Source organism: Microtus oregoni, unplaced genomic scaffold (genome assembly GCF_018167655.1).
Source record: "Microtus oregoni isolate MIOR12 unplaced genomic scaffold, Mior012 000071F_ref0000514, whole genome shotgun sequence".
NCBI classification, from domain to species: Eukaryota; Metazoa; Chordata; class Mammalia; order Rodentia; family Cricetidae; genus Microtus; species Microtus oregoni.
In genome coordinates this window covers 1,896,713-2,040,891 of record NW_024543978.1, presented here as the reverse complement: position 1 = coordinate 2,040,891, position 144,179 = coordinate 1,896,713, and the positions used below count along the sequence as shown (strand labels likewise).

Genomic DNA, 144,179 nt, shown 5'->3' with positions numbered 1-144,179 from the left:
TTCAGGTGTGTTTTTAAGTCCCCAATGTATGCATTCTCCGTTTTCTTTAAGTGGGCACTTAGTGCTATGAACTTTCCTCTTAGCACTGCTTTCATTGTGTCCCATAGGTTTGAGTATGTTGTCCCTTTATTTTCATTAAATTCAAGGAAGACTTTAATTTCTTTCTTGATTTCTTCCTTGACCCAGGCGTGGTTCAGTAGTTGACTGTTCAGTTTCCATGAGTTTGTCGGTTTTTTGGGGGCAGCGTGGTTGTTGCCTTCTAACTTTAATCCGTGATGATCTGATAAGACACAGGTGGACACTGAGATTTTTTTGTATCTGTGGAGGTTTCCTTTGTTTCCGAGTATGTGGTCAATTTTTGAGAAGGTTCCATGAGCTGCAGAGAAGAAGGTATATTCTTTCCTATTTGGGTGGAATGTTCTATAGATGTCTGTTAAGTCCATTTGCTTCATTACCTCCAATAATTCTCTTAATTCTCTATTAGGTTTCTGTCTGATTGACCTGTCCCTTGGAGAGAGAGGTGTGTTGAAGTCTCCTACTACTAGTGTGTGTGGTTTGATGTCTGCCTTGAGTTCTAGTAATATTTCTTTTACATAAGTAGGTGCTTTTATATTGGGGGCGTATATATTCAGGATTGAGACGTCCTCCTGATGAATTGTTCCTGTTATGAGTATAAAGTGACCGTCTCGGTCTCTTCTGATTGATTTTAGTTTGAAGTCAGTTTTGTTAGAAATTAGTATGGCCACACCTGCTTTTTTCTTAGGACCATTTGCTTGAAACACCTTTTCCCAACCCTTTACTCTGAGTAGGTGCCTGTCTTTGTGGTTGAGATGTGTTTCTTGCAAACAGCAGAATGTTGGATCCTGTTTTCGTATCCAATCTTTTAGCCTGTGCCTTTTTATAGGTGAATTGAGCCCATTAATATTAAGTGATATTAATGACCAGTGGTTGTTTACTCCGGTTATTCTTATTGCTTTTGGTAGTAGAGATTGTGTGTCTCCTTTCTTTGAGATGTGCTCGTGAAGGGCCATTAGATGCCTGGGTTATTGTAGGCAGTGTTGGCAGTGGTGGATTCCTTGGGTTGCGATTTTCCTTCTATTACTTTCTGTAGGGCTGGATTTGTGGCTACGTATTGTTTAAATTTGTTCTTATCCTGGAATGTCTTGTTTTCTCCGTTGATAGTGAACGATAGCTTGGCTGGGTATAGTAGTTTGGGTTTGCATCCATGGTCTCTTAGCTTCTGCAGAACCTCTATCCAGGACCTTCTGGCTTTCATAGTTTCCATCGAGAAGTCAGGTGTAAGTCTGATCGGTTTACCTTTATAAGTTACTTGCCCTTTTTCTTTTGCAGCTCTTAATATTCTTTCTTTAACCTGTATATTTTGTGTTTTGATTATTATATGGCGAGGAGATGTTTTTCTTTGATCCAGTCTGTTTGGTGTTCTGTATGCTTCTTGAATATTTAAATGAATATCTTTCTTTAAGTTGGGAAAGTTTTCTTCCATAATTTTGTTGAAAATATTTTCTGAGCCTTTGAGCTGTGACTCTTCTCCTTCTTCTATTCCTATTATTCTTAGGTTTGGTTTTTTTATTGTGTCCCATAGTTCCTGAATGTTTTGTGTTGAGAATTTGTTGGCTTTGCTGTTTTCTTTGATCTGTTCGTTTATTTTCTCTATGGTGTCCTCAGCATCTGAGAGTCTTTCTTCTAGCTCTTGGATTCTATTGATTATGCTTGTTTCTGTAGACTCAGCTCGTTGGCCTAGATTTTCCATATCCAGCTGGTCCTCAGTTTGTATTTTCTTCTTTGCCTTCATTTCAGTTTTCAATTCTTGAACTGTTTCCATTACCTGTTTGATGGTTTTTTCTTGGTTTCCCAGGGTATCATGTACGTATTTACTCATTTCTTCAAACTTTTTGTTGTACTTCTCATCCATTTCTATAAGGGCATTTTTTACATGTTGTTTAAGGGACTCTATTATCTTCATAAAGTCGATTTTTTCCACTTCTTCTGTGTTAGGTTGTTCAAATACTTCTGTTGTAGGATCATTGGGTTCTGATGTTTTCATGTTGTTTTTCGGATTATTGGGTGAGTTCTTGCCTTGGCGCCTGCCCATCTCCTCCTATTGATCTTATCCAATGGATCCGTTAGAAACCGGATCAGGTTTCCCTGCTGGCCAAGGGCTCCGCTTACAAAATGCCCTCACTCTCTTTTGTGGTTCCTGCTGCAGGCCAAGAACCCTCTCACCCCTCCGAAGGATCTTCAGGACAGGACCAGGCTCCCCTTGTGCCAGTGACCTGGCCAACCAAAGGCCTACCTCTTTGATTCAATTGTAGTAGGGCGATCTGCTCTCCTTATTGCAGCCTGTCCCAGCTGCTTGGGTCTGGCCACCGCTCAGCCGCGTCTGGCGCCGCCGCCGTGCTGCCGCCGCCGCTGCGCCGCGTCTGGCGCCGCTGCGCCGCGTCTGGCGCCGCCGCCGCTGCGCCGCGTCTGGCGCCGCCGCCGCTGCGCCTCTGTGCGTCTGGCGCCGCCGCCGCTGCGCCTCTGTGCGTCTGGCGCCGCCGCCGCTGCGCCTCTGTGCGTCTGGCGCCGCCGCCGCTGCGCCTCTGTGCGTCTGGCGCCGCCGCCGCTGCGCCTCTGTGCGTCTGGCGCCGCCGCCGCTGCGCCTCTGTGCGTCTGGCGCCGCCGCCGCTGCGCCTCTGTGCGTCTGGCGCCGCCGCCGCTGCGCCTCTGTGCGTCTGGCGCCGCCGCCGCTGCGCCTCTGTGCGTCTGGCGCCGCCGCCGCTGCGCCTCTGTGCGTCTGGCGCCGCCGCCGCTGCGCCTCTGTGCGTCTGGCGCCGCCGCCGCTGCGCCTCTGTGCGTCTGGCGCCGCCGCCGCTGCGCCTCTGTGCGTCTGGCGCCGCCGCCGCTGCGCCTCTGTGCGTCTCCAGAGTTCTCTAATAAGAGACAAAATGAAGACTTTAACTAGAGCTGTTTGATCCCAGACTCAGGACTGAAACCTTTGATCTTTGCCATGTCTTTGTGCGCTTTGTATACCCAGTGAATTTCTCTGCCCTTGGAGTCCGCCGAGTTATCTGGAGGCTTAAGAATGTTGCCAGCCTGTGTTGATGCGATAGAAAACAAGATGCCATTCTCTGCTAAGTACATTTCACACCCAGCACTGCCTCGTCTATAAATACCAGGCTGTGAAAGCGTGTGGTGGGCAGCTCTCGTGTGTAAAGACACGCTTTATCAGAAACTGGGAACTCGCAACGTCTTGAGTCTCAAGAAGGAATGGCTGGAGGGAGCAGAGTCACCCAGGAACATTGCTTCCTTGGCCATAGTTAGGGGTGTCTGCTTCTTTTCTTTTCGCCTGTGAGGTTTCCACCAGGTGTTGGAGGCAGTGTATTCCCCCGGAAAACATCTCACTGTCCCCCACAGTTTTAGGATGATGTCTCTCTACTGTGCCCATTTCCCTCTGAGACATAGTGTTCTCCTATCCTGTGTCATCTTTCAAAGGCATTCCCAGTGTGTCTTTGTCTGGAGCAGGTTGTGGGGTGGGTGGGGTGGCTGGAAATGCACATCAGCTCCTGAGCTTTGCAAAGACGGAGAAGAATACAAAAGGGCGTTCCCCCTTCCCACCATACCAGTACCAGAAGTGTGTAGATGAGGGTAGTGAGGAAGGGAGACCTCAAAGCAGAGGGGCCCTGGAGAACATCACTGCTGAGTCACCTACATCTCTGCGTCAAACTGTCTGCTGTGGGGAGAAGCTGTGTGTCCATGTTCGTACTTCTGATACTGGCCTCGACTGTTTATCTGGAATTCACCATCAGGAAAACTGGGGAGAAAAGCTCTCCATAGGAAATCAGAATTGGTGTCAAAGAAGAGATGTAGGTCACAGGTCACCCAATATTTAACACAGGGGGATCCTTTAATCAAGGCCTATGTTGTCTACAGTGTATAGACGGAAGTTTCTGTTCCGCCCGGCCCCACAACTGTTTGGTCCCAAATAAACACACAGCAGTCAGTATTATACCATAAAATGTTTGATCTATTGTTCTGGCTTATTACTAACTAGCTCTTACAACTTAAATTAACCCACAATTCTTATCTATGTTCACCCACCTGGCTTGTTACCATTCCTCAGTGAGGCATTCTCATCTTGCTTCCTCTACATCTGGCTGATGACTATGTCTCTGCCTTTCCTCTTCCCAGAGTCCTCCTAGTCTGGTCATCCTGCCTATACTTCCTGCCTGGCTACTGGCCAATCATCATTTTATTAAATAATATACAAGAGCATTATCCCACAGCTTTTCCCCTTTTTTTCTTTTCAAAACAAGAACCCTGAATCTAATCTCCTTTGTTTAGCTTTTTTCTTAAGCATTTCCATAACAACTTGTAATGAACACTCTAAACAAAGTCAAACATCCATAATCCATTTGGGGGGGGGCAGAATGTAGGTGTAGCTTTCTAGGCTACTTCATTCTGGTTGGGGGCACAGGTAATCTTTGGGGAGAAAATTTAGAATTATAGTTAAATCCTGATTGGAGTATTCTGTGAGGCTGGACCACCTCATCCAGTCACCTCGAAGCTGTTCTGGATGCAGAATTCAGAGGAAACTGCAACAGAGGCGCTCTGAGATGCTGGATCATCTGGACCATCCGCTCCTATCAGAGATTTTTCAAGGGGTCTTCCTCAATCAAGCCTGATTTTTCTTAGCCCAGAATGAATCCATGGCCTCTCATTTCCTGTGGAAATAAAAGCAGAACCTCTTTCCCAAAGTAATATTTTTAACTTAAATTTTGACGTCAAGGCATTTGAAAATATATAGGTTGGTTTAATCCAGCAGCATTTATAACCAATGTCTTTTAGCAGCTGTTGCTCCTTCTCAGCAGTCAAACAATTCAAAGACAACACAATAAGATACACTATCCAGATTCTCTGTATTTTCCATCTTCATGTGGCTTTTTTTTATTACTCTAGTTTTTTAAGGGCTTTTCTATCCTTTTACTTTTCTCTCCCAAGCCTATATATATATATATATATATATATATATATATATATATATATATATTTAAACACACTGTAAACCATTTAGAGATTTTTTTTTCTCATCTGAATCTGTCTTTACTGTATCTTTTTCTGGCCACATGAGTCTTTAATCTGCTAAACTGCGTGGCTAGGATTAAGGCGGCAGCTTTGACGACTGACTCCACACCATGCCTTGGCTTCCTGAGAGTTTAGCTTTATAGTGGAGGTACTGGTGGGAGCCAAGTTCATTGCCACAACTCTGTGGAGTTTCTAGGTCCACGTCACCATCAAGAAGCATGCTGCCAGCTTCTCATAAACACCATTTCAGTGTTTGGTAGCAGGGCCTCTTAAAAGAGCCGCACAGTTTTTGCTGCTAATGCTGAGTCAGGAAGCCTTTCTTAAAGGAGCTGTACCTCTGCTTGCCTCTAGCAAACAGAGCCCACCCAAGAAAATGCTGCTACCAAGCTACCATGCTTGACTCTGTTCTTTTGTGTCTAAAATCCCTTTCCAAGCTCTCTCAGGTTTATGTGGACGCAGCTGCCAAACTTTGGGTGCCATTTGTAGAGGGAAATTTCTGTCCCACCTGGTCTCACAGCCATTCAGTCCCAAAGAAACACATAGAGGCTTATATTATTTATAAAATGTTTGGCCTATTTCTCAGAATTATTACTAATTAGCTCTTACAACTTAAATTAACCCATAATTCTTATCTATGTTTGACCACGTGGTTTATTGCCTTTTCTCAGTAAGACGTTCTCATCTTGCTTCCTCTTTATCTATCTGGCTTGCAACTGCATCTCTGTCATTCCTCTTCCCAGAATTCTTCTAGTCTGGTCATTCCACCTATACTTCCTACCTTGCTACTGACCAATCAGCATTTTATTAAACCATTATGAGTGACAAATCTTTACAGTGGACAAGAACATTATTTCACAGCAACAGTGCTGTCCCCATTAGTCCACAAAGGAAGACTGGGATTCACGGTGGTTCACACCTGTAATCCTGCTCTCACAGAGTAGAGTCACGGTGGTTCACACCTGTAATCCTATACTCAGAGTCATGGTGGTTCACACCTGTAATCCTGCACTCACAGAGTATAGTCACGGTGGTTCACACCTGTAATCCTGCACTCACAGAGTCGCGGTGGTACACACATGTAATCCTGCACTCACAGAGTCACGGTGGTTCACACCTGTAATCCTGCACTCACAGAGTCACAGTGAGTCACACCTATAATCCTGCACTCACAGAGTAGAGTCACAGTGGTTCACACCTGTAATTCTGCACTCACAGAGTCATGGTGGTGCACACCTGTAATCCTATACTCAAAGAGTCACAGTGGTGCACACCTGTAATCCTGCACTCAGAGTCACAGTGAGTCACACCTATAATTCTGCACTCAGTCATGGTGGTTCACACCTGTAATCTAACACTCAGAGTAGAGTCACAGTGGTTCACACCTGTAATCCTGCACTCACAGAGTAGAGTCACGATGGTTCACACCTGTAATCCTGCACTCACAGAGTCACAGTGAGTCACACCTGTAATTCTGCACTCAGTCATGGTGGTTCACACCTGTAATCTAACACTCAGAGTAAAGTCACAGTGGTTCACACCTGTAGTCCTGCACTCACAGAGTAGAGTCACGATGGTTCACACCTGTAATCCTGCACTCACAGAGTCACAGTGAGTCACACCTGTAATTCTGCACTCAGTCATGGTGGTTCACACCTGTAATCTAACACTCAGAGTAGAGTCACAGTGGTTCATACCTGTAATCCTGCACTCACAGAGTCACGGTGGTGCACACCTGTAATCCTATACTCAAAGAGTCACAGTGGTGCACACCTGTAATCCTGCACTCACAGAGTAGAATCACGATGGTTCACACCTGTAATCCTGCACTCAGAGTCACAGTGAATCACACCTGTAATCCTGCACTCACAGAGTAGAGTCATGGTGTGGTGCAAAGGGAGCTGGGGAGATGGCTTTGTTGGTAAAAATGCTTGCTTCTGGGCAAGTGTGAAGACCTGAGTTCAGGTCCTAGTAGTGACATACAAAGTCAAGCATGGTAGCATGTGCCCTGGTCCCAGAGCTGGAGAGCTACAGACAGCTTGGTAGGCTACTTTGATTTGCTGGCTGACCAGACTAGCTAAGTCATTGAATCTCAGCTCAGTAACAGACCGTCTCAAAAAATAAGGTAGTGGAAGATTAAAGAATACACCCAATGTCAGTCTCTAGCCTCCACAGGCATGCACATACATGTGTACCCACGCACACACAACACAAGCAAAATAGAAGAATGCATAACTACTACTAATTATCTAAGAAGTGGGATGGCCTCTACCTATGTGTCTTCAAATAGACAGACAGACAGATGCTACTTGTGGGAGGACACACCCAGCACTGGGGAGCCAGAGTAAAATATGCTAAATATGCTTGCTGAGTTCAGCTTTAATGTTTTGTTTTTTGCTTACCAAGTTGTTTTTAAAATTGTAACTTTAGAAGACACTCCTGAAAACTAAAGGCAAAGGACCAGCAAGTCCTGACCCGACCACACAGCAGGCAATATTTGAATGATTCAAGTCATGATGATTTATGTGTATGCCTGTGTATGCCCTAAGACTAAAGGAAAGCCTTGTGAACATAAACACATGAGCTTGATCCTCAGAACTCACACAGCCAGTATAGTAGAATGTGCTTGTAATCCCAGTGCTGGTGAGAAAGAAACAGTGGATCCCTGGAGCTAACTGTTCAGGCAAACCTAGCCAGCTCAGTCAACTCCAAGCCAGTGAGAAACCATGTCTCAAAATAACAAGATGGGTGGTGGCTGAGGAATGATGCGAGAAGCCATCCTGTGTTCCCACTGTCCTGCCTAGTCCCGCAGCCATTCAGTCCCAAAGAAGCACACAGAGGCCTACATTAGTTATAAACTGGTTGGCCTATTAGCTCAGGCTTATTATTAACTAACTTTTACATCTTAATTTAACCCATAATTCTTGTCTGTGTTAGCCACGTGGCTTGGCAGCTTTTATCAGTGAGGCATTCTCATCTTGCTTCCTCTGTGTCTGAGTGATGACTGCAGATTGAGCCTTTCCTCTTCCCAGAATTTTCCTATTCTGGTCACCACCCCTATACTTCCTGCCTGGCTACTGGCCAATCAGTATTAAACCAATACAAGTAACAAATCTTTATAGAGTACAAGGCCATTGTCCCACAGTACTACTAGCTAGGGAGGGCAGGGCACTTTGTCTCCCAATAGGGGAATGACAATAACCCAAAGATGACTGGGCCTCTGTGTACCAGCAGACCAGGCACACACATGACCACACTGACATCTCACTGTCATTAATAAAGCCTGCCCAGTCCCCCACTAGAAATTAAGAGAGCCTGGCCTTATTAATTTGGTACAATCTAAAGGGCATCTCTGGGAGCATCTCATTCCCTCTTCCCCACCAAGAAAATTTTGTGAGAACATATTTATGGCTTTCATTAATATTCATATGACTTTGAGGGTTTTTCCCGTGATTTATGAAACTCAGAGTAACTGTGAACAGCGTGCACAATAGCTGCTGTGTTCTACCCAGAATGCTGGTCCCTCCTGTTCCTGTCACATGCTGGGCTTTCTGCTACAAGAACCTAAGTGAAAATAAGTGAAGGCTCAATTTCATTGTGCATGGGGAATACTTCATGAAATACAAGAAACACTTCAAATCTCTTCAGTAATGTTCAAAACTCAAGGAAGAGTGGGGGCAGGGTGGGACCCACAGTCTATGCCATTTGGTTGCTAAGAGCAGTTCTAACAGTCAACTGAGTCCAGCCGCTTGCAAAGTTTCTCCTTTGGCGATTTCATACATGTCTGTGATGTGTTTTGGTCATTTTCACCCTCCCCATTACTCTCTCATCCCCCTCCCACCAAACATCTTCTCTACAAGTCCCCATCTTCCTTGCATGTCTTTTTGTTTAGTTGGCTGGTTAGTTGACTAATTAGTTGGCTGGTTAGTTGGATGGTTAGCCGGCTGATTAGTTGGTTAGTTCACTGGTTAGTTGGTTGGTTAGTTATCTGGTTAGTTGACTGGTTAGTTGGTTAACTGGCTGGTTGGTTGGTTAGTTGGTTGGTTAGCTGGTTGGTTGGTTAGTTGGTTGGTTAGCTGGATGGTTAGTTGCATGGTTAGTTGGTTAAATGGTTGGTTTTTTTGTGATCCTTTTTGTGACTCAGTAGTCTTGCATGAGTGTGAGTAGAGCAATGTGGTGGTTTTAATAAAAATGGCCCTCATAGGTTCAGAAGGAAAGGCCCTATTAAGAAGTGTGTGGCCTTGTTGGAGTGGGTGTGGCCTTGTTGGGAGAAGTGTGTCACTGTGGAGGTAAGCATTGAGGTCTCAGATGTTCAAGCTACACCCACTGTGGCGGTCTCTTCCTGCTGCTGGAGGATTCAGATATAGAACTCTGAGCTCCTTCTCCAGCACCATGTCTGCCTGCATTCTACTATGCTTCCCACCATGATGATAGTGGACTGAACCTCTGAATTGTAAGTCAGCCCCAATTAAATGTTTTCCTTTTAAGAGTTACCGTGGTCATGGTGTCTCGTCAGAGCAGTAGAAACCCTAAGAAAGGTAGTCCCTAGAGCATAGGCAATTAACATTGACTTCTGAAGAAAATGACCCCTCTCCCCCAGCAACCATCAAGTGCTAAGGGCCCCTCAGGGAGGGGTGTGGCCTCATGAGCTCCTCCCCATCCCTGATAAGATGTTGAAGGCTGGAAGTCTTGAAGGTAATGCCCCTGCTAACAGCATCTCACAGCTCTCTCCCCGTCCTCCAGCTCCTATGTTCCTTCTGTTCCCTCTCCCACAGGGTTCACTGAGCCCTGACGTAGGTGACGCAGATGGCCTGTTTAGGGCTGAGCACTCCACAACCAGCAAAGAGCTCTTCAGTGAGCTGCTGCAGAAGGCTCTGGGGGTCTCACATAAATAGGGCTGCGATTTCACAATCACTCCCCAAAACAATTAAAATGAAAACTCTGCCTCATTTTAATGAAGCAAAGACAAAATCGGGCTTTGACAGACAATTACCTGAATGTCCAGAACCCACATCTGCGGAACTGGCTAGAGAGAGTGGTGGCTATCGCTTGAGTAGTAACCCTGTGAGATGAAGAGCTAGTTCAGTCTTCTCGTCTAGGTGTAGGGTTCTGGGTCCCAGCAAGAAGGCTCCTCCTCCTTTCTGCTATAGAGGTTTGTGTACATGGGCAACGGTGTAACTTGAGTAGACCCCTTTCGTATCCAGTGCCTTGGGATGTGTCCCTAACACCATAAATAAACAAAGTTAATGTGACCGCTAAGCAGGACCTGGGAACTCTGCCCTAGGTCCTTGTCACACATGAAGTCTTTGCCCTCAGTGGCCACATATGCAGTGCAGGTTAGATGGTGACCTGAAAGCCTGGCATTCTGGAATATTCTAATGGTCTTTTGAGGACTTTTTAAAATATTTATTTTACAGTCAAACCATAATTTCCCCTCCCTCCTTGCCTCCCAGTCCTTCCCACCACCTCCCCTCTGCCTCCCCTCCACTCCAATCCACTCTTCCTCTATTTCTACTCAGAAAAGGGCAGGCCTCCCATGGATATCAACAACATGGCATGTCAAATTGCAGTAAGACTAAGTACCTCCCTTGTATTAAAGCTGGACAAGACAACCCAGTATGAGGAATAGGATACCCAAAGCCGCCAAAAGAGTCAGAGACAGCCCCAGCTCCCACTGTTAGGAGTTCCACAGGAAGGCCAAGCTACACAACTGTAACATACATGTAGAGGGCCTAGATCAGTCCCATGCAGGCTCCCTGACTGTCAGTTCAGTCTCTGTGAGCTCCCATGAGCCCAGGTTAGGTGACTCTGTGGGTTTTCTTGTGATGTCCTAGACCCCTCTGGCTCCTACAATCCTCCTCCCTCTCTTCAGCAGGATTCCCTAACTTGGCCTGTTTGGCTGTGGGTCTCTTTTGAGAACTTCTGAAGGGCTGAAGATTCCTGGACAGCTAGCTGCCCGTCAGGGTGGGTCACCGAGCTGGTGTTAGAGCAGATGACCAGGCTGCTGCATCCTGATGTGGACACATTAAGTAGGAAGGTGTGATCCAAACTGGACTGAGCCCTGAGATAGCACTAGATTTGAGGGAAGCTGCTGGGGCAGTGAATGAACAAGAGTGGGGCACCCACAGTGCATGTACTTCCGTCTTCAGCTATGGGTCCCAAGCAGTCTCCAGACCAGGCTCCCGTGAGCTGGGGCCCGTGTGCTGTGTCCTGTGTGCTGTGTCCCGTGTGCTAGGGCCCATGTGCTGTGTCCCGTGTGCTGTGTCCCGTGTGCTGTGTCCCGTGTGCTGTGTCCCGTGTGCTGTGTCCCGTGAGCTGGGGCCCGTGTGCTGTGTCCCGTGTGCTGTGTCCCGTGTGCTGTGTCCCGTGAGCTGGGGCCCGTGTGCTGTGTCCCGTGTGCTGGGGCCCGTGTGCTGTGTCCCGTGTGCTGGGGCCTGTGAGCTGTGTCCTGTGAGCTGTATCCCGTGTGCTAGGGCCCGTGTGCTGGGGCCCGTGTGTTGTGTCCCGTGTGCTGTGTCCCGTGAGCGGTGTCCCGTGAGCTGTATCCCGTGTGCTGGGGCCCGTGTGTTGTGTTTCCCCCTCCACTCCCGCATTCCCTGTCTTTGTTCTCCATGCAATAATGGTTCACAGAGGCCCCAGCCTCACTCTGACCTCACCAAGCCTCAGGCTGTATAGACTTTCTCTCCCTGTCTGAAACAGTCTGTCCACTCCCCATCCTCTGGACCACAGGATGGCCAGTTGTCCTGGGGGGAAAGCCTTTCTTAGGGCTTTGTCAGCCACAGCTTCCCTACAGAAGGGCGAATGACCTGACCGTCTCTATCTGTCTGCCCTACCCTTGGACTGTGACGTCAGGTTTCATTTGCTCATCTAGTAATTATGAGGCGCCTGCTGCATACACCTTCCTGGTCCAGATGTGCGACTTTGGGTGCAGGCTGCCCTATCAGATTCCCGAGGCCCAGCCAGCTGTGTGAAGCATCATTGATGCTGGATGCCAGTGAGGCAAGGCAGGAGAACTTGGGGGCAGGGCCGTCTGGGAAAGGCAGAAGACCAAGAAAACCTGACTCTCTGTCAGCTGTGGGATCAAGATCAGGCACCAAGAACATTTTTATGTTTTATGTGCACACGGCTGAGACCACAGAAAGCTGCGAATGTGTTTAGATGCAAACATCTTCTTACCTCTGGGCTTCAGTAAGAGACGGGTTTTAAAAGGAAATTGCCTTTCTTGGCCAGCTACCATCTTACTGGCTGCAGTCACGGCCAAGAATAAATCCACCCGTCTCCATCCTGGCACGTGGGCAGAGGGACGGGGGAGGCACGGCTGTCACGACTCGGAGCCCTTCACTCGGAGAAGAAGAAGCAGGAGCTACTTGCTGCAGGCCATGCAGACTCCCAGCAGGGAACAAAAATGAGAAATTGCAACCTGTCCTCCTGGGAAAATCTCTGGATTTAATATGGCACAAGGAGAAAGCACAGAAACACTTCACCAGAGATCCTTGGCCTGCTGGACAGGCTTGATCCTGAGGATTATCTGAGCAGCTTTCGAAATGCCAGGGCAGGGACCAGGGAGGCCTATGAGTGACAGCCATTAGCCACAGAATAGTCAACTCCTTCAGAGGCCAGAGAAGAGGCCAGTGTGTGGGTATGGACTTCCATGTTTTGATGTGTCTGCATGGATCTTCTTACTGTGTGTGTGTTTGAGCATGCGTGTTTGCATATGTATGGTTCTATGTATTGTGTGACGTGTATGCATATTATGTTTCTGCATCTATGTGCAGTGTGTCTGTATCCGTAACTAGCTGTGGATGAGAACAAATGAGCCCAGTTTGGGTGTGATGTTCTCTGAGCTACCCTTGTCCCTTGCTCCCCACATCCTCACCGACAGCCTTTGTCCAGATTTATAACTATGGGGTGTCACCTTGTGGAACATCTCCTGTCCCCTGACAGGTGACTGTGTCCTCCTGCTGTCACCATAGGGCCTGGCACACCATGTGCCAGGCACACCTCACCCTAGACTAAGGGCCTTTTCTGAATGGTCCTTCCTCTGTCCCTTCTTCCCTCCCTCTCCCCCGCCCTCTTATACACACATCTGGAATCCAGATGTGATTCTGCCCCCATTGCTTCATCACTTGAATACACTGGGAATAACCCCAGGTGTCAGCAACTGGAAGCCACATGGTGAATCTTTCCAGCTTCAAGTTCATTTGTGCAAGGCAAATACTCGATGTGGGAGGACCTGGAGCCTCCCCTCTGCTTCCATCCTTTCCTGTGGACAGAGCGGCCGGCTACAACCATCCCCAGGTGAACACAGACTCCGGCGCAGCATCGTACATTATTTTAATGCAGACATCATTTTAAACCAGTCTTTTGCCATCTGTTTTGTCCTCTAATAACAAACACAAAGGAGCCCATGGCTCCTCAGCAGGGAGCGGGTGGAAGGGCTGTCTGAGCTCCCACTCCCCATTCCACAGCTATGCAATGCTTTCCTCATTCTCCAGACACAAATCACAGGGAAGTGCTCTCCCCTGGCCTGCCGGCTTCCTTCACACAGTATTTCTTCTCCACAAGGTAAACTATGAAAGAATCAGAGCGTCCAAGTCTGTGCAAAGAGCCCCTGGCCACAGGGCTCAGTGGCTCATGGCTGCTGTGTTTCAGAAAGCGCTTTTGAGTGGCCCAGAAGATGACCAAAACACAATAAATTTCCTTAAAAACAAAAAACAAACAAAGAAGCAGAAAAACCTTAACTGTGTGGTGGATTCTTTTCAGCACAGCTGTAACTAAATGCTCCTGTAGCCAGAAGGATGGAGCAGTAGCCACAGGCTAAGCAGCAGCATCTGTCCTGGGCGACTAGAGACACAGGCCACTCACTGGCACCAGAGGGCTCCCCTTTATCCGTGCTTCTAGGCCAGCATCACCAAAGATGTGACTGTTAAGTTTAAAATCCCTGGCTAATGGGAGGGAATTTCACCGCCAGGGATGTAATAAGACAATCAAACCGAATTAATAAATCCAGGTTTAATCTGAGCAAAGCATTCTCAGGACTGTTCTGAACCCCACCCTCAGGGTGCCAAACAGTGGGTCCCTTCCCTGGAGGTGCCTCAGTCCAGACTCCACCCCTGAAAAAGCTTGCTTTTAGAACCTCAAAGCCTGCCCCCAGTGACACACTTCCTCTAACAAGACCACACCTTTTAATCCTTCTAATCCTTTCAAATAGTTCCTCTTTCCTAGTAACCAGGTGTTCAAATATATGGGCCTATGGGAGCCATTCTTGTTCAAAACACCACATTCTACTCCGTGGTCCCCATATGATTCTAGCCATATCAAACTACAACGTGCATTCAGCCCAACTTCAAAGGTCCCCATAGTCTCAACACTGTTTTAAAGTCCAAAGTTCAAAGTCTGTGAGACCCAAGGCTGTCTCTTATCTGTTCTTATACCCAGATCTATGGAGTCCCCCATACACCAACAAAGAGACCAAGTCCCATATGTAAAAGCAAAGAGCCTTTATTCTTACACAAGTTCACAAACTCGGACTCTCCGTGTGTTCAATATATTGACACCGTTGGAGAACCCCAAGCTCAATTGAGGTGGGGTTTTTATAATAGCAGAGGTTGGGGTGAGGCATTTCTAAGGTTCAGAACCCCTAATTGGCTGACATTTGTCTAGGGGAGTCCTGGTGAAAAGCGATGGGTGTGTGCTGGCAGGCGATCCTGTCTTAGGATAAACTGAGACTTAGGCCTTCCTGTTGGTCTATAGGGCCTGTCTTGGCAGGTGTGTACCAAGCTGTCCTGGGTCCTACAACTGTAACTCCAATAAAATCAAAATCAAAAAGCAGATCACACTTTCAATGGCACAGAATATACATTACCATTCCAAAAGGGAGGAAACGGAGCATTGTAAGGAAATACTGGACCAAAGCAAGAGCGAAAACCAGCTGGGCAGACTCCAAACTCTGCATCTCCAAGTCTAATGTCAAAGCAATCTTCACATGTCCAACTCCTATCAGTTTTGCTCTCTCTCTTGGGCTGGCTCCACATATGGTGTGCAGTTCTCTTTGGCAGGGATCACACCACCCTGGCATCTCCAACAATCCCGGCTTCACCTTCACAGCATCACACAATAGCCTCCCTGAGCTCCCATGCAGGGACACCCCTGATGCATGATTGGCCTCAGTGACTCTCCTGAGCTTTGGTGGGAGACCCCACAACCCCTCTCTTGTGTTCACAACTCTAGAGCCAGAACCACTTGGCCGAAGTTGTCAAGTTCAGCTGCCTTCTGGAGCTGGAACTTGCCCCCTGGTTCAATTACATTCCAATCAGCTTTCTGTTGTTGATGGCTCCTTTCACTGTCCTTTAAAGCCTTTTAACAAGTTGGAAGCTTAGCTGTGTGGGGATGTGCCCTGAGGTCACCACTCCCTTTTCTCCATTTAGCATTGACCAGTCTTTCCTTTAAACGTTTTATCTCCTTGAGCACTTGGAACTCTGTCTGCTACATTTCACTTCCTGGTGCTCTTTTTCTCTTCAATTGTGCATTTTGCATTTTTTTTCTTTACTCTATTGCTCCTTCTCATTGCAGATCTACCTAAGAGTGACCACTAATAGCCACATAACACAGGCAACACTAAGCAGTCATGAAATCTCTTCCAAGGCCATTAATCCAAACTCTCTGTAATGAGATCTCGCACCCTCTTGAGGAAGAGACCTGGTCAGTCATCCTCATCAACTTAGATCATGAAACCCAATATGGACAAGTTCAACAGAACCATCATATACGGACTTCCCACGTGTGCTTCAGCATTGCCAGGGCATAAGTTGCTGTGGGAACTCCTTCAGCTCATGGCCTTTGGGATACCAGCCCACTTTGTGCATGGTCTCATGCACTATAAATGCAGATGAAATACATGTGTGGTTCTCTTGGCTGCTGGATTTGATTCCAGTTCCCAGCACACACAGAGGACTGCAGATCCCTCTTCTTTTTGTAAGTTTATCCCCAGATAAATAAACCTTTGTTATACTCCATTTCGAGCTATTGTGGAACTTTTTTGTATGCCAACAAAATGGTGCCCAGTGTGGGGCAGCTACATCAACATAAAACCTGAGAAATTTTAGGAAGGAATTCTAGACACAAAAGAACGGAGTTCTTCTTAGCTTCTTAGCATAGCTTCTTAATAGCAGCATTTTTCTCGGGTGGACTCTGTTTGCAATGATATGGGATTCCCCTCTGTATGCTGTGAATATGTTTTATTACCATTGGTTAATAATAAAGCTATTTTGGCCAATGGCTTAGCATAATATAGCCAGGCTGGAAGATAGAGAGAGAATAGGCAGAGTCAGAGAGATGCCCTGTAGCTGCCAAAGGAGAAAGACGTTAGAACAGAACCTTACCTGGTAAGCCACAGCGTTGTGGCAATACACAGATTAATAGATATGGGTTAATTTAAGATCTAAAAGTTAGTTAATAAGAAACCTGAGCTACTAGGCTAAACAGTATTATAATTAATACAGTTTCTGTGTGATTATTCAGGTCTGGGCAGCCAGGAAACAAAAATATCAGTCTTATTCTACAATAAATTTCATTCAATTCAATTTCATACTACATCACAGCTTGGCACGGAACTTAAAATATTGAGGGCTGGGGATGTAGATCAGTTTGTGGAGTGTTTGCCTAACATACATGAAGCCATGGGTTCAGTTCTCAGCACTGTATAAACTAGACTTAACAACTCATGCCTTTCATTCCAGAACCTAAGAGGCAGAGGAGGATCAAGAATTCAAAATCATTCTCAGTTACATAGCAGATTTGAACTCACCTGAGCTACCTGAACTCCTGCCTCAAAATAATAATAATAATAATAATAATAATAATAATAATAATAAATCTTGAAATGTTGTACCTTGTACCTCCCTGTTACCTGATGTGCCCCTGCCCCTGGACATGAGGTTGGTTGTAGCCAGAGACTGCTCATTCATTTCCCAGCCGCCCAGACCCAAAGAATCACACAGCAACTATATTAATTACAACACTGTTTGCCAATAGCTTATGTATTTCTAACTCTTACATCTTAAATTAACCCATTTCTATTAATCTGTGAATCACTATGACGTTGTAGCCTACCAGTAAGGTTCTGGCTGGCAGCTGGCATCTTTCTCCTTCGGCAGCTACATGGCATCTCTCTGACTCCACCTACTTTCCGTCTCTGTCTCTGTTTGGATTTCCTGCCTGGATTTACTCTACTAAGCCATTGGCCAAAACAGCTTCTTTAATAACCAATCGTAATAAAACATATTCATAGAATACAGAGGGGAATCCCACATCAGTTGGTAGCACTCGGTAACCCCCTGCCCACTGATTGCCCTTCTGCTATCAGTGGTTGCTGTCTGAGCCCATTGTATCTCCAATTCTTGGCATCTTCAAAGGATTGAGGAACCATACATGAATACCAAAGTAGCAAGGACTTTTATTCAGAAAAGAAAGTGCAAGGTAGACATAGGCAGGGAGTGGCAGGTGTGAGCCAGGGTGCTCAGGAGTCCGTGTATTCTTGGAGACTCTTTGGGTCCTTGAGGAAGAAACATTGGTTGGTTGTAGGGTGGGGTATGAGTGGTTTCTGCTCTGATAAGCTTTTGACTGACATATGGAAACTTTAGCCTTTTATGCAAACATGGAATATTTTCATCATATGCATAGGCATTAGATGGTAAATAGGAATTTTTCTCTAAAAGATCACACTAGGACACGGGTTATCTTATTGTACATACACCTAAAACCTGTTCAGACTGGATCAGCTCTTTTCCTCTGGGCTACGGTTGACCACCATAGGGAAGTGACGTTCTTAGGGCAGAGTGACTGGCTGCTTTGTTGGGGAAGAGACAAGTGTGTTCTATATGAGAGAGATATCGCTAAGCCGTTGCAGCTGTATCCATGCTGCTCTAAGAGTGTGGCCAGGCATCGGGCCCTCAAGGCATCAGGATGAGTGTGTCAGCCCCACCCCTGCAGCAGGCTCATGACTCCATCCTTGTGTCTTTCAGATCAGATCTGACAAGGACAATGACATTCCCATCCGGTACAGCATCACGGGTGTGGGAGCCGACCAGCCCCCTATGGAGGTCTTCAGCATTGACTCCATGTCTGGCCGCATGTATGTCACCCGGCCCATGGACCGAGAGGAAAGAGCCTCTTACCATGTAAGTATCCATATATGGAACATAGCAATAGTGGGTAGTCGATAGATTGTCCACCCTTCCACAGCCTTCCACCCGGGTAGGGTGTCAGCAGCAAGGCTCACTTCTGTCTGGCCACAGGGTCCTAAGCACAGGAGGACCCTGGCACCTACCAGATCAGACAGATTTACTCAACAGAATCATCAAAACATGACGGTCAGGCCCGACCCCCGCACTTACAGGCCAGAGTGAGCTTTAACTCTACACGCTGTCTCTCTGAGAGCCTCTAAGACAACAGCCGCACAGAAAGGAGGAACAGTCAGAAAAGAGAGGCTGTGGGTTCTCAGCCTCCTCCTTGCCCCACCAGCACTGGACATGAGGGGACAGCCAGGTCCCTACCTCTCTCTGAAGTGATGGCCAAGAGACACTCTGCCTGGTTCCCCGGGCTTTGTGAGGGCCAGGTCCAGCACTAGACCTCTGGGAGCCTTGGGTGAGCCACTGAGGCCACCCTGGACTCAGGTCTCTCCCCAGCATGAAGAGATCTCAGCTGTGACATGGTTATAATGACATCCACCATATCAGGTGGATAGATCAGAGGTGTTGTCAGGGTGTTGTGTGTGCCTGTGGCTAAATGCCAATGTGTTGAATGCCCAACGCTCTGACCATCATCTGAGAACAAAGGCAGGGTTCTCGGTTTCTGCCCCCTGCCGTCATATTAATTGCCGAGGCTTCTTGCTTCAGCTCTGTGCTGATTGCAGGCTGACCCTGCTGTTCCTCGGTCTGATGGCCGTTTGTTCAGGACTGGTCATCCATCTCTCCTCTCCAGAAGGAGGCTCCATGTGCGTATCCACACTAACAGAGCCTGGCCCTGAAGCTGCTTACTGCCCATCTGCGTAGAGGCGGGGATTACAGGAGGTTGAGCCTGTCACTGGCAAAAGTTACCAACCCCCAAAGAGTCTCGAGGAGCAGGGTGGTGTGCCCAAAGGACTGGCAAAGCAACCTCAGGAGAGCCACAAAAGTCTCCTGCCCCGAGATGGCTACCCGAGCCTATAGCTGCAGTTTATAGTCCCCAGAGCAGGAGCTGCTGCCCATCCCATGGCTTCTGTGGAAGAGCTGAGACACAAGAGTGACCCCAGTCAGACTCAGAGCACCAGTCCTTCAGATGCCCCTCTTCAGAGACACCCCCTTATCTACCCTCTTCATGTCTCATCTGTCTGTTCATCTGCTCACGCTTACATACACCTTCCTATCCACTCACCATCCAGTCACCCACCCATCTGCCCATCCAGGTAAATATCTAACTGCTTATCATACCCTCTTCCCATCCAGCCATCTACTTATCATCCATCCACAGGCCTCTCCACCCATGCTCCTCCCATCAATCCTTCCACACACCTGCCCATATAGTTACCTACGCACCAACCCAGCATCTACCCATCCATCCACCCACCCACTTGTCCATCCTCACCACACATCCATCCTTCCATTCAACATATGTTGGTATTTTTAAAATTATTTAGTATATGTGACATTTTATACAGAGACATAACAGATCCCCATTAGACAAACAGGCAAGAACAACAAAATTTGCAATATGGGCTGAAATTTGTTCCCAATGTGCTTTCTGAAACTTTAGTTCCAGTTCCCATGACTGTTACTGCAATTGGATAAAGTAACTTTAATAATACAATTAAATTAATTCAAATCCTCTTAATGGACTTTATTTAAATCTTTTTTTATTCCTTTTACTTCCGTGAAGAAATACAAAATGAAGCCATTTTCTAACTTACATAATTCCTTTTTGTATATGTAATGTTCCTACGGAACAGACACAAACCTGTTGTCAATCTGTTAGACTTATGGCAAATTAAAAATAAAGGATGCAAGCACAAAAAAAAAAAAAACATATGTTGGTTCCCGTGTTAGGTGCTGGGAAAACAAGAATGACTGGAGTGAACATGGGCCAAGTTTTGGGGAATGTGCACCGTTCTAAGCTGAGGAACAACTGAATTTTTCATGGCCCAACACCCCTGAGGAAGATTGGGTCCCAGGTTTTCAGATTCAGACACAAGCTGTGGGAAGAAGCAGGGGTGATGCTGGTACCAACAGCATCTCCCTCTTTATGCCTGGAGATGCTATCTGAGCATCCTCACTTTCCTTCAGTGGTGATGCTGGTACCAACAGCATCTCCTTAGCTGTGCCTGGAGATGCTATCTGAGCATCCTCACTTTCCTTCATTGGTGATGCTGGTACCAACAGCATCTCCCTCTCTGTGCCTGGAGATGCTATCTGAGCATCCTCACTTTCCTTCAGTGGTGATGCTGGTACCAACAGCATCTCCCTATCTGCACCTGGAGATGCTATCTGAGCATCCTCACTTTGCTTCTTCTGTGGTGGAGGCCAAGGTCAGGGAACAAATCATCTTGTTGGTTTGGGTGGAGAAAGAGACTCCCTCAGGATCCAGAGTTGGAAAGTCATCATGTCCTTTTTGAGCAGGAAGATGACTTTGTTCCCAGGCTGAAGAACTGGGGAAGGAGAGTTGGAGCGGGTCTCTGCCCCAGACTTCATGTTTGAGGCTGAGGCTTGGCTCAGGTGCAGACTCAAGCAGGTGGTAGTAAGTGCCCAGCTTGGCTGCTGGTTTCTACACAAGAAGGGTCAGTGCCTCCCGCAGGGGCCTCAAGGGGCCTTGCCTCACTCTGTGAAGTCCAGGTAACACTAGGCAAAGCTATGGCAAGGACCACTCTGGCAGGCCTCCTCTCCCCGCCTGTCCTTCTGCCTGCCTCAGGCACACACGTCTTCTGTAATGCATCCTTTAAAGACGTCTGTGCCCAAGTGGGCGGGGGGGGGGGGGCTCAACAAGATGTGGGATTGAAGTTGGGAGAGAGACAGAGCAGACATAGCCCATCCTGCTCACCGTCACCTTCCCTGGGGGTCAGATCACCTGAAGTCAGCTCTGTATCGGAGCACGTGGCTTCCTCACGGGCCATGGAAGGAAGTCACTCACTGATTAAACTTACTTCTTCCAAGATTAGACAGATTCATTTTTAATTATCATGGTCTATAAGAGAAAGCCCCTGGCCTGAGGAGTCTCTGCTTTCTGCTTCCTCCTCTCCCTGAGGCCTTGACTTGAGGACCCTATCAAGTCGTCTGATTTCCCACTAGAATGTTCTATCTGCCCTGTGCTTCAGGGCATCTCCAAAATTGCTTTCTTGCTTCTGGGATGTAGCAGCTGTTGGCAGGGCTGTCCCAGGCAGGAAACGGCAATAGCTGGGCCTTCTTGGGCTCCCTTCCTCCGCATCTTCAATAATCTTCCTACTGGAAGATTTCAGGCCTGCTACCTTCAGCCGGTAGTGATCAGTGTGCCGCCCACTCTGCTGTCCCTGCCCCTGCTTGTCATGTGTACAGCACAGGCATGAAGCAGAGGGTGGGCCTCTGGTCCAAAATGTAACAAGGATTTCAAAATAATGAAACAAATCATACATGCTAAACGGCACACTGTGAGCACGGGGCATCCGTGACTGACAGGTCCTACGTGTCCACCTTTGACAAGGTGTGAGGATGATGTCACTTCTGCAGAGACCAGGCATGAAAGCCCACAGGTCTCACCTCTCAGTCTTGCCCAGGCTGGAGCTCCCAACACAGCTACTCCAGTTACCTGGGGGAGAACCCTCCTTTCCTCGCCATCTCCCTGACTCTAGTTCTCCCGAGCTCGGCCTCAGAGCCGTCCCACTGCGGAAGCCAGCCAGCTACTCTCCATACCTCTGGAAAGGGCCTTTCCTGAGTTGCTTATCAATTGTCAGGACAGAAATGTCTGGACAGGAGCCTTCTAGCTCCACCTTCGAGGCTGGTCCAGGTGTAGGAACTGGAGGCCAAGGTGGCTGCCCTGAGGGTGTCATTCCCTGGGATGAATGGTCCCCAAGCCCTCTCTGATGCTGCCATACCTCAGTCAGCCTTGTGCATGGACTCTAGACCCTGCCCCCAGGAACTTCAGGAGCATTTTTCTTGGCTGACATATTCCTAACACCAGGCTCTGTCCTTGAAACTGGACAATCTTGAAATGAGATCTGTAGAAAGGGGATACAGGCTGTAAGGGTCCCCAAGGATCCAGGACCTTCACCTAGACCTTCACCCTACAGAGGAAGCTGAGGTTCCTCTGGAGTCCCTGGACCTCTCCAAAGATGTGTGTAGAACCCCACATTCATCTCCCCACCGGCAGGAGGAAGCCCTGAGGACTGGGATAGTGCCAGGATGGACTTCTACCATCTGTCCTCAGATTGAATGCTGTCTCTACGAAACCTCAGACTGAATCCTGAGCTCCTGTCTTCTCCTGCCCAGCCATATTGCTTCCCTAGTACTGGGACTGAAGGTGTGAGCCACCACTTGGCTCTGTTTCTCTTTTTGATTAATTCAATCTCACTAGCCCAGGGTGACCTTGAACTCACAGAGATCCGTCTGCCTGCCTCTGTCTCCTGAGTGTTGGGATTAAAGGTGTGTGCCACCACTGTCTGACCTCTATGGTTGACTAGTGCAGCTAGCTCTGTGCTCGAATCTTCAGGCAAGCTTTATTTGTTAAAGCACAAACATACATCACCACAAATCATTCCCCTGAATGTGGCTGCCTGCTCTGACGTGTCTGTTGCTCCGTAGCTCCGAGCCCACGCGGTGGACATGAACGGCAACAAGGTGGAGAATCCTATTGATCTGTATATCTATGTCATCGACATGAACGACAACCGTCCCGACTTCATCAACCAGGTCTACAACGGCTCTGTGGATGAGGGCTCCAAGCCAGGTAAGGCTTGGCAGATGTGTTGGCTTTATTTCTTGGGAGACTGCACAAGTCTTTACAACCCCCATCCTTGTTGTAATAAGGGTGGCGGGGCTGCATCCCCAGCACCCCGGCAGCCTGGCTAGCTTATGCTCCGAAATAACAACACACAAACTGTATTCATTTAAACACTGCTTGGCCCTTTAGCTCTAGCCCTTACAGGCTAATTCTCACATCCCGATCAACCCATCTCTAATAATCTGTGAGCACCGGTCTTACCGGGAAAGGTTCAGCATGTCTAACCTGGCGGCTTGCTTCATTGTGTGTGTCTGCCTGGGAGAGTGGAGCATGGCATCTCTCTGAGGCGTCTGCTCCCGAGAGGAGAGCTGTGGAGTCTGAGCTCACTTCCTCTTCCTCCCAGCGTTCTGTTCTGTTTACTCCTCCCACCTATCTTCTAACCAATAAAATGGGCCAAGGCAGTTCCTTTATTAGCCAATGACCTTCCTCCATCACATCCTCGCACACCTCAGGGTATCAAGACACTGCAGAGAGTGGATGCTGTAGCAATAGGGAATAGCCTGGTGGGCCTCAAGCCTTGGTGCAGAAGGAGAAGGGAAGAGGGGACTATTGAGAAAGAAACGATGGACCATAGCCAAGGGGGCAAACTTTTTACCAGACTAGAATTGATACGAAAGTTTTAAGAAAGAATAGACATGGAGGATGGAAAGACAGCAGAAGAGTGGACAGACAAGGAGTGGGGACATTTTATAGCAATTAAGAGAAGTTACCTTGCCACTGTTCATCTGCGTGGGGTCACATCTGAATGGGGGGGGGGCGAGTGTGAACGTGGGTGTCCCCATGTGAGTACACACATGCAAGTGTGTATATGGAGGGCAGAGGCTAACCTTGGGTATTGTTCTTCACGTTACCACCCACCCTGCTTCTGAGACAGGGTCTCACTCATCCAGAAATCTCTGCACCGGCTAGACTGGCTGGCACAAGCCTCGGGGGTGCGTCTGTCTGCGCCTCTCCAGCGCTGGGGGTTTTTAGCATGTTTCTCTGTGCCTGGTTATTTCACATGGGTTCTAGAGCCGGACACAGGTCCTCATGCCTGCAAGGCAAACACGTTACCAGCTGAGCATCTAAGGCAGTAAATGGTGCAACACCACTTGTCCTCCAGAAACTGGCCATCTGGGCTGAGATCCGGCAGTCACTAGGAGTGAGACTCTAATTGTTTGTATCCTGGGTCAGGCTCCATGAAGTTAGGCTTAGATTGTTAGAGCGGGAGATTTTGCCGTGGCCTTTGGTCTTTTTGTCTCTGTGGGAACATGCAGAGTAGGCACTGACGTGCAGGAGAGGGGACCGTGTGTTAGAAAAGAACCTAGGAAAGGAAGGAGCTGTGCCAACCTGAGTCCGGAAACCAGGCCAGAGACCCAGGCCCATCAAACAAGCAGACCCTTCTCCCAGCCCAGAAGGTGAGCCCCTGTGTCAAGGCCCTCTGTCCCCCTGAGAACTGACCCGAGAGCCTGTCTTCCCACAGACCCGCAGGACACATGGCTTTACCTCACTATGAGTCCGGTCTCAATATCTCTGCATTCCTCAGGTATTGACAAGGGGCCACTCACCAGTTAGCAGTGAGGTCGCTTTAGGCCCAGGCATCTATATATGGGGGTCACAACACAGGCACGACCTTCCGAACCCTGCTGGAGGCCTACGTAGAGGTGCAGGTGCTAGCCAGCCCCACACCAAGAGACCCACTAGCTGGGTCTCTTCAGGAGATTTAAGCCTAGGGATTAACAAATTCCTATGTGATACCACCGAGCTGTCTCCTGTGTTGAGGAATGGGAGGACACTGTTGGACAAGTTTTCTCCTGGGAAGGGTAGAAGGGATGAGGCCATGGAAGCCTGGGCTGAAGATGCCGGGCATAGCCATTTAAAACCCGTGACACCAGGTAAGCTTGAAGTTCAAACACACAGCAAGCCACTCCACGTGGGCTATCTCAGACATGTACATTAGAACATTTCCCTCATTATTTTCCCTCATCCTAGTGTCCTGCACTTTCCCCGCCAGTCCTGGCCCTGGCGCTCTGCAGAGTGCCGGGCAAAACAGGCGCAGTTTCTTCTCGGAAATCAGTGTAAGCAGAGCCTGGGCAAGCTGTCCTCCACAAAGCCACCTGCTCCCCCGGCTCCATGGGCCCCATGAGGGGTCAGCATCATCTGGCTAGGGCAGAAGGGCGAACATTTATCACACTCTCCTCCATGGGTGGAGGTTGTCATTGCTCCGTCTCTGGGGACTGCTCTTTCAACGTGGCGATTGCATTTTCGAGTGATTGTCTTTCAGGACCGTGAGACGCTGGCAAGTCCAGTGTCACCGGAGGGAACAGGATGTAACATTATTTCTGCGGAACCTTAGGCAGCTCATCCCAAGGCAGTCCCTAGAGGGACAGGGGTAGGCGGTGGGCGGGCAAATTAGCTACAAGCAACCAAGAAAACAAATGAGGGCTGCCAAGGGCACCTCTTGGAGGGGCTGGAGGGAGGCACAGGCTCAGCTGGGGTGTGTTTTTGTTAGCTCAGAGGCAGGTGACCTCTTGTCCAAGACCTAGGACTTACCTAAAGAACCTGAGGGTATCCTCGTCTTTCTCTCAGAAATCAGGCTTCCCAAACCTTCTTTTAAAGCAAACTGAAAAGAAGAAGAAGAAGAAGAAGAAGAAGAAGAAGAAGAAGAAGAAGAAGAAGAAGAAGAAGAACCAGCATGTGTAGCTGGCATTGACTCTTAGGGCAACAAAACCAGTGTGTCACCACACTGCCTCTCAGAAAGCCCCATAGCCATGGGGGTCAGCAGATCGACAGTGGGTCCTTCCCAGAACTGGCCAGGCAAGGGAAGCCCTCACAGCTCTGAACCCTGCTCCCAGGACACTCACAGCAAGGTCTGTGTACGTCCTGAGTGACCTTCAGGGCTCCTGGGACTTTAGAATACGTCTCTGGTCCCTGGTGGAGTCATGTGTTCAATCCAACTGTGGGATGCGGCCTGATGATGTCACTTTAACCCAGCATCTCCCTCCTCTCTGGACTCCAACCAAGGGTGAGGGTGAGGATATGGCATCCCTCCCTGTAGCACAGTCCCTGGACCCTGGAAATTGTCTGCAATTTCTCCTCCTCCATCAGTAAATTACAATAATGGAAGGGCCTTTGTAGAGAAAGGGAAGCTGCTGCCGGAAATTAGTCATTATTCTCTGGAAAGATGGGCTAATGAGAGGTTTCGGATGTACGTCCTAATGGGAAACAAATGGGTGAGGATTAAATATTGACTAAGCTGTCGGAGAACACTAAAGGGCGGGGTTCGTGCGGGGCCACTTGTGAGCAGCCTGGGGTCCCACGTGCAGCCTGAGCACCTCACTTTCCTCCATACCCCAGTCTTCTCTCAATTGCAGGAGTTCACTAGAAATGCCTTCTCATCTAAATTGTGAGCTTGTGTCTGTGTCTGTGCATCGAATCCTATGCAGTTTTGCCACACGTGTGGCTCTGTGACCCCTGCCATCAAGACACAGGGGACCTAGGACGATGTAAGTGTGCACTGCCCTCCAGGGGCTCACAGAACCTCTGGGATAAGAAGTGGCTCACTGAGGACAGGCCTCGAGGCCTGATAGTCCAATCCCAGTTCCTGCCTGCTCCCTGTTTCAAGGACATGTGAGGGAGCCAGGACTCCCCGCAGCCCTGTCTGCCCCTCTCGGGTGATACCCCCAACTGTGAGCTAAATTAACTCTTCTTCCTCTAAGCTGCTTCCTGACAGGCTGCTCAGGAGGACTCCTCCCAGTGCCCCTTTGTAGACACATCCCTTGCCCCATCCCACACCCACCCCGGGTCCCTCACCCTGGCAAGCGCTGTCCTGTTCTCTCTGGGGCCAGTGCTTTCACCCAGCATGAAGCTCTGGAGGTTCGTCTGGGGCATCATATGGGTCCCAGGGCAGAGGTCCATGGTCTAAGCAATAGACATGCCACGGTTTGCCAGCTGGCCACCCTCTGAGAAGTGCCAGGGTGATGTAAGATGCTGAGAGGAAACACATATGTAGAATGTTGGAGAACACACAGCTTCACTTCTCTGGGTTGAGGATCCATAGATGCACTTCCAGCTCATACACCGTAGTAGCTCCGCGATAAAAATCCCTGAGAAAATCGCCTTATATGTAGAGAAGATTTGACTGAGCTCACCACTTCAGGGCGTTCAGCCCATGCTTGGCTGCCTCCAAGGCTGTGGTGAGGCTGAGACAGCATACTGTCATAGCATGACAGAGGGATGCAGTTCACCTCACTGCAGCTGGGGACAGCGGTCAGGCAGAAGAAGTAGCCAAGCACAAAACAGACCCCTCAAACACACCCCAGTGACATAGCTTCCCCCAGTCAGACCCACCTCTGGTTCCCACCACCAATGCTAATGACAAAGCCTTCCCACAGGGAGCTCACTAGGGAATGGATCCGCTAGCTGGGTCAAAACCCTCATGATCTGATAGCCTCTCGAGGATCAGATCTACCTGCTGGGAACCAAGCCTTTTGGAGTACTTCACAGCAAGCCATAGTGAGGTGTCACCACCTCCCCATTGCACCCTCACGCTGAGGACCTGCCCTTTAGCTCAGGGGGCTTTAGAGGACATTTGGATCCAGGTATAGCAGGTTGTGAGCAGTGCCCTTCCTCAAGGAGCCACCCCATGCCACGCCTCCCATGCTGAGTGACAGAGCACCTCTGTGTGTCCTCACCAGCCTCTGCACTAGGCGGTGGGGCGGGGGGGGGGGCACAGCAATATTCGCTGCAGTCTGAGAGCGTGCTTCCCTAATGACGAGCGACAAGCGGCATCTCGTCCCGTGTCTCTCACCATCTGTGCACCCTCTGCGGTGACCGCTCGTGTCTCTGTCCGCCTCCTAATTAGATTGTTCTCAGAGGTGCTTTGAGAATCCTGTGCTATGTGCGGCTTGCTCTGTGCTCTCCCCCTGCTCGGTGGCTTGTTTTCCCAGGCCTTTGGTGAACAAAGTCTCAACTCGTGATGAAGTCTTCTCAAGATCGGGGCTTTGGCATTGCAAGAATTCTTCCCATGCCCTGCCTTCTGAAACTCTTCCCATGCCGTTCTGTAGGAGTTTTGTGGGTTTATACTATACGCCAGGTCCACAATTCATAGTGAGTTGATTTCCGTACAGGATGAGAGATTTATGTCTAGGTTCTTTTTTGTTTCTGTTCATGGCTCTCTTGCTCATTGCCCTCAGCACTACCTGTCCAAAATCCAAAATCCACAGCTCATAGGCCAACCATCACATGGATGGAGAGTTGTCACCGGGTCCCTATGCTGCTCCATCCTTTCTTGTAACTGCCCATTGACTCACTACTGTGGTAACTGTAGTTGTGGTGTTGGGATGGATAGTATCTGAGTTTTCTCTCCTTCCCTCAACAGTATACTCCTGGGGGTGGGATAATGCACCCCAACCCACACGACACCTGCACGTCTGTGTGGACCCCAGGGGTCTGCTTATCCAGCTCTACCACCATGCAACTGCCACATGGCCCTGGTGGGGCCCAGAACGAGCTTTTCTTCTTCTATGCTGATAACATGAAAATATGAGCACCCACTCTGTGGACCAGGAGGTTAGGCAGGAGCATTCTCATGTGGGGCATCAACAGGTAGCAACTTAGGACACTGCTGTTTATTCTTACACAAAGCAAAGAAAACCAGCCCACAAATCCCAACCCCAGAGAACCTAGACAACAATGAGGGCCCTAAGAGAGACATACATGGATCTAATAGAAAAAGACAAGATCTCCTGAGTAAATTGGGAGCATGGGGACCATGGGAGAGGGCTGAAGAGGAGAGGAGAGGAAGGGAAGGGAGCAGAGAAAAATATAGAGCCCAATAAAAATCAATTAAAAAAACTACTAGTTGGTGGGCTGGAGAGATAACTCAGAGGTTAAGAGCACTGGCTGCTCTTCCAAAGGTCCTGAGTTCAATTCCCAGTAACCACATGGTGGCTCACAACCATCTGTAATGAGATCTGGTGCCCTCTTCTGATGTGCAGCCAGAACACTGCACACATATTAAATAACTAAGTCTTTAATAATAAATAAATAATACTAGTTCGTTTTCCTGGCCTCGCCACATTGCTTTCATTGGATTTAATTTCTCTTCAGAAATGTAGGGAGACATTTAAAAGCAGCTGACCTTGCTACTGTGTACCAGTCGTCCTTACAGCGCCCACGTCAGGAGCCCTTGCCCCTTGTCACCCAGTGGGCTGCTTAGCGGCCTTTTCTCCCCTCAGATGCATGTCCTTCTGAAGATGCAAACTCCCTACCATCTAGGAATGAATGACAGGAGCTTCCAGGCCTGGAAGGGAAGGCGTGTCCGTGGTAACAGCAGCATCCAGGCCTGGGAGGCGTGTCCGTGGTAAGAGCAGCATCCAGGCCTGGGAGGTGTGTCCGTGGTAACAGCAGCATCTAGGCCTGGGAGGTGTGTCCGTGGTAACAGCAGCATCTAGGCCTGGAAGGTGTGTTCGTGGTAACAGCAGCATCCAGGCCTGGGAGGTGTGTCCGTGGTAACAGCAGCATCTAGGCCTGGGAGGTGTGTCCGTGGTAACAGCAGCATCTAGGCCTGGGAGGTGTGTCCGTGGTAACAGCAGCATCTAGGCCTGGGAGGTGTGTTCGTGGTAACAGCAGCATCAGGCCTGGGAGGTGTGTTCGTGGTAACAGCAGCATCAGGCCTGGGAGGTGTGTTCGTGGTAACAGCAGCATCAGGCCTGGGAGGGGTTTGTGGTAAGAGCAGCATCCAGGCCTGGGAGGGGTTTGTGGGCTTCTTCCCTGCTGTGGCAAAAGCCTCTTCAGGAAGAAGAGGTCAACCCAGCCCTGACTCACAGCTTCAGGTGCAGTCCATCATTGCAAGGAAGGCACGTGGAGGGGGCTCTGTTGTGATAAGAGCCAGGACTCCTCAAATCTCTGGACAGGAGGCAGAGACCAGAAAGGAAGCAGGATCAGAAGGGGTCTCAGACTATATAAAATACCTCAAGGCCTCCCCTCTGTGACCCATGTCCCCCAAATAGGCTCTACCTCAAAAAGTTTCGTCTCTCAAAATAGCACCATCGAGTAAGGAATAAGTGTTCCAACACAGGAGGATCTCAGGCAGTTGCCACTCAGACCAGGACAGATCGCACACTAGGGTTCAGGTCTCACCCAGGCCTGTACAGGGACAGTTCACACTTAGACCAGGACAGATTACAGGTCTCACCCAGGCCTGTGGGAGGATAGTTCACACTTAGACCAGGACAGATCACACATTAGGGTTCAGGTCTCACCCAAGCCTATGAGGAGACAGTTCACACTCAGACCAAGACAGATGGCACACTAGGGTTCAGGTCTCACCCAGGCCTGTGAGGAGACAGTTCACATTCACACAATGACAGATCACACACTAGGGTTCAGGTCTCACCCAAGCCTATGAGGAGACAGTTCACACTCAGACCAGGACAGATCACACACCAGGGTTCAGGTCTCACCCAAGCCTGTAGGAGGACAGTTCACACTCACACAATGACAGATCACATACTCGGGTTCAGGTCTCACCCAGGCCTGTGAGGAGACAGTTCACATTCACACAATGACAGATCACACACTAGGGTTCAGGTCTCACCCAAGCCTATGAGGAGATAGTTCACACTTAGACCAGGACAGATTACACACCAGGGTTCAGGTCTCACCCAAGCCTGTAGGGGGACAGTTCACACTCACACAATGACAGATCACACACTAGGGTTCAGGTCTCACCCAGGCCTGTGGAGGGACAGTTCACACTCGGACCAGGACAGATCACACACTAGGGTTCAGGTCTCACCCAAGCCTGTATGGGGACAGTTCATACTCACACAATGACAGATCACATACCAGGGTTCAGGTCTCACCCAGGCCTGTAGACAGCACCCTGTTAACTAAGCTCCTTTCCCCAGAATCACCTTGGCCATGCACCCATCTCCTTTCTTTTTTAAAAAATTGTGTGTGTGTGTGTGTGTGCAGTACACGTGTGTTCATATGCATGTGTGTTTGTTCCTGTACATGTGTGCAGATGTGTACATGCTAAAGCGTGACAGTGGCTATCAGAGGACAACCTCAGGCCCCAGTCCTCATCTTCTCTTTCCAAAGCAGGGTCTTCCTCTGTGTTCGCCGGGGTAGCTATGCCATGATATGGGGATTTGTTCTCCTGTCCCCACGTCCATCTCCCCATGGGAGTACTGGGATGACAGATCTGGGCCTTACTGCCGCTGACTTTCATATAAACCCTGGGGATTCTAACTCAGGTCCTCTTGCTTGTGCAGGAAGCTCCTCCCCCATCTCATGGCAATCTCTTCAGCTGCCATCTCCTCTCTGGAGCATCCCCAGGTTGGCCACAGATTTGATCGCTACCATGCTTCTGGCCAGAAAGCCCACAGCCAACCTAAGCGTCATTTCTCAAACTGCCCAAGCAGAGATGCCTCTTGACCTCTGGGTCAGCTGTTTCAACTCACTGCACACCCTGGCCCCTTGTATCAGTGCGGAGACCCGCACTATAAATCCTGAAATTGATGTCACTTAAAAAAATATTAAACAGCAGAAGAATCTACAAGTTGGGAGTGCAGTGAGCGAAACCCTTGTCCGTACAAGGCGGGACTCAGGCTTGAATAGATTATTCTATTACCAAAGCCCCCGTATTTATTTATTTCATTTCTGTGCCGGTGGAAGTCCCCCTAGATTAATGCCACGGCCTGATGCACAGATGGCACCAGATACTTGAAAGTCATCTGAATATTAAGAATTTAAATCTTTAGCCTCAGTGATTTGAGCAGAAAGCCAATTATGGGGCTGAATTAGTTTTCAAATTAAACTGCAATTTAAGGCTTGTGAAATTAATCCTTTAAGGCGTGTGGCAGCGTAGTACATGGGTTCCAAGGAGGAGCGGAGCTGGGAGTCCTCAGGGCTCTCCCACTGCCTGCCAGTTAGAGGAGAGATGTTGTCACCCCCAGGTGAGAAGCAGACCACCCTAGCCCCGGGGGGAAATGGCTGGTTCGACTTGCCTGTGCTCACGGGAAAGATCCATGTCTTTCTCCAGGAGGGGGGAAGGCGAGGCCTCCAGAGAAAGCTCTGGAGAAGCGGCTCCCTTCTCATCCTCTGCCTCGCACCCAGGTTTTCACAGATGTGGCTCAGGTGGGTGCTCCCCACGCGGTACACGGGGGCACACAGCCCTGCCGTTCTGCTGTGGTCTGGCTTTGCAGTGGGGTGAACACTGAGAAGCGAGGGGCAGGGAGTTCACAGTTATCCGTGTGGCCTCAGGCTTCACCAGTGGGAGAAGGAAGGGTCAGCTGGGGACACTGGGCGCCATCTCACCTGCTCACAGCACAAGACGGAGGTATGGCCTCAAAGCCCTGCAGTATCCACTGGAATGGCGTTGAACTCAGAACCCAGCTCGTCTTCTGTAGAACAAGACATGAGGCACCGAAGACGGAGCACGGCCACAGGTCAAGGCAGGGCATGGCCAGGTTCAGATCTGGGGCTGAGGATGACCCGTCTGAGCTCCAAGCCCAGTCTGACCTCTGAAGTCACAAGTCACACAGTGGTCACAGCCGCCTGTGATTTGGCCCTGCAGTCGGTGTCAAGCCTGTCCCATCTTCCATGAACTCCCTATAAAGAATGGGTACAGGTTGGACCCACAGACTCCGGTCCCCACAGAACCTCAGAGCGTGGCCTATTACAAGGAAAAAGGGTCCGCTCTGCAAACGTTGCTAGTCATGGCAAATCCAAGATGGGAAGGGGAAAGAGACACAGGACGCACCGGTGAGGACAGAGGCAGAGTTTGGAGGAATGGAGCGATGAGCCGAGGACTCCTGGGCCTGGCGAACACCTCCAGCAACTGTAAAGCTTCTGAGGTCTCAGGAGAGTGACCTGCGCTCTGGGAGTAAACGCTTGTGTGACCCCCTCAGGGACACTTCGCTACCGTGATCCCAAGAGACAAACACTGGAAATCCAGTGCTTCCCCCTCCTCCTCTGAAACCTTCCAAGTAATGGACCTCCATCCACACATTGCTAGGCATTGTCTGAGAAGGTCCCAGGACATGGATGGCAAACTCAGAGTTCCCTGGCCTACCCACCAAATCTGGAGGGTAGGGAAAGTCCCCAGCAGGGTAGGTGTGCTGGGGTGGGTGTGGCTGGTCAGCCCCAGCAGGATAGGTGTGCTGTCCTGTGGATGTGGCTGGTCGGCCCCAGCAGGGACCATGCATGTGGTTGGTGGGCCCCAGCAGGGTAGGTGTATGTCCTGTGGGTGTGGCTGGTCGGCCCCAGCAGGGACCATGCATGTGGTTGGTCGGCCCCAGCAGGGACCATGCATGTGGTTGGTCAGCCCCAGCAGGGTAGGTGTGCTGTCCTGTGGATGTGGCTGGTCGGCCCCAGCAGGGACCGTGCATGTGGTTGGTGGGCCCCAGCAGGGTAGGTGTGTGTCCTGTGGGTGTGGCTGGTCAGCTGGACTCCTCAGCCCTCCAGGTCCTACCTACCCTGTGGCTTTCATGTCCCTAGACAAAACACTTTTTGGTTTTTGTTTTTTTGGGTATTTTTTCGAGACAGGGTTTCTCTGTAGCTTTTTGGAGCCTATTCTGGAACTCATTCTGTAGACCAGACTGGCCTTGAACTCGTAGAGATTGGCCTGTCTCTGCCTCCTGAGTACTAGAATTAAAGGTGTGCGCCGCCACCACTCAACGACAAATCATGTGACTTCTTGAAGACACTCTAAATAAAATAACTACAGGACAAGACAAGCCAGCGCCAGGAATCCGGAGCCCTATTGATGACACTGGCTGAGCAATAGTCCTGTCCCCAGGACAGAGAGGACAAAGCCGGACCCTTAGCAAGTATCGCAGAGACTACAGATGAATGTGGAACATTCTCTGCGTCCTCCCTCAGCACTCTCTTCAGACAACTCTCACACCCCAGCTGAGTAGGATCCAGGCACCGTACTCAGCAATCGGCCTGCAAATAAATGCAAGCAAAAGTCAAGAGTCTGGAGAAAAATGTGCCCTACCTATGGTTCCCCCCCCCCCCAGGCCACTGGCAGCAGCCATAACTCAGGACATGGCCTCCCAGCACACGCCAAGGCCGGGCATCTGTCTGTGGGATTCAAGGGTCCTGCATAGCAATAAATTCACCCACTTCCCTGCTGAGACCAATAAATCCAGCCGGCTGAATGCTCTGTAACTCAGCTGTGCAGAATTCAACACACTTCTCTGGGGATGCAAGAACACGCCATGCCACGAAGGGTCATCGTGACATTCCTACTCTAGCCCCAAGATCCAGGAGACTGTGGTATGGACTCAGTCACTCTGGAGACACGAGACAGCCACAGGCAAGCCATCATCGAGCTCCTTTCTGGGCTACATAGCCAGAGACGGCTGCCACCCCAACTCCACATCCCAAGCCCTCTGGTGGCAAAGATGTCTTATGGATGCCTGGAGAGATGCCATCTTTGAGATGCTGATGCAGCCAGCCACTGCTCCAGGCCTTCTAGACTTTTCTCAGTGCTGTGTGACCAATGATACTAGCTGCTTCTATGGTGGTATGTTTACAAATGAACACAATTGCGAAGCCCCGGGAAGGACTGTTGTTAGCATCACGCCTGGGTCTCTGGCATTAGCTATGCTCATAGCACGGCCTGTGATGAGAGGAAGTCTCCCTCCTGCTCCCACAGCCTTGGCCCAGCCTGTGTCCTGGCCCTCTCTGCTGAAGTCTCCTTCACCACCTTCTGGCTGACTGTGTGTGGCTTTTCTGCATGGCCCTTGGGCTCCATCCTGGCCTCCATGGACACAGCTTCCACAGTCCCCAGAGGGGACTGGAGAGTTGGCCCCCCTCTCTAGCTTTCCATTTCTTGGTGCTCTCCCTGTCCATCCGTCCATCTGACTTCCCATGCACCCTGCAGTGACCGCTTACAGTCCTTTGCACCCTCCTCCTTGGGGTTTGGGTGCATGGGTGTGACCCGAGCTCATGGCCACCCCTGGGTACAGAGGGAGATGCAGGACAGTTGTGCAGGGGCTCTACACACAGCTGTGGGAGGCAGAGAGGCAGGGGAGGGCCCGGGAATGAGGAGCAGCATTAAATAGCAGAGTAGACTGAGGCAGAGTTCTGAGCCTGTGCAGAACCCAGAAAAGAGTGGATGTGGGTCAGAAGGAGAGAGGAAACCTCCAGGAAGTCCCAGATCTCAGGGGGGAACAAAAGGGCCAGGATAGAGGCCCCGAAATCACAGGAAGACTGGTGGCGGTGGATTCACGTGATTGGGAGAACAAGGAGGGGCGGGTGCTGGAGGAGGGTAGGTGTGACCTTCTCTCTGTGGGAGGAAGCTCTTCTGTGTTGGCACACTGGGAGGAAGGAGTGAGAGAGCCAAGGAGGGGAGTTAGGGCAGCCACCTTGAAAGCATGTGGAGTAGGCTGAGACTTGCAGGAAGAGAATAAGGGCGGAGGCTGCCCAAGAGCCTGCCCCTCAGACTGTCAGACACCGTCAGGGTCCTGCTGAGAGGACAATACAGGGGCCGCTGGGGTCTAGGACGACCCTTGGCAACACAACAGAGACTACTTCCCCAGCCAGGGCTGCTTTCCAGGCTTCAGAAGGGGGGCCTTCCTCCTCCTCTTCCTCCTCCCTCTCCCTGCTCTTCCTCCTCACCCCTTCTCTTTCTCCTCCTCTTCCTTTCCCCTTCTCTTCCTCCTCCTCCCCCCTCTTCCTCCTCCTCATCCCCCTCTTCTCCCCTTCTCATCCTCCTCTTCTTTCTCCTTCTCCTCTTCCTCCTCCTCCTTCTCTTCCTCCTCCTCCTCCTCCCTCTGCATCTTTCAGAAAGAAAAACTAAAACTGCTGAGTCCTTGCTCTGCTCCAGGGCTGGGAACGTTCCTGGGTCGTTTCCATGGCAACCCATGGACCTGCTTCTTCCTTTTGGCTCAAAGTGTTCAAGCCTGGAGCATTCTCACCTCACCCTAAGGGCTAGCCGTGAACACAGCCAGGTCTCGCGATTTCCAGATGTGGTTTAGGCTCTAAAAACCTCTGTCTTCCTCAGTAACTTCAGTGCCCACACCCCTCTCTGCTGGCCTCTCCCCTCTCCCTACTTTCCCCATTCTCTTCCCCCACATCTCTCTCCCTCCCTCCCCCCTCTCTCTCCCTTCCCCTTCTTCTTCCCACCCCTCACACACACATTTTATCTTCTGATGCCCAAGTGACAGTCCCTCACTCTTAGAAGGGACTATAGAAAATCTCCAAATCTTACCTAGCACGCCACACTCCTTCCGCAGCTGTTACAGGTTGTGTGGTCACGGGTCCCGTTCTCTCTCCTCTATGTCTGTGGTCACAGGTCCAATTCTCTCTCCTCTATGTCTGTGGTCACAGGTCCAGTTCTCTCTCCTCTATGTCTGTGGTCACAGGCACTGTCTCTATGTCTGTGGTCGACTGGTCCCGTTCTCTCTCCTCTATGTCTGTGGTCGACTGGTCCCGTTCTCTCTCCTCTATGTCTGTGGTCACAGGCACTGTTCTCTATGTCTGTGGTCACGGGTCCCATTCTCTCCCTATGTCTGTGGTCACAGGCACTGTTCTCTATGTCTGTGGTCACGGGTCCCATTCTCTCTCTCTGTCTGTGGTCGACGGGTCCCGTTCTCTCTCCTCTATGTCTGTGGTCACAGGCACTGTTCTCTATGTCTGTGGTCACGAGTCCCATTCTCTATGTCTGTGGTCGACTGGTCCAGTTCTCTATGTCTGTGGTCACGAGTCCCATTCTCTCTCTATGTCTGTGGTCACGGGTCCAGTTCTCTCTTCTCTCTCCTCTATGTCTGTGGTCACGAGTCCCATTCTCTCTCTATGTCTGTGGTCACGGGTCCCGTTCTCTCTCCTCTATGTCTGTGGTCACAGGCACTGTTCTCTATGTCTGTGGTCACGGGTCCCATTCTCTCTCTATGTCTGTGGTCGACTGGTCCCGTTCTCTCTCCTCTATGTCTGTGGTCACGGGTTCTGTTCTCTCTCCTCTATGTCTGTGGTCACAGGTCCAGTTCTCTCTCCTCTATGTCTGTGGTCACGGGTTCTGTTCTCTCTCCTCTATGTCTGTGGTCACAGGTCCAGTTCTCTCTCCTCTATGTCTGTGGTCACGGGTTCTGTTCTCTCTCCTCTATGTCTGTGGTCACAGGTCCAGTTCTCTCTCCTCTATGTCTGTGGTCACGGGTCCAGTTCTCTCTCTTCTATGTCTGTGGTCACGGGTCCAGTTCTCTATGTCTGTGGTCACGGGTCCAGTTCTCTATGTCTGTGGTCACGGGTCCAGTTCTCTATGTCTATGGTCACAGGCACCGTTCTCTATGTCTGTGGTCACGGGTCCCGTTCTCTCTCCTCTATGTCTGTGGTCACGGGCACCATTCTCTCTCCTCTATGTCTGTGGTCACGGGTCCCGTTCTCTCTCCTCTATAAGTTGTTTCAAAGCCCAGAGTTGGCTTCAGCGGACCCAGTGTAGAAGCGTGTTTTCCATTTCACCAAGCGCCATGGAACTTGCGAGTGTCCTAAGAGCCCTGCCCCCCCCCCCCAGTATCTCCAGACTTCTCTATTCCTCGCAGGCACATGCCCTAGTTTATGGAACCAGTACTCTGTTATGAGCTTATTAAACAAACTGCTTCCCTGCCCTCCTGGACATGAGCTTCACAACTTGAGGATACGTTTTCCAGCTGTCTATTCTGAGGTCATTGCTGACCCAGCCCATCACACGGGCTACCCCGCTCTGTTCCACCCACAGGCAGAACTCTCCCCCGGGGCCTTTGTTTCTCGGGCCTGGGTCATCATCCTCTCCTGTCCCAGTTCCTTCTCCCTAGCGAGGCCTTACTTGCCTCCTCTGCAAGCCACATTTTTGCCACTTTGTTTTGTGTGACAGCCTTACGGTGCAGCCCAAGCTGACCTAGGACTCGGCCAGGCTCAATCTGGGGCAGTCCTCCAGCTTCAGCCTCCTGGAGGCTAAGCTCACAGGAGTATGCCACTGGTTATGGCCAAGTCCACCTTCTTGCTCCGTTAATCTGCGTGTCCCTTGACTATGGCCTCCCTTCTCCTCTAGGGAGCACGATCAGTTTTCAGCCCAGTCTCTGCCTGTCGTGTTGTGTTTCTCAGTAATCATGAAGAGGCAGGGATAACGTTTTTCTGGCTGACCTCTCCATAAAACTAAGCACATGCCATGATACCTGCCATGCCAAAAGTGTTCAGTTGATAGTGGAGATTGCCTCTTCTCGATCACACAGTGGAGTAGCATTCGGTCATAAAAAGGAGGGAGGTTCAAAACCTCTAGGCTCAGGGAAAGAAGCCAGACACAAAAGGCCACCGATGATGGAACATCATTTACATGAATTGTCTGGAATAGGCAAATCTGGGGAAACAGAAAGCAGGCAGGAGTCTGGGGAGGCTGGGAGAAAGGACAGAGTAACAGGTGGCCTTCTGCAATTGGGTGGTAGAGACAGTTATTTTCAGTTTCATGAGGCTGTCAAAACCTTGGGCTTGTTTTCTTCAAGGGCAAAGTTTATGTGTATGGTCTATATTTCAATAACAGCATCTTTATGGAGTCCCTCCATTTATACCTCAGCAGCAAGGCTTCACACAGGATCAGTTGGTAACAGTGAGCAGCCTTGCATTGGGAGTTACTCATCACCAACCTCAGGTCCCGTGGCTCAGGGCATTGGCAGTCATTTCCCCCAGAAATGAAAAAGCATTTCTTCTTCCAGGTCTACTCTGCCCTCTGCAGAACAAGGAAAAATTCAGAACAAAGTCAGGGGAATGGATAGCTTAGGAGGACTCTCTCAGGTGCTGTAGGCGGGTGAGGAGGTTTGCCGTTGAGGTACCCCAGACACATGGCAGCAGCTAGGCCACAGCGTGGTAAAAGATGCTGTATCGAGAGCCCTGGGATCGACTGGAGATGTCTGCCCTGGGTGTCCCCATCTGACCCCATGTCTGTTCCAGGTACATACGTGATGACCGTGACAGCCAACGATGCCGATGACAGCACTACGGCCAACGGCATGGTGCGGTACCGGATTGTCACCCAGACACCCCAGAGCCCCTCCCAGAACATGTTCACCATCAACAGTGAAACCGGGGACATTGTGACAGTGGCAGCAGGCCTGGACCGGGAGGTGAGATGGGCCATGGGCCTCATGGGAGCAGCAAGCGCGACGATCCAAATGTACAGTTAGGCAGTCAAGGATCCAGGTGGTGTTGAGCGTCGGCTCCTGCCTGTGCTGCAGGGAGACAGACCCAACGCAGCGCTCAACCCGCTGCTTTGGACAAGTGGCCAGCTGACACCCCGTGAAATCCCCCAGAGCAGGCCAAGTGGTGCAGCAACACCTCGGGGACTCAGAAAAGCCAGGATGAACCCCCTTGCTCTCGGGATCCTGCCAGCATTGTACTCCAGATCTAGGGTCCTTGGAAGCCTGCCTCCCTGAGCTGTCTAGACATGCTCGACCACAAGTGAGTAACTGTGTGTCTCCCAGGACATACCATGCACAAGAGGATGTTCCTGGGAGCCCCACTGAGCACAAACGCACCCACAACCGCGGGGCTCCTATGTGGAAGTGTGGCTGCAGCTTCCTAGCTGTACTCTGTCTTGGTGGCCGGGCTGTCCCTGTCTCAGGTTTCCGAAAGCTCCACAGCCTCAGCCTCAGCCTCTGGGCCTGCAGGGACTTCAGCACAAGCCTGGGCTGCTCAGCTGTAACTAGCGGCTCGTGGTGGCAGGCCATGGGAGCAGGCTGGCAAGGAAGTGGCGGATCTCCTCCCTAGGAGTTCTCACGTCTGAGAGCTAAGGGGCACCTGAGGCCTTCAATTCCCAACTTGACTCTAAAGCTCAGAGGTCTCTGGAAAACTCAAACTACTCTGGCCATCTAAGTTGTAAGAGGCAGTGCACAGGGTGGTACTTGGACAGTGACCCTTTGTGGCTATGTGCCTCGGAAAGAAGGGGTAATGGCTTTGGAGACAGGATGGGTTGGACTGTCTCCAGGCATTTGTGAACTGTGACGTGGATAGTGGTAACAGCACAGGACACAGCCAGAGCCAAGGCACTACCTGGCCTACCACAGAAGCAGCAGGCTATGTGACAGGCCATAGAGGGCCATTTCTCCGCCACACCCACCACCCCTGCTCCAGCTAGGCACGAACACGGCCAAATCTAAAAGACCACACCAAGGTTCCTCCTCGTTATCTCTCCTGGCTTAGGGGAGGGTACCACGGACAGGTCTCTCCTGCACCCACTTCCTGCTCAAGGCAGTGAGCTATCCTTATGACGTGGGAAACCCACAGGCATGGTTGCTGTGCATCTAATTAGGAGAGCTGTATGAAGTGAGCGCTTCTGCATGATTAAATGTCAGGAGAAACTCAGAAGGGCTCAAGTGGCTCTCGGGTCCCTGCCCCACCTGCTAATCCCGCTCATCTTCCCACATTCCCTAATTAGAATATTTATGGCCTAATAAGAAGATTGGGCGCCACTCCCGGCTGCTCTGAAGGTGAGAGCCAGGCTTTGGAAGCAGCAGGGGGTTCTGATTGCTTAGCTTCATGATTAGCATCTAGCCATACTGTGTCCACACGTGCCATGCTGTCCTCCGTGGGGCTGATTTCACTGTCACGGGCTCCATCCAGGTCAGGTCCCACCACACGGTGACCATCAGCTGGTCACTTTCCTCAGTCTCAAACTTCTCAACACGGTAGGCCAGGTTAATTATCCCGGGGTTGGAAAAGACCCCGAGGAAATCCAGACCAGCCCCCTCCTGTACTTGTTTAAACTCATGTCAGATGGAAAACGCTGTTCCCTCCAAAACAGGAGGAAAGAGTGAAGGGGGGTAGCACAGAGCAAACCCCACACAGGGGCTGTCAGCTGCCCGGTCTCTGCTTTCCACTGACCAAATGTCTCCTGACTCGAGAGTGGGGTGCACGCAGGCATGGGCCCCCGTTCTCTCGGGCAGCGTGGAGCACAGCTCCCAGGGTCCCAGCCAGGCTGTGCAATCGGATCCAAGCAGAAACGAGTTTTTTCTGCGGTGACATCGATTGATTGTTTTTTCTTATCACAAAGGCTACTTCTCTTTGATAGAAAGGAAGAAAATAGCAGGCCTGCATCCCACAGTGTGGTGCAGGAGGCATGGTATGAGGCAGGCTGTGGCCTTCCCCGAGCCTCGGGTGCTTGCCTGTCCCCTGTGTTCCTGCAAATGATCCTTGAAGCCACTGTAGCACTGAGTGGCATTGCCCATGACAGTGAAAGAACCCTTTCAGCTTTCCCCTACGCACCAGGGTCTATCCTCTGCCTTCACAGACTCCCCTGTACCCCTTCCCTTTTCTCTGTCCCCATCGGTGCACAGCAGACAGCACAGAGGTCAGATGGGTGTTCTAACTGACATCATGAAGCTCCTGAGTTATGGACAGGACAGGGTACTTAAGGATCCAGAGACAAGATGCCCCCAGGCCCAGTCAGCTCTGCTGCAGAGCCACCGTTCATAGCGCTTTGGCCACTCACTCTGCCCTCCTCTATTGCCACGTGCAAAAGTCAACACACTAAGGAAAGGCAGGTGTCCCTTCTGTGGCCTCTTGTGACTGTGAGCATCCCTTGAGGATACCCTGAAAACATCTTCAGCCTGATGATTGGTGACAGGTCCCCACCTGAGCCCAGGCCAGCTGCTGGTCAGAGTGTAAATACCACCTGAGCCCAGGACAGCTGCTGGTCAGAGTGTAAATACCACCTGAGCCCAGGACAGCTGCTGGTCAGAGTGTAAATACCACCTAAGCCCAGGACAGCTGCCGGTGAGGGTAAATACCACCTGAGCCCAGGACAGCTGCTGGTCAGAGTGTGAACACCTCCTAAGCCCAGAACAGATGCTGGTCAGAGTACAGACAATCGTGACAGGCTGGAGCCACCAGGGCATCACCTCCCTGTGGACAAGCCGACTGGCATGGCTACAGCCTGAGGTTCTCACATTGCCAAGCACCGTAAGCGCTAAAGAGCGGCAGGAGAGTCATAACCCACAGCTATCTGGCCTCAGAGCAGACAAAGCAATGCCTAGGAGAAGACAGGGGCCAGGAGTCAGAGGGGAAGGCCAGCCCAGGGTCTAAGGGAAAGATAATGCACTAGAGAGCAGGTCCCTAAATGACAGGGAAGGCTGAGCTATGGGGCATACTGAGCTGCAGGTCCCCAGGGTTACACCTACCCAGAGGATCAGAGAACCCTTGTACCCATGAGCCTGCAGGCTCCCCCAGGGCTACAGAATTCTCAGCAGCACCCAGCCCACACACAGACGGGGTGTCATCTTGGCTCTCAGCACCCTCACAGTGGAGAGGAGGGAAGGGTAGAAAGTCAACTGGGAGGGAGTCCCCAGCAGCTGGTAGCTAAATCACCAAACCGGGCTGGATCAGTGTCAAAGAGACAGGGGTAGCTCTGTGGGATGACCGCGCCATGGCCCCCTCCTCAGTCAGACACATGTTGAGGATCATGGCTCAGCCTGCATGGGGCTACTTCAACTCCATCCAAGGTCCTTCCTACCCTAGGACCCCAGTCAGTGAGTCAACTGTTGTCCAACTGCCCCTAGAGCCCACCAGGTTGGCACAGATGAGGACAGACAGACCTGACATCACCAAATAAAAGAGCCAACCCAAGATGCAGGCCAGTAGAAATTCTCTGGGCCAGGATGGAGAGACCCCAGCAGCTTGAGGCCCAGGATCCCTGGAGTCATAGGGTAACCAGAGCCCTGGTCACAGTCACTTAGCATCCATGCTAGGCTGGATGGTGGCCCCAAACATCCATCTTCACCCAGTATCTGGAGGCCAGAAGCTTCATTACCCTTTATGGAAAAGCATTTTTGCAGATGTGACATCGGGACCTAGAAAGGCCGTCTGGACTCGGGTACACAGAGATCTACAAACTGGGCTCCAGTACAAACCATGCGGAGGAAGATTTGAGGCAGACACAAGGAAGACGGCTACCAGGCAGTGGGTGGAAGGGAAGCAGAAAGAGGTCTGAGGAAGAGAAGGGTCATGGAAGGAGGGAAAGTGAGACCAGATCATGTAATGGAGTCAGCTCAGTAGGACGGGAGGACATTTGTTATTACCGTGTCCCACACTAGAAACACTGCCGCTTAATCCACCAGGAAAGCTGCCCAGAAAGCCATGATGTGGGCTTATCTCGCTCTGGGTTTCTGGTTGGTTCTTACTGAAGCCCCCCACCCCAGCCTGCTCAGGCATAAACAATACTCCAGCTATCTCCACAGCCCGGTGAGTACACCCCAAAACTATCTCCACAGCCCAGTGAGTACACCCCAAAACTATCTCCACAGCCCAGTGAATATACCCCAAAACTATCTCCACAACCCTTGTTGCCACAGACCGAGTCCCTGCCAAGAGGTGACAGCCTCATCTCTCAGGGCTATTTCTCTGGCATCTGGCCTGCCAGTTTGGGAGCTTTTCTGTGCCTTTTTGTTCTTCCCAGATGACCCACCTGAGCTGGCCTTGCAGGAAACAGGGCTGAGGTTTTCCTTAAGAGAATCTGGCTTGTGGTCATGAAGGACACATAGATGGAGAGTCACGCTTCAAGCAGTTACTAACCATGACATACTGTGTGTGTGTAGTGTGGGGTGTGTATGTGTGTGTTGCCTCTGCCGTGGCTGCATTAAGGCCCTCAGACAGCACTAGAGAGAGGTAGGACAAACTGCCCATGGTAAAGGCATAGGTTGCCATGTGGGGCCCAAGAGGAAGCTCTGCAGAGCATTGTAGAGACGGAAGAGCCTCTCTCTGGCCGTCTCAGGGAAACTTTTTGCAGTACTGGAAACTGACCCCAGGGCCTTGCCTGTGCTGGACCAGAGCTCCACCACGAAACTGTGCCCCAAACCAGGAGTTTTCATCACTGGCTCTGTAGGAAGACATCCCAGCAGAGCAGTATATGGTGATGGATGCATGTTCAGGAGTAGGGCTGCCTGCAGGACGCCACCCCCGACAGACCCAGAAACATCCAGGCACTTCCAAAAATACCCACAAATATTCAGACACGTCCAGAAAACCCAGTGACGTCCAGACATGTCCAAAGATGTACAGGACACATTCAGAAACGGGTGACATGCCATCGGCAAGGACATCTGCGGGGGGGTGGGGGGGGTGGGGGGGTATTCCAGAACTTTCCAGACACCATCTCCCTACAACCTCCACTTGGCAGCAACTCAGAAGAAACAAGGCCAGAAAAGCTTGACACTCTCCTTCCCTTTCCAAAGATGGAAATAAAACCACAGAGACTGTCTCAGCTGTCTTCCCAACTCCACACAGGACAAATTCATCAGACTCCCACAGAACCACCAACCAATCTCTGGGGACCCAGCAGCTCTAGCAGTAGGCCCTACCAATGCTCTCATGTCCAGCCACACCCACCCTGAGAGCCTGGAAGGGCCTGCAGCCACACCCCTACCCTTAGAGCCTGGAGGGGGCCTGCAGTGCAGAAGAGGCCTGAGCACCAAGGAGACTGCACTGGTCTTGCTCACGACCTGCTGAGGGGTCACGTTATTCAGACCATGCTGACAAGGAACCCTGGAGAGCCTGGGGCAGGTTTCAACAGGGGGTCCTGGGAGGAAGCCGGGATAGACCACTAGAATACCAAAGCAGGGCCCCTCCTTGAGACAGAAGCTGGGCTGGCTCCCCCACTCCCCACACCCACCTTGCTTGCTTGGAGAGCCCCATGTTTTCTATTCTTGCCTATTTTCCCCTCCTCTGACCTATTCTTTCAAAAGCCACCAGAGGGCAAGGACCATGAGGTCAGAGAGATCACCATGGAGGCCCACTGAAATAGGAAGGCCCATGGTGTAACCTTCATTAACTCCTGTGTGTGAAGGAATGGTGATAGATCCAGACAGGTTGGTCTCAGTCCCAAGAGTCTTCCTGGGCTCCCAAAGACAAGAGGCAGGACAGAGCTTAGCTTAGCCCAGGATCACCCAGCCATAGACCAGGATCACCCAGTCACAGCTGAGGATCACTGTTACAGCCCACCACCCAGCCATAGCCCCTATCACCCAGCCATAGCCCCTATCACCCAGCCCCAGCCCACGACCACCTGCCACAGCCCATGTGCCTACTTTGAAAGCGAGCTGCAGTGGCACCCATCCACACTGCTGCTCCACCATTCCAGACCCTGAGACTTTCCCCTGTGGCCGTCACCAGATCTAGGTGCAGAGTACCCATACCTGTACCAGGCTTCCCACATCCCTGTTGCAGCAGGGCCTCCTCCTTCCACGCTGAGGCTTCACAGCACCCATGGATCCGATGTGAGGTCTCAGACAGGCAACCAGAGACAGACACGGCCACAGATGGACGCTGAATCTATTTGTTATCTTTGAACTTTGCCAGTGTTTAAGTAAAAGGTTTTGTACACAAATCCTCTGAATCCCTTTAACAGTAGAGACTCTCCTCTCAGGGCACACTTCTCTGGAGGGACTGGGAGGCCAGGAGTGTCTGCAGCTCCTAGGATACCAGCCCCAGGCTAGCTCACGTGGCATCAAGTGCACCCTGCTGCTTGCTTTCTGGGGTACTCCCAGCTACTATCCCCAATATGAAAAGGGGAGTATCAGAACGCCATGGTCTCCAGACGGGAGCAGAGCAGAAGGTGTCCCTTCAGTGGTGTGTGTCCAGGCAGCAAACTCCCTGGGTCCCACGATCCCACCCGCTCAGAAAGCTCGCCCTATGGGTAGCTCTTTTCTCTTCCAGGTCTCACCCCAGACCACACCCTGGATCAAAGCCACACAGAACAGACAGGTGACACCCGCTCGGCTGCTCTCTGAGCCCGGTTGAGTCGAGCCTGCTTCCATCTCCATCTGTGCACACCACACACACACACACACACACACACACACACACACACACACACCACCTCCCCTAGTGCCTTAGCAGAGCCATTCCCTCTGTTGGCGACAGTCTCCCCCAAGTATATTAACCAGAGGTGGTTAATTCAATTAGCTCCCCATGCCTACTCTCCTCTGTCCATGCTTGCACAGCCCTGAAGGGATTGTTTTCCCTTATTTACCGCCTGCCTCCTTCCTAGAGCCCTGCTTCTCAAACAATGTCCCCTTGGGATATTACTACACTGCTGACATCTGTGATGGATTCCTAACACCCCATGGGCAGAGTCTATGATACTGCCCAGCACCCCCACAGAGCATGGGATATTCAGCAACAGAGTGTGACCTGGCCACAAATGTCATTTAGGAAAAGCTGTCCTAGAGTCAGCCTGGGAAAGACAGGACCCCAAGGCTGGGTAATCCACAGCCTCAAGGAGGAGGAAGAAGGGGAAAGTGAAGGAGTGTGGTGTTCAGCCTGCAATTTCAGTCAGCAGCCTGGAGGAGGCGCCTGAGAGCTGGAGGGGGTTGCCAGAAATGGCTGTGAAGGCACCCGGATTCCTCAGCCCTCTGGGCTTGAAGCAGGGACACTCCTGCCACCCCGCCTCATTGCTTGCAGAGTCCAGAACACTGCAATTGCTGTGGGTGCTATCCAGTGGAAAAGAGAGGTAGAGAGGAAGAGGGACAGAGTGGCAGGTGAGAGCAGAGCATCTGACTCCATCTATCCTGACCCAGCCTGAGGCCTGCTAGGCTGTGCTGACACCACCCTGTTTCAGCCTGAGGCCCACTAGCTTGTTGGCTCCCCCTGGCAGCAGTTGGGGGGGGGGGTGCTGTGCACACCCCACTGAGAAGAGTTACATTTTTCTCTGCTTTTTTTTTAATTTATTTATTTATTAAAGATTTCTGTCTCTTCCCAGCCACCGCCTCCCATTTCCCTCCCCCTCCCCTAATTAAGTCCCCCCCCCCTCAGCCCGAAAAGCAATCAGGGTTCCCTGTCCTGTGGGAAGTCCAAGGAACCCCCCACCTCCATCCAGGTCTAGTAAGTTGAGCATCCAAACTGCCTAGGCTCCCACAAAGCCAGTACGTGCAGTAGAATCAGAAACCCAGTGCCATTGTTCTTGAGTTCTCAGTAGTCCTCATTGTCCGTTATGTTCAGAGAGTCCGGTTTTATCCCAGGCTTTTCCAGACCCAGGCCAGCTGGTCTTGGTGAGTTCCCAATAGAACATCCCCATTGTCTCAGTGTGTGGGTGCACCCCTCATGGTCCTGAGTTCCTTGCTCGTGCTCTCTCTCCTTCTGCTCCTGATTTGGACCTTTTGATGCAGCAGAAAGAGCTGCTGGCTGGAAGGAAAGAGCCCCCTTGGCAGGTCGGAGCTCCTGAGTGGCTCTGTAGCACCCCCTGGGGGAAGAGTAGAGAATCACCACCCAGGGAGGGCTGCAGCAGGCAATGCTGGAGTCTGGGTAAGAAACACATCCTTGACTGAGCAGCTAGAAGCTTCGGGCAGCACAGGGAGGGGGGTTGTTTTAAAAAGTTAATAGTAGTAGTAGCAATTACATGGTTGTGTGTGTGTGTGTGTGTGTGTGTACAGGGACACCTGTAGAGGTCAGAGGAGTTCAGGCCCCTGGAGCTGGAGTGAGACACCTGATGTGGGGTCTAGGAATGAAACTCAGGTTCCCTGCAAGGAGCCATACATGTTCTTAACCACTGAGCCATCTCTACTCACATCCTAGAGGGAGGGGCTAGGGAAGCCCAGATTTCAGGGACTACAGCGGAGGTCAGCCCAGGACACGGGCCATGCTGAGATGCTGAGGTGGGGGAGCTGGGGCCACCATTATTGGGAGCTCTGCTAGTGACCTTGGTTCTGCACTTAGACAACTTCTTAGTACTGAGTCATCACCAAGGGTCAGCCAGGACACCCTGTGAGATGTGCGCAGTTTCCCCCACAACAGCGGGTATGCTGGGGAAGCTTCGGCGCTTTCTAGGGCAGGCCGACCGATGCATTATTGATGGATGTTCTGCAGAGTTAGCATGCCGGGCTGCAGGGAGGTGAGTGAAAGCCCTGGGGATGGCTGCTTTCTAGTTGTCTTCCTACTCTCAAACTTGAAAACGGTTAAATCACTTTCTTAATGAATTCACTGCAGCTGCATTGCTGACACAACTCCAGAGGCACCTGCCCTGTTCTCTGTACCCAGTGGGAACTGGGGAGGGGGTGCCACAGGAAAGCAATTGGCCAGTAGGGGTGACCCTGAACACAGCATGCCCACTGTACCCAGCACCTCCTTCTAGTTCCATGGAGGGATAATACAGGGGCAGAGGTTACCAAACTGAGACCCACCTGGGCTCAGAGGCAGGCAGAAGACCCTAGAGCCCGGCTGGCCTGCTTCTTCTGAGTCCTAGTATTTCTCCCATCTTGCAGGACCAGCTTCCCTCCCAGGGTCCTGCAGTCCACAAGCAAGTTCAGCTTCCCCTCTAGTGGCAGGCTGATGTACACACACATGCACACTACACACATATGCAGAGACCTACAGGTGTGTACACACATGAATACACACATACACATGCATACAGGTTACACACATTCCTACATGTCCACAGGCATTGATGTGCACGCACACACATGCAAACACATGTTCATGTTAATAAGCATATGCTTCTATGTTTCTGTTTATCTTTATCCAATGCCACATACGGCAGCAGTGCTCAGCTTGGCCCATGATCTATCCCTCTCCAGATGACAGGTTGGCTGTGTCTGGGACAAAGAGAGGAACAGGAAGGGATATGGATGGAAGGAGTGAGAGGGGAGGAAAGGAAGAACAGATGGAGAGAAGGGAAGAATGGGTATAAGATGGGTAGATGAGGGATGGTGGAGGATGAATGGGTAGATGGAGGGATGGTGGAGGATGAATGAGTACAGAAGGGATGGTGGAGGATGAATGGGTAGATGGAGGGATGGTGGAGGATGAATGGGTAGATGGAGGGATGGTGGAGGATGAATGGGTACATGAGGGATGGTGGAGGATGAATGGGTAGATGGAGGGATGGTGGAGGATGAATGGGTACATGAGGGATGGTGGAGGATGAATGGGTAGATGGAGGGATGGTGGACGATGAATGGGTAGATGGAGGGATGGTGGAGGATGAATGGGTAGATGAGGGATGGTGGAGGATGAATGGGTAGATGGAGGGATGGTGGAGGATGAATGGGTAGATGAGGGATGATGGATGAACAGAGGAATTCTGTGACCTGTCTGCTGCCTATAACTTTTCTGGAGCCAATGTATGGAACTCACACACACTTCTCTGTGTCACAAGGTGGGACCTGCCCTTTTCTAACCTTTTAGGAGAGCAGAACTGGAGATTGAACCCATTTTGAGTTCCCAGTGGTGCCAGTGAGAGGTGACAGGGTCCTCACAGAGCTGCCCCCTCCCTGGACTAGTCAAAGGCTGTCATTCCCACAGCATGATACCCTCGGTCAGCAGAGTAGTCAATGCCTCTGCCTCTCAGTACAGGCAGTGAGCAGGGGAGGGTCATGTGACTCCCTCAGAGCATGACATGGCACACCATTGTCCTTTGCTCGCCTTTCAGAGAGCACACCTGCATCAAGCTGCTCCCCTCTCCTCCATGTGGAACTGGAGACCCCCCACTGCTGTGCCCTGCCATGTGCTAACCTGGCATTCCTTCCCCGTCCAGTCCTATCCTTCCATTTAGCTCTGCTCCCACAGCGACATCCCCTAGCCTGGCCTTTCATCTGCAGACTGTCCACTCTGAAGACGGTGCAGGTTCCTCTGAACCCTGACCTGCCCCGTCTGCCTCAACACCAAAACTGACTGTGCCCACTGAGATACAAATACGGTTGCCCTCCTTCTGCCACAACCGCCTACCACAAGGCAACAGCAGGTTCCACAGCCCCAGGAAGTCCCAGGCAGCCCATGCCAAGGGTGACCCCACTGAGGAAGCCTCCATTCCCCATCTACCGAACCCAAAGTGACCCATTGTCTTTCCCCTCCAGAAAGTCCAGCAGTACACGGTCATCGTCCAGGCCACTGACATGGAAGGAAACCTTAACTACGGTCTCTCGAACACAGCCACTGCCATCATCACAGTGACAGACGTAAATGACAACCCTCCGGAATTCACCACGAGCACAGTGAGTACCGTACATCCTTGCAGAGAGAAAGCCCCAAACTGCCACCTCCCTCTCGGTGGTGGGGGAAGAGCTGGATGGACCATGGGTAGCAAATACTGCTGCACAGATGACTGACCGAGAGGGACACTGGGCCAGCCATCTCTGCCGGGAAAGAATGGCCTAGCCTGTCCAGTGGAGAGATGGCCCTAAGGGCCTGGTAAGCCCCAGGATTAAGTGGCTGGCTGATACCTTGCTGAGATAAAGCTCTGGAGAAGGTGGCCTTCCAGGCTGTCACGTGTTTAGGGAGGCCGTGTGACTGTGCAATGTGTACTTGCTTGCCAGATGCCCAGCTGGGCCCTGGCTATGGGCATGTGTGTCTTTGACGCAAAGATCCCTTTCCTACCTTGGTCCTCAGCAGACAGTGGCTGGCCCTGTGTGGTTCCCACCCCCAGACAAGGAAATTGGCAAAGACTGGGCTAGACCCTGGACACTGGGACCTTAGAAGTCAAGGACTCTTGTTGAACATACAAGTATCCACCCAGCCACGGAATAGAAAGTCCACTGTGAGCCTCCAGCCATGGGTCTGAGGAACAGACCCTGCCCCGCCCTGGGAGAGAAGATTCTGGAGACGAAACTGTAAATCGCATGACCCCGATCTCCCCTAGCATCCACCTCCATGGCACCCAAGTCCACAAATGGGTGAACAGTTCTGTGACCCAAGTGGTCCCCGCCCCTCCGTGAACACACAGTCCAGCCCAACCCTGAAGAAATAGCAGGCTGCAGGTGTCTGGCCGGGATGTGCAGAGGGAAAGGTCAGAAGGTCACTCTCAGACCGAAGAGGGCCATGTGTCCTTAATAGTAACAAGGACTTTACCAGGCATGAACACTCTCATCAGGCCCCAACCAGTGAATAAGAGAGACCCAGGTGGGCCAGGACGTGGAGCTCAGGCCCAAGGCCCACAGGAAGCAGCTGGGACTGAATGCTGAAAGTAGCTGCCACGTGGAGATGAGAGAGAGGAAACCCATTTGCCTAAGGTGAAGGCGCCTAGAAGGCTGGTGCCCGGGCAGGAGCATGACCACCACCCCACCCCAACCCCGAGTCCTAGTCTCTTGGATCATAGCACCATCTAGTGGCCAAACAGTAGATGGCACCAACAGGTGCTGCTCAGGACCCCTGCAGACAGCGTGAGTCCTATCCCTCACCACAACCAACAGGGCAGAAAGAAGTAGTATAGGGTTTGGCCAGGCTGCAGGGAGAGCCACTGACCCTACAAAGTGACATCCGTGGCACAACAAGCCTCCTTCCCTAGACAGGCTTCTAGAGGGCGGGCATGGTGGTCAGCACTCATCTTGGCAACTGCCTTCGGTGACAGTGCAGGAACTCCCAGCTGGCAGCTGGGAGAGACAGTTGGTGCCGGGCCCACACTGGTGCCACTCCTGGTCTAGACCATGCTTTGCTGCAGCCACTGCAGAAGGGCAGGGAACACACCCAGGGTGGCCTTGTCAGGGGCAGAGCCAGTACAACTGTCCACAGACACAAACCCGCTTGTCTCCTGATAAAACACCATGACCAAACACAACATGGGGAGGAAAGGGTTAATTTAGCTCACACATTCTGATCACTGCAGATTCATAGTTTCTGCCCAAGGGAAGTGAACCTGGAGGCAGGAACTGAAGCAAAGACAATGGGGGAAATGCTGTTTACTGGCTTGCTCCTCATGGCTTGCTCAGTTTGCTTTCTTGGAGCACCCAAGACCACCAGTCAAGGGGTGGTCCCCAGAATAGATTGGACCCTCCAATATCAGCCATTAATCAAGAAAATGACCTACAGACTTGCCTACAGGAAATATGATGGAAGTGTTCCCTCAAATGAGGTTCTTCTTTCCAAATAACTCTAGCTTGTGTTAAGTTAGGGGGAAAAATCAGGACAACGCTCCTAAGCCAGGCATCAGTGCTGTGGGACCCCAGGATAATCACAGGGCGCTCAGACTCTAAGTCAGGGCTACACCCCTATGCCCATTCCAGACTGCTGGAGTACAGATACTGGGGTGCAGGAATGACACAGCTCTCCTGACATCGGCGCCCCCTCTTACCTTCAGAAAGTAGCCTTGGAACAATATGGTCACCATAAGAAGCAGGCCAGAGGGAAGTCACAAGAGTTCAGCTTTGGGTTCATCCCCAGCAGAGGAGACGGAACTGTAGAGAGCTGCGTGGAGCCACGCCTAAAAGATGGCGCTGGCTTTCGCCCTCCACGATCCCGAAAGTGAGAGCTCTCTGATAAACAATTCCTTATTTGGCTAAAACCAGACTCTTGCGATCATCACCCAGTGATCGAAAGCGGTTTGCGTATGCGTGGACCAATGGACGGTGCCCACGTGGCTATCCAGGGTTGGTAGCTCAGGCCTATTTAAGGGCTGGGAGAGACTTGCCTGGGGAGAGAAGAGAGAGAGATACAATTGTAAAAAAGGTCCTGAATAAAACTGCTTGCAAGAAGAGCTCCGGTGTCGCATCATCCTTGCTGGTCGAGGCGGTCGCGACACAGAACACCACAGTGGCCGGAGGAGTTTTGAGGAGCATGCCTGCGGGAGGAGGGTTTCATCAAAGACTGAGGACATTGGCCGGAGCATCAAAGAGCAGTGTATGACGCTCAGGGACCCACCCAGCCTGCCTCCCAGTCCTGCACAAGCCCAGTTCTCCACATCTGGACACATGGTCCATGCCCACTTTGCTCATTCCCAGAGCTCCTAGAAGTTATGCAGGTTGGAAAGGACAGGAGGGCCCACAGATACCCTGCCTCAGAGATAGAGCCAGCAAGCCCTCCTCCTGTGGGAAGTGCATGAATCCTGTCTCAGACAACCTATGAGATCATACGGGGTCAGACTCAGCACGACCCAGACTGGCAGCTCTGACTCCAGGTGAAGCCTCAGCTCTTGCTGTGCTGCTGCCCGGGCTCTACAGCACAGCTCGAGGGTGACCATGGCCACAGTGAAAAAGCACTAACAGGCACTGGCTCCCAGTGCCCTCCCACGATAGCTCCTGGGGTGTTCCCCCACCTGATCTCAGCAGGAGGCACTCTGAGGATGGACCGGTTTCACCCAGCATCTGAGCTCTGTCTGGTCTGGACCACCACCTCCAATCTACCTGAACTTCATCTTCTCTCAGGTGCATCAGCCACGCTACAAACACCCCGTGCCGTCTGTGAGAGGACAGAAGCTCTGGGAAGAGCAGTGTCTCTCTTTATGCTGGGACACAGAAGAAACCATTATGACCCCAGTTAGCACAGGTAGCCGGAGGGTCACAGCCAGAGGGTCACAGCTGGAGCACAATGGCACAAAGCTTATTTCAGGGGTTGGTCCTGCCTCCATGAAACCGATGAAGGAAGGTGGAGACTCCCACTTCCCTGGGACATGGAGGGCCAGCAGGGAGGGCAGTCTGAAGTCCCGTGAATACAGAACACTTTTCCACGCAGGCCCCACAGCTCATCTTCAGTGTACCCTCCACAGACATACATACTTGGGCTCCAGCGGCCCTCACCAGGCCCCATCCAGATGAGTGGCAGGCAGGTGCCCCGGGACACAGTGGGAGTGTACAGGCAGGTTGGCCACACACCACACATGGGCTATTTTTGTGAAGCTTAATCAAGAACAATCAGGCAGAGCTGAAAAAGATGCAGGGACTTGCCAACTCCAATTCCTATTCTTAAGTGTTAATTAAAAGTTATTTTTCTTCTTGCTCCTGTGCAACTGCAGTGCCCCCTGGAGGACAAAGCCCATAGCTCGTTCAGGGCCACCCTGCCATCAGCACTCCCCTCCAGAGTGATGCAGGACCAGCCGGGGTGGAAAACAACCTCCAGACAATGCCCCAGGGGCCTACAGCCTACCCCATGCACAGACCCCAGTGGGCTCAGAGGGACCCTGAGACCCAGCAACTGTGGTCTTCCCACCCACACACGGCCACTCTTCTCACTGTGTGACCTTGGCTGAGGTCCAGACGTCTCTGAGCCCAGGATGCTTTCCACATTTGACATCCGTGTGTGATGGGTGGTGAGGCTGGGCCATTGCTGGTCCTGGGAACCTTGTACGTAACAGTAAGCACAGGCTCTGCCTGCAGGTGAGAGCAGTCCTTGCCCAGCCCAGCCGTTAGCAGTAAAAGGCAGGCGCAGTCACCAAAGCTCTCTACACTGAACCTCCACTGGTAAAGAAGGAAGGCAGAGCCACGCAGGCCCGGCCTATGCAGCCCGACTACAGGGGCATTTGCTGTTTGCCTGTGCAAGGTGGTCGGTCCCCTCACAGGTGTGAATGACGCTGTGTTAAATGACGGAAAGGAGGCAGTCACATCATGGTATTCCCATAGGTCACCTCCCAGCAGGACAAGAAACAGCGCCCAGTAGGGCAGTGTCCATCTGAAGAGCCCTTGGCCAGGCTATGCTGTGCACATGGTGCTGGCTCTCTGTCACCATGACAATGAGGTCATTGGTGTACAACGAGGAAAAATCTATTTCAGCTCGTGTTTTCTGAGGTACTGTGGACCTGTGTTGGGGACACAAAGTATGGGAGGTGGGGAGCATGAAGCAGAAGAAACTGCTCAATTGGTCACCAGGAAACAAAGATAGACCAAAAGGGGTCAGGGTCTCCACAGCCCCTCAAGAGCACAGTCCTGTGACCTGACTCCCTCCCACAACCCATACCTACCTGCTATGGTCTCTGCCCTGCCCCCAACACTGCCCCAGACTAGGGACCAAGTCTTCAACACCTGGGACCTCAAAAGATTCTTATCCAGATCAGAGTAGGCGCAGTGGTCAAAGGCAGAAGGCTCACTCATCTGCCCAGAGATGACTTCCCCAGAGGCAGGAGTCCACTGAGCACAAGAGCCAAGAATCTGTGCCTGTAGGTGCCAAAGGTTCTTCTAGAGGCACCTCCCCCAGTAACCTGGGGTATACATGTAACTGATACACCCTAACACATGTGCCACTAGGGACTGATCTTCACAAGGGTACCATACAGGCTGGGTTAGGAAAGCTCCCAGCCTCATGCTGACACCTCCTCAGACAGGTATAGGTCGGGGCACTGGGGCTAAGGACATCAACATATAAATTTATGGGACATGCAAAATGGATCAAAGACCTCAACATAAAGCCAGCCACACTGAACCTCATAGAAGAGAAAGTGGGAAGTACCCTTGAGCACATGGGCACAGGAGACCACTTCCCAAATATAACTCCAGCAGAACAGACACTGAGAGAAACAATTAATAAATGGGACCTCCTGAAACTGAAAAGCTTCTATAAAGCAAAGAACACGGTCAACAAGACAAAACGACAGCCTACAGAATGGGACAAGATCTTCACTAATCCCACATCAGACAGAGGTCTGATCTCCAAAATATACAAAGAACTCAAGAAATTTGACATCAAAAGAACAAATAATCTAATAAAAAATGGAGTGCAGATCTAAACAGAGAACTCACAACAGGGGAATCTAAAATGGCTGAAAGACACTTAAGGAAATGTTCAACATCCTTAGTCATCAGAGAAATGCAAATCAAAACAACTCTGAGATTCCATCTTACACCTGTAATAATGGCCAAGATCAAAAATACTGATGACAACTTATGCTGGAGAGGTTGTGGGGAAAAGGGAACACTTCTGCATTGCTGGTGGGAATGCAAGCTGGTACAGCCCCTTTGGATGTCAGTGTGGCAATTTCTCAGAAAATTAGGAACCAACCTTCCTCAAGACCCAGTAATACCACTTCTGGGTATATACCCAAATCATGCCACAAGGACATGTGCTCAACTATGTTCATAGCAGCATTGTTTGTCATAGCCAGAACCTGGAAGCAACCTAAATGCCCCTCAATAGAAGAATGGATAAGGAAAATGTGGTACATTTACACAATGGAGTACTACATAGCAGAAAAAAATAACGACATCTTAAAATTTGTAGGCAAATGGATGGAGCTAGAAAACATCATTTTGAGTGAGGTAACCCAGACCCAGAAAGACAATTATCACATGTACTCACTGATAAGTGGTTTTTAAACATAAAGCAAAGAAAACCAGCCTACAAATCACAATCCCAGAGAACCTAGACAACAATGACGACCCCCTAAGAGAGACTTACATGGATCTAATCTACATGGAAAGTAGAAAAGGACAAGATTTCCTGAGTAAATTGGGAGCATGAGGACCATGGGAGAGGGTTGCAGGGGAGGGGAGCGGAAGGGAGGGGAGCAGAGAAAAATGTAGAGCTCAATAAAATCAATAAGAAAAAAAAACAATGTTGAATGATACCAATCTGTCTACTTTGGGAAACTTGGACTTTAAAATATTATTTTAAATAAAAAAAAATTTTAGGGGCCATGACTCAGCCTGCAACACTGCCCCCCAAGCCACTGTGATCTCCCTCAGAGGAAAGCTCCCCATATCCTGGTGCGTGGACACTCAGACGCTGCGGCAACCCTATTGCTGACTCAGAATGTGACAGGAGTGGGGGCTCTCACTGTGGAGGCCACCAGCCTCGCCCAGCCACACAGAGGAGCCGGGGAGCCCAGTGAGAAGTCAGACCCTGGACACATGTGCCCACGACTCGGGTCTTCTGTCCTCTCTGGGATTGCTTTGTGCCCCTCTGTGCTAAATGGCGAAGAGGAAGGTTTGAAAGTAGGGCCCTCTGGAAGTGGCCTGTGCCAGCTCACCTGTACCCCTAGCACTTCCTAGGCAACCCTCTGTAGTCTGGGGCCTCGCTGCTCCAGGGCAGCTCACAGAGCAGCCCTGAGGACACTGTAGGGACATCCTTTAGGATGGGCAGTGGGTTCCCATCAGACCCTGAATTGACGAGACAGTTGTGCATCTTCCTAAGGTGAATCTCAAGACAGCAGAGAATGTGACCTCGGAGCTGCTGAGAGCAGAACCTAGAAGCCAGGCGCAGCAGTGGCCACGGCTGGCAGGGGACAAGGATTTCTAAGGCAGACGCACCCTTCCCCCACTCCAAGTGGGGTCATGGGGTCTTCACAGGTGCACACTGCAACCTCCCTGTACCTTAGCAGTAGAGAGGTGATCACTTCCGTGTTTAGTCACTGGCCACAGGAGCTGACGTGACCTGATGGTGGCAGCAGCCAGGACATGCTTCTCTCAGAGACCTCTTGCAGCTGCACGTAGACTCCTGCTTCTCCACTCTCCATCGTGCGTCCGTCCTTGCCATGCATCTTTCACGCATGTGAGAAAAGCTGGGGTGTAGGAGGGGAGCCTGTGCCAGAGCTTGCATAGGTGAGGCTTGTTCTGGGGAGACAGGAGCAGATGGGAGCCTCTGGCCAGGGTACTCTGTCATCAGTCAATACCAGCTAACCCACCACTTAGGACACCTACTTCAGAGCAGTGACCCTGCTGCTCCCCAGCACTGGCTGGGTCCAGGGAGCCAGGCCCCCAGGCTCTATGTGAGGCCCTAATGTTTTCTTACACTTCACAGTTTGCAGGAGAGGTCCCCGAGAACCGTGTGGAAACAGTAGTAGCCAATCTCACAGTACTGGACCGAGATCAGCCTCACTCACCCAACTGGAATGCAGTCTACCGAATCATCAGTGGGGACCCCTCGGGGCACTTCAGTGTCCGCACAGACCCTGTCACCAATGAGGGCATGGTCACCGTGGTGAAGGTGAGTGACTTTGGAGACAACCTCCACAGGGTCTCTCCTAGCTCAGGCTGACCTCAAACTTGTGATCCTCCTGCCTCCACCTCTTACCCACCATTTTCCACTGGAAAGGAGAAACAGTAAAGTTTAGATTCTGGCCTCCAAGTCCTCGCTGGCCTTTTCTTCTGAACGAGAGTCTCCTTCATGTGAGGCCGTGCACACACCTTGTGGTACAGTGCTCGGAGAGCAGGAGGATGTGGTAAGACCCTCCTCTCTGGCTGGATTCTAGGACTCACCTCTCCAGGGTGTACTTGGGTCTCACTTTTGAGCCAAGAGTCATTGGGGGGGGGGGGGGGGGACGTGTCACCTCTGTGGGTATGCCCAGAACCCTAATTGAAACTGTCAGAACAAATTTCCTATTGGTTTCCACATTACAGTTGTTTTATCTCACCTGCCTGTGGATTTTATTGGCCATAGTCCTTCTAGAAAGACTGATGTTTTAGGGCATCACATACCACCTGGTTCCATGTCCCGCAGGAACATGAGCCAATAAACGCAGAGAGACCATTCCCTCCACAATTTTATGGAGCAGTTTGTTATAGCAAACTGGCCTGACCTCTGTCTGGCGCTTCCAGGAGGGGCTCCTGGCATTGGCAGTCATTGGTTATACTAGAGAAAGACCTTGTCACAGTGCAATACCAGCTTTGGGAGCGTGGTGGCACCTGGGGTCTAAGGGTCCCCAGGAGCCAAGACTAGGCCTGGGGAAGCTCACTATTTCTGGCCTAAACACCCCTGTGAGATCTTTCAAGAGAGGGGTTCAGTCCAGGGACCCTGTAGCCACAGGCCCTGTAAGTGCACCTGTACAGTGTCCAGCAACACAGTACAAACTGGGCAGAGATAGGGCAAGCGAGGGACCAGCCCATTCCCACGTGTACAGCTGACTTCACCAGCAATACCTGGGTCTAAGGAAGCAGAAGCACAGGCCTAGCCATGCCCCAGGACCCAGTGCCTGTTTCTAGAACCTGTGACTGTCCCAGCTGGCAGCAGGGTCTCTGTAGGTGTGACAGGGTTGAGAGTCTCTGGGTCAGCCCAGTGCAACCTCAGAGGTCTTTAAGAGAGGGAGCAGAAAAGTCAGAGAGTGTCTTAGTTGAGGTTCTGTTGCAGTGGTAAACACCATGACCGAAAGTAACTTGGGGAGGGAAGTTACTTCAGTTTACATGTCCCAAGCAGATCTGTCACGGAGGGAAGTCAGAACAGGAACCTGGAGACAGGAGCTGATGTGGAGGCCGTGGAGGAGAGCTGCTTCCTGGCTTGTCCCCCGTAGCTCGCTCAGCAACTTTCTTACAGCACCTGCTCAGGGGTGGCCCCACCCCACCCACCGAGAGCTGGGTCCTCCCCCATGATTCGCCCATCAGGAAAATGTAGCACAAGCCAGCTTAGCGGCTGCGTTTTTGCAGCTGAGGTCTCCTAAAAGGACTCCAGCTCGTGTCGAGGTGACCTAACACCATCACAGAGAGAGAAGGGAGAGGCAGAGCCGGTGGAGGCAGGAAGCCACAGCTGGCTCTGGAGAGGTACTAGACCCCACACACCCTCTCCAAAGTGGAAACATGAGGTGGGAGTCTCTGGAGGGAACTGGCCCTGCTGTTGGACTCTAACCCAGGCACAGACATTTTACGTCTAACCCCAGAACTGCATTCAGATTACGTTAAGTCTCCAACTGGGGACACAAAATTAGTAACGAATACAAGGAAACGCTACATGAGTAAAGGGTTAAACGCTGCTGCTTGGCTGGGAACTGTGAGGTTCTGAGACCTTCTCCCTACGTCTTCCGACCGACCTCAAGTTTGCAGTCTTCCTGTCTCGGCCTCCTGAATGCAGGGTTTCAGGCATGTAGCTGTGCCCAGCAGAAACAGTGTGGGGTCAGGGAGATACGTGTGCTGCTCATGCATGAGGCGGTCAGAGGACAACCTGCAGGAGTTGGTTCTCTCCTCCAGCCGTGTGGGTTCTGCCAGGCACACTCATCATCAGACGTGGCAGCAGATACCTTTACTCACCGACCCATCTTACTCGCCCTAAAACCAAAGCCAACCTTTGGCCACCATTACTCTCGGCCCTCGTATTTGCTGAGCTTCCTGCGGCTGCAGTGACTCTCAAGACCCTCAGCACATCTGTCCCTGCAAGCCCACACAGTAATTGAGGAATTGTTACTGAGAAGTCATGAAGTCAGTCAGGCATGGAGATACACACCTGTAATCCCAACACTTGGGAAGCCAAGGCCCATGCCCCAGAAGCCAGCCTCTGCCTCATTAAGGCATGGGGCCGCTGGCTAGAGTTTCATCCCAACCCTCCTCTCCTCGTATTGGCCAGAACCCAAAATAAGCCAGAAACAAGAGTCTGATGTTGAGGGACAACAAGACTGGGCAGTGTGGATAGCCAGCCCCACGCCCACTCAGGAAGTCCGGGTTCACCTGTCCCTTCTTCCAGGCAGTGGACTACGAGCTGAATCGCGCCTTCATGCTGACCGTAATGGTGTCCAACCAGGCGCCCCTGGCCAGTGGGATCCAGATGTCTTTCCAGTCCACAGCAGGGGTGACCATCTCTGTCACTGATGTCAATGAGGCCCCCTACTTTCCCTCCAACCACAAGCTGATCCGCCTGGAAGAGGGTGTGCCCACCGGCACTGCGCTCACCACTTTTTCCGCGGTGGACCCTGACCGGTTCATGCAGCAAGCTGTGAGGTGAGTCTTCAACGTGACCTGGCCTTGTCTGACCCTCACAGTGGGGCCCAGTTCTCTGTGCTACACAAAGGAGTCCCACAATGCCCTAAGAAGCCTGAAAACCAGAAATCCCAGCAGAGAGAGGAAGGACAATGGATGCCATGTCTAGACCTGAGACACTGGCTTAGTCTAGGAGCAACCCACCCCAGGAAGGCACTGCCACCATGTCCAGGCTAACAGGGGAGACAGGAGCTCTGGACTCAGGGCAGGCCATAACTTCACTTGAGCAAGCCACTTACCTTCTCTATCCCTCAGAATACCCCCCCTGTAAAATGCAGATGATGAGAACACAGCCTCCGAGAGCCCTCTGGAAGCTGAGACCACCCACCACAGGGACACAGGCTCTGTTGTGGCCTGTCCTCCCCTGTGGGAGGGACCTCCAGGCCCTCTGAGGGAACAGCAACGCCACTGTGCTATGATCCAGGATGCTGAGGCTGTGACCCTAGGATGCATGCAGGGCTGTCCGGACGAAGGGCACTGGGGCCCTCAACTGCCTCTGGCTTCCTGCCCATAGGTACTCAAAGCTGTCCGATCCTGCCAACTGGCTGCACATCAACACATCCAATGGGCAGATCACCACGGCCGCGGTCCTGGACCGAGAGTCACTCTACACCAAGAACAATGTCTACGAGGCCACCTTCCTGGCTGCTGACAATGGTGTGTCCCGCTGTGACCCATGTCCTGGGGTGGTGGTGAGGGGGGCCAGCGGCACCCAGAGGGAAGTCTGTGCAGGCACCCATGAACTGGCAACTTTGTCCGTCAATGCTGCCCTCATCCTGCTCCCTTCCATCGCCCAAAGTTCAGTTACCCCGCCTAAGAACCTGCTTACCCATTTGACCATGCTTCCACACCGTGTTCCCACGGTCCTTCATTCATGGCTAGTCATCAGGGTAGTCAGGAACCTGGGAATGCAATGGCGGATGGCTGCCCTAGCTTCTCAGCTTTCCCACCTATACCTGAGTGATGACAACAGATCTGCCGTTCTCCACACTGTTAGCTGGCATCCTACCCAGGAAAGGCAAGAAGGCCTGTGTCCACCCTAGACCTGTGACGCTGAGTCAGAGCAGGGCTGAGAGCCCTGGGAGCAAGGGAGGGCACTGGGCAGGCACTGGACAGACGTATGCTGGGCAGGCACTGGACAGACGCTGGGCAGGCACTGGACAGGCACTGGACAGACACTGGGCAGGCACTGGACAGACACTGGGCAGGCACTAGACAGGCACTGGATAGATGCTGGACAGACGCTGGGCAGGCACTGGAGGCACTGGACAGACGCTGGACAGGCACTTGGGCAGGCAGCACAGAGAAAGAGCTGAGAAATGGAACAGAAGGATGATGTTTCATGCTGAGGAAGTCAGTGCAGGTTCTTGTAGATGGATTTTTCTTTGGGCTACCAGCTCACCAAAAAAAAAAAAAAAAAAAAAAAAGACATGGAGACTTATACTAATTATGAAAGCTCAGCCTTAGCTTATGCCTGTTTCTAACTAGCTCGATAACTTAACTTAACCCATTTCTACTTATTTACTTTCTGCCTCGCGGCTTTATTACCTCATCTCCATAGTGCCCTTCCTGCTTGCTCTGTGTCTCCTGGCATCTCCACCTTCTTCCCAGCATCCTCTCTGCCTGGAAATCCTGACTAACTACTGGCTGTCCAGCTTTTTATTAAACCAATCAGAGTGACACATCTTCACAGCGTACAAAAAGATTATTCTACAACATTTCCCCTTTTTGTCTAAATAAAAAGAAACGGTCTTAACTCTAACATAGTAAAACTAAATACAATGAGAACAATTATCAGGTATTGTCTAAAGAGAAAGGAAAGGTATTAACATTAACAAATGAAACTATATACAATAAGAACAATTATCAATTAATAATTACATTCACAAAGTCTAGTCCATTTGATTTTGGCAAATTTAGAGAAAATACCCCATTATCTATCCTATTTTTATGAGTCTGAAGTTTTCTACCTAATTTACTTTCTATCAAATCTAAGGAAAACTAACTATAACCATCTAGTCTTCAACCCCACTGAAGACCTGAGGATATAATATTACCTGGGTAAGCAGGAAGTGCAGAGCAAGCAACTTCCAAAACTAAGAGAAATAACAGAAACAGTTGGCTGCCTGGGCCCAAGGTTCCTCTGTAACACTGGGGATAACACAGATATTCTACAGGCCTAGAATATCTGACAGACCTTTCTGTGAAGTAGGGATTTTTGAAGGACTGCCTTACGTGTCTTGGCAAAGTTCAGCAGTTGCTTTCTTTTGTATCTTGCTTGTCCAATTTTGGCATCATACTGAAGCACAATTAATAAAAGCTCAGGACAGATATTGGGGTTCAACCTGAAGATCTGAAAATCAAAGCAGCCAGACACTGGCTCTTACCTCGACATCAGTCTGAAATGGCGATCCTCTCTCCAGAAATCTCAGAATGAGACTGAGTCTGAGAGCTGTCTCCCCCCATCTTATAATCCTCTCTAGGGCTGGGATTAAAGGCATGCACCACCCAGTTTCTATGGCAAACTAGTTTGGCTACTGGGATTAAAGGTGTGTGTTACCACTGCCTGGTCTGTAAGGCTGACCAGTGGGTCTGTTTTACTCTGTGATATTCAGGCAAATTTTATTTATTAAAATACAATTGAAATGACACTATACCATACTGCCAGCAGTCAATACAAGGGCAACTTCTTTGTCCAGTGTCTAACTTTTGCCACAAAGAAAGCGAACTCTGTATGGAGTTTCTTTGATGCCCATCATCTTCTTGGTGCTACCAGGAGCAGACATATCTCATTGTCATGAAAAGCCTTATGTTATTAACACAGCTTAAATGCCATATTCTGTAAGTCTCTGAAGTATTTGAAGACCATCTATCTATTCAAAACATCCCTCTGTTTGAACTTGAAAACATACCTAACATGACTATAAATTTGATTGTTATAGATGACTGTCAACCTATGTTTCTTTAATATCCTAAATAGCTTTCAAAAACTAAAACCTTACATAACCTTCTCAAATGAGCTGCATAGGTGCAATACCTTAGGAGTAGAAAGATACATGCAGTGTAACAATAACCTTAAATTTGTATCAATATACAAAAATCCATACCAATGTAAAATATTTGAGACTAGTAGTTGTTCAAAAGTAGACTCAATAATCCACCTCTTTATCCCATCATTTCTATACTATGCCCCCCCCCGTTTTCATTTCAGAAAGAGATCCCTGAATCTAATATCCTTTGTTTAGATACTGACATGACCAGTAACAACTTGTAACCAACTCCCCTAAGTGATGACAAACATCTATAACCCACCGAACAACCAAAAACCGCCCAGCCCACCTCTTGGTAACATGGGCATTGTGTCTGATTATGTGAGACTAATCTTTAAACTGCTGTGGCATGTCAGCCACCGGCACAGCTTAGCTTAATGCATGGCACCGCCACACCGCGCTGGAGGCTGGCTCCAGCCCGCCTGACAGACTGCAAGACTAGAAAACCACATCTGGCTACTTGTCCAGAGATTTTCTTAGCTTTCTCCGGCCCTGTGTTTAGATATTCGAGCCCCATGTTGGATGCCATTTGTAGACAGATTTTTCTTTGGGTGACCAGCTTACAAAAAATGACATAGAGACTTACTATTAATTATGAGAGCTTGGTCGTAGCTTAGGCTTGTTTTTAACTAGCTCTTATAATTTAATGTTAATTTTTATTCATTTACTTTCCACCTCGTGTCTTTATTACCTCATCTTCCATAGTGCCCATCCTACTTGTTCTGCATCTCCTGGTGTTTCTGCCTTTTTCTTCCCAGCGTCCTCTCTGTCCAGAAATCCTGCCAAAGCTGTTCCCATAGCAAATGACAGCCAGAGAAACTCCAACCTAACCCGACTGGCTGTCCCCAGGTCCCACAGTCCTTGCCATCCACAAAGTTGACTGTAGAGGCACTGGAGAGATGGCTCAATGGTTAAGAGTGACTGGCTGCTCTTTCAGAGGACCCAGGTTCAATTCCCAGCACCCACATGGAAACTCACAACCATCTGTTACTCTAGTTCCAAGAGATCCAACACCCTCTTCTGGTTCTGTGAACAATGCACAGATGTGATTCCGAGACATACATGCAGGCAACAGGAACACAGAAAACAAACAAACAAAAAATAAATCTCAAAAAAAAAATTAATTGGCCATACAGACAGCCCTTGGTGAGCACCCAGCCCTTGTTCAGAGAAGAGTACCTGGTCCTTTTCAACAGCAGGTTACAAGGTGGAGAAGGAATTCCCGTCAGTGTATAGGTGTGTGTCTTGCTGGGGCCTTCACACATCTGTCTGTCCTCTGTCCTACAGGGATCCCCCCAGCCAGTGGCACTGGGACCCTGCAGATCTACCTCATTGACATCAACGACAATGCACCACAGCTGCTGCCCAAGGAGGCACAGATCTGCGAGAGGCCAGGCCTCAACGCCATCAACATCACTGCGGCCGATGCCGACATGGACCCCAACATCGGCCCCTACGTCTTTGAGCTGCCCTTCATCCCCACCACAGTGAGGAAGAACTGGACCATCACCCGCCTAAACGGTGAGCCCACCCACAGAGCCCTGGCCAGGCAGAGCCGGGATCTAGGATGTGGCCCAGGATCCATCACCAAGGAGGTGTGAACCACACAGATGGGGAACAGCCCCCGCCCTCCCAGAGAGTTCACACACAAAGCTGGGGATATGGCCCTGTGCACTCCCATCCCCACCACAAACCCATTCATTTCTTCCTAGTACCTGGCTGTTTTTTAGACAGAGCCTAGCTTGGACCATGCTGGCAGTCACTGTGGGTGGACTGGAAGCACCCTCTTAGGAGGTACCCCTTGCTGTTACCCCTAGGACAGGGTGACCTCATTATCTGGTGTGGCCAGTGTGTACCTGTGAATGTGTGCATGTGCTGTGTGTACATATGAGTGCATGATGTATGTGCATGCATATGTGTATGTGTGAGAGAGATTTTCGTGCTACTCGGTGACTACCTACAGAAGTCTTCCTTGGGAAGGAGAGCCAACCATTGGCTCAGCGTTGCTGTTCCTCACTCCAGGTGACTACGCCCAGCTCAGTTTGCGCATTCTGTACCTGGAGGCAGGGGTCTACGACGTCCCCATCATTGTCACGGACTCTGGAAACCCTCCCCTGTCCAACACGTCCATCATAAAAGTCAAGGTGTGCCCATGTGATGAGAATGGTGACTGCACCACCATCGGTGCCGTGGCTGCAGCCGGCCTGGGCACGGGCGCCATCGTGGCTATCCTCATCTGCATCGTGATCCTGCTAAGTGAGTGCTGGCTTTGTGGGCGTGGGCTTCCTGGGCGCAGGCACCCTGTCCCACAGACAGCCAGGGCGGAATGAGATCCAAGCCTCTCTACAGCGACTTCACTCAGCAGCTTCCTATCTATTCCTGAAGTCCAGCAACACTGTCCACACGGGCTACGAAAGCAGGATCTCCCACCTCGTCACTCTAGCCCAGACGGAGGGCCAGCCTGCCCACATCTGGTCCATCTTTGGACTCTGCCTCCCAAAGGCCCCTGAACCCCCAGGCTGGCCCCCTCCTGGGCCTCCAGTATCTGCAGGCCACTCTCAAATGGACACGGTGGGAATGACAGTCCCTGTCTGTCAATATCCCAACTCCAGCCCTTGTCTTCCCGTGGCTCTCTGAACAGGATTCAGGGCTATGGGGAACAAGAAGGATGCTCAGAAATGACCCTGGGGTGCCATCTTCCCCCCTGGACAGCTGACCTGGTCCACAGTAGCACAGAGACCACAATAGCAGCCGTGACAGAGGGCCAACATCCCCTCTCCTAATCACACTGAGCTAAAGGGTCTCCACCATGTATGGGAAAGGACTGAAGACCAAACATAAGGACCCCAGCTTAGACCAGAATGAACCACAACATGACCACTCCATCTCTTCCAGTCCAGATCTAGGGGTCCCTCTAATGGCATCTGGTTCCAAGGCCTTTCACCAAGACAGTGTGGTGTCTTCCTTAGGTGGGATCAGAAACAGCCCCCGGGTGGGGCTGGGCGAGGGACATATATGCGCAGACACGCCCACGTATGCATACAGTGCTCACAATGCAGCCCCTCTTCTCATAGCCATGGTCCTGTTGTTCGTTGTGTGGATGAAGCGGAGGGAAAAGGAACGACACACAAAGCAGCTGCTCATCGACCCTGAGGACGATGTGCGTGACAACATCCTAAAGTACGACGAGGAAGGAGGCGGCGAGGAGGACCAGGTGAGCCCCAGGTCTCAGCCTCCCTGCTACAGTCTCTCCCGTGTGTGTGCTGGGACCTGGGCAGACTATGCAGACTCTATCAGCATCCTCCTCCCATGCTCCTCCCTCTCCAACCACCTCCCCATTGCTGTCCTGGAGAAAACAGGCCAGAGCCTTCTGGGGACGCCAACACCCACCTCCTGGATACTCCCAGTGGGGGGCTCTCTGACCAGAGTGGGTGATCTTCACAGAGCTAGCTAGTAGCTGCAAGGAGGACCCAGCCCTTTCCCATCAGCTCAAGGTGGCAGTGCTAGGCTGCTGAGCTGCAGGCGGGAAAGGTCACCTGCCAGGAGGGAGTTCCTGGCCTTGGCAAGGCCGCTGGCAGACATAGACTCCATGGCAAGATAAGAAGTGGATTGCGTGGAAGGGACAGACCTGGGGGGGTGCTTGGAGACTGGTACAGTGGCACCCTCTGGGCAGGTGACAAAACTGAAAAGGTTGCCCTGCCTATTACCTCCCCGCACTCCAGTTCCCCTGACTCACTTGGCCTCCATCCCCAGGACTATGACCTCAGCCAGCTACAACAACCGGAAGCCATGGAACATGTGCTGAGCAAGGCCCCTGGTGTGCGGCGGGTGGACGAGCGGCCAGTAGGTGCCGAGCCCCAGTACCCAGTCAGGCCTGTGGTGCCCCACCCAGGCGACATCGGAGACTTCATCAATGAGGTATGAACCTTGGGAGGACCTGAGCAAGGAGTCCCCTTTCAAAGGAAATCCTACACTCAGAGCTCTACAGGGCCAGAGGTGGCCAGGCCTCCTGCTGTGTGACTGAGGTGCCTCTGAGGAGGCCTAAGGTTCCCAGTTACTAGGGGGAATTGGGACCATTTAGGCCCCTTTGCCTGCAGTAACAGAAGGAAGGCCTAGTCTCAGGAGAAACAGCAAAGCAGCAAAACAGCTTTTGAACACACAGAGCCAGTGCAGCTGGGAATAGCCTTCCCACCCACACCAGAACCCTGGTACCCAAGAAAACTGACCTGCATGTCTCTCCTCAACCATCTCTAACCCGTCCCCATCACAACACAAAGGTGGGAGTCCACGCACCCCACAGAGCCCTTCCTGCCTTCAGCTTTCGGCTGTATTAAAGACCTAGCAAGACCTCCACACCTTAGAGAAGCTTGGTCTCTTAAAATTGAGCCAGGAAAGGCTCAGGCTGCATGTCACACCACCCCATCTCTTACAAAGATTTTGAAAGGGAAACAAATGGCTGTCTGACAGCAGAGCTTTGGCAGGTGGTGGCTGGATCTGCAGCGGGAGATCTCTGGCTCAATTAACCAGGGAACTTGCCATCTACTTTCAGGCTGGAGCAGCTGTAGGGCAGAAAGGGATTGCGGGGAAGAGAATGAGAAGTTCCCTTTTGGGGCACGTGGTTAGCCACTGCTAGGAGTAACCAAGAAACATTGAGCTTCAACATGTCAGATGACCTCTTAAAGCCAGCCATCCTTAGGAGCAGTAACACTGGGAGAGGAGAATCTAGAAAAACTGTTACTATACTTCTGGAAAGCAAATTACTTTTCTGTCAGGAAATGTTGTTGTTCAACCAAACGTGTCCCTGGATAACACCTCTGTCCACCTTCTTCTGCAGTAAAGCAAAAAGAAACAAGGAGAGCAGCTTCCCTGGGGTCCCATCTGTGACCCCGCCTAACCACTAGCAAGCAAGTGGGAGTGGGTGGGTTGTAGCTTTACTACCAGGTCCTCAAGACTCATTGTATTTGAAGTTGGGTCAGCAACACTTATACTTCTGCCAGTGGCAGATTCTCTTACATGATAACCCAGGTTGTCAGTCAGCAAACATCCAGAAGTTTCCTCAGAACATTCATAGGAGGAGATATCACCAAGGTCTGAAGTTACCTGAAAGCCATTTCTTAGGGTTTTTATTGCTGTGAAGAGACACCATGACCACAGTAACTCTTGTAAAGAGTTTAATTGGGGCGGCTCATTTCAGAGGTTCAGTCCATTATCATCATGGTGGGGAGCATGGAGGCATGCAGGCAGACATGATACTGGAGGGGAAACTGAGACATAGGAAGTCAACTGAGACACTGGGTGGATCCTGAGCATAGGAAACCTCCAAGCCCGCCCCCACCGTGACACACTTCCTCTAACAAGGCCACACCTACTCCAACAAAGACACACCTCCTAATGGTGCCACTCCCTAGGAGCCTATGGGAGCCGATTACATTCAGACCACATAGCCACTGACACTCAGACAATACCATGAGCAACAAGATGTTTAGACCCTACAAAGCAGACTCCACCAACCTCCAACCTACAGTCCACAGCCCATTGTCAGGTCACTCAGAAGAAATTACAGAGAGTAAAGACACAGGCTATGAGAATCACATTCTCTTCCCAGGGCAGAGGTGGGGGAAAGTGCACTTGGGAGAACAGGCAAAGCGTTCAGTACGCAATGGAGAATGAGAAAGAATGAATGAAAAATAAAACTCCCAACTGAAGAAGGAAAGGATGGGGGGGAATAAAAAGTAAATAATAAAAAGCGAAGAAAAAGATCATGAGGAGAAAAAGAATTAAGAGTGTGAAGGCTGAGGGACAGGCTCAAGGGGTAGAGTCCTGGCCTCAGAGCACAAGGCTCTAGGTTCAATCCCCAGCTCTGCAGAGAATTGAACATGGTGACTCAGTCATCTGAACCCCCTGAGCTGAATAAACTCATCATCTCACCCGACCCATACCACAACCCTAACTCTAACCCAACTCTGCCCAACCCTACACCTAACCATGTTCCAACCCTAACACTACACACGGCCCAGTCAGTACCCACCTCATTTTTAAGTTTTTGGGTTTTTTTCTTTTAAATTTATTTATTATGCATACAATATTCTGTCTGTGTGTATGTCTGCAGGCCAGAAGAAGGCACCAGACCTCATTACAGATGGTTGTGAGCCACCATGTAGTTGCTGGGAATTGAACTCAGGATCTTTGGAAGAGCAGGCAATGCTCTTAACCACTGAGCCATCTCTCCAGCCCCCGCCCACCTCATTCTTGATGCTGCCAGTGGCTCTGAGCTTCCTGGCCCTACACTCCGTGCCCTTTTTTCTCAGATTTATATATTTTATTTTATGTGTATGGTGCTTCCCCTGCGTATGTCTGTGCACCGTGTGTATACACAAGGTCAGAAGATGGAGCGAGTCCCCTAGAACTGGGGTTAGAGATGGTTGTGAGCTGCCGTGCAGGTACTGCATGAGCGGCAAGTGCTCTTTACCACAGAGCCATCTCTAAGCCCTGTGCTCTCATGCACACACATTGTTTGGTCCTTGGAAACACCCTGCAGACAAACATATGCAACAATTACTGAGTACCTACTGTATGCAAGATCCTGCCCTCCTCCCACGGCTGACAGCACACACTCCACCCTAACCCCTCATCTCTATGATCTCCAGGGACTTCGAGCTGCTGACAATGACCCCACGGCACCCCCCTATGACTCTCTGCTAGTCTTCGACTATGAGGGCAGTGGTTCTACCGCAGGCTCCGTCAGTTCCCTGAACTCCTCCAGCTCCGGGGATCAAGATTATGACTACTTGAATGACTGGGGGCCCCGGTTCAAGAAGCTGGCGGACATGTATGGGGGTGGCGAGGAGGACTAGCCAACCTCACCCCTCCCGCCAACATGAGGACACTCGAGGCCAAGCAGCGGGACTGAGCCAAGGCACTGGATTTGTCCTGGTGTCAAGAGGCCCCTCCCCACTGCCATCCCCCAAGTGGAACTGTGCAGTACGAACATAGGCCACCAGGCGCCCACCACCACTGCGGCATCTCAGTAGCCACGTACCGCAAAGGGAGAGCCAGAGGCACAGCCCTAACTTGAATTTCTTACAACAAAAGCACTGTTAAAATAAAAAAAAAAACAAAAGTGCCTTTTGGTACACATGACAGATTCCCTAACTCAGGAGTGACTGAAAGAGGAGACAGCCCAAGGCCCCAACTCTGCCCACCCTGCCCACAGCCCTGACCCCATCTGGTCTCCTCTGGAGGCAACACACAAGGAGTGGGAGAGAATATGTCTTTTTTAAAAAAGTCTTTTATTAAGAAAAAGGGGGGGGGATGGCTTATTTGCAAAAATAGTATGGGGTCTAGATGGCCACAGCTTTTGTCATGCCCGGTCAGTGTCTCCTGGGCCCTTTGGGCTCTCCAAGGCTGCTAAGTGAGGACCAGATTTTCCGGTGCCAAGAAGCACTGGGCTAGCCCAACCCCATCAGCAGAGACTTCTGTGTGGACTTGGCTTTCACCTGAACTCATGTCCTGCCCACCGAGATACTGTAAATAGCAGGGGTGGGTGCGATGCCGAGGGGCCACCCCAGTTGGTCCTCGCCCCTGCATTTGGCCACTGCCCTGTCCACCAGAAAGCTACTCTGGACCAGCTGTCACCCCCAGTACCACCAAACGGCTTTGGTCCAGGACAGCGTGTTGTCCAGAAGCCACAGCATCCTGCCAAACCCTGGCAATACCCTTCACAAGGGATCCCGGTGAAGGCACAGCAATCACAACGCCCCTCAACGGGAACCCCCAAATGCTCTCAACACACTCCCCAGGCTGTGCAGACAACAGAGAGTAGAGCCTGTCAGATGGTGGCAGCTGCTGGGCCTCCTTGGGCCCATTTAGCCCAAGCTCCTGCCTGGTGCCAAGAACTGCTATAGATGTCAGGACCTATTCTAAGTGGCCGGTGAGAGGTTCTCTTACTGTGCCCATGTGACCACAGATGCTCTGGCTTGGACCCACATTTCCATTGTTCTCTGGATCTGGCATTGCACTTTCCGTGGGTAGCTTGACGCAGGGCAGGCTGGGCAGGGTGACCATGTCTGTAGAACAGAGAATAGGCTACAGACAAGGACTGTGAGACATGGCAAAGCTGCCTTTTTCACCAGAGGGGAAAACAGGCCTAGGACATTCACATGTCTGGGCCCAAAGGAGCCCTGGGATGGGGCAGAAAGGCCGCACTGGAGGGGCACCCTATGCGGTCAGCTTCTTGGCTCCCCAAGAAAGAAGCTGAGAGCACTGGTAGCTTGGTGTCTGGATCTCCTTTGGGAGACAACAGAAGTCCCAGCATTGATGAAAAATAAGTTCCTCCCGGATCCCCAGCCTATACCTACTACTAGGGGCCAGGATGACTTTGAAAGGGCTGCGGGTACCCAGGAGATAGCATGCACCCAGCTAAGTCATGGTTCCTCATGGCCTCTGGCTTTATACTATGGCTAGGTTCACCCCCTTCTCCAGACTGCTTTGGATGCACCAGAGTGAACTCATAGGTGCTGAACTTATGGGTATGACCCATTGGATGTCAGGGTTCTTTCCCAACCCAAACCTGTCCCCACTCTGAACTCCTAGACCTGAGCTGGCCATACGTTCAGCTGTGTCCATTCTCACTGCTCCTATGGCTGCCCTAGGAGGTAGGATGGACAGGGGCCTCTGCAGCTTCCTGGGAATCATCTTCCCTACAGCCAGCCAGGCCAACAGAGCTAATGGAAGGCCAGGGGTGGGGAGGGGGCGGGGTGGGGAGATAAGCTCTCCTATGCAAATTGCTCGGCAGCCAGAGAGGGTAGTGCTGAGCTTGGCATGGCCACTGGTCTGGTAGGATGACTATGGGTCAGGGCTGGGGGAATGAGAATTTTCTGGGTTTGATTTTGGGAAACCCAAGGACCGCGAATGCTCTATTGGAAGTGTGCATATGACCGAGAAGTGTGCATGTGACATGGTGTCATGGACTCCCCTGAAGTCCCAAGGCTTTCTTGGAGCCCTGGGATGGGAGGGACCAAATCTATCAGCTCTGGAGGAATGTCATCTACCTCCACCTCCCTCCTACCCTCCCCCCCCCCCCCCCTGCACAGGCCTCTGTCACTGCCAGGTCCCTGAAAGAACATCCATGGGGTTCCCTAAGAGCAGGACAGCTTACCCCTTTCACTCAACACCCCCAATTAGCCCCTGGGGCTAGAGAAAGATAGGGTCCACGCATCCCCAGACTCATGTTGGAACTCTGTTCCAAGGCCAACAAAGTTAGCATTAGCGAAGCATACAGTCAGTGTCAAATGTTTCCCTCCCGTAGCTTGTAGATACGACGCGTCTGTGGTCAGGGCCCAGCCAAACGAGGCTGGTGGCCAGCTCTGTGTAGTACGAGGATGTGGTTTAGTTCCTCTAGGGAGAAACCTGCACTGCTGAGCGGCTTGGAAGAACACCTGTGCACGATCAGCCTCATCACACCTGACTCCCAGCCAGCAGCTTTTCTCTCTCATGTCTTTCAGCCCATCCAAAATGCTGGGCCTCCTGCCACCAAAGTGTCTGAGTAATGGCCAGTTGTCAGGCCCTCAGAGATACATCAATCTCCCCAGAGTGAGGACATGGTCCATTGAGAGTGACACCTCTGTGCTCTCTAAGGTAAACGGGGAGGGGAAGTTCCCACTTCCACCCAAGCTGAAAGGCAAAACCAAAAACTCAAGATAGAATCACCCTGCACAGAGAGCCAGGTACGGTACCGAGCCGGCTCTGCCCCACCAGCCGGCCGGTGGAAACCACCTCCGTATACACCTGGAACGCATCTTGCTTTTTTCTTCCTCTCCTTTTTTTCATTATGGTTTATTTTGTTGCATGTTTATTTTTGAAAATGGACAAATGTGTAGCAGCCCGCATGACTGTGGTTGTTTTGGGAAAGGTACCAGAGTATGACGTGTTCACACTGCAGCTGAGCATCCTGCGGTGAGACAGATGTTCTGACTTTTTTGTAATCGTCAACAGCACAAATATTTTGTATTGTCGTTTGTATCATTTTGTATCAAAAAAAAAGGAAAAAAAAGGGAAAGAGTCAATGTTTCCAATGTGTTTTTAGTGTCAGGTGGTCTTGGTTCCGAAGGGAACAGGAGTTTTGCGGAATTGTCATGTCCTGGAGAGGAGTCGGGCGTTAGCACGCTGCTCCAAAGGAGTAAATAAAATCCCCTTTTAAGTAGTCTGCCTCCGACTTGCTTGTGTTTTTCCATTCATTTTGGGATCTGACAGAATTTAGGACCATGGGCAGGACCTGAGGGCAGCTGGTGCCAGAAGTGAGACCTTATCACACACAGCGGCTTCTTGGTTACCTGCTGTGTCAAAACTTGGGCACTGTTCTGGGCTCAGAAAAGAAGTACAACCAGGCCCACTCCTCACACACCTGAGGCCCACGTGTCCTGTGCGTATCTTAGATGTTTAGGTTATAAATCAAATGCCTAAAGTATGCTCATCAATACACACAACTTGGCGACACCACAGAAAGGCAGATGTAGATTGAGAGCAGGTTTTTTCTGTTTTATTTTTGTGAGTACTGGGAATCAAACCCAATCCAGGGCCTCTCCTATGCTAGGCAAGTGCTCTACCACTGAGCCATATCCCATGCCCGAAATTTAAAATTCTCAGTCAACATGTGGCTTGCAAGAGGGAACTGGGCTAGGCCTATGGCCTCCGTACCACTCTGCCTTCCTACCCTAGCACTGACTAACAGGCAGGGAAGCTGGGGCCAGCACATGGTACTCTAGTCTGCATGTGGCCTCTTTGCCTAAGCATTCCTTCCCCCGAAACCCCTTGGAGCTTTAGACAGGTCCACTTTGTAAAAATAAGAATAAAAAAGGAAAGAAAAGAAAGAAAACTAAGGTGTCTTTAGATGGAGCTTGCACAGGCTGGGGGACCAGGCTGAGACGATCTGGGATAAACACCAGGGTTCTGGGACCCACAGTGGACTGAAGGAGGGATTGCATGGTCCCCGGGTACTGTGGATTCATGCCACTGTCATGGGGCCCAGCCAAATCTGTCCTAGAGTGCCCCACACACAGACACTTGCATGTATACATGTGTGCACATACATGGACACATGCCTGTATGTAAACATATATATGTACATGCACAGGCCTGCTCACAGGCATACGTAGGTTTGTATGTAGACTGAGACTGCGTGTTGATTTCCCGGCCACCCAGACCTGAATAATCACACAGAAACTATATTAATTGCAACATTGTTTGGCCATTAGCTTAGGCATATTCCTAGCTAGCTCTTACATATTAAATTAGCCCATTTCTAGTAGTCTGTGCATCACCACAAGGCTGTGGCCTACCAGTAAGGTTCCAGTATCTTTCTCCTTCAGTAGCTACGTGGTATCTCTCTGACTCCACCTTCTTTCCTCCTCTATCTCTGCTTGGATTTCTTCCCTTACTATGTTCTGCGCTGCCATAAGCCAAAGCAGCTTCTTTATTAACCATAATAAAACATATTCACAGCATAGAGGGGCATTCCACACCATGTGTACATACACACGCACAAACAGGCCCCAGCCACTGCATTATTTAGTGCAACCCATCCTAGCTATTGTTGGCATCATCAGGAACCACAAACCAGAGAATCACTCACAGCTGATGCCTTAAACGGCTTCACTTTGAGTTCACCTTGCACCTGTGAGTCCTCCCGCCTCTGCCTCCCTCCTCCCAGCCTGTTTCTGGGCCCTCATTTCCCCCTCAGCTCTATTTACTGTTACTTCTTTTCCTCTGCTCTTCCTCCTTCCTGTCACTACCTTGTCCCAGGCAGGATGTGGCAGGATCCATGTCTCCAGTCAGAACTGAACACTACTGGAGTTGGAAGCGCCACTGTGCTGGGAACAGGAGATCACACATCATGTCTCTACCACAGTCCTATTATTGGGAGCAAGATGGCTGAATGCCCTTCTCTCTGCAGACATAGGTCAGCATCAGCCAGCTTTCTACCATCTGGGGTTGTCACTCTTGGTCCCCAGAGGCAACTTAGGGAGCCATGTCCAGGCCTTGTTCTCTGTAGCTTCCAGAGCATTCTGGTATGATGTTCTACGCATGGGATGCTTTAACCATCTTGACAGACTCCAGATCCATCCCAGAACTCTAGAAGCTGCCCTGCCTCACTGGTGGGGGGCAGAGCAAGGACAGAGATAAATCCACCCATATCAGGCGCTTCTGCCAGGCCCACAGAACCAGACACAGGAGGATGGAGGCTGAGAGAGGAAGAGAAGCATATGACCTCCCTGGGGCCCTTGGTGGCCAAGCAAGGGTAGGGCCAGCAGATATTCCTGACAGCTTCCAGTTCTAAGTGACGCCCACAGGGTTCACTGGAGCCACAAGTTCAGGATCTGTTCCCACACAGCACGGAGGCGCCAGGCCTACTCTTGGAACTGGCAACTGTAAGAAGTTAGTTTCAGGAGCTTTGTTATAGCAGCACAAAGGCATCAGCACAGGGCCCAGAACACACACATACCCTGCACTCACCAGCCTGCAGCCAGAGCGCCATGTGGATGTCACGCTAAAAGTGGGGACTCCCGTGCGCAGTCACATCCAGGAGACAAAGTTCCAACAGCATGGCCTACCTGGCGCGGTCTCCTTGTTCGGTGTCATTTTCTTCCCCACCTCAAAACCAGCCAGAGAGCCAGGTGCCGGAACCATCATCGGAGGACACCTATCCTCGTGTACCTGCTGTTTGTTCCGGCCCATGGCTGGCAGCCTCTCGGGACTCTGAGGGGGTTTTCTCCTCTCCTGCTGTCTCCATCTTTCTCCACTTAAGCACAGAGCTAAATGGCCACTTTCTGTGTGTCCTCGGTTTGGCGTTTCTTTGCCCCAAAAGGACCTCCCCCGACAGAAATCATGCCGAAGCCTGTCTCCTGGAGACAAGCGTCAGCAAGTATCCCTACCTGGAGCAAGCAAGCAAGCATGTGTCCCGGGTCTTTGGAAACAAGATATCCTCTTGGCTATCCAAGTGACAAAACTGCCCCCAGGCCACCAGTGGCTGCATCCAGAGGTGAAGGGTGTTGTGTGCTGGGCCAGGGTTTCCCAAGATAAATCTGCTTGGATGTGAGCTCATGCTGTGGTCCAAGCTTCCTGTGTGTGTGTCAAACCTCAGAGTCTCCCCAGCAATACAAAGAAAAGGACTGCTGTTGGGAGCAGCGAGACCCCAGATCCTGAATTTCTTATAAACAACTTGCTTTACCCTGATCTGAGTGCCTACAGCTGTTCTGAGCACGAGACCTTCAGGAGTTCCTGATGGCAGGAGAGTGGTTTCTGGTGGGTTTGGCTGGGGCTTGACTATCTCTATATAATCTGCCCCTGAACACAATAAGGGGGGCATTCTTGGGGCTTTGGGTACCAGCAATTGAAGGTCTGTGTGTCGGTCTGTCTCTGCACGTGTTGGTCTGTCTCTGCGTCTGTATTCTCAACCTCCAGCCCCCTTTCCCAAAGCTAGCAAACTGGGTAATAGCACACCAAGCGCAGATATGGGGGCACGGTGCGTGGCAGACTGCAATCCTGGGCCTGATCTTGGCTGGAGGGCACCCGTCTCCAGTCCAGCAGGTTCAGCCACAGCAGCCCCCACCTGACCAGTGTGCCAGGCCCTTTGCCAGCAGTTTAATGAAGGTGATATAGATATAGACCACAGGTTCCCACAGAGGAATCACCTGTGGCCCACAGGTGCCTCTCTTTCACCCCAGGCCCCTGACATCCCAGCTTTCCCAGCTAGAGGAAAGATCCTAAGCATCTTGCTGTCTGGACCTCACCTTCCTGGGTAGCATGGGACCCTACAAAGGCAAGGACAAGACTCTGCCCTACCCCACTGCCAGGAGCAGATAGCATCACTGACGAGAGAAACACATGTAGCTTTCCCTGAGAGGCTCTTGGTGAGCACAGGCCACATCAAGACTGGCAGGCATTTGTTTCAGGATGGAAACCTAAATCCCAGTTCCTACAAGTACAAGGAAATCTGAAACTCGGGGTGTCCCAGGGCTCAGGCTCACCTGCTTCTCTCTCCCATGCCATGTGGGCATGCCTCTGATTCTCACAGTGGGAACCATAACTGGCTTTGCAACTGACCGGGTTCTCTCCCTGCTGGCCCAGGTCACCACAGCAGCTCACACCTTCGTAGGTTGCGCTACACACCTTGTGTGTTGCGCTACACAACCGCACCGTGCCACATGGACCCACAGAGGTAAGGCCCTGGCTGAAAAGAAAGGCCCACCAGGACCTCAGACCCAAGCCCCTAGACCAGTCTCTCCCTGAAGATGTACCCTTTCTTTAAAAATGACTCATTCCAGGGCAGTGGGCTCAGACCTGGACACCCAGCACTTTCCTCCGGCTCAGGAAAAGGTGCTTGGAGAAGTTGGTATTCACGATGACATGTGTAACAACAACAACAACAAAAATCACTCACACAGTCAGTTATGGTGCAACTGGGAAGGGCAGGAACAATTAGCCACGTGTCTATTTTGAGAGTGCCGAGCAGCTAATGACATTTATGGCTCGGCAACTGCTCTAGCTGGGAAAGACAATGGGGGCACACTCCTACAAGCAGCCTCCTGGGATGCAGCCACAGGATCCCTGTCCCAGCTCCAAGACACAGGACTTGTTGGCCTAGAAGTAGGGTCAGGGAAAATAACCTGTAAAATCCGACTCAGGCCTTTTTCTGAACGCTGCAACCCTTTACTACAGCTCCTCATGTTATGAGGACCCCTGGCCATTAAACCATTTCATTGCTACCTCATGAACTGTAATTTTGCTGCTGTTATGAATCATAAATATCCAATATGCAATCCCCCATAGGGGGAGGGTCGCAATCCACATATTGAAAACCACTGACCTAAGGGTTTGGCTAGGTTGTCTCAAATCTGGCCTGACAAGTTTTGGGATTACCTGGGAGACAGGCCTCTGTGCACGCCTGCAAGTGGTACTCTTGATTTCAGAGACCCCGTAGTGGGTGGCATCCATTCCACAGGTTCCATGGGTGGATCCGCAGTCCATCCTGGCCTGTGTAGTGGAGAAGGGGAGTGGATCAGCAGCAGGCTTCCACTCTGCTTCCTGACTGCTCTGCCGCCTTAGCTCCTGCCATGACAGGCTGGACCTTTGAACCCTTTCTCCTTCATTACTTCTGTCAGAGGTATTGAAACAAGCGTCTCACACAGCCTTCGTTAAATGCATTCTCAATGTATGGTCTGGGTGCTACTGTCAACAGCATGTTCCCAAGTTTTCTCACGTGTCCATTCCCCCCATCTCCATGTGCAGAATTACACTTGGCTGTACGTCTTAAATGTGGCACTGAGCTCACACAGCCTCAACCAGGCGGCCATCCAAGAGGTGCCTCCATTTTCCCTGTCCTCAATCCTTACTTCACCTTCTCCTCCAAATCTGGTCTCATGCCTGATGGGACCAGCCAGAGCCCTGAAAGAGCGGGGGTAGTGAGGGCAGAGGTTCTCTGTGGCCCTAAGTCAACAGGAGACACGAATCGCATTGCTTTCTCTCCCTGATGTGCAAACAGCTAAATGGGACCCGAGACAACTCCTGCCCTGCTGCCGGCTAAGTGTCAAGTGGCCTCAGGAACCCAGCTCTAGAGTTTTCTAGTGCCAACACCACCACTGCAGGACCATCTCACCTGGGCACAGACCTAAGTCTTCGCTGCGGCTGCTCTGGAGGACTGGACACCGCAGGAAAAGCAAGGGAGTGAAAGCCTACTCAACCACACTCACAGGGAGTCAGCACCCTTTCCGTAGTCAATCGCAGGCCAGGAAAGGTGAGAAACAAGAGCAGAGAGGCCACAGGAATCTTACCCCACAAATTCACTGTCCCTCTCAATGTTTCGGTCTCTCAGCGTTCAACACTGGAGGTGCCGTGTGTTGAACGGTGTCCCTCCCAAAGGTTATGGGGCATCTGGATTTGGAGATGGAGTCTTTGATATGGTCATCAAGCTAGCATGATGTTGCTTGGGGACCCTTGACCTAACGAGACTGGTGTTCTGACAGAAAGCTCCACAGACCCATGCCAGGGGTGTTCAAAGGGGAAGGCAGAGAGAAGGTGTTGCTCCTGCATGCCCAGGACCACCACAGAAAACCTGGAAGGCAAACCCTTACCACCTGGACCTCAGGCCTCCAGCCATCCAGTCAGGACCTGAGAATATTTTTGTGCATGGCCCCTGGTCTGTGGCCTTCATTATGACAGCTGTAGGAGATCAGGACATCAGTGATGTCAATGAAGGCCGAGTCTTCAGGTAAGCCTACCCACCTGCCAGGAGTAGAGGCCCCAGTTACACTGACAGGGGGCTAGGAGGCATGGCTCACTGTGACCACCAAATACACCAGAGTGACACAAACTCCATCCCTCTCCCGTTTATACCAGGTGAGACCATCTGGTCACCTACAGCCAGGCTTACTAGGGTATCCATCTATCCTATACACCCGACCCCCACCCCAGATGGTCTACAGGATAAGGCCTAAAATGCAAACAGCACAGCTCCTCTGTATCTTCTGGGTGGACAGAACGGAGGACTGGCCCTACCTCCAGCCCCCTGGGCCTGCCCTCACAGTTAAGCCCCAGATTCAGTCGGACCAGAGAGCAGTCTTGAAAGCATTATCAGAGACTCTCAAAAACTGGAAAAACAGGCACAACAAATACAGATAAATTTGTTTTTAATAAAGGAGTTAATTTTCTTTCAATCCTATATAAAACAATAGCAATTAAAAACTTCATTTTTGAAAGTAAAATATTTACATATGAACAAGTAACTGTGCAAAATTTACATGAAAAAATGGAAAGACGGGATTTCCTAAAAGATAAAATGAAAGGTGTAACAGTTCTCAGGTGTTGGTAAAAAATACTGATCAGCGTTCCGCTCACACGTGCGAATTAAAGTCTAACATGAGAATCCACACGGAGAAAGCCAAAGTATTTACAGTCATAAAAGTACTATCAATAGACAATTTAATACAATAACCTCTGAAAATATAAAGAACCAATTAGTATATTTGTAATAAAAAAATAGGTACAAAGAAGGGCTTTGCTCTGGACGCCTGTAAGGTTGGCCACAGCTTGCATACAGTCTCTTAGCAAAATAATTATAGTTTACATAGCCATTTTATGTTATGTGCCAAAAATTATGTACAATTACCGACAAAATACAGCAACCATTTCCAACACTTGATCCACACTGAGAAACAGTCTGTTGTTGATTCTTCTCAATTCTGATTTATTTCATCTAAGTTTTCACTCTGAGCTAAAAACACAGTGCAAGTAAAATATATTTATGCTGAAAAAGGTTCTCGCTTCCTTCCACTTTACAGCTTCAAAACTGCAGCAAATAAAATGTATTTGTACAGGTGCTGCACCCCAGCCTCCACTAGCAGAAATGCGACCCTGCTTGGAGGCTGTGTCCTGGGGAATTTCGCGTAGAAGGGAGGTAAGGGACAGGGTGGGTGGGTGGGGGTGATAAATAGTCTAAAAATCAGTTTGCTTCGCCAACTGACTGCTACAACAGTAACGTGAGTGAAATGAGGTCACCGGCTGCAGACGTACACCCAGTGGGTGAGTCAGAGTGAACTGAACCAAGACGCACACAGGATGAGCAACTGCTAATTATTTGCTAAGCGCTTCCATCAGTCTTTAAATATGGCTTGTTTGGCAAGAAGGCCACTCAGTCGAGGATGAGCTTGGGTCAGCTGTCCTGTAAGAGCATCCACAGGCCTGTATTCTCTCTGCTGCAGACATGGTTCTGCCGCGCTGAAGAGCTGACTTAGAAACAGGAGTATAAAACTGCTCCACTGTAAAGGGTGGCTGTTTTTAAACAATATCCCGTTTGCTTGTTACAAAAAGGCGTAATCTGCAAATATATAAAAAAGTCCGCAGGCATCCCATCAGAAACACCGGCTGGCTCATCCTGTTACTTAAGGAATGCTTTGTAGAGCAACAGTGAATGGCTTGTCTCACGCTCGTTTTCTAAACAAAATATGAGGTCCCTGAGGTTGACCCGCGTGATTCTTTGCCGTGTGAACTGTCTGGGGGTTCCCACACCGGAGCTGCCTGGGACCGCTGCGCCTGGGCCTGAGCCCTGGTGACAAGAAAGAAGAAGACAGAGCATTAGTGGCTGTAGAACAGTTAGGAGGGAGGGTGAGACTCAAGAATCCCCTAAATATCTCAGGTCCCTGTTCTGAAGAAAACAGGCACAGCACAGCCCCTTCCGCGGTCCTAGGGCTGGAGCTGAGCTGCTAGGAAAGCCCTAACTAGGGCAGAGGCCCCCATTCCCCGTTCTACCACATACTCAGGATGCCACCCTCCAACGCCCCCAGAGTGAATCCTGGGGGGAGGAAAGGCAGGAGCAAGGGCTCCCTCCCAGAGGCTCTGAGAAACACAGACCCCCATTTCCGTATCACCATAGCAATGCCCAGAGGCTCAGGTGAGGGGACCAAAGCTCACACTTGATGCCACACCTGGGACTGTGCCATCCCTGCTTGGCTGACAGAGGCACTAGGCCTGGATGCTTGGGCTGGGCGGGCTGGTGGTCAGCTGGAGAGGCCAACTGCTCAGCGGTCATGTTGGTGGATCCACAGCCAGGGAAGGGGTCCCTTTGCAGACACCTAGCCCTTGGGCCACCAACTATCCAGTGAGCCGACCCCAGTTCCTTCCTGCTCAGACATGTGGGTGCACTAGGGCTGACTTTCAGCCACTAGGCAGTGGTGTCCAGCAGTTTGTTATATCACTGCCTCCATCTGACCCCTGCTGGGCTCAAACCATAAGATCCCAGTAGGCAGCTTTTCTCTTCTTCACAGCAGAGAACCAGGCAGGCGTCTTTCTGGCTGACCTGCTCCTGCACATCCAAGAATATGTGCTGCAGTGGCAGCCTCACTGCGCCTCCACTGCGAAGCTAAAGAAACTCAAGTATCACATTCCACCCATGTGGCCACAGAGGCCCAGGCACTAGGTGGCAGTCACAGGAAGCAGGCAGGCTAGGTGAAAGCATGCCTGTATGACCTGGTCTTCATCCACATGTCAGTCAACTGAAGATACTGGAGTTTTCCTCAGGAACTGGGAAGCCACCACTGTCCATCTTTGGTCCCAGCCGCCACCATCATCCTGGTATCCATATCCTTTTGGGTGGACAATCTCCTTGGACTTTGGTGCCAGTAACAGCCCCCAAGCAGTGTTTCGTCATGAGATTAGTGGAGCCTCTTACAGGCCACAGCAAACATGAGCAGTTGGTAAGAATGAGGAAAACAATCCATCTCCCCAAAGCCACCTCAGGTTGCAGTAGGGCAAGCAGGCCCATAAATTTCCTTCAAAGGGGGTCTTGGTGATCTGGACAGAGCTACAGGCCAGTTTCTGGGAAGAAAGCCAGTAAGAAGAAGTATCTGTAACAGGAGTAGCAAAAGGAGGGGCTGCTGAGATAGGTAGAGTCCACAGGTCCTAAAATCCGGTTGCAAGTTGAAATCCAAAATGTCTCATTTCCAGATGTGAGTTCCACTCTCGTTGTACTTGCTATACCTGATCCAAATCGCCCTGACTATAGACCCAAGAGAGAAACTCAGGCGATGACGGTGTGGTGCCCAGGCCCACAGAGACCCTGCCTGGGCAGCAGGATGTGTCAGTGGCCAGTGTCCAAGCTGTATTTCAAGCCTCTGCTTTCAGGAGAAACAGCCGACACCAAGGCTGGGATGAGGGGGAAGCACTCATATCGGGTACAATAGTTAAGAAGTGCTAAAAGTCAGAAATTGAGACAAACAGGATCAAATCGGTGCCCCAAACTTTCTGACGAGCCAATGTTGACAGTGATGAGGCTCAGACAGCTTCATGTACCAGCCTGGCGGTACATCTGTTACTGCTGGACCCAATCAACCTGAGGGGTCAGCAATCAGATGACAATACAACACAAATTCTAGGGACCTTGTGTTCTAGGGGCCTTCTTTATTAGCAATACTGTGGGATTTGGGTTATAAAATCAGAGGCACAGAACACTGGATGCTATAGCCATTTCTGAGCAAGTACAGGGCTGACCACAGCAAAGAGGAGTCAAACCCTCAGCCTCAGAACTGAGACCAGCTGACCTGAGTGAGAAGACAGTGTGGCACCCAAGCATATCCAAAACCCTCAAGGGCTATGGGAGTACACACAGGTCATCCGGCCTGGAGTTGCAGAGGCCCCTGGGGAGGCTTAGCTGAAGTACAGGGAGGGAGTGGATATGTTCCTGGCCTCGGGGCTGGAAGCTTCTGTTCAGAGCCCTGTACAGGGACCGACAGAAACAAGGCATGTTCCAGTGCCACAGAAAAGCTGAAACCTTAACATAGTTAACACCGGTTCAAAGAACTCTCTGATGTGTTTCAAGAGTGGACATGGAGACAGACAAGACGGGCGTGTGCATGGGCACACACGCACCCGTGTGCGCGCACACGCACAGCAGCCATGCCAGGGAAACCCTCCCTGTACTGCTGTGACTACCCACCTAGCCTACCCAAGGCTATTGAAAGGACTAAATGTGTGTAATCTCAGCTATCTAACTTGCTCTATTATGGCCGGACTGCTATAGGGTTAGGGTCTGTGCAGCAAAAAGTAGTTCTGTGTCCCAAGGAAAGTGCTGGTCTCCCCAAGGCTGCAGGGCTACCATACTGCAATCTGATTTTTCATCAAGCAGAGCAACAGACTGGAGTTCTGTACCCCAAACAGTATGAGGGTTCCTCGGAAGACCCTAAAGCCATAAGATAACTGTCTCCTGATGAGCTAGACAACGGTAGGTCAGCAGAGCAGCACGTAGGAGAGCAGCCTACCCGGGACCAGACGAGCCCTACTCACCTGCAAAACTTCTCAAGAACAGTAATAAACACCCCAAAATTCCCTAAGAAATGACATCACTTCTAAGAGGCTCAGCGCCAGGACCACCCCCTTCACCCACCCCAGCACAAAGCTCTAATGAAGCCCTCAGAGAAATTGCCCCCACACAGAGTCAGGGTATTAGAAGAGAGGATCCCACCCCAGGGCATGACCACACTCCAATAAGGTTGCTCCTGACAGGTAGAGACACGCAGGAGACTGGAGAACAGGAAGGAACCTAGGACATGTGTCCAGGTAGTCCAAACTCAGGCAGTGAGGAAGGATCCCTTGTAAGGCTTTATAGGTCCTCAGATGGCAAAACAGAACCTTCCACACATGAAGGGAAGGGGAAAAAACAGGGAAAATTCAGGGTCTGCAAAAAGGTTCTCAGAGTCAGCAGACACTGACATGGCACAGGCTAGACAGAGTTCCCAATACTGCCAGGAGAGGGTGCCATCACCCCACGAGTAACGTAACACCAGGGGCCGTATGTGGGACATAGAGCACAGTCACAGACCAGCTTCTGGTCAAGCTGAGAAGATCAAGGGCAGCACCGTGCCTCTGAGCAATGAGTAACAGGCCCCAGAGGCTCAGAAATCAGAAGCACCCATCTCACAGAGAGGAGAGACAAAAATCACCTCAGGAAGGAGAGACCAACATGAACACAATAAAGAATGCTAAGCAAGTCCAGGAAAAGGAGAAAGAAAATCAGAAAAGAGAAGGAAAAAAGAGTGGCAAGGGTCAGAAAAGCAGTCAAAGAAAGTGCTGGCACTATGTAAGCAGAAAGATCAAGGCTTGCAGCACAGTGAGGGCCCCAGAGCAAGAGCACCATGGCACCTGTCAGCAGCAGCAAGAAGCACAGCTGAGTTGGAGAGGCTGGCTTCATGACACACAGAAAAACTATGCCAAGACAAAGGTTTAGTTAGCCTCTAGCTGAGTAGGGAACAGCTACCAGGAGGCCAATCTCACAGGACAAGGGAGAAAGGGAGACAGAAAGTGTGAAGAGAAGATACCATTGCATCAAAGAAACAGCTATGGGACTAAGAACATTTAAATTGTTTAAGGACAAAAACAACCACAAGAACACAAATATAAACCTGCCTTAGCATCAACAACCTTCACAAAGAAGACAAGTGTGAGCATGAACCCTGGCTATCCCAACACGTGGGTGGTGAAGGATCATGAACTCAAGGTCAGCCTGGACCAGAGCCAAGTGGCTAAATCCAAAAACTGTAAAGAAATCAGGAACAGTGGCACACGTCTTTAATCTCAGCACTCAGGAGACAGAGGCAGGTAATCTGTGTGAGTTTGAGGCCAGCCCGGTCTACGTGGTGATTAACAGGACAGCCAGAGCTACACAGTGAGACCACCACAATAATAATAAAGATAAAAGAAAAAGTCAAAAATGTACGTGTGGTGGTTTGCATGAAAATGGGCCCCATAGGCCCACAGAGAGAGACACTTTTGGGGGTGTGGCCTTGTTGGAAGTGTGTCACTGAGAATGGACTTGGAGGTTTCAGGTTGAATCCCAATATGTGTCTCTGGGTTTTTATTAATCAAGCCTCAGGTCAAGTGGCACCACGAGGGTTCAGTCCCTCTTCAGGATTAAGGACAGAGTCCATTAAGACTCATCTTAAAACAGTGAAAAGCCACACACAGAGGTATTGTTTTGTGCTGTGCTGTGCTGTGCTGTGCTGTGTGCTGTGATGTTAGTGTTAGTTTGGAAGAATTGCCCCACCTCTCCACAGAACCTTAACTGAGTGGCTGCTGAAACAAGAATCCAGCCCACACTCTTCAGGGAAAACCACGGAGCCTCCTCATATCTGAACCAGGATGTCCAGCACTCAGGCAACAGTCTTGACATGCAGTGAAACAGGGAAGTGGTCCACACTGAGAGAGAGCAGTGAGGAGAAACTGAGGCTGGGAAGGAAGCTTCAATACGCATGTTCAAAGACTTAGGAGGGATGCAGCCACCATCCAGACTTCCACATCTGCCACACAACGAGATAGGAACTTTCAAAGAACCAACACATCAATGGGTCTCAACCTTTCTAATACAACAACTCTTTAATACAGTTCCTCACGCTGTGGTGACCACCCCACCATAAAGTCCTTTCCCTGCTGCTTCATAACATGAACTGTAATGTGAATGCCTGTTTTCTGATGGTCTTTTGGGGTTGCAGCAAACAGGTTAAGAACTGCTATATGCGCTAAACTAAGTTACATTGGTAAATGAGAACGTCATTGGAAATTAACAACCAACACGGGCTGGCAGAATCCCCATCAGGTCAAGGAACATGACCCAATCTGAAGGGCAAGAGGAAAAGGAACAAAGGCCATACCAGAGTGTAGTGCATGTGTAAAGGAACAAAGGCCATACCAGAGTGTAGTGCGTGTGTAACAGGAGCAGAGATGCATCAAAGAAACAACGGCCCAGGTGTGCCAAACGCACTCTTAAAGCGGAGATCCACATGTGGATCTGAGCAGCTCAACAAATGGAATGGGCTGAACGCCCAGACTTAAACTAACAAAGAAAACCTCGAAGAGAAAGGTCCAGAGTCACAGCAGTCTTCAGGTAAACTGACACAACACCCACTAGCACCTAGAGCTTTGCAGCCAGTGACTGGCTCACAGGTGAGCATGAAGTAAACACCAGCAGACAGGTGGGCCAGAAGAGCACACCAGCCCAGACAGCCTCCAATCCCCCAGGACTAGTGAAGCAGACCCTGGATCCTTCATAGGAGAAAGGACAGCAGTGAGGACAACCAAGAATAGATACAGAGGGAGGCTACTACTCTTCCTAAATTCAAATGACAAAAGTTTAATGGAAAATTAAGGTGAAAGCTAAGACACTCCACCTTTGGGCTCAGGAAAACAGGTGACACCTTCTCTAAGTCACATGAACTGCAGGTCACCTCTTACTGGTCTGAGTTCTGTCCCATGCTTTTCAGAAGTTGGTCTGAACCTCATCAGAGACAACATGTCAGAGACAACATGTGAACGCATGTTTTAGCTCATGTGACATGCACAAATAAGGTGACTTGAATGTCAGCTTTCCACAATGCAAAACAAAGACCAGGAGCTCTGCTGGCTACTGAGGAGGGGACTCTAAAGCATCCTCCCAGGCCCTCAGCCCCATGTTTCTCCTGCTGTACCTCTGCTCCCGATCCAGACCCGGCACAGTCCACTTTCCTCTTCTTCCGGGGCCCGATCGCTGCTAACGCAGTGAGGTTGGCATCTCGCTGCCGCATCTGTGCCAGCTCCTGTTGCTGCATCTTCATGTTAGGAAGGAAACAAGAACTATTGTTGCTTCAGAGTTCTTACTACAGATCAGCAACAGTTATCAAGAACTTTCTCAAGTTTCCTAAGTCACAACTTCTTTAAAGTTTAGGTTTTTCAAACTAAGAACATGTCTGTGACCAAAAATATTAAGACTTTTTAAAAACAGAAGCTTACCTGGAAATGCTCAGAAAATGAGAAGAACAAGTTGAAGGGGCCTAACCCTCACTTCTAGAGAAGTCACCATGAAATCTCCAGCCAGTGCCAACTGCACAGGAAAAGCCTGTGATGGCACCAGTCACCTGAGAGCTCTAAGGAGCAACAACGCCCTTAACTCCTCTCTTTCTTGCTGCAGGGGCACTGAAGAATCCGTAGCTGAGAAGCTCACCTCTTTTGCTTTCTGCTTCAACCTTAACTGCTCTGGGTCTTCCTGTCTGGATCGAGACTGTGAGAGAGGAAAGGAAGAGTCATGCCTTCCATAAGCAACACTGAAGCGATACTACCATAGTCACCCAACAATAGCATCTAGTCAGAGCTCCTCATTAATTTTATAAATGTTTATATCCAAAAGATGAAAATTTAAGTTACACACCATGAAAAACAGTCATCATTGTAGTGGCATTTCGTTTGTATTTTAATTAATAAAGTTTGCCTGAGGATCAGAAAAGTAAAACAGTTCCACTGGTCATCAGCCTCACAGACCAGGCAGTGGTGACACACACCTTTAATCCCAGTAGCCACACTAGTTGCCATAAAAACTAGGCGGTGCACACCTTTAATCCCAGTGGTGCATGCCTTTAATCCCAGCATTAGAGAGGATTATAAAACAGGAGACAGCTCACAGTCTCATTCTCAGATTCCTGGAGGCAGGACCACCATTTCAGATTAAAGTAGAGGTGAGAGCCATGGCTGGCTTTTCTGGTGGTTTTTATTAATCTGGATTCACATCACTACCATCCAGATATGACGACACAGACTCTTAGGCACATGGCTACCAGTCTATCATAGGCCTCTGACTCAGTATGGTCTGAGAAGATAGCTTGGACAGGGCTTCCTGAGACCCTGGGCTCAGGGCTAGAGAGGCACCATTCAGCTGTCACCCCTGCCACTGCATAAAAGCTTAACACTGCGATTCGTATCTCTAGGTGATTCTAATAATGGAGGAACGAGGTTCCCACACTCAGCTCAGAATGCTCTAGACTGAAGAGCAATGTGATCCCACACCACAGTCTACAACATTGGGGAGGTAAAGTATTAGAAATATCTTAAGAAAGCCCACACCATCCGGCATGGTGGTGGGCACCTTTAATCCCAGCACTCAAGAGGCAGAGGCAAGAGGATCTCATGAGTTTGAGGCTAGCCTGGTTTACATCATGAGTTCCAGGTTAGCCAGGGCTATATAGGAGGGAGAGAGGAAAGGAGGGAGGAAGGGAGGGAGGGAAGGAGGGAGAGAGGGAGGGAGGGAAGGAGGGACGAAGGGAGGGAAAAGGAAGTCCACATCTGTCAAATCAAATCCCCACCCTCGAGTGCAGTCTCCAGCACTGAAGCACACACACCAAGGGAGCCAGGCTTCCCTCAACCTATCCAGTCACAACACCCACTCCTCCACACCAGCCGGGAACCCAATGTGCTGCAAGCCTGAGCCCCAGACCTGGAAGGAGGGTTTAACTTGCCTTTGCTGCCCGCATCAAGATCTCCCTCTCCTGCTCATCTTTCCTCTGCTTTTCAATCTGATCAAGCTGTTCAAAAAATTTGAGCTGAGCCCGAACATCACTTGCTTGCTCGTATCTGTCATCATCCTACAAAAAAAAAAATAGCAAAAACACTGCTCACCATGAATTTGGAACCCCGATAATCATGAACATGCTCTGTACAGATGGACCCTCTACACACAGCTCCCATGGTGGTGGCTGTGCACAGCTCACTGCTCCAGGCCATGCTCTCACAAGGAGGGGGAAGTCTCATCAAGTTACCAGGAGTCTGACAGGTTTCCAGTTGATAAACTTTGATAATTTTTAAGGAACATTTAAGTCCTTCTATGTAGAAGTATTATTTCTGTTTATGTTTTGTTTGTTTTACTTTCCCGACACAAGTGTTTCTCTGTGTAGCCTTGGCTGTCCTGGAACTTGCTCTGTAGCCCAGGCTGGCCTCAAACTCACAGAGATCCACCTGCCTCTGTCTTTCAAGAACTGGGATTAAAGACATGTGCCACCACACCCAGCTTGTTCTTAAAGCTGACAATTGGCCATATACTGCCCTGAAGGCACAAGCAGTGACTCCAATGACATCTGTGCAACTGCTCAAGACATATTTTGCCTGAAAATTCACTTTATAAACATAGGGCCACAGCTGGCTGAGAGCCTGCAGGTTTAGCTCATGCCTCAAGAAGGGACAGCAGCAGGTGGATGGAATAAGAGTAGAAGACTCCACAATTGTCCTAGCTGAGAGGCTCATCTTCCAAAGCAGGATCCCTGCAGAGCACCTGAGAGCCCTGCAGTGAATACGTGTGCCTGTGGCTGAGAGGATGAGCACAGGAACAACCAGGACTCCAAGGCTACCACACAGCCCTAGGTCAGGACCTGAGAGCATGGACATTCTCCCCAGGAAAATAGCCCCATTACCTTATAAGAGAAGTTTTTCTGCTGAGCTGTTTCAGATATTTTTTCTACAAGATTCTGCAGCCTTTGCTGTGTGGCATGAGACACATAACTCACTACATCTGGATGGAGTTCCGTGATGCCGTGCTTTTTACCTGCAGGCCATGCAGAAAAAGAGCACTTTATGGTACTTACCACACTGGCTTTGCTCATCCACTACTTACTGCTTTGTACAATCAAGGGCAACCTAAGCAGTCACTGCCCACCCTTCCACTACCTGCCAACCACCAGAGCAGCTATCATGGGGTGAGCCCAAACCAAGACAGAGGGCCCGCTCACCTACAGCCCCCGCACCCAGTGGAGCTACTGCAGAAGGGCTGTGCTGAGTCTCGTCAGGGTCACGGAGCACATCAGACACAGATCTGGACATTGAGCATCCTAGTGGCATCATCAGGAGCAAACATACCTATTTCCAGTATCCTCCTCTGCAAAGGTGCGGGGAGGAGGAAGGTGTCGTCTTTACAGGACCGAGTCAGTGTCCCCACCAACTCAGAGTTTGTGGCCAATATTCTTGCACTTTCTTCAGACAGGTTCACCCCAGCCATTGATGCAACATCGTTGATGTCATCGTCATCCCTGGAGAGGAGGGAGCAGAGGTTATGTTGTACGAGGAAATCACAGCTCCTTAAGGTGGTTTCAACTCGGTGGCAGCAGGCAGGTGGCAAGGAACCAGTCAGCTGACCTGTTCTCCATTCCTGCGGAGGGCATGAAGCCTCCACTGCTGCACTCATGTTGGAAACACACACTGACAGAGACATGCAGTCAGAACCAAGCAGAAACAACAGTCCTGAGGCTACCAGTGCCACGAACCAGTAGGGAAGACCTAACAGTGAGTGAAGTGGACAGCACGCCCTCCCATGCTCTCCCTGAAGTACACAGGGCGTCAGTCCTTACCGAAAGGAGCCTCCCCCTGGTTCCTTGAGCTTGTTCTTCTGTGCAGCAGCTGCTTGTGCAGAAACAGTAGAAAGGGCTTTGGTTCCAGGTAACACGGTGGGTTTCACCACAGGGACTGCAAAGCCAAAGACACAGTGGAGATCAGAGACTGCTACCAGAGGCCTGACTCTGCTGGCTTTACAAGCCCCAAGGAGAAACTGACATCTTGCTCATCACAGCAACACTCTCAAAACTCCGCACCAGTGGCTCTGAACTGCAGACACGGTTAAGCCGCAGGGTTGGATTGCTCAGTGGTTACACACTTGTACTGCTCTTCAGAGGACCCAAGCTCAGCTCCCAGCACCCATATTAAACAGTTCACAACACTGTGACTACAGCTCCAGGGGATCTGATGTCCTCTTCTGTACTGTGCGTACCTGTACACACCTGTACACACACTGTATGTACCTGTATGCACCTATACACACCTGTACACACACCGCACACACACTGTACACAACTCTACACACTTGTACACATACTCTAGGCACTGCACACACCTGTACACACATTGTGCACACACTGTACATACTGCACACACACGGCACACTGTATACACCTGTGTACACACTGTATGCACCTGCACACACTGTACGTACCTGTGTACACACGGCACGCACCTGTACACACACTGTACACACTTATACACATACTGTAGGCACTGCACACACAGCGTACACTGTATACACCTGTATACACACTGCACACGCCTGTACACACTGTGCACACCTGTACACACTGTATGCACCTGTATGTACCTGTGCACACTGTACACACCTGCACACACACTGTATACACCTGTACGCACCTGTACACACACTGTACAAACACTGTACGCACCTGTACACATACTGTATGCACCTGCACACACTGCACTGTACGCACCTGTATGCACACTGTATGCACCTGTGTACACTGTACAAACACTGTACGCTCCTGTACACACTGTACGCACCTGCACACTGCACACACACACACAGTCACAACTGTTCAAAGTGCAGAGAAAAAGAGACTGTAGCACCACACCCCCTCCCTTCAAGGTTCAGGGAGCATCATAGAAGGAGGGGGTGGAAAGACTGCAGGAATGAGAGACTGTGGAAGACTGCCGGGAAACAGTATTTTCTAGACATGACAGGACCCTTGCACATATAAACTCCAAGCAGCTATGGCTACATATACAACACCTGCTAAGATCAAGCAGCATGGAGGGAGGGAGAGGTGGCTCAGTGGTTAAGAGCCCTTCTTCTTCCAAAGGCCTAGGTTCGATTCCTAGCACCCACAAAGTGGCTGACAACAGCTCCAGGGGATCCAACACCCTCTTCTGGCCTTCAAGGACACGGGACACACACACAGTACACAGACACACACACAAAGACAAAACAACCATACACACGAAACAAGAATAATAATGTTGTTGTGTGATTTGTTTTGGCTTTTGGTTTTTCAAGTCAGGATTTCGCTACAGCTTTGGAGCCTGTCCTGGAACTAGCTTTTGTAGACCAGGCTGGCCCTCAACTCATAGAGATCCGCCTGCCTCTGCCTCCTGAGTGCTGAGACTAAAGGCAAGCACCATCACTGCTAGGCTCCCTCAACTCTTAAGTACAGGAGCAATTTCTGGCAGAGACGAACAGTAGGCAGACTGTTCAACTAGGAGACTGAAGCAGAATTACTGGAGCCCAGGAGTTCAGGGCCAGGGAAAATCAGTGAGGCTGCCTTAGGGACACGCAAGTGTAAGGGTACAATCTAAAGGTCTAAGGGGGGCATGTACCGTTTTAATCTAAAGTTCTAAGGGGGGCGTGTACCGTTATACTCTAAAGTTCTAAGGGGGGCGTGTACCGTTATACTCTAAAGGTCTAAGGGGGGCGTGTACCGTTATAATCTAAAGGTCTAAGGGGGGCATGTACCGTTATAATCTGAAGGTCTAAGGGGGGCATGTACCGTTTTAATCTAAAGTTCTAAGGGGGGCGTGTACCGTTATAATCTAAAGGTCTAAGGGGGGCGTGTACCGTTATAATCTAAAGTTCTAGGGGGGCGTGTACTGTTATAATCTGAAGGCCTAAATACAGTGGAAAGGAACTGATAGAGAATTATACTTCAGAAGGAACTTTATTGGGAGGAGCCATGGTCAGGCCTTAGAAGAGGCAGAGCAACTCACAAGGAGGCTTAATGGGGCCTGGAAGGGAGAGAAGAAACCACAAGGACAAAGCGGGTTTCTGAGTGGGAACAATGCTTCTACCACACGACCTAGACTAGCCTATGTGCCTTGAGGGGCACTGGGGTCCTGCAGCTTCCGAGGGAGGTGCTACACAGCTACTGCACAGCATAATTTCTGTCAACTCTAGGACAGAGGGGTGGGGCAGAGGAGGGAAGACTGGGGTGGTGAGAGCATGCAGACCACTAGCACAGGTGTGAGAGGGCGTGAGAGCTGCAGGCGCCGCGACCTCACTGCTAGGAAAGGGAGAAAAACAGCCAGGTCTGTGACCTCACAGATACGAACAGGGGCAATCATATGTAATTCAGGTTAATTTAAAAACCACATTGACAAGGGCAGTGGTTGCATAACCTCATAAATGTCACTGAGTGGTGTGCATAAAATCATTTTTTAAATGTTGAGTTGTCTGCTACATGAATTTTATCACAATGATTAAATGAAATCAAATACTATCCCACAACTGGCCATTTCCGAGACTAGTCAGCCCTGGGTGGAAGCAGCCGGTCCTGGGTGGCAGCAGCAGGGGCCTCACCTGGCTGCAGCTGGTTCAGTTGGATCTGCTGTGGTGTGGTGAGCATGATCCGGTTGTGAGGCTGCCGCAATGCGACCATGGGTGTCTGCGTCAAGGTCACCTGCGGGGGCCGGATCAAGGCTCCAGGCTTCGGGGGCTGCTGGATCACCTGGGGCACAGTCACATAGTGCATGAGCACACACACACACACACACCCAGAGGCCACCACACTGACCCATGAAGCCAGCTATTTGCTTCATCAGCCCTGCCCCAACCTTGCCCTGTCAGAAGCTCCAGGAAAGTTGGATATACATCTCATTCCAGATCTAAAAGCCCGGTTCAACAGCCCTATAACAACCCTCTACACACAGCTCCGAAAGACTGAGGCGAAGGCTACAGTGGAGCAAGGACATGGAGCACATGACACTTAGGACCTGCCCCGATCCTGGAGGGCAGCAGCAAAGCAAGACTGAGCTCAGACCCGTCCTGGTGGCCACACTCAAGTGACTTATTTACATTTTAAATTTTCTGTAGGGCCAGGTGATTTTTCATAGGCATGAAGATGAGTCTCCAAGTCCTGCCCTAAACTTGGTCCTCTGGCAACACAGACTATCCCCCTCATCATTCTCTGAACCATGCTTAGACCTCAGGGCTGGCTCAGCTCTGCCATCCTGCCATATTGTGCAAGGCTTACAACGGGCTCCAAGAGCCCACGGCACTGGCTGTGCTCTGGGCACGGCTCACAGGAAGCCACTGAGAGCATGATCATAAATCTGTGCTAGAAACTTTCCAGTAAGAATTATAGTTTTTGTAAAGGACACTTTTTGTGTGGCTGATGGTGTTAACAGAAAAGTACGGTGTCTGCATAGGAGTCTGAAGCCCTTCTAGATTTGAACCCCAACTCTGCTTTAAAAAAAAAAAAGGTAGAGGGTGTATTTTTGGTGGAACAGGACCTTGCAAGGGACTGAGGCTGAGGCCTGCCCCAGAGCTGTTTCTGCAACAAAACATGGCTCTCACAGCTCAGGACAAGCCCAGGGCAGTTCAGGCTGGGTTTCCACTGAGAAGACAGACACTAACTGCAAACACAGGAAAAGCCCACTTCTATAGGCTTGCACAAAGCTGACCTACTGTACACACACAGGCACAAGCAGAGTTTGGGGTGGATCAGGACAGCACAGAGCAATGGCCAGGTTACTGAGCGCACCACTGCTCTGCTCACATCTCTGAAAAAGAACAGCACTGCTCTAGCTTCATTTCCAATGCTGCGACCAAACACCTGACCAGAGCAACTGATGGAGAAAGATTTACTTGGTCACAGTCTACCACTGCAGGGAAGTCACAAAGGCAGAAACAGAGACAACTAATCACACCACATTCATAGTCAAGAGAGAAAAAAAAAATAGTGTGTTGCCTGACCACTCCCTTCTGTTCAGCTGGTTTTCTTCACTAGGAAGCAGTGATACCCACATTCAGGGTGGATCTTCCTGTATCAACCAAAAATCAAAACAACCCCCATAAAGATGCCTCGAGGCCATTCTGATCTAGATAACCCTCATTAAGAACTCTCTTCCCAGATAAGATTCTAGGCTGTACCAATCTGACAGTTACAGCCAAAACTACAGAAAGGATGGGTCTGCTGGAGCCCTGACACTCAAGGACAGAGGCCAGCCCTCAGAGGAGAGTGAGTCCTCCCGGGAACTGCCCGCTAGGTAAATCAATGTGCTGACTGCTCAGTAGCACAGCTCCCTACTTAAACTATGTGAAAGCAAAGGACACAGTAATCCCTGTCCCAGTGAGAAACCCTACTCGTGTGGGGCCTTGAGCCTGCTGTCCACCATGTCTTCCTCACTACTAAGAGAGAGAAGACAAAGGCACGAGCTAGCAGAGGGAGGAACCAGCACCCCGAGGAATCCGGCCTCCTCAGCACCCCCCCATACAGCACTGCACCCCCAGCCACTGCTCATAGTTAAGCTGCATTGGTACAATCACAACCCCCTTCCTCCACCACCACCCAGAGCTGGAAACTAAACCTAAGACCCCATAAATAAATGCTCTACAACATTACACTACGTAGCCAGCCCCCTTCTGAACTTCACCTTTCTAGATGTGGTGAGCCTGTGCTGTTCGAGGCAGGAGTACACTCTGAATGCAATCACAGCAAAAAGTCGTCCTGCCCCGTCAAAAAATCCAAAGCAGACAAAGCCATACCCACCTGCCAGAGCCCTCAGCTCCCAAACATCGTCCAGACTACAATATTCCCACCAGCAGGCTCTACCCCAAAGGCAAAGGCCTGACCAACCCCTCCTCCAACCCCAACCCCAATGGTTTGAACATCTGGGCATCACTCAAAGTCCAGAGAGCATCCTCCTAAGAGGCTCACTAAGCACACTGCACTCCTGTACAGGAACCCCAACAACAAGGTGAGGAGTCTGCCAGTAAGTGAGCCAACAAGTGCCAATCATTCTCCGAAAAGTATAATACAAAGTTGTGGCCTCAACCTCCAGCTCACATTTCAGTTACTTAAGAGAACAACCGCACGCCTTTCCAGCAGGAGCTTCCTTGCCTGCTCTTTCCAGAAAGAGGCTCCGAGCCAGGGCTGCTGAGTTAAGTGGCATGGTGGCTGGCAAGAGCACCATGCCAGGCTCGCGCCTTCATACCAGTGGTGTGGGCGGTGCCTGCTTGCCAACGCCAACCTGTGTGGGCTGCGTGAGGCTGATGACTGGGGGCTGGAGGGCGCTGGTCACCGAGGCAGCCGTTTTCCCAGCTGTGCGCTGCACCGAGCTGCTCAGCACCACAGCCGTGAGTGCAGTCGTGGCCTGTGAGGCAGGTGGTTGCTGCTGCTGGCTCTGCTGGATGAAGGCCGCAGAGTCTGGGGTCAGCTGTCTCAAGGCAGGTAAGCTCCTCTGAGGACAGACAGACATGTGGGGTTAGGCACAGCTGGAGCACAAGAGCTTCTACTGTTGTAAAAGCATAAACCTTCAAAAAAGTCTTTGGCTAATACTTCTATAAGCATTCTATAGACAGTGTCAAGTACTAATCCCTGACTGTCACTCAACTCCACACTTACTCAACAGGATTTTCTTAACAAAATCTGACTAAAATGAATTTCAGAACAAAATGCATCTCCAAAGAGGCACCAATACTGTCAGGTTCCCAAGCTTACTCTGTAAGTAAACCCAGCCCCACAAGGAGCTCTGGTCCTACACCAGAGTGTGCCAGAGCTGCAACTGGGGGCTCAGCTTCAAGAAAGCCTGTTCTGAACAGAAAACCTCACATGCTGTTCCAGCCAACTCAGGTGGCATGTGACATCCTACCCAACTGCACTACACTGCTGTAGCATAAGCTGTTCCTCACCTTCAGGAAAGGCACAAGGTAAGGTTGAGGTGAAGAGTTCAGTTCTCGATATAACCTGCTAGTGAAATCTTCTGCTTCGATTTTCCCATCCTGCAAAATAAACCACGTTGGCACGGCTGTGACACACCTTCACACAATTTCATGGCACACACCCTAAACCTCAGCATCACACTGCTCTGGCCCTTCTGACAACAGACCATGTGTCTGTGCTGCACACCCCTAGGTACACTCATGTCTAGCGTCTCCTTGGACCCTGAGCAGCAGCTGGTGAACATGAGTCTAGCTGGTCAGTTACTGATTCACATCTCCACCCGCCCACAGGTTTCTCACTCAATATGTTTTCACTTTGGGATACCAGGCACCTACCCAGTGCCGGGCATTTTGTTAGGAAACAAACAAGTTGTGGACAGAATGCCAAGGGCAACACTTTAGCCCAGCCTCGTCAGGGAGTAGAGCACCTGTCAAAGAGACTGGCGCCCATGCAGCACCAAAGGGGAAGCCTTAGAGTCCACAAGCAAGGTACACGTGGTTGTGTTAGACATCTGGAGACTCAGTGTGAAGGCTGGAAAACCCCGTAAGACAGATGAGAACTGGACTAGCTTTCTGCGTGGACTAGACTCCTGAAGTGGGGCAGAGTCCATGCTACTATGCAGAGGGGCACCACCGACTACTGTAACGTCCGTCCAGGGCTTAAAAAACCTGGGGAAGACAGTCGCAGGCAGAGATACAGCAGTATTTCATTTGTATTTTAATAAATAAAGCTTGCCTGAAGATCAGAGAGTAAAACAACTAGCTACTGGCTCTTATCTCTACCTCAGTATGAAATGGTGATCCTGTTCCGGGAATCCTCAGAATGAGACTGTGTCTGAGAGCTGTCTCCTCCTGTCTTATATTCCTCTCTAGAGCTGGGATTAAAGGTATGCACCACTACCGCCCAGTTTCTATGGCAAACTAGTGTGGCTACTGGGATTAAATGTGTGTATTATCACTGCCTGGTCTGTAAGGCTGATCAGTGGGGCTGTTTTACTCTCTGATCCTCAGGCAAGCTTTACTTATTAAAATATAAATGAAATATCACTACAGTTCCCCTTTTGGTCTAAAATTTAAAAAGGCTATAACTAATACAAGAAAACTATATATAATAAGTACAATGACTATATACAATATATACAGGCAATAAGTACATCAACAATGTCTAGTCCATTTGCATTAACAAATTCTGAGAAAATACTTCATATTTATCCTATCTTGGTGAGTCCAGAGTCCTATACCTAATTCACTATCCTAACTTGCTTTCTGCATCTGATAAATTATAACTATCTAATCTTCAACTCTCTCAGAGACCCAAGAGGGAAATAATATTAACTGAGTAAGCAGGATGTGCAAGAAAGCGAGTTCCAAAAAATGTGAGAAATGACAGAAACAGCTGGCTGCCTGGACAGTCACCCAAAGTTCCTGCAATGTTGGGGCATCTATCTTCAGCCTACTGGCCTTGCACAACCAACAGACTTTTCTGTGAAGCAGGATACTCTGTAGGGCTGTCCCTCCTTGAATTGTCAATGTGTGGCAGTCATTTTCTTTTATTTTCTGCTTGTCCAATTAGGACAGCATACTGGTAGCAGTCAATGCAAGGGCTTGACCACTGGTTTACTTATGCCACAAAGAAAGTAAATTCCATGTGGAGTTTCTTTAATGTCCATCATCTTCTCTAAAGTAGATTGGTACTGCCAGGAGCAGACATGTTTCACTGTCATAAAAAAGAGCCTATGTTATTAAAACATCTTAAATGCCATATTCTGTAGATCTCTGAAGCGTTTGAAGATGACCTGTCTATCTAAAATATATCTTTGTTTGACCTTGAAAACATACCTAATGTGACTGCAAGTTTGAATATAATAGATTAACTACTAACCTGCATTTCCTTATTATCCTAAACAGTTGGTAATAATAATTTTCAAGGACTACAAATTTGCATTACATTGTTAATTGAGTTGTATAGATGCAGTATTTTGAACAAGAGTAGAAATAGATGTACAGTATATTCTAACAAAATTAATCTCAAATTTGTATATATACAAAATTTGATATAAAAATCCAATCCAATATAAAACATTCAAAACTAGGAGTTGTTTTTTAAAAGTAGATTCACTTAATCCACCTTTTTACCCTATCATATCTCTACCCCCCTTTTTTTTCTTTCAAAACATTTCTTTTTTTTTTTTTAATTTCATTTTCTTCTTTTCAAAGCCATTTCAGACTGAGGTAGCATTAAGAGCCAGTGGCTGGCTGTTTTGCTTTTCTGACCTTCAGGCTAAAGCCCAATTTCTGTCTCTGGGTTTTTGTTAATTGTGCTACAGGGAGAAATGGTAAACTGTTGAGGACAGGGCTGTGACAGCAAACTATGTCCTGAGAGTAACATAACTGGCAGGGAAGAAGATGCCAGTGGTGACACCAGAGCACACAGTGTCGGTCAGCCACACTGAGCAGGGCAGAAGTAAGAGAAAATATGCAGGCTGGCAATATTTCTGATCCTGGGAATGGCGTGTACCATGAGCAGCTGGGCCCTAGTCTGACTGATGTGAAACCCAAGGCCACAAAGAGGTCCACTCACTCTATATGTAAGAATAAGCTAGGCCCAGGGTCCTGATCGAAGTGTAGCACCTTGTGGACAGCTGGATAGAGCAAAAGAATGAACAGGACCAGCAAGTGGAGAAGACAGCACTGGATAAGGACGGGGCCTCGCAGGCATCAGAGCACAGCGGGTCACCCCTGCCTGGCCTGAAAACTCCTCAGGGAGGAAAAGGATCAAGAGTGCAAGGCTGAACCAACAAACCCGAGCAGTAGAAATCGCACACTCTCAAAGATCAAGAATGTAAGTGCTATAGGTTAGGAGGGACAAAGTTCATTGCAGTACGAAGCAAGGAGCCCAGTTCAAACCCTGACTACAGCAAGTTGCTAAAATAAAATGTCCATGGACAAGGAGACGGGAGCACCAGCCAATGGGAGAGGTCAGTCCAGCACATCAGCACAAAGGCTTCTTTTAGAAACCAGCACTGAATTCTCAAGGTGTGGGAAGAGGAAGTACCAAGGGCAGCTGGGGCAGGTGCAGCACAGACCACCTGCCTATAAACTGGAGTTAAGGACCCTCCCTGTTGCCTTTAGAGAAGAGAAGGCAGGGAACCCCCTTAGCATCACTGGCTATCAGGTGCACACTCCTGCTACGGGGTCCAGTCCTGCAAGCCCTTCTTTAGTGCTGCGTCTCCTCAGGTGACTCATCTAAGTATAGTAGGAATGTTGGGGTCTCAGCCCAGTCCCCAGAATACTCAAGCCAGCAACCACACACCCTGACAGCCGTACACACCTCTCCTTCTCCGGGATCTTCCACAAGCTCTCATCTGCCCACCCAGGTCACCCTGGCTGGCCGAGCATGGGCTGCAGGTCACATACCATGCTCTAAGGCAGAGAGTTTCACCTGAGCTTCTTACCAGCAAGTTTTGTACTAATTCTTTCACATTTGCCGCTGTCTCCGTGGACTGTTTACCAGAAGAAGCCAGTTTTATTAATGTTGATAGAAAACTTTTACATTTCTTCACATTTTCCATAGTTTCCTGTATTAAAATGAAAAGGTGTAAGTTATAGGCGATCTCATCACCGCAGTGAAAGGTGTACTGGTCTGAAAGACACGTGAACTTAGCATTTAAACCTCTCTCAAGAAGCATGTTACCTCTTACACATGCTAGAAGCTTCTCAGAAGGGCAATCAGCTACTCTAAGGGCCACCAAGCCTGCATCTTTCAACACAGAAACCCCCTTCTAGGGAAGGATGCATCTGCCAAGACTAAGCCCTTATTTCAGGAGCAGAGGCTGCTGCCCAATGTGCATGGCAGACTAAGTCCCAAGCAGCTCCGTAATTGGCTAAAAGTACTTGTCAAAGAACACAAAAAGAAGTTCCAAAGTATGACCCCGACTTGTCCAAAGCACCAGGTTCATAAAGGAAAAGCTGTGGAGTTAAAGCAGACAGACACACTGATGCCCAGACCACAAGTGTTCAGCAGCTACATGTGTGGCTTCCACAGGCATCTGCGGGGTCCCAGATCCCAAGCAAGATACTCAGGGTCCCTCAGGTCACCCCATAAAGGACTTGACACAGGTCCCCTCTATGCCACCAGTACTGTCAGTTGGCTTGTGAGCCCTGCAGCATTCTCCAGCTCCTGTGTGCACCAGCTCCATTTCCCCACTAGTACCAATGGGTTGGTTTTACCCCTAGGGGTCCTGAAGGAAATTCTTACCGTGGCAGCTGTGGAGGTGGTGCTGGCCCCAGGGACTGTTCGTTGAGGTGTCCCTGTCTGAACAGCTGTGGCCGTTCCAAGCGAGGCTGTCTGTGCAGAACCACCCAGAACCAGCTGAGGCTAGAAGAGTTCAGAGCACAAGGGAAATTCATCACAGCTTCTGGGGAAGTAGGGAGCCCAAACGGCTGGGTGTCCACACTTCCTGCAGCTATGTGAGGTAGAAGGGCACCCATGACAGACCCACAACTAAGGACCACAGTGATGATGAAGGGAAGTTGTATTTGGATCTGTATTAAACCTGAGGCTTGAGCCCATCACTGAGAATCAGAGTCTGAGAGCTGTCACAGCAACAACCTCCTCTCAGAAGCTACTCCTCAGAACCCTTTTATCTGTGCAGAGCCCTGTAACAGGTAGCTGTGACCTTCAGGCAAAGCACCCCCACAGGGTCTACACGAGACCCAGAGAGGAAGGGTCTCACTTCCCACAACTCCCTGGTTAACATCCTGGGCATTCCAAAAGGGAGTCTTGCCAAAAGTTGAGACACAAGAGCTGAGCTGCTGGTGTGGCCACACTGACTGTGGAAAGGCGCTGTCTGGCCAAGCCTAAGAACATTTGCAACACAAATGGGCATCTAGACTTCAAATGATTCAGACACCAAACCACTGGCCCTTAGTCCCACTCCTGGTAGTCCTGCTTTTCTTGAGCAATCATGGTGAAATATTTACCAGTTCTTAAATTAGTGCCTCTCCAATTTATAAATCTGGCTGCCCACATTTCCTCACTGCAGGTTTTTAACAATGTCCCGTCCCCACCCCACATCTGAAGGCAGAGAGCAGTGAGCATCCCACAGCCACCCAAGGGTAGCTCTGGAGCAGCGTAAGGCAAGGCCTCAGCTCCCTTAGACCAGAGAAAGTCCTTAGAGTACTCCAGCCACAGGTGCACCAGCATGACTCAACTCCAGGTCTCCTACACCCTCCCCCAAGTTACTCTACATCTGGCAACGGATTCAGGGTGATAAGTGTCTCCGTGTCATAACCATGCATTGCCCTTGTGACTGAAAACCACCAATGAAATGTCATATGAAGATAAGGGTCAGGAACAAACCAAGAGGCTGACTCAACAAGCCAGGAGCAGCCAGAACACCAATTCTTACCAATGTTTTCACTTTAAAATGTATTTCCCACCTGACTGCTAGGACCCAGGGATACAGACCTCATCAGACTGCAGACCCCACCTGCCTACTTCAAGGCACCTGTTCTCACTGAACATGACACAGCTTACCATGAGCTTCACTGCCTTCTAGAGCCCCCTCCTCATCAAAAGAGGGAACACTGTGATCAGAAGCAGACAGCACTAGGAGTTCCTCCCAGAAAACCCCAGGTCTCCTAGATGCCAGCTCCTGAAACACACAGATGTCTCTGCTGCTTACCACAACCTGGGACAGAACTATTCTCCAAGCTGTTCTTACTCCCCACAGCTACCAAAGAAAATGGAGCTGAGTCCCAAGAAAAATGAGCTTAGAATGGCCCGTGTGTATGTAGGGCTGCCCTGTAGCCCATCACCCAGCTCAGACTCTCACTGCAATGGAGGTGCGGCTTAGGCAGGAGCATGGCAACTAACATCACATCCAAGTGGGCACATCACCTAAGCACAGTGTGACAAGCGCTTCATGGCAGAGCCCAGAGCCCTACATGGGATGACTGCTCACAAACTCAACACAGGAGCCCTTGAGGCTCTGCTTCCCACAAGAGAGGGCTTCCCTATCTAAATTTGCCTCCCCAGCCAAGGAGGTCTTCCAAAGCCAAGTATCTCTCTGATCTGTCTTCTCTGACTAGGAATGTCTTCCATTGCCAGGTACATCTCTTCAATCATGTTATATCTTCTCTGATCAGGTATGTCCTCCCTGACCAGCCCCTTCCCCAACTCTTAATATCTGTTTTAACCTCTACAATGGAGGAGCCTCTGGAATATCAGTTCCTCCCCTTGGCTCTATAGGCTAGAAGCTGCATCTCAGAAGCATCAACCTGTATCAGGTTATGACCAGTATCTGCGGGACACTCTCCCCTACCACTACCTAGGACATTATTTTACAAACAACTCCTAGCTAGCATTCAGTAGGCAGAGTCAAGAAGAGCATTCCAAGTGTGTCGCCAGTGTGGTAAACAAAGCAAGTCCCAAACCAAATAGAGTTACCTCCTGATACCTTAGCTCCAAAGCTAAGGTAAGGAGAAGGAAGTGAAAGATGGACATTCCTAGGGTTGTGCTGTCATCACAGCAACAGGCCACAGGGGGGCAGTGTGGTCTGGAAGCCGTGTGAAGCTGGAGTGGTCTATCCCCTGCTAGGAAAGCAACCCTAGGGCGAACACACACACACACACACACACACACACACACACACACACACACACACCTCACCTACAAATATGCCACAGGAAGGTGAGAAGACCTGCATACAGCACCAGCACTATCCATATGCATGTAATGGGCCACACATCACAGACATAAACTCTTCTTACCACAGACTTTACTTCCTCAAAGATGCCCTGAGTCAAATATTAATGAGGTGACTCTCCTAATTACACCTTATAACAAGCTTTTGAATGTTGCTATTTTTTTAAGGAAAAGAATGTAGGCTACATTCGAACACAGAAGAAAAAGAAAAACTTTCTTCATTGAGCACCTACATCTTCAAATTCAACATGGTACCCAATATAAAAAGTCCTGAAGTCCAATCTTTGCATCAAAGCAAAAGCACGCTCTGCCAGTCAGGTAGCCCTACTGATGCGCCAAGTTGTATTCCCTTACCTGTACCCCAGGAGATCGCTGTAAGGTTGTAGTGGGCTGTACCGTCGTCTGGGCCTGAGACACTTGCTTAATTATGGTAGTTGGGGTCACCTGCCGTGCAATAATAGGTGTTCCTGGAGCCTGGAAAAAAAATTAGGAATCATCTAAAATGGGCTACAGTAGGAAACACATACATATATGCACACACATGTGTGCACAAGCACACACACAAACTCCTAAGTACATACATATATGCACACACATGTGCACAAGCACACACACAAACTCCTAAGTACACATACATGTATGCACACACACAAACTCCTAAGTACACATACATGTATGCACACACGTGTGCACAAGCACACACACAAACTCCTAAGTACATACTAGTGCACTCAAGTAATCCACAGCTTACTACTTACCCACAAAGAAGTTATCCTAAGCTCAAAACATTCAAGCCAAAGAAAAAAAACATATGACCAGAAACCTCACAGAAAGTCCTAAAACAGACCTTTTTAGCCAAGTCTACAAAATGCCGTCTTTTAAAGCAGACACGGGGAAACCCAGGGGTGGCACTGCTCTTAAAGTGACGCTGGCACGCACTGACAGTGAAGAGATGCCACGGCTGGAAAGGGGAAGGCGGGGTCGACTGGGATGGGGACACCTGAAGTCCTGAGATGGCACAGAGGAGTCGGAGGAGATGCAAAGGTGAGATGGCCAAGGCCAGTACACTGCCAGAGAACCTTCCACACAGACCACACACTCCCGACTAGGGAAACAAACACCACAGACCTCAAAAGAGGTCTCTATGCTAGTCCCAGGGGGAGCTCTGCCTACCTCGGCACATACACCCGTCTACAGGACAGGACAGTCCTAGAGGAGTTCAGAGTGATCAGAATTACTCCCACCATCTCTTTAGCTGCCAATCTAGGGGAGGCATTAAACAAAGGCAAGGCTACGCAGAGCACACAACAGTGTGCTGGCACAGACCCCAAGGGTTGCAGTGCTGTGGTGCCGGGGGCACTGCACAGTCAGACAGCACAGCTTGGCATCAAAATCTAGGACCTCAAGGCTTGAGAGTGGAGCACCCTGTGTGGCCTTCGCTCAGCTCCACTACTCGCTCTTGGTTCTTCCCGACAGTCCATGACCTACATCTGCACTTACAGAGGAAGACACGGACACAGAGAGGTGAACCCACTGGTGGCAAGAGAAAGGTCAGGGCTCTACCAAGGCAGCAGACCCAAGTATCTATCTACTGTGACCCAACTCAGTCAGCAAGCTGAGCACTGACCACAAGAGAGAGAGTGTATAGACTCAGCTAGGGGAACGGGAGACCAGAGCCGTCCTATACCCAGTCTGATCTGAAAGCACTTGTATGCCTCGATGTCCACTCACACAAGACACACCTTCACTCCTGCGATACTCCCAGTGTACAGGGAGGGGAACGGGTGAGAGCCAGGCTGAGCTGGGGCCACCCCACACTAACCTACTCATGGTGCACGCACTCACCTGCACGGTGGAGATCTGGACAGGTGGAGCACCTGTGGGGGTTGCAGGACGGGGTGCCATGGTGGTCTGAGGTTGGGCCTGGGCATGGGCCTGCATCTGGGCCAGGGCCTGCTGAGGGATCATTAACAACTGCCCATTCTCACTCCGCACGAGGACCATTCCTGGGGGACAAATGAGACTTGGAATCAGGAAGTGCTCCTTTCTCCAGCACAGGATGGCAGGGGCTGGCTGCACAAACACACTAAGACCAGGTGCATCCCTTTCACAAGGAACCTAAGTGGTGAAGCCAAGTTCAGTGGCCACAGCTAAAGACCCAATGTGTGCCCTGCAGTTCCCTCAGATGTGGGAACCTAATATGGTGCCCTGTCTACACTCACAAAGTGGCAGGCACCCCCCAGTGCAGGCTTCCCACACCCTTGAGTCCATGTCCTTTACACTTCTTCGTCTACACACTGTGTGCTCACAGTGCTGGGGCCCTGCCTCTGAGCACAGGTCACCATAGGCCAAGTCTCTCCAGACTGATGCCCCAAAATGCCCAAACTACACAAAAGTGTGGTCCTATATTCTTCACAGAATACTACTCTGGTCAGACATAGGGGCTGTGCTTTCTCCCAGGTGACCAGGCACTGTTCACAACAACAGGTACAGAACAGTCTCTCATGCATCAAAGTTCTTGAAACTCTGGGAAAGCAAATTCTACCAGTCAAGCTTGACTAATTTTGGCTTCAGGTGAGCAACAAATTTGTACCCTAAGTTATAGAAGCAACAGTAACACACCTGTCTTAAATTTAACGTCCACATCATAGTTACAGATGCCCTCAGCCCAGCCCAGCAGGACACAGTTCCAAAGTAACACACTCACGGGAGACAGGGATGCGGGAGTGAGGGAGTACTGAGACTAGAACCTCCTGTAAGCTACACACCCAGCAAACCCTGGACTTTCCTCTGTGAGGAATAAGTCAAAGCAATCATACAGGAAGTCTCTGATGCTATCAAGTTCTGAGTATATCAGAAACAGCAGCAAGGCCTCTTTGAACTCAGTTAAAAATAATGTTTGTTGTTTTTTGAGACAGGGTTTTTCTGGCATAGCTTTGATTGTTCTGGAACTCGTTTTGTAGATCAGGCTGGCCTCAAACTCACAGAAACCTGCCTGTCTCTGCCTCTTGGGTGCTGGGATTAAAAAAGGTGTGCTCCACCACCACCACACGAACTCAGTAAATTCTTAATCCCAAAGTTCTGTTCCTGGGATTAAAGAATTGAATGTCCCTCCAGAACACCTCATACAACCACAAGAGCACACTGGTGGACAGCGTTTCCCTATGGACCTAATAAGGTACAAGCAGGTGTCTCAGAGGTTCTGTCTGACTATCCTGTGGCAACTGTCACACATCCCCAATCACTACAGAGTAGAGTCCAGTCCAACTGGTGGAGCACAGACTCTGTGGACTTCTGCAAGAAGCACGTCTTCCCTACTGTTCCCTTGGCTAATGGGGTCTTCTGGTCAAGAGGATCTCAAAGCCAGCCTGCCTTCAAGCTTTGAAGCTCCTCTGACTATGAATACCCACTACAGACACAGTGGAGCCCCAGCCAGCCCATGGTGGCTCACAGGCCATGCCTTGGCACCATCCCTGATCTCTGACTAAACTCCTCATTAAAGCTAACATTACCCAGTTCCTCCAGCCATTCTTAGTAGGAGGTTTTTCAATGTCACCATGCAAAGAACAGGTGACAACAATAATCCTAGACACCTGGGACAAACCGAAAGAGACAGGTGTACAGGTGCTACCTCCTTAGAAAACATCTGCTAACAGCAGTAAGAATGCATTAGGGTGCCCTTCAGTGCCACCTGCACCTCCAAAGCACACAGGACGGCCAGATGAGGGCGCCCACACCGTACAGAAGACACTGCAGAAAGGAAGAGGAGAGATGTGGGAGAAAGGGTGCAATACATCGAGGAGGTCGTTTCAGATGTGCCAACAAGAGGTGAGAAAAAAGGAAAGCAACCATGCAAGATGGCATGTCCTGGGCAGGGTCCCTGGCACTGACAGCAGAACTCTGCCATGTCAATAAGGAAGTGAGACAGTGCCCTCCAGACCACACAGGACACCACTGATCACTTCAGGAAAGGAAGCCCAGAACTCACATAATGCCAGCACAACTGGGGGCTCATAGCAGACAACGGGCCTGCCACCTGCCACCCAGCCACATCATTGCAAGAGGAAGGAAAGCATTTCAGATGCTCTATCTCAAATATGGATGTTCTGAAGAAATGCAGTGGCACTAGGACATGAACGTGGGTTTTTACCCGACCGAGGGAGACCTACAAAATGCCTCAGAAATCCTCAGAGACCACACAGTAGCCTAGAGAATAGACACAGGCCAAAACAGATGGACAGAAACCTAGTGAGCAAGGACAACGTGGCAAGCACAGGCAAAAGACTTGGATCCGCCCTCTCTACACAAGACTAGCGCTCCAGGAGAGAAAAGAACAGTGTATTCTAGAAATCATTTATGTGGGCAACTCACAAACCCCAACAACCTCAAGGTGCTACTCTTCTCCAGAAGCTAAAAGGAAATGCTGGTCACCAATCCAGGGAACACAGGCAGAGGGCTGACTGACATACAACACACACACAGTCACTGCCCTCCCACATCTCAGAAAGAGAATTACAAGTAGGCAACAGATCCCTGCAGACACCTCCCAGAGATGAAAGACATACAGCCCATAGCAACAAATTAGCTCAGTGTCACAGGCCAGCATGAAAAGTGCAAATTAAACCCACAATGCGGAACCGGAGACACCCACTACTACAGCTGAACTGGTGATATGGGCAGAGAACTCCCAGAAGCACGAGGTGGACCCCAAACACCATCCTAGACTCTTGGGAAATGACACGCCCCATGATGAGGTGCAGCCCTCCACTCCAGTCTACCTTAGAGACACTTGGACCAGAGAAAACTGAAGCAGTCGTATTTCTGACAGCCCAAAACTGGGAATAACGAACACCAATAGAGAGATAACCTCTAAAACCTACACAATGGGAAAGTATTCAGAGATGAAGAAATGAGCTACAGATACAACACAAGTGACCCTCAAATGAGAACACTTAATCAAAGTGGCCAGGAAAAGGTCCACACTATATACTTCTGTGTTCCAGGACCCAACTCCAAGTGACAGAAAGAAGACAAACAAGTAAAGGCTGGAGCATGGAGGAAGAGCAGAAGTGTTCGCGTGGTGGGAAGCTCACTATCCTGACTGGTGAAGACGAGCAAACTGCACTGAGATATGATGAGAGGTTGTGTGTCGGCTGCACCTCCATAAAGACCTAGACACAAGCAAGCAAGTACACACGCACACGCATACACAGGCATGCATGCACATCAAGTAAGAACCAGCTAAGGCCTGAAGACAAGGTGCAGTCCTGATTAGCATATCCAGTCACGAAACAAACAGGCCCTGAGTAACCTCATGCTGCCCTCACACATGGTAACTGGAAGCTGAGCCTGCTGGAGACAGAATAGGGGACTATACCATCCATGCTCCTCTAAATAACAGCTCAGACAGGAAACAGCCCAGGGAGGATGCTCAGAACCTCAGCATCAGACTGCAAGGAAGAGTGCAAAATGGCACTATAGTCCTCTGATGGACAGAGACCCCCGAAATGCCACAGAAGGAAGTGTGGTCAAGCCTAAGACTAAGCCATATAGGATGTGACCTTAGAGGGGCCCTGCCTGAACTCCCAGCAACCACAAAGCTCCCAAGAAAACACCGTGTCCTGCATGTGCCTCTCTTCCCTTCAGAAAGCTGGAAACAAGAGCCCAGCAAGTGGGCTGCAGTTACCACTGTAGGCATCTGCTGACCCCGGCAGCCCACACACACAGTCCTGGAGAAGCCAAACCAGACCTCTATGTCTTTCCAGCCTGCACGCTCCCTGGGCATTGGTTCTGGAATCGCCTGACAACTGACAGACAGTTACATGCAGTCTGCCCACTCAGGATCCCTCCCTCCCCCGCCAAGTCCCATTCTGCTGATGTGCCAGGTTCACCATAGAGCAAGTAACTGTGAAGTTCACTGACAAGGCTTTTACTGATGCTTTCTTATCCATCAGTTTGCGGACAAGCCAGAGCTCGCAGGTCCTCTTTCCCCTCTCAGGGTAAAGAATCTGGTGGCCAGTGTAGATGTCACTGTCCATGTGCGAACTTACGCAACCCCTCACTGCCACTGCCTCAACTGTCGCTCAGGGGACATGCCACCTCTCCAGCAGCTCCTGTCCTGGTAACCCCACTCCTACTCTGCTCACTCCTGGAAAACTCTCCCCAGTCCTCACTTCCCACTGAAACTACACACTCATCCCAGCTTACCCAGTGCAGAACTGCAGCCCCCCAATTTCCAGACTACTCAAGTTCCTTTGACCATCCTCCCCACACCCCACTGTCACACCACCTGCCGGCCTCCACTCCAGCTTCCACACCTGCCTGAGTTGTAACTACCTGTCACCTGAGTCGGGAGCATGTCTCCAACACCTCCCTCCCACCGCAAGACTGAGCTCCAGTTGCTGAGAGCTGAAATGGCCCTATGCCTGCCTCCCTTCCCATTGGCAGCCCCCAAGCATCAGGAACAGTCTCTGTACTCTCACTCATAGGCCCAAAAGTTGCAGACACAGAACCTCTTCAGTCCCTTCTACCTGCCGAGCAGACCAGTTCTCCCACACAGCAGCAGCAGGCTCGTCAGACAGTTCCTCACAGATACTAGCTAATGCCTGCCGTCCTCCAAATCAGCTCCATGGGGACAGGAGCTAGAACCTACAGAAGCCTTTACTGCCCAAAATTAGTAAGCTTCTGTTCATCTGTATTTCTCCTCCTTCCCGCCACAAATTCTAACCACTGGATACATCTCATTTATCTCTTTTCAGAGCAGGATAAATATAGTTGACTGTAAATTGTTCTTGCATTGGTTCCCCCACCCGTCACACACACACAAAATCATCAATACCATCTTTACAAACATCTAAATTATACACTGTTCAATGAGGTTTATTATAAATTCTACCTGCAAGCATTGGGCACAGAATGGAACTCAGAAAAAGCCTGAGCTGGGCTGCAGGGAAGAATGTACCTAACATGTATGATATTCTGGGTTTCATGCCCCAGCATCAACACCACATAATCTGCAATCCCAGCACATAGGAGGAGGGCAGGAAGATCAGAAGTTTAAGTCACTCAGCTACATAGCAAGTTAGAGGCCAGCCCCGTGTACACGGGACCCTGATTCAAAAAGGGGAAAAAGTGATGACACTGAGCTACCGCTTCTCTGTGGCTGTGTGAGTGTGTTTGTATGTGTGTGTGCATGAGTGTGTGTGCGTGTGAGTTAGTGTCTGAGTGAGTGAGTGTTGAGTGTGTTGAGAGAGAGAGGCACCTTTTACACTCCTACTTGGGCGTGGCCCTTCAGGAACTGTTCATGTACTGTGTCCTTCTGCATCTTCTAAGCCACAAAACTGGCCAGGGGTCGGTGGGCAGGTCACTGTCAGCTCTCCCCAGCATACTACTCAATGACTACAGCTGAGGCTCCCTCAAATCTGAGGTAGGCACCTATGATGTGGGAAGTCCTTCCGTATATGTGTTGCTTTTATTGGTTAATGAATAAAAAAGCTACTTCAGCCTATGACAGGGCAGAACAGAGCTAGGGAGGAAGGGACTCTAAACTGAATGCTGGGAGAAAGAAGGCGGAGTCAGTGAGACTCCACGTAGCCGTTAGAGGAGATAGATGCTGGAACCTTGCTGGTAGGTCACGACCTCATGGTTATGCAAAAATTAATAGAGACAGGCTGATTTAAGATGCAAGAGCTAGCTAAAAATACACTTAAGCTACTGGCCAAATAGTATGGCAATTAATACAGATTTCTGTGTAATTATTTTGGGTCTGAACAAACAAGCAGCCTCTGCCAACACACCTACAGCCCCAGACAAGGGGCTGCTCCACCGGAAGAGTTAAGTAGGCCACTTGAAGTGGTCAATACCCACAGGCCCACAACACTGAGGCCCAGTTTCCATACTAGGGTTCCCTAAGCCCAAATGTTCCCTTCAAAACATTAGCCCTAAATTCCCTTTGGACAGCGAACAGACTTTGGTGAGATGACTTTCAGAGATTAATCTGTGTGTTTTCACAAGCAGGGGTGTGCATGTAAGTAGTATGCAGGGCTCGGCTACAAACTGTGACCGTGAGATCGCAGCTCCCATCCATACCGGCCATATGGTAAGGACATCCACAGTGGCACCCTCTGTGCCACCTTCACCCTAGCACATCTTGCAGGTCCCTGTACATGTGCCACGGCTGCATGCCTTGATGTTCTTGTGGGACTCCTCATGGTCGACACTTTTACCAGCTTTTAGGACCCTATTCCTCCTACTGGGTTGCCTTGTCCAGCCTTAATATGAGAAGAGCTGTGTAGTCTTATAGCAACTTGATAGGCCATGTTTGGTTGATGTCCCCGGGAGGCCTGCCCTTTTCTAAAGGGAAATGGAAGAGGAGTGGGTGGGGGGAGTGTAGGGACTGAGCTGAGAGTCGGGAGGGGAACTGAGGTTGGGATGTAACCTATGAGAGAATTAAAAAAAAAAAAAATGACATCTCCCCAACAGACAGCTCCATGTTCAAGACTAAGGCATTAAGTACTTCACGTAAATCTTGAACAATATTTCACAAAAGCACAAGCTTATATCCCTAGATAACAAACCCATCAGCTACGGATCAACAGTGGCTCACTGTAACTGTTAGGAGCTGTTGGATCTAGGGGAAGAGTGATCATCTTTCCTTTCCATGTAAAATGAAGATTTGTAGAGAAAGACGTAAACCTAGGTGGGACAAGCTCATCCGGAGCACGGGGAAACACAGAGCTTCTTAGAAGCCTGGATACCTTAGAACCCCTGAATCTCAGGCACACTTCCCACAGGCTCGCCCAGTCCCCACCCTCATCCATGCTCTGCCTCCTGTCCTCGTCCTGGAACCCAGCAGTTATGCTGTGGGAAAGGTGAGCAGGAAGACTCAGGCACAGTCCTGGGCCGGGGCACAGTAAAGCCGCCCATCATCAAGTGTGAGGGGCAGAAGTAGAGCCGAGTGGACAGCAGGCAGTCCAGGGAGCCAGAGTCTCAAGAGCAGCATGAGGGTCCAGGAGAGACCCCCACACGTGAGCGGGGTGGGACACGATAGCAGAGAACATCTCAAGTCCCAGCACTGGGAAGGCTGAGGCAGAAAGGCATGATGAATCTGAGGCCAGCCTAGGCTATGTCTGAAAACAAAACAGACACTGGTGAGAGAGGGGGGACACTAACACGACGGCTGACAATCGGCATCAGCCTTCCATGAGTGCCAGGCCAGTTAGGATGAGCAATGCAGAGCCTTCCCCACGGAACCATACTCTAGGTCTGTTCACGCCAGCATCCATGCTAACTGAGACCTGCTTTAATGTGTAGTAGGTAGACACAGATTCAAAAGCCTACCGCCGTGGCTCAGTGGAAGCAGGTTCTGTACCTCCTGAACCCAGAGCATCCACTCTGGATTTTCCTTAACCTCTCCTCAGGAAGTGCTCACCTAAAATAGGCAGAATTGCTTTTGTAATCAAGGAGGTTGTTTTCAAACTAAACCCTAAGCCAGCCTGCAAGCACGAAGGTCAACTAAGCAAGGCAAGGCTAGAGGAGGCCAGGTAGCCAAAGGCACCCTGGCTGAGGCAAACAGTGACATCCGTCAGCATATGACAGTACCAGAGACTTCTGATCTCTGAAGCTCACTCAGGCTGCTCCTCCATCACACCTGCTCCTCCACACACAAACAACAGCCTGCACCCTGCCCAGGCACAACACACTTTGAAAACCCATTTCTTCATCCAAAAAGTTCCTAAATCTCAGTGAGTCTTAATGTGGCGTGGATGGTAAGCAGTCTGCCTGTGCACTCTCTGAACTTGCACACTGCACACCCAGATGACTAGATGTCCCTCCTCACACAACATGTCCATTCAAGACCAAAGTTTCCAGTGATGCTTACAGTGACTTTTTAAAAACAATCTCACAGTCAGGTGGTGGTGGCACATGCCTTTAATCCCAGCACTGGCAGCTGGATCTCTGTGAGTTCAAGGCCAACCTGGTCTACAGAGCAAGTTCCAGGACAAGCTCCAAAGCTACACAGGAAAAACCTTGTCTCAAAAACCCAAAAAGTCTCACATCATAAGTCAAGTTGATTTCAAACTTGTGATCCTCCTGCCTCAGCCACCCCAGTGCTAGGATTACAGGTATACAGGAATACAAGCATATGCCACCACATCCAGCTCAAAGTAACAATTTTTTAAAATAAAATTTCTTATTCAAAAATCTTACTTAAGGGAACTAGAAGATAGCTCAGTCAATGAAGTTTCATGCAAGTTAAGTATAAGCACCCAAGTTAGAGCCCTAACACCTATGTGAAAGGGCCAGGGCAGCAGCACGCACCTGCAACCCCAGCACCAAAACAGACAGACAAAAATACATCTACATGCACACATGCAAGCACACACAGATCCCTGGGGCTCACTTGCCAGCCAACCTAGCCAAATCTGCAGGCTCCAGATTCAATGTGACCTTGTCCCAAATACTAAAGTGGAGAGTAACTGAGGAAGACACCCAACATTTACCGACAGGTGCACACACATCTGCAAATGTGTTTGTACACACAAAATAACCCATTATGTGCCAGGCGGTGGTGGCTCACACTTTTAATCCCAGCACTGGGGAGTCAGAGGCAGGAGGATCTCTGTGAGTTTGAAGCCAGCCTGGGCTACAGACTGAGTTATAGGACAGCAAGGACCAAACAAATAGATATAATCCACGTCACTAAGCTAGCTGATAATCATAGCTGGCTAAAAAGTATCAGGTGACCCACAAAAGCAACACAAGGAGTAATAGCCAAGATGTTCTGTGTTACTAACAAGCAAGAAAAAGCTAATTAAAATGAGATGGTACCAAGTGGTAGCAGAGCATGTCTTTATTTAATCCCAGCACTAGGGAGGCAGAGGCAGGTGGATCTCTGTGAGTTTGAGGTCAGCCTGGTCTACAGAGTGAGTTATAGGACAGCCAGGACTACAGAGAAGCCCTGTCTCAAGAAACAGGGAGGGAGGGAGGGAGGGAGGGAGGGAGGACAATTTTACCTACCATGCTAGCAGAAACTTCATTTAATTTCTAGTACCCACTGCTGGCAATGAATGGGTACAGAGCACACATAACTGAAGTAGGCACATGCTCATCCTCTGACCCAGTGACTTCAGCTCAAATCTTTATAGCAGAGACTCCTGCCTGGTACACACTGGTAACTATCTCCACACAGAACCATCTAAAGGGAAAGATTTATATGTGCACACTGAATCTCATTTAAGACATGAGTAGGGTGACTTCTAAACCACCTAACATAACAGGGCTTCCACTTGCAGGACAGTCACCTTCGGAGGCCACAGAATTGACATTTGGCTTTATACGTTTGAACAGTTTACATCTCCTTGCAACCACATGATTATCATTTATTCATTTACTTACTTATTTTTTGAGACAAGGTCTCCCTATGTAGATCTGGCTGTCCTGGAACTCACTACATGTAGACCAAGCTGACCTCAAACTCACAAAGATTTATCTGCCTCTGTGTAGCAAGTGCTGGGGTTAAAGGTGTCTGTCACTGCATGGCCTCCTAGTACTTAAAGCAAACAATAAAGACATAGTGACACATATTCCAAGCTCAAGGACAACCTGATCTACACGGTTAGGCAGGGCTACATAGTAAGGCCCTGTCCCAAAACAAAACAAAAATGTGCTAGGGGGGTATGCACCCCACTCTTCTTCCTCCCAACTAGACCTGGACCCTGCACGGCCTACGGCTGCCCTCATCACTGTGTACCATCAAGGAACCTATGGTCTGTGCTCCCTTCCACCCAGCTCCTCCTCCACTACATGGGCTAAATGACCCAATGTGTCTGGGCAGAACAAATGGCCACCTGCTTCAAGTGTCCGGGGTGGTCATATGAGCACAACGGCCACACGACCTGCCCCTTGTGTCAGGGAATCTCCAACTCTAATTTTGTGATCTCACTAATTTTCTGAAAGCCAGGGAAAAGCATAACAGTATTCATACCAGATGTAGAAAGCCCCAGTCACCAAGAGCCACATTCTCCCTTCCACTAAGCCCCACACAGAACTCACTTGGAAGTGGCCTTGCCTTGGCTAGGTACCAGATCTGATCAAATTCTCAGACTTCATCATGCTCTTTCCTTCTTCCTGTGTAATTAATTCACTAGCCAGGCCTCATCTCTACTTCTGTCTACAGCAACAGGACCCTCATCCGAAGCAGCACCACTTTTGGCCAGGAATCTGTGCTCAGCAGTCTGAGGCCACAGAACTAACCACTGTGAGAATGTGGAAGAGTATTCCAGCATCTCCTGTGTCCCTGTCGTGATGCTCACAACCGCCTGCTGGGGTGCAGACTGCTGCAGAATCTATCTCAGCTCTAATTCTTCCCTGAGTCAGAGCTCATCCAGTGAGCACTCTGGATGTCCTTGTTGGACACTGACAGCAGCTGGGGAACATCCCTTTCCTCTGACTTTCTCATTAACTGTAACTTCTGGTATTGTGTTTGTATTACTCACTTTTCATTCTGACTAAAGCAGGGAGTGAATAAAAATAAGAATTAAAGCTTCAAAGAACTTGGCCAGGATACTCTAAGTGTACAACACAGGAGCAGGACCTGAGAAGCATCTCTGCTGCGGCTTAGAAATACAAGAGGTACACACCAGCTGCTCTCCCAGCCCCTCTCCACTCCAGCAGAGGAAGAACAGCTACAGTAGTCCCTGCTGCCATTCCTCTCCATCCTTCTAGAAGCCACTGTATCATTTTGGATTTAGCATGTCTTGATATGTCTTACTTGCAACTCAAAGAAAACATCCAAACTGACACAGATGGATGGCACTCACACACCAGTCACAGGGCTGCTCACGGCAGGACTACTGAGTAGCAGCCTCTGAGGTCTCTAGGCTACTTCAGCTCAGCAACTTCTGCCCTCTGAGGTCTCAGACCATCACCAGCTACAGCCTCCAGATAAAGCAAACACACTGGGATACATCTCCAGCACTAGAGACAAAAAGGTCTTCTAGATGAGGAGGCACAGTATCTCTGCCCTTCTGTATGCTGAGCTTTGTAAGGTAGCTTCTACCCAGAGAGGTTAAAAAGAGGGAAAACAACCTGAGTGCCAACGGCAAGAACAATAGAGACAAAGACAATACCATCTGCACAGGAAAAGACCAAGACCAAGACCAAGACCAAGTGAGTGCCAGGAGCTGGACCCATGTTCTACTTGTGGCAAAAATGCTTTAAACTAGACTAGTGTCCATGCCACTGGCAAGGACACAAGGCAGGTGTGAGTAAAATGCATTTGAAGCCACATGCAGTCAAATGTCAGCTCCCCAAACCCAACTGCCTGGAAACCTCAGCAAAGCATGACGGGGAAAGGACAGCTGCAGTGGGGTCTCATTGTGTTTTAGTAAATAAAGCTGGCCTGAAGGTCAGCCATACAGGCCAGGCGGTTGTGGTGCACGCCTTTGATCCCAGCACTAGAGAGGAATATAAGGCGAGATGAGACAGGAACTCACTCTCTTTTCAGTCTGAAGATTTCATGGAGGTAAGAGCTCTCTAGTTGCTTGGCTGCTTTGTTTCTCTAATCTTCAGGTTGAACCCCAATATCTGTCTTTGGGTTTTTATCATTCAGGCTACAGCCAGCCATGGACTCTCCCTTCATCTGGCAGCACAGACACTGACACAGGCTGTGAGCTACCTCACACACTCCCATGTGCCACCACACACATCAGATCTGCTCTGTGCCACCCTGCATGCTCACTGGCCAATCTCCATCAACCATCAGAAACCCACACACGAGACAGACCCTTCTGAAGTCTCCACTGTACCCAACCAATGTGGCTGGCCAACCGCTGTCATGGATCACATCTTCTCTGTCTGTGTCAGGAAGGACAGCCACTCCATAGAATAAAAGAACTACTTAGACCTCTTGTGAAGAAGACCCACAAGCTGGATTGGTACGAATCGGCTATTAGGAGGGATAAGAAGCAACCAGAGGGCACACCAGAAGGGTAGGATGGAAATAACATAGGGACCAAAGGGGCACAACACCCCTCACCCCACCCCCAACTAACCAAGAAACAGCCTCAGTTCCAATCTTGTGGGGGAATCTTCTCCACTGAGGTTCCCTCTTCCTAAATGGCTGTTAGCTTGTATTAAGCTGACAGAAAACTGAGCAGGAGAGCCAGTTATGGCAGTGTGCATCTGTATCCCAGCTCCGAGGCTGACCAACCATTCTAGCTGAATCTGTAAGATCCAGGTTTATGAGACTTTGTCTCAAAAATCAAGTGAAATAAATGTACAACAGAAGAACAGCCAGTGTCAACCTCTGACCTCATGCACACTTGTGGTATGCGCACTAATACACACATATATCTCAAAAAAGAAAATCAACAATGTGTGACCCCAGCCCTCAGAGGGTGAGGCAAAAGGACTACCAAGAGTTCAAAGTCAGCCTGGACTGCCATAAACAGTAAGTTACAGACCATCCTAGACACAGTCGAAGCCATGAACTAAGAGTGCCCCCAAAATAAACCTAGCACAACACATGCCAGATTAATTTGGAAGAAAGTGTAAAACTTATTTGAAAGACATTAAATGAGATCTAAATTGAGTGACAGCTCATGCTCACTCCAGACAGATTGACACCACTGGTCAATGAGAATTGGTTTAGTCCCACAAACTGTCCAATTCATCAACAAAATTCCAACTGTTCAATCCTTTAAGGACTTAGTTCTAAAGGCCAAGGGCAGGAGGCGCAAACAACGGGCCTAACACCAATCCTAGGCAACACGTAGTCAATACAGAACCTTGCCCCTTAAGAACAAGCTAACAGAGAAACCCTGTCTCGAAAAAGCAAGAAGAAGAAAAAAAACAAGCTGACAGCCAGGCAGTGATGGTGCATGCCTTTAATCCCAGGAGGCAGAGGCAGGCAGATCTCTGTGAATTCAAGGCCAGTCTGGTCTACAAGGACAGCCAGAGCTTAAAAGGAAATCTGGAGAGAGAGAGAAGGAAGAAGGAGGAGGAGGAGGAGGAGGAGGAGGAGGAGGAGGAGGAGGAGGAAGAGGAGGAGGAGGAAGAGGGGAGGGAGGGAGGAGAGGGGAGGAAGGAGGGGGAGGGGAGACGGACGAAAGAAAGAAAGAAAGAAAGAAAGAAAGAAAAGAAAGAGTGAGTGAGTGAGTGAGTGGACTGACAAGTAAAGGGGAAACCCAGAGCCAGATGCAGACCCTGCACAGCCAAGAGGAAGAGCACGAAGGAGCTGTGGTCAGGGCAGCACAGTGCACACTGGGCCATGCAGTCTGGACCCAGCCCAGACACAGGACTCCAGCTCCGTAAGACTGGGGCCAAAAGTAGAAGCAAAAACTAAAATCTTACAGGACAATGCAGAAGATCTCCATGACCTGGGGGTTAGAATGAACTTACAGATAACTCCAAAAAGTGTTTACCACAGGGGAAAGGTAGGTAAATTCAAAAACATCAAAATCAGGAATGCCAGTTCATCAGAAAAATATAACAAGAAATGTGAGGGAAACAATACAGTGTCACACATCCTTAATCACAGCAGCAGGGAGGTATGAGACAGGAAGATCAGAAGTGCAAGGTCATGGTTAGCTTCATTATGAGTTCAAGACCAACCAGGGCCAAGATGGAAGAAAGGAGTAAAGGAGGGGTGGAGAATGAATGCATGAGTGAATTAATGAATGAGGATCAGTCACAAGCTGAAGACAAAGTAACCAGCCAGGAAGAAAGAAATTGTTTGAAAACCAAGCAAAAAGATACAAGTCACCCCCAGAAGGACTCCCACAAACAACAGGAAACAGGAGGGTATAGGTTTCTGAGTTTAGGACTGAGAGAGTGGAATCACCCCTGGATTTGAAGAACTCAGAAGTCTGACTATGCTGTAGTGCTGAGAGAAGGCAGGCAATAGATTGATACAACGGACACCATTTATACCGCCAGAGCCAAAGACACCAAGAGACAGAAAAGGACAAGCTAGTAGCCTCCTGGACTGAGAGAGAGGTCAGCAATCATGACCAGGTGGGGTTTGGGACAGAGTGCACCATGGTCTGCCAGTCAAAATTAAATGAACACAACTCACCACAAAGCAGACTAAAAATGAAAAGTTGTGATAAACAAAACACCCAGTCAAGGTAAGACCTCTCACTTGATAAACAGGAGGGAAATGATGGCAGAGCCTGCCTCCCAAGGTGACATGTCAGGAGGTAACAAGGTCATAGGCTCCTTCTGTGTGCCAGGAAGCGGGCCCTCAACAGGCACACCGTCTGCTGGAACCTGGTCTTAGAGCTGCAGAGTCCACGAATGAAAGGTAAGTTTCTGTGGCTGATAAACCCCCATCCAACTGCGGTACCTTTTCTTAAATCACAGCAGACAAAACAGCCTAGAAGTGGGGCACGTGACGAATAATGACAAAGGGATGCTACAAAATATTAAGAGCAAAGGCTGCTCAGAAGTGATGCTAACATGTCCCTTCCTGTGGCCAGCCGGGCTACGCTGAAGGTGCTAGTGAGAATGGGAATGGATGGGGTGGAAATAGAGAAAAACTCTCAAGACTACAAAGCAAAGCTGTAAAAAATTAACAGGCTGGAGAGATGGCTACAGCACCTGGGTTCCATTTCCAGCAGCCGCAGCAGACAGCTCACAGCTGTCTGTAACTCCTACCACAAGGGACCCCATGCCCTCTTCTGGTCTCAGTGGGCACCAGGCACACAGTGGTGTGCAAACATGCATGCATGCAAAACACTCTCATACATATAAAATACAAATAAATATTCAGAAAAAAATTAACAAATAACTTCTGCAAGCCCACGGCATAGAAGATCAGTGGTTTAGAAAGTGATATGTCTATGTATTACCAACAAAAAACTAGATACTGACATTTTTAAAAAGTACTGTGTACACTGCATAAAGTATGAATACATAGGTTAAACAAAATGTGTTAAGAAACACTGAAAACTATAAAACACTGTGAGAGAAATTTGTTTTCTTTTTACTTAGAGTCTCACTATACAGTCCAGGTTAACCTCAAACATGTTATGTAGCCCAGTAGAACCTCAAACATATAATCTTCCTGACTCCCAAATTCTGCCATTATAGACATGTGCTACCATGTTGGGTCTTTGAAATACCTGAACGGATAGAGGTAAATACTCATCAAGATCCATGCTCATGGATCAGAAGGCTCGATATTAAGATACCAATTATCAAACTGATCTAAAGGAGAAACAGGGCCCTGAGAAATCTATCAGAAGATGCACTTGTAGAAACCAGTGAGTTCTAGAATTGTCATGGGGCAAAGAACCAGAATAGCTTCACATAGTTTTAGAAAAGCAGAGCACCAAGGACTAAGGGTCCTGGAAAGATGATCCCCCTCAGGCGGGCGGTGGTGGCACACACCTTTAATCCCAGCACTTGGGAAGCAGAGACAGGTGGATCTCATTGAGTTCAAGGTAAAAAGCAAGTTCCAGGACAGCCAGGACAGTTGCACAAAGAAACCTTGTCTAGAAAAACCAAGGGAAGAAAAAAAGTATTCCACTCTGTAGGTAATGAGCCATCAAATGGGCGGAGCCCACTCTCCACACTGAGGGCTGGAAGTGGACATACTATGGAGAAAGTGCAACCCAGCTCCCTTACAACCCTAACAAAACTCTTTCAAACCAGATCCTGGGAAAGCAAAACTGAAGACATTCTAAAGGAGAACTCAAAAGAAACCTTTGTGCTTTGAACCAGCACAAACTAGGACATAACCAGCATGGAAAGAGTCGGGAAGCTGGATGCGAACACACACTCTGAGGCATGTGTGAAGTACGTGCACATGAAATCCAACCATTCTACCTGACCAAAGACTTGATTCATAACACATCTCAAAAACTCTTACTAAATTAAACAAGCACATTTTTAAAAACAGAGGCCAAAGATCTGAACCAGCACTTCACAGAAGATGTGTACGTGTCAAGCGCATGGAAAGACACCCATGCCTCAGTCATCACACGCCATTAGGGCCTCATCAGCCTCCCAACTGGGGGAGGAGCTCTGACCTCCTCAAACATGAAGGCCTCTAAAATGGCTAACTGTGCACCCCTCACACACTATGATCCCCTCTAGGTAGCAGTCCAAGAAAGGGAGACCATGTCTACTAAAAGATCTATAGGGAATATTCCTGAAAGAAAGCTAGCTATGATAGCCAATCTTGGTTGTCTTCTTGGCCACATCGGGAATCAACTAAACCCCCAGCAGCTGCCACACCTGTGAGGGATTTTCTCGATTGATTGATCATTTGAGGTGAGAAGACCCACCTTGAATCTGGGCTGCACCTACATAAAAGGACATGGAAGAAGGAAGCTTTTTTGGTTTTGCCCACTTGCCCTTACTCTTGCTGGCAAGTTCATCTACCCTGTTGCTGGGGCATTCCTTCGCTGGCATTAGAACCTACTTCTTCAAGATTCCAACACAGAAGATCAGCAGCTCTCCAGAAATCCTCTGGGACTCTAGCACCAGTTTGGGATTGCTGAGACCTCCAGCATCATGGACTGAAAAAGACATGGATCCTTGGCCTTTCCATCGGGAGACAGTCTATAAACCATTCTAATATATATTTCATATATATATTATATATGTGTGTATATATAACAAATATATACATTTGTTTCATTTCATCAGTCCTGTTCCTCTAGAGAACCCTGACCAACACACTAAAATTATACATCCATTTGCTGAGATGGCCAAGTAGAGGAGCTGTGGTCCCAGGACATACTCACTAACATAAGGGACCAACTAGGAAATACTCAAGTTCTTGTCAAGAGTGGAAGATGGATGCTATGCAGCCACTCCACTCCTGTGTGGACCAGGAAGGCTAACACAGTCTCTAAGGCAGCCAGGGGACGCTGGGGAGAAATTGCCCAGCACAGCAGTAAGATCACCTAAGGCCACAGTCACTTCCTTACCTTGATTGTGGTGATGATGTGACTGAGTTCATTACAACTCAGAGAATCATACAATCATACACTAAAAATGGTGTCCCTGAATACCACTATGCCTTATTTTAAAAAGGGGGGGGGGCATTGAGACCATGAGTGGCTACTCCACCATGGGAACAGCAGAGTTAGAAAGCCGTTGAGGATGTGAGTTATGAACTCAGACACACAGACGATGTCCTGCACACAGAGATGGATCAGAAACTCCGCAGAACTTGCTGGTCTACCCCCAGTATTACTCTAGAGGAAAGAATAGACACACAAGCTTCAGACACAGATGTTTCTAGAAGCTTAGTTCAGAACAGCCAAATGTTAGAAGCGACCCCAAAGCCATCCCACTGCCGAATGGACAGACAGCACACATCTGCACATGGATAGCTACTCAGCACACACAACAACAAGCTACCAATAAGACAACACAGGGAGTGAAGAGAGCGGACACAAGGTCACTCATTCTGCAGGGTTGCCCGTTCCACTTGAGATGGCAAGCTGGCCCGTACTAATGATGGCAGCTAAGGTCTAGAATGTGAGGATGGGCAGTGGAGGGCCAGTGGACTGCAAGGAACTTTGTGTCTTGACTGGTCAGTGGTTACACAGACACTTGTTTCTCAAAATGAACTGTATGTCTGAAATGAGGGTATAATATGTGGAAAGTACGACCCTCAATAAAAAAAAATTGTTATGTATACACGCCTGTACTTAAAGGAGAACCTCAGCCTGGGGACACAGCTCATGATAAAACACTTACCTAGCACACACACATGGCCTTAGGTTCTATCACCAGCATCAACAAAAAAGAAAAAGAAAAAAGAAAAAAAATGGGGGCAGCCAGGATGGGCATGGTAGTCCACGCCTTTTAATCCCAGCACTTAGAAGGAAGAGGCAGGTATATCTCTGAGGTCAAGCCAGCCTGGTCTGCATATCAACTAAGTAAGACTCTGTCTCAAAGTAAGTGATATTTAAAAGGTACCTAACTGGTGTGGTATCACACATCTACAGGCCCAGCACTCAGGAAACTGAGTCCGAAGGCCTGCTTGGGCTACAAAGCAACACCTTACACACACCCTCAAACCTCCAGGTGCTGTGTCACCTGCCCACAAACCCAGCGACTGTCCTACTTTGGCTTCTGTTGTTGTAATAAAACAATGACAAAAGCCAACTTAGAAGAAGAAAGGACTTATCTAGCTTACATATACCAGGTTACACGTCATCACTGAGGGAAGTCAGGGCAAAAACTCAAAGCAGGAAGCTGAGACAGGATCTGCAGCAGAGACCATGGAAAAACAATGCTTACTAGCTTGTTCTCCTTGCCTAGTCAGCCTGCTTTTTAACATAACCATGACCTACCCACCCCAGGAAAGTATAATGTTTTTCAACTATTTCCTTCTGAAATTATGTCTTAAGTTTTAGAGCCTGAATTATACAGAAAGATATCACTACTGAAAGCAATTTCTTCTCTGAGTGTATTAGATATAAATTTAAAGTACTTCAATTAAAAGAAAAAACATCAGGGCTAGAAAGATGGCTCAACAGTTAAAATAAAAGTACTGGCTGCCATTCCAGAGGACACAGGTTCTAGGATAACTCCACTTCCGGGGAATCCAAGGCCCTCTTCTGGCATCCCAGGACACATGAAGTCCACAGTCATACATGAAGACAAAACATGCATACACACAGAACAAAAATAAGTAAATCCTAAGAAGATAATGTCACCAACAATGATCTCTAAGCTGTATTTGTTAAGGAAAACACTAAGGTATAAGTGAGTTTATTTGGTACCAAGAAGACAGAGAAAAGAACACAGCACCAGGCACCAAGGGGCACACCTGCAATTCCACCACCTGCTTCAAGCCAGTGGAGAGCTCAAAGCAGCCTGAGCGACAGAGCAGGATCCCCTCCCAAATTAAAACTAAAAACAGAGTAAATGCTTGCGTGTCTGCATATGTTTGTGTGCATTGTGCACGCAGACATACACACACACACACACACACACACACACACACAACTTGCTTTTACAAAAAAACACTAAGGAATGGCTTAGAGACTACCAAAAATAAAAATAAACACATACCCAGGGGAACAAAAAAAGGGACAGGGGGTCAGAAATCAAAGTGCTAGTCAGAAACTCCCTTCTGGCCTATGTGTTTTACAAATTTAATACATAAAATGAAAACAAACAACAAATAGTAATTAAAACGGAAGTCAAGCCAAACCAAATCAGGCTAACACTGGTGTATCAGTATGCAGAAGACAGGTTACCTGATAAGTATCCTCAAGACCTACAAAGAAGGCTCACCTACTCTGGCTCTGTTGTCAGAACTTCAGAGCTTCACGTGTGTTTGATGGTAAGCAGGGTAAGTAAACACACTGGCCATATTAGACCCAGGGCTTCCCATGTAAAAGAGGATGGGTAAAATTCAAAAGGACTTGCAGCAGAGGCTGCATGTCTAAAACCTAAACAGGCCAATTCTGGATTGTGTGCAACTGATCTGCATGTCCCTGCCCCATCACCACTACACCCAGGTGCTGCAGCATCCTAGAGACCAACACTCCAAACTCTAGACTCCTCTGCAGACCACTTGTGTGTGTGTGCATGCGCAGACACACACACACAAACGCACATACATCTACATGTGTATTATCATTGTTTGCAAGTGTGAGGTATATAGAAATCACGTAACAGCTACTACTGGAACCAGGGAGCCTGAGGAGAAATCAAACCTGGGTGTGAAAGACAAAGACTTCCGCTAGTGAAGCAGAGATGGAAACCTGCTGACCCCTGTAACTCACAACAGGACAGACTCCTTCAACTCTTCACGCCACCCAACACTGTCCTTGTAAAAAACGGGAACAAATCCACAGAAAGAATCAGCCCCACAGCAATGTATGAGGCTCTCAACTGAGCCCTAGGCTGCTGGCCCAACCTTATCCCTGCTTTCAGAGGCAGCAAGCTGCTGAGACTCTACCCAAATATATAAGATCCCCAAACACAGTTCCTGATGCAAACACCTTTACTGATCCTGCAATAGTACGCAACACCAAGGAGGAAAAGACAGGGCACCGTGAACTTTCCTGCATTACCACTGAAATACAGCTCACAAAAATAAAACTCACCATCTTAAGGGCACAATCTGATGATCTAGGAAAGCATGTGCAGCTATGTAGACATTTCCATACACTGCAACCTCCCTGCTCTAGGCATCCACTACATTACCGTTTACTTTAGATTTTATTTTGTTTGGGGGACGGGGTTCACAGTGTTAGGAACTGAACCCAGAGCTGGCACACACCAACCAAGAAGCTACCACTGAGCTTTATCGCTAGTACCTGGTTCAGCTTTTTCTAGAATCCCACACCAACAGAACTACATAATGCAATGGCTGCTTTATCTTGCATAACACTTTTAGGCCACTCATGCAGCTGCATTTGTCAGAACCCAGTCCTGGTGCTGCTCAGTACAGGTCCACTGGCCCCCCACGTGAGTGCACAGAAGAGGACTGATGGGTTTGGGGAGTAAGCACTGGTCCCACTCATCCCCACAGGAGCTGCACATCAACTGTAGTGCACGGTGAACACCTTTATCCTCCTCATCTCTGACTGCGCAGGAGGACCTGGGATGGCTGCTACGCATACAGACAGTCTCTTGTCCCACTGGGGTAGTTAGACGGGTGATGAAAATATCTCTTCACACACTGGGCTTCTTCTGTGTAAGAGCTGCTGTCGCTGCACACTAAACTACAGAAGTCTTTGTAAAGTGTTCTAACCTCTGCACCCACCTTGCTTTCTTTTAATTTTGAAGTCAAACTTACTGATCCTTCCTGTTTCTGATATTACTTTGTCCTAAGGCCCTTCCTCAGCCCAGACAGTCTTCACATGCCCCTGAGGCCCACAGCGCCCCCTGTACTGCACTGCATCCTTCTGGAAACCTCCTCCTCTAGGAATGTCACCAAGGTCCCTTCCAGGCATTAGAAAGGAGAAGGCCAGCTCACCCCAGAGGTGAGCTTAGAGTGTACTTCCTCCTACACTCTAAGAAGAAAGATCACACTCAGGTGTCCCACACAACAGGGGTGGCTCTAGCAGAAAGGACACCTACACAAGACAGTGACAGGCAGCCCCTCCCCCCTTCAACTCAGAGCTCCAGCCACAAACCCGAGGTGCTTCAGTCCACTTGGGAACAACCAGGCTCTGCCACGACAAAGGCCATCCTGGTTTCCACATGTTCAGTATCAAGTTTCAGCTACACTAAAATGGCACAGTCGCAGAAATCAACAACCAATTCTGTAAGTACCTGGAGTTCCTCAGAGGACAGACAGAGGGGGCTCCACTGGAGATTATGTTCCAGGGGAGTCTCTCATCAAAGGCTGCTTCAGGCCACTCTTCCTCCCAGGTTCACTGCCCTAACCAACACACAAAGTGCCTGTCCCCACCTTGAGAGGGGTTCCTTTCCAACTGCAAACCTAGTCTGCTAGCAATCGATGATGAAAGTAACCTGGAGCACCCAAGGGGCACAGAGTTGAACCAGCTTCCTCTGCTGTACTTCCTTACCTAGATAGAGCACCTGCTTGCCTGAGCACCAACACAAAGATTCTGATGTGGCACAAAAACTACTTTAAAACCCCTAGGCTCATGTACAGCTCAAGTGGCTCACGTACCCTAGATGTGCTTGTCAGTGTCCTAGAAACCATTCTCATATGGCTATGAGAGCTTGGGCAGGCCCTTGCCTGTGAAACTGAGCCCCTTGGGGCCCTGTAAGACAAACCCATTGAAGTGCCACCAACAGGCCCCTCCAGCACTAGCCCTGAACCTGGCCACTTCCCACAAGACCCTGCTTCTCCCAGAGAAGCTCATCTACTCTTGTGAAACCTGCTCTAGAACACCATCTCCCAAGGTCTTTATGTGGAAGACACATCCCATTTAAGAACACCTCTCTCCTGAATTAGTTTTCAGGTTTATTGTGGTACCAATCCTGGCTCCACACCAATCCTGTCAGCCAGCACCATCCAAAGACTCCTATTTTTTACTGTGGTGTCTCCATGCACAATGTCCCATACACCCGTCTTCCATATCCACCACCACTCTCAGAGTCTCTAAGCCAACTGTGACTGCCAGCAACTACTTGAGAATGAATCTGAGTGCCTACCTTGTGGGCAGTGACAGCTACCTGGGCCTTCTCTGCCCCCACCAGCAAGGCCACTAGCTCCTCCTCTGTCCTCTTGTAATGTCAGAACTGAGTATGAAACCCCAGCCAGGCCCAATTTTTAGCCACAGTCCAACATCACACCATTGAATCTGAAGGCTATGGCCATCGACCTCCACATCACCGAAAGTGGGTCCCATCTTGCTTAGTCAGCCACTCGCCCGTCTGCCCACAGCCACTTCACTGAGCACAATTTACGCACTGAGAAGACACAGATGAGCCCCTGTGTCACATGAAGACTGGGGTGCACCTTGAGTGTGGTCACAAGCACAAATTAACTTCAAAAGGAAACCACACACTGGCTCACTTGGTTGCAGTGCACAACAGCAATCAGAGCAAATCTCTGTGAGCTGTCCGTGGTCCTCCTTGAGGACCTGATCTCTCTGCCTTGTACTACAGTGCCAGTGACCTAGACCACCTCACAGGTCCCACAGAATCTTCTTACAGCTAACCTGAACTTCTCAGTCCCCTGTCTTGGTCCTGCCTCTTGTATACCTAGCAGGCGATTCTGCAGTTCTTCCCAGTGTACCATGAGACCTGCTAGTACAGGAGGGGGAACCCTGAAGGAACGACCCAAGAGAGGAAGTGGGGAGGATCCAGATCCATGAAGGAGCAAATAGGAGAATGAAGAGGACCCAAGCAAGGAAGAACCAAGGGAAGAACTCAGGTTGGGAGGACCTCAGCTAGATGACTTGGGCCGGGGGAGAAAGCACCAGAACAAGGGAGTAACAGACATCTGAGAATAAGAAACTTCTCTGGAGCCATGGAGATGAGTCTCAAAAAGGAAGAACTGCCATAGAGACAATGCCAGAAAGGACAGTGAGCAAGCTAGAACACACACAGACACACAGCATCCTCACATCCTCCACGGAGAGCAGGTGCAGGAGGAAGCCCAACGGCTGACCTAGTAAGAGGTCTTTTCCTGGGCTCTTTGAGGGCCCTGGCTGTGTGTCCATGAGGCCCCAGCTGGCAGGCATCCAGCTCAGCTAATCTCTGACCCTCCTTTCACACTTACTGCCCAGCCTATGGCTGTCAGCCCACTCACTCGAGAATACTCCTGCTAAGAACTCTTGCACCTACTGGCCTGGAAGCAGACACAGACACTAGCCCCACAAAGTCACAGGATGGTGGCCCAGATCTTGGTAGCCAGGGGCTCAGCAGCGTCCCAGAAGTTCTTCTGTGCTGAGAAGCACATCTACAAGCAGACAAGTCAGACTGCCCACCAGCAACCTCCAAAACTGTGCCAGTAGCTACGCCAAACACCTGACTGCCCTGGTCCTATAACTATCTGGCTCAGTCTCCCTGTATACACACTTAGTGATCACCACAGCCACAAGGACAGTCCTTCAGTCCTCCGTACCCTCATGAGGAGTCCGGCTGGCTCCCCACTCCACACCAAATCACCTCAGAAATCACACATTAGAAAGGTGGGACCACCGGGCATTGGTGGCACACACCTTTAACCTCAGCACTTGGGATTTCTGTGTATTTGAGACCAGTCTGGTCTACAAAGCGAGTTCTAGGACAGCTAGAAAAGTCCTGTCTTGACACACACACACCCCAAAAAAACACACACACACACAACCATCTTTTGGAAACCCCTGCCCCTGAACTGACTCGCCTGGTATCTGCTGGATACTCAGAACCTGCATTCCCAGATTCACAGGCAGTAAATAAACAGCCTGTTCCCAGAGGGCCACCTTCACTGCTGGACAGCAACCACTGGACACACAAAAGACAATCTGACGATACCCAAGGACACAAGGCCGCTACTAAGCTACACAGCATCGCACAGCAAGACCCTGTGAGGCGGGTAGAGTACTCAACCAGACAAAAATACAAATGACTATGGCAGAAGAAACTGTCCACATACAAGAGACATCACACAGCCATGGAGCCCCCAAAAGCCCTGGAAACAGAGAACTCTACAATATCAACCTAAAATGAAGTACCCATGCCTAGGAATGTACTGAAGAGGCAGTTAGCATGTCCAGAAGGGAAGGGAAGCTACCACAGGCCAGCATAAGAAATGTAATGCATGCTCACCTTGTGTGCTGGCTCAGTTATGGCTCTCCTACAGGACAGCATGCAGGTCCTGATTCAAGCGTGGAGTGATATAAACAAAAGCTAGCCAGCCAAGTTAACAGGGACTGTAAGCAACGCAAATCTACACATTTGAGATCCAACAGCATGTATGTCTTCCCTGGATGGCTTTTCATGCTAATTCTACCAGTCAAGTCACACCACATCCTAGAGACCCCCTGAATCACACCTGGGACATCTCAGCCACATGGGGCCCCACACCAGATGTTGAGGGTGTACAAATGCATGGGTGCTTCTGCTCAGTGGACAAGACCACACCAAGACCAGGACTGAGCCAACAGGGAGTCTCAGAGGTGTGGGCTTGCTTGAGCAATACACATCTGGGGGTGGTACCCCACAGGGACTCTGCTCAGCTGGGCCTCTTAGCTGAGTGACAAACAGATCCAGTGACAATGAAGAAAGCATGGGAAAAGGTCCTGTCTGTCAAGCACAAAGCTGACCTCTGGGGTCAGGCTGCTCAGAGTCTGCCTTTCACTCTAAAAGCAACAGGAGCTCTCAGAGCTTCCTCGGTGGACTGGATACCTGGCAGAGGAAGGACACCTCATGCTCAGAGCATCTAAACAGTTGTCCCAACACTGGGGAGGGAGACACAAGGGGGAGCAATTGGATGCCTGTAACAGCACACTGTCCCATGCCTGGACCGCACCTGCCAAGGTTGCTGCACCATCACCTGCTGGCCCTGAGGCAGCTACAAACACAGGCAAAACCAAGCAGGCCACCAGAAACAGGAGATTGTTAAAAGGCACAGAAGAGCTCCAGCTCCAGGTCTCCTCAAGAGAACTACAGTTAAGATGACAGAGTGGGTGTGACCCTCATCCCCATCACCCTGGTAGTGTTACGTCAACAGGCACAATGCTGCTGACAGAAACGGAACCATGACAAGTGGGGCCACCCTGTCTATGCCAACACCAGGACACGTTTTTGGTCTTTCCCAGCCCACTGCCAGGGAATGAAAGCAGGACTTGCACATGCTGGGCAGACACACAGCTGTGCCCCAGCCCTCTTTTAGATTTGCATTTTCATTCAGGGTCTCATCCTGAACTTCATGTTACAGCCCAGACCAGCCTTGAACTCGTCATCCTTCCACACCAGCCTTCCAAGTAGCTGGGATTAGCAGCTGGGATTAGCGACTGTGCCACCAGACCTGGTCCAAGTGCATTTCTGTCACCTGAGAATGGTGTTCATACATGTCCCAGTACTACATGTGTCCCATGTACAACTGATGCACAACCCACAATACTCACATGCACATTACCAGGGTCACGTGTAGACAAGAAGAGGTGTAACCCTTCTTTTTCAGGGTGGTCTTCCCAGCCCAGGAACCAGGTCTGGGATAAGAAAGTCAAAGAACAATGATGCCAAGATCCAGGATGGATGCTAGGATGATTCTCAGGGCCCTGATGCCGAGACAGCTCTGACTCTAACCTAGCCTCAGGGACCCAAAGAGACAGCTCCGACTCTAACCTAGCCTCAGGGACCCACAGAGACAGCACTGACCCTAACCTAGCCTCAGGGACCCACAGAGACAGCTCCGACTCTAACCTAGCCTCAGAGACCCTACAGAGACAGCACTGACCCTAACCTAGCCTCAGGGACCCCCACAGAGACAGCACTGACCCTAACCTAGCCTCAGGGCCCCACAGAGACAGCACTGACCCTAACCTAGCCTCAGGGACCCCACAGAGACAGCACTGACCCTAACCTAGCCTCAGGGACTCACAGAGACAGCACTAATCCTACTCTAGCCTCAGGGACCCCACAGAGACAGCATCAATCCTAACCTAGCCTCAGGGCCCCACAGAGACAGCACTGACCCTAACCTAGCCTCAGGGACCCCCCAGAGACAGCACTGACCCTAACCTAGCCTCGGGGACCCCAAAGAGACAGTACTGACCCTAACCTAGCCTCAGGGACTCCACAGAGACAACACCGACCCTAACCTAGCCTCAGGGACCCACAGAGTGGACTATGGCCTACAAAGCATTCCCATAATGAAAGACATGGTCATCTCTCTCTTTGGCTCTAGACATAGTCCCTCCTGATTTATAAACATTGTGGCAACAGAAAGGATACAGGAGGGAAAGTTATATTACTCCCTGTCCTAGAGCCAGTTTAAAGTCTGGTAAGACCACTACACCAGGAGACAGAGGTCAGAGGTCAGAAGCCAAGGAATGCCTGGGACCATTCCGTGTAATGAGATCCTGGTGAAAAACTCCCTCACAGGACCAGAGCCTGAATCACCCTAAGGCTTCACACACACCCTGAGAACCAAGTTCCTCTGCAAATTCAAAGTGGCACACCCACTTGTCAGAAGCTGCAGAGAAAACTCTGGAGTATCCTGACAAAGTGCGTGCAGGGTTGCAGACAGAGTCTATGGGTTGACTGCACTCCATCCCTTACAGAGCTCTGCTCTCAGCCGCAGCCTAGCGACAGTCTCTTCTTCCTCCCAGCCCCACTCCTCTGCCGGCTCAGCCCCATTCAGGACCTGCTCCTTGTCCCTCAAACCTCCCTTCCCTCTCCATTACACAGATTCAACTCCCCAACTTCTTTGCAGTTACAAACAGCCAATTATCAAGTTTTCCCAGCTAGAATTAAGAGAAAGAGAGCTGTGTCACTTCTGGGACAAGACCTAGGACAAGGGGGAGCCTCTGCCCACTGCCTGCTGCCCTTCCAGCTGGCAGGACTATGACATCCTACAGCACAGACACTGGCCAGGGAGCACCAGCTACAGGCAAGCAGGAGCTGCAAGGTGGAAGAGAACTCAAGGAGCTAGAATCAAAGTCTTGTGAAAAAGTGACCACCAGTCCCCTCACAGAATGGCAGAAGCCAAAGTCACAGAACACTTTGAGTCTACACCAAGCAGGCACAGGGAGCACTTTCCCCAGCAGAAGCAGACATTCCAGTATGCTCACTCTTTGCACACAGCTGTGTAAAGCACAAAAGCAGACATCTAAGTAAGTCACATGCAGGTCCCCCGAGCTGCCAACACACTGCAGTGCAAGTTTCCTTGCAGCGGCCACTGGCCCTGACAGACCATTTTCCTATATACCCACTACCTTCACGGGGGGGGGGGGTTCTTTTTTTTAAAAAATATTTATTTATTTGTCATGTATACAATATTCTGCAAGCCAGAAGAGGGCACCAGACCTCATTACAGATGGTTGTGAGCCACCATGTGGTTGCCGGGAATTGAACTCAGGACCTTTGGAAGAGCAGGCAATGCTCTTAACCACTGAGCTATCTCTCCAGCCCACGGGGGGAAATTCTTATGATGGAACTTTCAAGGCTCAGAGTCAGGCCACAGACTGAAAGTCTACACAACAGCACACAGCATAGAGGCTGAGGCAGCTTGGCTGGGATGAGCCACACACACAGTATAGCAGGTCCCAGCACGCTGGCTACATTTTGTCTTTTCCTCGCAGTTGGTGGTTCTTCATTCCTGCCAGCAGCCTTCCTCCAGCCACTCCAGGGACTCCACTGGCCTCCAGGAGCAGGCCACTGCCTCCACTTCAGGGCATGCCTGGAAGGAGCCCACAGCTCTTCCGGCCATGACCATAAGGGTCATCCAATACTCTAATTCTCAAATGCTTACCGCTCCCCCAGTGCTGGGTTCCTGCTTTATGTTCACTACCCAATGTTCCTACCCAATGTTCCTACCCAGAAATAACACATCAAACCCATACCCCAAGCCCTGCACACTCCACCCAGAGAGCATATACAACCATGGCTCCCATGTCAGGCTCACTAAGGTCTCTTAACCAATCCCCAGAGTTGAGACTATGAGCAAGTCCCATTAACGTCCACCCATGCCCCCCCCCAACCAGCCCTCAGCACCTTTGTATTCCATAGCTCACAGACACAAAAGTGACCACAAACTCAGTTTTGATTCTGTCACTGCCCTGGATAAAACCCTGATGGCTGCTTTCAGATGAGAAAAAATCTCAATTCTAAGACAAAATCAACATAGCCTCACCTCCTACCCCCTCTCCCCACACCCCTGCCTCTGCCCCCCAGTCTTTTCATGGACAGGATATGTATGGCTGACCCTTCTCTTCACTTCGGCTTCCCAGGAAGGCCCTCCCTGCCTAGCATCCCCTCAGCCACAGGTACCCATCACAGTGAGAAATATCTCTGAAATCCAGAAGAGCAGGATCTGTAGCTGTGAGACTCCAGGTAGGCCCTCAGCACCCAGCTCAGCATACTCTCCAGCCAGCATGCATTTTTAAGTACAGTTCTGCAAAGTGAGCCTTAAGTAAAATACCCAGACTGCCCCAGCACCATACACACTAACAAGACCCATACCAGCTATGCATGCACTTGTAACACTGTGTTCCAAGAGTTTGCTGGCCAACCAATCCATCCTACTTGTGGAGTTCCAGTCAGCACCTGAGAAATGCCTCCCAAGTATGACCTTGGGCCTCTACACCAAGGTATGAGAATGCATGGGCACATGCGCACACACATGCACACGCACACACACACATGAGGAAAATAAAGGGGCTGGGGAGATTGTTCAGTCAGGAAGATGCTTGCTGTGCAAACACAAAGACCTACATGAAATCCAAAGCACTCCAGCATAAACCAAGCACGGCTGTTCCAGATGCATTTCCAGAGCTGGTAGGGCAGAGAAAAGAGGACCCCTTAGCTAGCTTTGCTGGTCAGTCAGTCTGGTCAAATTAGCAAGCTCTAGGTTCAGTGAGCAACCCTGTTGAGGTTGAGGGGGGGGTTGAGGGGCAGGGCATATACTGTGCACACATAGGCAAACATAAAGAAGTATACACACAGAGGAAAAAACATCCTGAGCCACTGCCCCAATGTATTTTAACACAGAAAGCAGAAAAGTAAACTCTCTTTTCTCCTTTCCTTCACCTCTCTGTAAAAGGCCACCAATCAAGGACCCTTCACCCTGCCAGCACCTTCTCCAAAATGCTCAGCCAGATCAAGTGATGCTCAGCCTCTGCCCTGTGGCTGCTCTGGGCAGCAGTCCTCAAAGGGGAGGCTCAACTCTTTTGGCTGCTCATCTCCTGCTCATCCACTCAGCATCAACTTAGACCTCAGACCTCAAATTAACCTCTTCAGAGCCACAGAGCAGATTCACTGCTAAAATGTCACTCGAAAGCCTGACATCAAGTCTGTCACAAGAACAAGAAGTCCCGCAGAACCAGTGACTCCAAGACCCTAGGTCATCAACACCACCCACCACCCGGAGGTTGTGTGTGCACTACTCCCTTCAAAAGGCTGGGGGGCCAGCACTGAGGAGGCAGAGGGAGGCAAATTCCTATGAGTACCAGGACAGCCAGAGCTACACAGAGAAACCCTGTCTCTAAAACAAACAAATAAACAAAAATCTGGGAGCCAAAGAAAACAGTTAAGAACCTTTCTCAGAGCCGCCCCACCACACACAGAGATAGAGGAAGGGGTCCCAGAGATGGTCCAGTGAGGAAAGGCACTTGCTGTGCTAAGCAAGCCCAGAATCCTGAGTTTGGTGGGAAGGACCCACTATAGTCTACTCTTCACGTGTGCCGTAGCGCACGCACCCACACACACCACGGCATACACAGTAAGAACACAGTTAAAGCTTCAGGAAGGACAAGGTTCTTCACAGCTTCACAGACTCTCAGAGAGGCACAAGGGTCTGAGCTCCAAGCAGCAGGGCTGAATCTGGCTCTGTGGCCCCATACAGCATCAACAAGGCACCTGGGCAAGCAGGGTAACAAAAGAGCAAGGCAGGGTGGATGCTGGGTAGGATCCTAACTGTGGGCAACCTTATCACTTACAGATTCTTAAGCTTTAAGTCCTTGGTAAAAATATTTTAAAAAATATATATAAACCAAAACTTTCACAACCCTACCATAAAACAAAACTCCTAATACTTCGACGCAACCTTGTAGTGCCTGGTCTGTCTCACAGAGCAACCCTGCCAAGCACAGTGCTCTCAAAGAGTTAGTCAAACTGCACTCACAACACAAACACCCAGGTCACCCAGACCTCCTACGGGAAGGTCCCCTCCCAGGTCAGGCCAGCTGAGGCTGCTTCTCCAAACTTCACAAGCTGCCGCAGACCTCAGGCGGTTTCTACTGAGCTTCACATCTTTCTTTGCTTCAAGATCTGCAAAAACAGCTATTATGACTTGATCAACTCAGATATAACCTGCTATTTATAAAAGCTGTTTCCAAATTTATAGCATAAATGGAGGAAAGCGCACGCATAATCACACCAAGGCAGACTTTGAGAGCATCCCCAGAGCACCCCGACTTTCATTTCACTTCAAAGGTGCAGAAAGTCCCACTACCCCACCATGCCCTCCATTCAGCCCAGATTAAGGTGGGCATGGCTCTGATCCAATGGCATCTCTGGTGCAATTGTGAAGAGGTTTAAGAGGCAGCCTCCTCCAGCATTCCCAGTGGCCTGGCCTCCTGCAGGGTCATTCACATCTACCCAGGCCAGGGTTCCTTTCCTAGCAGCCCTAGAATACAGGGCTCTGGCCCAAAAGTGGCAGCGCAAGTGCCAGAAAAAAATAAGCCAAGTAGGGAGGCATACAGTAGCATCCAGGCAGCTGAGACAGAAAGAACTCAAGTTCAAGGCCAACATGCATTATAGAACAAGTCCCAGTAATCTAATAAGAGACCCTGCCTCATGAGAACCAAAATCAAAGAGGTAAGATGGGTTATCCTCAAGCCCAGAGCCCTCTAAATACAGCATGAAGTGTTAGAGACCACCATCCTGAGAGTGTTCACAGGCCCCTGTAGATGTCAATCATCCATCCCATTACCACACTGCCCAAAGATGACAGGCCAGCAGTGAACAGCACCAGGCAGGAAACAGAGCCCAGTCTCGCAAGGGGCACAGGAGTCTGAGGGATTTGTGATGCCCAACTGCCCCACTCTATCCTTCATGGTTACCAGAATGGTCCTCCTCCTCCTCTCTTCCCCCCTAACTCCTCTACAAACTAGGTTTGACCTAAATCAACCCCCCTGCTGAGGTCCTCTGAGGTAGCATGTGGATAAGCTGGCGGTGGCCACCCCTGCATGGTCCACCTGTGATTATCACTGGGAACAAGACAGCCCTGCCCAAACTTCTTAGCCACCCTGGATAAGAATTTCCATTCCAATAAAACTAACCTCACAAAGACTTAGCTACTTCGACAGCAACACCATCCTTGAAACAGGGAAAGGACCAGGGCCCCAGGAAGAAAGACCAGCTGTGCCTGTGTCTCATCCTTTTCACAAAGCAGCCAACCTCACTTTACAGTCGGACAGATTGAGGTTCCATAAGACAAACAGTGACTGTGACCTCAAGTAAGAAGAGCTAAAATTCCAAGAACGTCCCTTTAGGCTGCTGCTGCCAAAGTTGGCTTCCAAAAGCCCAGCAACTGTAACTCCCAGACAGCTCTTCATCCTTGGGGAGTCTGGGAATCAGCCCCCCAGCTCAGGGAGGTACAAGCACAGCCAGCCAGCAGCAGGCTTCCCTTCTCCGCACATCACCCAGCCACCACACACCACACGTGGGAACCACCACTGACATGTCCTAGCCACAGCGCCAGCCACAGCATCCCGGCCAATGGAAGGAATGTCCTCTCCTAGACCAAGAACCCACGCTTAGCGACATGCGAGCAAATTCTAACACACGAAGGAAAAACGCTAAAGCAGCCTGCAAGACAGCATCCTCAACCCAGATCTTCCAAAGCCACCAAAGCACACACTAACTCTGAGGTAATCTCACCTGCTCCTTCTCCAGCTGTAATCACACTGTGACTTGCCTCCACTGGCTCCTGAGGTGTGCAGCAGCGTTCAACCAGCATTCATGGGAGCTCTCTAAAACTCTCTCACTGTGATCAAGCTTAGACTCTAGCACCGGCAAACCAGCAGATCACAATCGCAGTAACATCCCAGCCCCTTTACAGAACTATCCTGACAAGCAAGGTCAGGCCTCAGTGTGTAAGTTCAACATGCTTATTAGAAGTTCCTGCTCACCAGTGAAGCCGTGACCTCAGAGACCTCAGGTTGAAACCTGTGTCCCTCCCCTTGCCCAGCGTGACCTCCATCAAGAGGGCACTGGGCGGGACTCAGCCCCTTTCACACTCCATTCAACTGCCAATGGCATGCTATTCCACTTGACACCTATGTGTAGCTTTGAAACCTGCCCTCCCCCAAGACTGTTATTGGCTAAACAGGAGTTTTATTAGAACTTACTTTCACTTATTTTTTGAATATGTTTTACTATGAAAGATGTCTATGAAGAAGGAACTTCAGAAAAAGTTCTAAACCAGAATGTTTGCATCCTCTAACTGTGGCTCCCTATACTGTTTGAAGAAAACCTGACTTTCTAGCACCGGTGGTAGTTTTAACCACCAGACATTAGCTTCGCTTTGGGTGTTTTTAAACTAAGGTAATCAATCAGCATTCCTTATCAAGAGAGCAGCAGAAGTCAGAGGGTGCAGAAGATGGCTATGAGCCTTCTTTTTTCCGGAAAGCAGGCAGCAGCTTTGAAGCAGAGCTCAGGGTGTTTCCACCCAGGTGTCAACAGGCACCATCCACTCCCCAACACAAGCATGTGGGCTGATACAGAGTGCAGAGAAGCGCAAATAACAGGCACGTTTACATTTTTCCCCAAGGAGTTACCTTCTGCTCAAACACATCAACCCTGAACCCGACCAGGAAACCAAGCAGTTATGATGGAGACAGCAGCAAATGCCCTTTTCAAATGACACCTTCCTTCTCCCTGGTAGAGAAGTACTACATGGTACTCAAAAGCAAAGGAACCAGGGTGAGCCAAGATAGCCACGGAAGGATGCCATGGGCACCTGACCACGCGAGCTTTCCTGGTAAAAGGGCAGCATGAGGACATCCTAGCCATGGGAAGGCACTGTGGAAGGACCCCTGGAAAGAACTCCAAAACAAAGGTACCAAGTATTACGGCATTTCGCATAGTAGATTACAACTACAAACTGCATCTTAAACTATAAATGTCAGCTATATTTTCCACTCAGCGGTCAGAATGAACATAAAGAACAAGACCTTCATTCACACCGTGCAGTAAACCCCAGATGTGTGGCAAGAGACAGTTGCAGCCCCGGTTCCTCTGTCAGAGAGCCTCCTCAGAACATGGGAGCCCCTGCAACCTCAGAAACACTTGGAGGTCCCGCATCCCTGGGGGCCTGTGATGAGCCTTCCTAATCCTCACAGACTTCCACAGCAAACCTCGATTCTCAAGACGCTGCAGCTCTTTCAAAGTGACCCACAGCACTTTTCAGAAAACAGCGAGGACACAGCGGCAGCATGTTTCCTAATTCTCTACTACTGCCACCGCGGCGGGCGGCGCTGCTACTACCGCTGCACATGTCACTATTAACACAGGAGGAGCGCTCAGGGGCTCGCTTCGCTCCAGCCCAGGGTTCAGTGGGGACACTCCAACAGAGGACTCCCAAACAAAAACAGTCTGCGACCTGGCAGGGAGTCCCTCATCGAACCCACGGGACCAACCTGCAAACGCTAAGACAGTTTCTGTGCCTGAGCACCCACAGCGCGATGATCACCTGCATCTGCAGACCCCTGCGCACCGAGCGTCCTGCTGACCTCCAGGGGCGGCAACAACAAAAGCACCCAGAGCCCCTTAAGGCACTGATGACCACTGACCCACTCTCTGCTCCCACCTAGCAGCAAGGGGAAAAGTCCACGCCTTACACCCAGACTTCACCAGCCTGCTCAGGAGGAGGTCGCCCTCTCTTGACCCCGCCTGACGGAGGAGAGAGGGGTCCATCAGGCACACGACGGTAGCCCATGGCACCCCGGAGGAAACGGGGCACCAGAGTTCCCCGAGGGCTCTGGGCACTCCAGCACTGGGAAGCTCTCGAGACTGGCAGGTCACCTGGGCAGAGGCTGCCCCTCGGCCTCGCAAGCCAGCCTGGCCAGGGCAGGGCCCCAGGATGCAACCCAGAACTTCCTGGAACGCCTGAGCCGCCCGGTGCACCCGCCCTCGCCTCCCGTCGCGCGCTGCCACTCACCTGGGGGCAGCTGGAAGTTCTGGATGTTGGTCGGGTTCTGCGGCGGCTGCGGCAGGCGCGGGGCCAGTACGGTGGGCGTCAGCGTGGCCCGAATAGCGCCAGTGGTGGCGGCCGGCGTCCGAGGCAGACTGGGGGTCGCCGCGGCCGCGCCCTTTGCCAGCCCCGCGGGGGTCCCGGGCGCAGGCCCCGGCAGCGCGCCCGGCATAGCGGGCCCGAGCAGCACGCCACCCGCCGCGCCCCCGGCCGCGACCCCCGCCGCCGCCGCCGCCGCCGCCGCCGGTCCGGTCCCGGGCACGGGCTTGGGCGCCTCGGCCTTGGCCCCCTGCGCGCCCGCGCCCGGCTGGCCCAACCCCGCGGCGCCCCCGGAGGCCGCGACGGGGGCAGGAGCGGCCCCGTTCTGCGCGGCGGCGGCGGCGGCGGCGGGTGACACGGGGGGCGCGGGCGCGGCGGGGTGCCCGGGCGGCCGGGCTGGCGCGGTGGGCGCTGGGGGCGCGGGCGGCGGGGGCGCGGCGGGCGCGGGCGCGGCGGGAGGCGAGGGCGCGGCGGGCGCGGGCGCGGGGGCCGCCTGGATGACAGAGCCGGCGGCGGGCGACGGCGCCGGCCCGTTGTTGACCGGGCTGACAGCAGGTGCGGCGTGCGGCGCGGTGGGCGGCGCGGCGCTCCCATTCAAAGTTTGCGCGGCGCCGGGGCCGGGCGGGCCAGGCGGGCCGGGCTTGGAGGCGCCGGGGCCGGCGGGCGGGGCGGCGACGGCGGCGGCGGGATCGGGCCCCGCGGCGGCGGCGGCGGCGGTGGCGGCGGCGGCCGGGCAGGGCCCCGCGCTGGCCTCGGGCGGCGGCCTCAGCTTGGCGGGCGCCGGCGCGGGCCCTGCGGGGACAAGCAAGCGGCGCGGTGAGCCGGAGCCCGGGTGCCGCGGGCCCCCACCCGCCGGCCGCGCTCTACCTGCGGGGGGCGGCTCCGGCGCCGCTGCGGGCGCGCCCTCGGCGGAGGCGGCCGGCCCTGCGCCCGCGGCTCCGGCCGGGCTGCCGCTCACAACATGGTTCCCGAGCGCGCCGGCGGCCGCGGCCCGCAGCTCGGGCGTGCGCGGCGCGAGGTGGTGGTGGTGGGCCGCGCTGGCCGCCAGCTGCGACTCGAGCGAGCCCACCAGATCGCTCACCACTTTCTCGTCCACCTCGCTGTTGAAGAAGACCTCGTCCAGCAGATCCGAGCCCGCCGCCATCTTTCCTCCTCGCCGCCGCCGCCGCCGCCGCTCGGCCGAGCGCGCCTGGGCAGGAGGAGGTTCCAGCGGGGCGCGGGGCGGGCGGGGGGCGGGGCGCGGGGCGGGCGGGGGCGCGGCGCGCAGGGCGGGGGAGGGGCGCCGCGCTGCGCAGGCGCGGCGGCACGCACCGCCCCCGCCCGCGCCCCCAGCGCCCGCTGATTGGCTGCGGCCTGTTCTTAAAAGACGCGGCCAATGGCTGCGAGCGCCAGAGGCCGGGGAGCAGGCGAGCCGCTGGGTGCCGGTCGTCTTCTCCGGCGCGGGTGGGATTGGCTACCGGGCCCGGAGAGCGGGCAGCGGCGAAGCGCCCGGTGGGTCGCGGCGGCGGGGCTCGCCCTTTGTCTGCGCTGTTCCAAAATGGCTGCGGCCAGGGCGGGCTGTGAAGGCGGCGACGCGGCGCTCCCGAGGCCCGGGCTGTCAGCGAAGAGCGGGAGTCCTGGCACGAAGGCGCTTTCTGGGCGGCTAGCGGTGTGCGGAGGATGCCGCGGGCGCCACGGTCTGCTCCTCTGACTTACGGCCGTGGGGACGAGGACAGCGAGCACCCCGAGCAAAGCTGAACCTCCGGAAGCAGATTTGTTCTGTGTTTACTTTGTTTTTTTGTTGGGGGAGGGGGGTAATAAATCCTCTACACCGATGTTTGCAAGCAAACCGTGGGAGTATTTTAGTTACTGTTTCACCCCTTTCTGGTTTTTTTTTTTTAAAGCATGCACCCTCAAGTAGATCTGCAGCCAAGGGCCTGGATCCGTGTAGATACAGGTGCACATATTTCTCAGTGTATGTCGGAACAGCAGCTGTGTTACCCCATGGTTCTAAAGATAGAAGGCTGAAATTTGGCATGGGTGGGGTTTATTCCTGGAGTCTAGAGAAGATGGGCCTTCCTTGCTACCTCCAGCTCTTGGGTCCGAGGCATTCTTGCCTTGTGGTGGCCTCCCCTGGCTGTGGTCTCTGTCTTTTGTTTTGAGACAGTGTCTTGTGTTGCCCATGCTAGCCTTGTACCTGGGCTCACCAATGCTATCAGCCTTTCAGATAGCTGGCACCTCTCATCTTAGAATGATGCCAGGCCTGGGATCGGACCTGCCTAAATCCAAGATGATTACATTACATTACATCTGCAAAGTTTCTCCTCCAATGAGTTCACTTGTGTTCTGGTGGATGTGAACTGGGGGAAAGGTCAGTGTTCAACCTCTACATCAGTGTGTCCTTCTAAGGAGAGAAAGCTTCGAAAAGTGTTGGCCTGTCCATCTCAAATACCTGGACAGAAGCCTGGGGCAGCTGCAGTAGGACACAGCAATGTGTGGCTTGAAGCATCTAAACAGTCCTCTCCCTGTCCTGCATTCTCTCATCAAGACTCCTTTGCTTGGGACCAGGCTGGGGTAGCCACCAACCTCAGGACTACTGCATTCAGTGCTCTCTGCAAGCCGGGGGAGGAACTGAAGCTAGAAGCTAAGTCTGGGTCTCACTCTTGCTAAGGGCAGGGAGCCAAGTGCTGGTCCCTGCAGCGGCCGGACACTGGCGACACTCTGTTCTCACTCTGAGGTTAGCTGTCCTTCTGTCCGTATGTCTTACACAGATGGACATCATAGGTCTGATGCCTGGCCCTGCCCTCTCCCTTTGAAACTGACCGAGGTCTCCAGAGCCAGCTGTCGGCAAACTAGAATGACTCATGGACAGCAGTCCCTTGGCTGACTCCCACAAAGGACTAACTATAGCTGTGTGACTGGGTTTACAGTTCAGCTCAGAGGAGTAAAGTTCAGCTCAGAGGATGTAAAGGAGCCCAGCCTGACGGCATGCCTGCAACAGCCTTCCCCAGAGTCTCCACCTCCCCTGAGTGCCACAGCATCAGCCATACTTCCCAGGGAAAAGCCAGCAGTATCTCCTCATCCTGGAAGACAATGTTGCTCTGCTCCATCAAGCGGCTCTTAGGGCTTCTCAAATAAATTCATTCCCGACACAACTTGCCCGTCATTCAGCTCCTGTGTCCAGTTTATAAAATCCAAACTCAATTTGGAACAGGGTATAGTGGCACACACATGTAATCCCAGCATTTCAGAGGTGATGGCAGGGATTGTTAAACGCCAACTCCAACTGCATGGTAATTTTGAGAGCAGCTGGGCCGTGTAAGCCTGTGTACTCCCCCCAAAAAGTCAACCAAACCTCAACTCAGGTCAGTCCATGAAAACTTGGTGTCGTGTTGAATAATCACGTTAAAGGCATAGTGGCCTACATAGCAGTATTGGGAAGTGTCCAGAACTAGTGAGAGACTTAGGTCACTGGGGATACACCCCAAAAAGAGGGTGGGCCCTGACACTTGCCTCTTGTTAGCTGCCTTTCTCCTTCCTGTGACAGAAAGCCTGGTAGAATAGCCTAAGTGAGGAGAAGCTTGTTCCTGCTCACCGTTTTTGAGATGTGGTCCAGCATGGGGGAGAAGCTGTGGCAGAAGAGCAGCCATGGCTTGCAGTAGCAGGAGCCTGAGGCTGCTTGTTCACATCTGGGAGCATCAGGAAACCCACAGGACAGGAAACAGGGCCTGGCTGCCATTCGTCAAGGCCCCTCCTCTGAGCACTTCATCTAGCTGGACTTCACCATCTCCCAAACTGGGGACCACTGAGAAAGCAAAATGCAAGCTGGGCAGTGGTGGCACAGCCTTTAATCGCAACACTTGTTGGGCAG

General features: G+C 50.5%; 2 protein-coding genes across 3 annotated transcripts in view; one reads left to right on the top strand and one right to left on the bottom strand.

Moving 5' to 3' along the window:
* Positions 1-73,637, top strand: part of Cdh4 (cadherin 4) — a 478,608-nt gene extending 404,971 nt beyond the window's left edge. The window contains exons 5-16 of one of the 2 annotated variants that reach the window (XM_041641804.1): positions 18,105-18,260; positions 22,884-23,028; positions 38,995-39,167; positions 49,884-50,021; positions 57,463-57,648; positions 60,109-60,362; positions 60,916-61,058; positions 64,739-64,972; positions 65,474-65,707; positions 66,526-66,665; positions 67,205-67,369; positions 72,955-73,637. In XM_041641804.1, coding sequence (XP_041497738.1) covers positions 18,105-18,260; positions 22,884-23,028; positions 38,995-39,167; positions 49,884-50,021; positions 57,463-57,648; positions 60,109-60,362; positions 60,916-61,058; positions 64,739-64,972; positions 65,474-65,707; positions 66,526-66,665; positions 67,205-67,369; positions 72,955-72,999 — 2,013 coding nt within the window. In that variant the 3' untranslated portion in view covers positions 73,000-73,637. Of the gene's footprint in view, positions 1-18,104; positions 18,261-22,883; positions 23,029-38,994; positions 39,168-49,883; positions 50,022-57,462; positions 57,649-60,108; positions 60,363-60,915; positions 61,059-64,738; positions 64,973-65,473; positions 65,708-66,525; positions 66,666-67,204; positions 67,370-70,098 lie in introns of both variants that reach the window. The other variant, XM_041641803.1, reaches the window with a different exon arrangement.
* Positions 73,638-80,122: 6,485 nt separating this feature from the next.
* Positions 80,123-141,503, bottom strand: Taf4 (TATA-box binding protein associated factor 4). Its single transcript, XM_041641881.1, has 15 exons — positions 140,258-141,503; positions 105,829-105,989; positions 104,338-104,457; positions 101,533-101,652; positions 100,730-100,852; positions 97,245-97,334; positions 96,548-96,793; positions 93,912-94,059; positions 91,129-91,243; positions 90,641-90,810; positions 90,199-90,329; positions 89,251-89,376; positions 87,966-88,022; positions 87,454-87,573; positions 80,123-81,548 (listed from the first exon to the last, which is right to left on the bottom strand). The coding sequence occupies exons 1-15, from the start codon at positions 141,471-141,473 to the stop codon at positions 81,381-81,383; spliced, it is 3,111 nt and encodes a 1,036-aa protein (XP_041497815.1). The 5' UTR covers positions 141,474-141,503; the 3' UTR covers positions 80,123-81,380.
* Positions 141,504-144,179: the final 2,676 nt, after the last annotated feature.

What these genes read in the sequence shown, in the direction of transcription:
- Taf4 (XM_041641881.1), bottom strand. Translation starts at nt 141,473, where the DNA reads ATGGCGGCGGGCTCGGATCTGCTGGACGAGGTCTTCTTCAACAGCGAG. An exon ending in GAACTTCCAGCTGCCCCCAG is followed by an intron (nt 105,990 to 140,257) that starts GTGAGTGGCAGC and finishes TTTGTCCCCCAG; the next exon opens with GAATGGTCCTCGTGCGGAGT. An exon ending in CCACCTCCACAGCTGCCACG is followed by an intron (nt 100,853 to 101,532) that starts GTAAGAATTTCC and finishes ATTTTAATACAG; the next exon opens with GAAACTATGGAAAATGTGAA.